The sequence below is a fragment of the Heteronotia binoei genome, chromosome 3 (genome assembly GCF_032191835.1).
Source record: "Heteronotia binoei isolate CCM8104 ecotype False Entrance Well chromosome 3, APGP_CSIRO_Hbin_v1, whole genome shotgun sequence".
Taxonomy (NCBI): Eukaryota; Metazoa; Chordata; class Lepidosauria; order Squamata; family Gekkonidae; genus Heteronotia; species Heteronotia binoei.
Window position 1 is genome coordinate 125,243,126 of NC_083225.1, and position 144,179 is coordinate 125,387,304.

Consider the following 144,179-nt stretch of genomic DNA (forward strand, 5'->3'; position numbering starts at 1 on the left):
ACTGTGCCGCCAGGAGCTATCCAGGCGGACGGTTTTGAAGTTCTGACCATGGAATCCACCGTGGAGGACTAACACCACATGCAGCCATCTTCCTACCAGGCTTGACTCCATTCCAGCAAAGCGGACGGCTCACATACACACCTATGCCTGCAAGCAACCTACCCACCCCAAGAGTGGTTAATCATCCAACCGCCACATTCTTTGTTTAACAGAACTCTAGACAAAGACTGGTGCCCAGAAGACAGAAGAAGAGGAAGACCATCTTCAGCCAGAGCCAAGTTCCTTTGTACAAACTGGGTGTTACCCAGGCCATGATTTAACTCTTTATTGTTACCCTTTTAGATAAGTCCATTAGTAATAAGTATCTCCCCACCCAAGTAATCTCTCTATTCTTCATCCCAACTGTCATTTTTGGAGCCTCTCCCTGGTCCATTTCAACCTGAAAGTTCACTCAGGTATCCAGGATCCAGGCAAGTCTATTGATCAAGAGCAAGCACCCAAGTAGGTGCCACCAATGAACTTTCTATTGGTTGTCGCAGTAGTCCAGCCCTTATGGTCACTGCAAAACCTCCTCTTTTTGTGAGGTCATGCACCAGCTGACCACCTTTCTCCTCCCTCGTACCTCCCATTCCCTAAGGGCTCAAGAGAGTCCTTATAATTTGTGGACTAGCTACCCACAGGTGTGCTTCTATCAGTATCCCAACTTCCGCTGAATAGATCCATCCCCGATTCTAAGGCCAACTTTTGGGTTCCTCCTCCCACTAACTCGCTTGTCACGATTGGAGCCTTCTTTGAAGACAACGATTGGTAAATATCGCCCTGTTTGTCTACCCATGTGTTCCCCTATCTATCTATGTTTCCTAGGACTGAATGTGTGTTTTTATGAGTATTTTTTTTAATTTTAAATAAATTTATTAATATTAATATAACAATAACAATCCAACGCATACAACTATTACAATATCTATAACTTTAGCCATCCCATTATGATTACAGTATTATGTAGAGAGACTTAATAGAATACAAAGTCTATGTATTTTGTCTTGTATGGAAGCCTATATTTTTCTTAATAAATTATAATTGTTTTACCTAATTAGAGTCCCTAATATTTTAAGCATTACTTTTCTGGACGTGGAATCCTATATACACAGGTAAAAAGATCCTGAGTAAGCCAGGTGCCCACCTAACAATTCCCCAACCTCGTTTTGAGGGCATTTTGGCTTACACTGCAGGGTGACATGATAGAGGTTTACAAGATTATGCATGGGATGGAGAAGATAGAGAAAGAAGTACTTTTCTCCCTTTCTCACAATACAAGAACTCGTGGGCATTCAATGAAATTGCTGAGCAGTTGGGTTAGAACTGATAAAAGGAAGTATTTCTTCACCCAAAGGGTGATTAACATGTGGAATTCACTGCCACAGGAGGTGGCTGCGGCTACAAGCATAGACAGCTTCAAGACGAGATTGGATAAGCATATGGAGCAGAGGTCCATCAATGGCTATTAGCCACAGCTTATTGTTGGAATTCTCTGTCTGGGGCAGTGATGCTCTGTATTCTTGTGCTGGGGGGGGCACAGTGGAAGGGCTTCTGGCCTCACTGGTAGACCTCTTGATGGCACTTGGGTTTTTTTGGGGGGGGGGGAAGTTGGCCACTGTGTGACACAGAGTGTTGGACTGGATGGGCCATTGGCCTGATCCAACATGGCTTCTCTTATGTTCTTAGTAACCACAGCTAGAATTTTGTATGCCAAGGCCTGGAAGAAGAAGGAAACACCAATGAAACCAGAACTAATTGTGAAGTTCCTTGAGAAAGCAGAGATGGACATTCTTACAGACTTTTTGAAAGAAGATAGTAAAAGACATTTGAAATAAATATGGTCACCTTTCTACTCATGGCTTGAAAACTCTACTAACAAACTATTGAAGGTAGTATAAGATGAATGGTATAGAGATTCAGAGTTTGTTGTTTTAGAAGTGACATCACGATAAGGTACATAAGCTAACAAATGGAGAAATATGTAAAGTTTTATTAATAATATCCTTACCCCTTTCCCATAGCTTTCCCATTTGTTCCTATATCCCTATAACCTTAATAAATAGTTGAGACATGGGGAAAAAATGCCATTGGAGACATCAGTCCACTCTAGGAATCTCCCAGCTTTATGTCCGTCCACACAGACTCCCACTAGTTGCCAGGTTGTTCTTGGCATCCCTACAAAGTTCTGGAATAGGTGGAAAGACATCATATCAAAGTTTCTTCCATTTGAGGAAGGTTCTGCTGAAACAGAATGATAGGCTCCAACACTAAATGTTTTAATAGATAAAATAAATATGACTATCCAATTAAAAAAAAGAAAAAAACCCTCCAAAATATTTTAAAGAAACATCCAGCTATAATATATTTGCGACAGATATTCCATAACACACATGCGCATGCATGTACAAAAACACTCAACTTCTCAGAAATACATTTCCTTTGAAAAAACAGTATAAGAAACAATAAAGGAAAAAGTGCTTTCTTGATAAGCCCCATTCCTGCTTCAAATAGTGTAACAATGCACATGGAACTGAGTTAGGAAGGTAGACAGGAGAATAACTCAGAGACACAGGGGAAGATAGCATGTGTGGGGACAGCTTAAAGGTGCAACTCAACAGAGAAGCACAGAGAGTTCAAGAGTTCCAAGCAGATTTGTGTAATAAAGACTTTCTTGTTTCTCTTTCCTGACTTTCAGTTAAGTGCTCCTCTACTTGAAACAACCAGGAGTTAGACATTTTTGGACATACCCCCTTTGGGAGAAAGGAAGCTGAGACATGCTGGCCATTGATGCTTTGTGTACATTAGAACATAAGAACTTCAGAAGAGCTCTGCTGGATCAGACCAATGGTCCATCTAGTCCACAATCCTGTCTCGCACAGTGGCCAAGTGCTGGATTAGGTATGGGGCACTGGTGTGGCTTTTTTAAAAAAGCCTCCACCCCTGTAGACAAGTTGTGCTCATAAAAGGAAAAAAGCAGCCAATTCCTCCATTTTACACTTGAGCCTATGGGAGTGCTACTCAAGCATCCAATTACATTTCAGAGAGGGAATGGAAATATTTGAAGGAATCCCAGCAGATTTAGTTCCGGTCTGACTCAGGGAGAGTGCAGTCATAGTTTTGGGTTTGCTTCAGTAAGAGAGCAATTTAATGTGGCAGAGTGGTTTAACTCTATCTCTGGAAGAGGACAGAATACCCAGTTGTGAGACCTGTATATACAGATGCTGTACAATTTAATCTGACTTTTAGAAAATGGCAGGGTGATGTGGATGGAATTTGTGTCATTGAAAATATGCAGCCTGGTAGATCATAAAAATCTGTTTCTACCTGTAAGTGTTAAAAATGAATACAGACCACACTTGTCAAACAGGTCGAGGGGGTTTGGGCTATGCTTCCTCAGACCTTGGAGGGGAGAGGAAGGAAAACGGATGCTAATTTAAAAGATTGAACCAATACCTTTAAGAGGAACCGGATTCTTATGATCTGGTAGGCTCTTTAAATAGCGGCCAGTCTACAAACGCCAAAACAAACTTTACAAACTTAGAAATGGTTTATTTACAAGGCAAATGGTTTATATACACAAAGACTTGCAGTGTTTAGAGATGAGGAACAAATATAAAACAAAAAAAAGCTATTGGCAACCAGCCAGACTAACTCTTAAACTTTGTTATTATGCTAGTTGTCTCAAGCTGCTTGCCCCAAGCAGTTCCTTGTTCTCTGCTTCAGAGCCCAGATCAGGAAAATCTGCTGTGCTTTATATTTTGTCACCTGTACACGAAATCTACATACATAGATACATACCAAGCTCCCACCCCCACCCCATATTGTACAGTAGCTAGAGTTCAGCTGATGCTGCCCCACACTAAGGGAACCTTCTCCCAGACTTCCTCTGCCATGTGCAAGCAGTCTGCTGAAGCTGCTACCTAGGGGAAGACCCACACTCAGGAAGTGAATAGTATTTAATGATCTTAACTAAAAAAGATCCTGCCAATCAGTCATTAATAAAATCTCATAATTGTGTCTCATGTTTTCATTCAGGGTGCAGGGGCACCAAAACCTGCACCTGATTATCTCTATATTTAACAGTGGAAGAAATGGAGCAATTAATAAAGAATATGCTATATAGAGTATGGACAAAACATCTTTTCTCATGCGTATGTCAATTTAGTCTTAGTGTTTTCTATAATGGGGTTGCCACTCACATGTATGTTCAGAATGTACAAATTCCTCTTTAACTTGGCATACACATACACACATAAATTTCTTCCCAAATTTTGGTTGGCAATCATATAATATTTCCTTTTTACTATAAGTGATGCAAACATGAGAGAAAACAATTACCTGGCAACAACTTCAAGTGTTCATAACTATGACGAGAACAGTTCCACTGAAATCTTTGACAATAATTAGGCCACTTCTTAAAATCAAGCAATTATCTCCTTCCAAGTGCTTGTACACTTCTTTTTGCAGATATGATGGTTGTTCAAATTACTTCAGAATGGTCATCTAACTAATTTGCCTTAGAAAATTCATTGTTACGTGTACTTCAAAACATGGTGTTATTTTCCAATTTGTGTGGAGCTCCCTCTCATTATCACAAGGAAGAAATGAACATTCTTCAGAAGAAGGTGACAGTACAAAGACTTCATTAATTCAACTAGAATCTTATCAGAGGCTAGGTTAACTTCACATGCTCATGTTTTAGCAATGTATAACAATGGACATATATTTTCTCAGTGATAAATCGTTTCAAGGCTTAACGTTTTTTCTTAGTGGGCTCATTATTGATGTTATTTTTGAGACTCATGGGTTGAAATCTAACAGCAGTGAACAGAAAGCACTCAAAGTGAAGGAACTGCACCTTTCCATTTCCATAGTAGCCTCCTGTGAACTTAATGGAGAGTCACATAGATTACAAAAAAGCAAAATGGTAAGGGGGCTGCAGCATGGAAAATTGGGAAAAACTGCAAATGTTGTTTATGCACAAGTGGAAAACTTGCTCTGCAAAACTTGCTCCACTAAGGGATAAGAGAGTGGGGTGGGTGGGTGGGTGTCATTTTCATGTGTGCATTGTTTAACATGTGAAGAGCTTAGCAAGGAACAATTTAGTTCATTGGGGGAATTATTCATTTTCCCCATAAACAGGAGGATGGTGGGATTTACTACCCTCCCTATGGTACCCAAAACCTTCACAGATTGCTGGAGAAATGCTATGCAAGGCAAGAAGAAGCATCAGGTTGGATTGCAGTGCACCACTATACATGAGCAAAACAAAATGGAATTATAGAATAACACTGGGACAGTCTGTGTATTTATGCCCAAATGGGTTATTCCCATTCCCTTTTCAATGTAGCTTCCTAATGAGTATGGCCTTTCAATGATGAATGGCTGGAAAGAAGTGGCACACACACAAGTGGCATTTTCCTTTGTATACCCATGCTGCTCCAGAATCCATTTGAGGCACTTTCCCTACTGGATTCAGAACCTGGTTCACCAGGAGGACAAGTTCCTCTTTTTAAGAGAACCAGTTTGGTGTAGTGGTTAAGTATGTGGACTCTTATCTAGGAGAATCGGATTTGATTCCCCACTCCTCCACTTGCAGCTGCTGGAATGGCCTTGGGCAAGCCATAGCTATGGCAGTTGTCCTTGAAATGGCACCTACCTTCCAGGCAGTGTTCCCTCTGAGTTAGTGTGAGCTAGCTCACAGTTTTTTAGCCTCCAGCTCACACATTTTTGCCTTACCTCAGGAAAAATGGCCTCAGAGCAAACTAATTAATGCAGTAGCTCACAACTTTAATGCCAGTAACTCACAAAGTAGATTTTTTGCTCACAAGATTCCACGGTTTAGAGGGAGTATTGCTTCCAGGGTGTCTGTTGTGGGGTGAGGGGGAGGGTAAAGGAAATTGTGACTAATCTGAGACTCTGAGATTCAGAGTGGAGGGCGGGATATAAATCCAATATCTTCAATATCTTCTTAATAAGGCTCAGAGATCAAGCAAGTATGGCTAGTAAAAAAATGGTTACTACAGAGCTACCAAATCTCAGTATGATTGTATGACTGAATATATGATTACTTCAAGAGTCTTTGGGTTTTTTTTTTTAAATCAATGTTGTAAAGTACTGGGGTTGGCGCAGAAAGAGACCAGAGTCGGAGAGTGATTTCAGCAAGCTTTACTTCAGGAACACACACACAGACTGAGCTCTATTCAAATTTCCCGCTCTTTTATACAATTCTTGCCCCCTTCTGATTGGTCCTTAACTATCTACATGGATTGGCTATTTACAGGGCCCTAAGGGCCTATCAGGGTACAGTATGAGCCTAGATGTTGATTGGCTACGTAAGTTTCAATCCTTCCCCTGATTGGGCACGCTTAGGCCTTCTCTGGAACCCTGGTGAGGAGTACAAGCTTTGGCTTGTTCAGCTTCCCTCCAAAAGTAACAGTTCCCTCCAAAAGTAACAGTTCTCCCATTTAAGCCTAGGACACAACACCCCTCCCCCCATAGTTCCAGCTATCAGGTGACATAGTCCTGGAGATATGCCGGAGGGCGGCGGTCTCGTGTCGAGCGTCGGAGTTCTGAGGGGACTGGGCGTTCCGACTCGGTTGGTGGTTCCGCGGCTGCAGAGCTGGAGACATCTGGGACGGCGGCCCCAGGAGACCTGGGTTCAGCTGCGCGGTCGGGGGTCTCCTCCTGCTGGGCAGAAGCGGTCTCCACGGAACCCTGTTCTGTGTCAGGCTCTCGGGGACTTACGTTGTCCGGATCTAGAGCCTCTGACCTTGGCTCCCCGGCAGGCAGGCGACCTCGGAGTTGGTCCATGTGCCGCCTCAGGAGATGTCCACCCTCCAAGGTCACTGCATAGGAGACCGGTCCGGTGACGTGGTCCACCTTTCCAGGGAGCCAGGCGGGGCCAGTGGTGGCATAGTTCCGTGCCCACACTGTCTCACCTGGGTAGAACCCTCTGGGGGCTTTAAGGTGTTCCGGCGCCGGTCGCCTGTCTGGGGCTCGGTCAGGGTGCAGCTTGTCCAGCAGGGTGCAGATGCGGCGGCCCATGAGGAGTTCTGCTGGACTGCGACCTGTGGAGGCAGTAGGTGTGGTCCGGTAGACCATTAGGAAACACGCCATGTCTTTTGGCCAGTCTGAGGGGCCCAGACGGTTCAAGGCCTCCTTTGCCGTGCGCACCATCCGCTCTGCCTGGCCATTGGTGGCTGGATGAAACGGGGCAAAGCGAATGTGCCTGATGAGGTTCTTGGCCAAGAAGTCCTGGAACACTGCGGACGTGAATGCTGTGCCGTTGTCGGTGACGATGGTCTCCGGCAACCCGTGGGTTGCAAAGATGGCCCTCAGAGCCGTGATGGTCGCCTGCGATGATGGCGAGGGCACCTGGACCACCTCCAACCACTTGGAGTATGAATCCACTAGTATGAGTAGAGTCCACCCATGGAAGTAGCCAGCAAAGTCCATATGCAGTCTTGACCAGGGGGTTTTGGTGGATTCCCATGATTGCACTGGGCCACGTGGGGGGTCAGGCCTTGACACCTGGCATGTCGGGCACCTTTTAACCCAAGCCTCAATTTCTGCATCGAGGCCGGGCCACCAGACATAGCTCCGTGCGAGAGCCTTCATGCGGACTATGCCCGGGTGTGCCTCGTGCAGGGCTCTCAGCACTTGGTCTTGCAAGGGTTTGGGGATGACGACTCTGTTGCCCCATAGTAGGCAGCCTTTGTGGGTGGATAGTTCGTCTTTCCGGGCTGCAAACGGAGTAAATTCCGGCCCAGTCGAGCCCTTGGGCCACCCCCTCCCCACCCAGTCCAAGACACGGGAGAGGACTGGATCACGAGCGGAGCGGGCAGCAACGTCGCGGGCGAGCAATGGCCTGTCCGGAAGCATGTCCATCAGTAGGATCTGATGAGCCGGGGCTGGATTGGGATCCACGTCAGGCAAGGGCAAGCGGCTCAGGGCGTCAGCATGGCCCATTGCCTTGCCCGGGCGATGCACTAGGGTGTAGGTGTAGCCGGCTAGAAAAATGGACCAATGGAGGACCCGTGGGGACAACACCTGAGGGGTCTGCCGGTCCGATGCAAAGAGGCCCAAGAGGGGTTTGTGGTCCGTATAGAGGGTAAAGGGCCGGCCGTAGATGTAATCATGAAATTTTTTGACGCCGGCCACAACTGCCAACCCTTCTTTGTCGATTTGGGCGTAGTTCCACTCCGCTGACGAGAGGGTCCGTGAGTAGTACGCGATAGGGACTTCAGTCCCATCAGGGAGTCGGTGGCCCAGAACTGCCCCCACGCCATAAGGGGATGTGTCGCATGCAAGGACCAAGGGCAGGGTCTCGTCGAAATGGGCAAGGACGGAGTTGGACATCAGGAGGCCCTTGATATCCTGGAAGGCTTTAGCGTGCTGGCGGCCCCATGCCCAGGGTCGGTTCTTGTCTAGAAGTCGGTGCAGGGGTTCGGCCACCGCTGCCTTGTGGGGGAGAAAAGCATGATAAAAGTTTAGGAGGCCGAGGAAGGCCTGGAGTTCTTGCTTGTTGGTGGGCGCTGGAGCATCTCTGATGGCACGCAGCTTGGCGTCGGAGGGGTGGACCCCCTGGGCATCGATGGAGAACCCCAGGAATTCCACCCGATCCACGCCCAGGAGGCACTTCTCCCGTTTGACCTTGAGGCCGGCTGTTTCAAAATGTTGTAGGACTCCTCTAAGGCGGCCGGCGAATTCTTCAGGCGAGGCTGCCGCGATCAGCACATCATCGAAGAATGGAGTGACTCCGGGAAGTCCTTTTAAAAGAGAGTCCATGAGTTCCTGGAACAACCCCGGAGCCACACTCATGCCAAATTGCAACAGCATTACTCTAAAGGCCCCCCGGTGGGTCACAATTGTTTGGGCGTTGGCCGTGGCCTCATCCACCGGCAGCTGTTGGTAAGCTTGGGCCAAGTCCAACTTGCCAAAAAATTTTGCACCGGCTAGGGTGGCTAAAACGTGGCTGACAATGGGCACAGGGTATGCGTGGGCCTGAAGAGCCTTGTTGAGGGTGCACTTATAGTCTGCACAAATCCGCACCTCCCCACTGGGCTTGACTGGAGTCACGATGGGAGTTTCCCAGGTTGCGTGGGTGACAGGCTCTAGTACTCCCTGTGCAATCAGTTTATCCAGTTCCTCCTCAATTTTAGGCTTGAGCGCGAATGGAACTCGCCGCGCTTTAAGCCTAATAGGCCGCACTGTGGAGTACAAGCTTTGGCTTGTTCAGCTTCCCTCCAAAAGTAACAGTTCTCCCATTTAAGCCTAGGACACAACAAATGTGTATGTCTACTTTTGTGTCCTGATGATATGTCAAAACAAATTGTCTCTGTGCATACAGTTTTACCAAGATTCTTTTATATCTGGAAGAGAGACTACATCCAAGGCTTCAAGCCTGCTAAGAGGGCTGTATGGAAGTAAACCTGGCAGCTAGATCAGAGGGAGAAGAATACTACATGCTCTTGGGTGAGTAAGCTAAACCTATATTATGATGGACAGATCACATAACTTAACATCTGTTCAGGCAGCATGCATGATTGGTGGTTTGCCACTTAATGGTGTATATTTTCTATGCATAGTGTCTAGAAATCATGTGTGAGAATTAAATTATACTGCTAAACAGTTAGAAAATTGTTCGTCTAAGCATGGTAAAATATTTATCTCCACTTATATGAGCTACCCTCAGAATGGCTCAGCAATGCTTTGTGCTGTGACTTGGGTGAATGATACAGAATTCTGAATCTGTTTAATGGCTGTAGTACTAGGTAAGCAGTGCTAAACTTTTGAAAAGAAGAATATTAGAACAACTTTTCTTAGTAAATAAATATGTATTTTCAGAGTATCTTTATAGATTTTTTTCCTAAATAAAAAACCAGAGGTCAAAACAGACTTCTATGACTAGAACGTATTATGTTTTCTCAACTCCTAAGCAGCCAGCAGAAATTTAATTGGGAGGTGGGGGGGATTTTTACTTCATTTAAATCTGGCCCCATGCTGCTGGGGAAAAAGACATCCTAAAAATATCTGAGTTTGATTCTGTGCACCCTTTTTGTTAAATGCTAAATTCATTTCCAATGGGAAAAACCTTCTGTCCACAGATCAAGGTCCTCAGCTGGGTAAGGTGCCTTTTTCTGGAGCCATATTTCTTCACTAGAGCAAAATACCTTATTCAGCAAAAGGATCCAACACCTTGTATCCACCCCAACTGTCTAATACTGGATTCAGGAGGAGGGTGAATGATTGGGAAAGGTAAAGGGTTGAATATAGGAATGCAGTAACACCTGCCAGTTTGGCTCATGTCCTGTTAACCACTTGCGAACAAGGAGCTGATATTTTGATGATCCGTTCAACTATCTGTTGACTGAATAGTGACAATCTGGCAGGTTGCTTCATTTTATTATTTCTTAACAATGCAGTATAGTGCAATGGATATTTCACACCTGCACAATCTCACTGAACTCTACTGAGTTCTACTAGAGAGGGCCTTCTCGATTGCTGCCCCCCTATTGGAGGAACCAGTTGCTGGAGGAAGTTAGGGCCTTGCGAGACCTTGCCCAGTTCCACAAGGCCTGCAAGACAACACTATTTCGGCTAGCCTTTAATTGATTCTGGAGTACTGATATAGTAGTAAGGAATGATACCTAATAAATATTGAATGCCTTTGGAAATGAAATGACATCAATCAATATTAGCACCTGACTAATGTTTAATTTAAATAGGATGTAATTAATGTGTTGAATGTGTTGAAATGTTATTGTTATGTATGTGCCTTAAAGTATGTACTTCCTGCCAGCTCATTGGAGCCAGTAAATCAGAGCTTGGGGACTGTATAACAATGGGTAGTGGGATCCAAAATACCCGCCACCCTACTCCAATCACAGACCCCTGCCTGTTTGAATGAACCAATGGTAAGCTAGCACAGGAGATTAGAGTTGTATATAGGTTTGGCCCACAGGCCCTTAGTCAGTTTTTGTTAGAAACAGCCTTCACCATGCTTCCCTTAATAAAGAGCTGTCCTCACTATGATCTCATCTCTGCAATGCTTTGAACCCACTATATTATAGTTATTATGATTTTATTAGTTGTGAGCCGCCCTGAACTTGCTTCTGTGGGGAGGGTGGGATATAAATCTAATAAACCATAAACCATACTATACCCTGGAAAATTTATGTGATTATCTCTGTTCCAAAAAAGCCGCTTGAGTTTGGCCTGTTTCAGAGGGATCAGACACTGGCCATTGAAGTAGCAGGATCCCAGCAGCGATCCATGGTTGTCTATTTACACTGCAAGCACACCTCAACCATGGACTCACCATGGAAAGGATTGTTTTGGTTTTTTTAAATTCCCCCAGTGTGTATGCTCAAGCAGAGAAGTGCACTAGTGCTTCTTAGAGCAGGATTGGGGTGAAAAAACCCTGAAATGCCAGAAAAAGCTTGGCATGATCATACTGCTCTTCTGCTTATGAGTTGCACCTGGGTGTTCAGACAGCCAGTGTATATGCAACCTAAATGCGATTCATGGGGAAACTACTGGGAAGATCCAGGTGGCTTTTTAATCCAGATAGGAGGCGTCTGGAGACTGGGTGAGAATGGATATGGTTTGTAGGGCAGATGTGCTTGTGTAATCAGGCACATTTAATTCAAATGGGAGGCAGGGCTAGGTCAGGCCAAATCTTTTGTGTGAAAGCACCCAGAAACAGCAATGAGTCACAGAGCAATATATTTAGAGAGCTTTTGCACTCTAAAGATAGCAGCCTCTTATACTCACCGAAGGTGGGCAGGGGTCAGAGTACATGCCACATAGATCAAGTCTGTTTCTTCATCTCCTTTCAGGGCCCATGTTATGGGTTACCATTTGTCTGTATCTGAGTTATTGAGCCACAGACACACAACTGGTACCCATTGCCTAGGTGCCCTATATTCTGTAGGTAAAGATATATGTTGAACACTGAATGTTTGTAGATGTGTTCTGTTTGAAGGGTAGACACCCAACTGGAACCCATTGCCTAGGTGCCCTGTATTCTGTAGGTAAAAATATATGTTGAACACTGGGTATTTGTAGATGTGTTCTATTTGAAGGGTATGCAGGGACTGTCACAGTTGCAACCCTAGTGACATTAATGGCTGCGGATGGGTTTGAAATGCCAGTATGTGTTTGTATGCAGATTGGAAAAACCCGTTCAGTAGGTGGTGGCAGCTGTTCAGCATGAACTGAACAGACTGGGTGATTGGCTTAAGACTGATTATCCTCTTCATATATGGTACATTCTGCTGTTGAATGTGGTCAGGGCAAAATTTTCAGTAACCCCAGTTGGGTCCAGCAATCTGTTGGGGCATAGATCACAGTTCTTTCCTGTGTTCTCCTCCAAAGAGCAGTACCTTCTGATGTGGATCATGGGATCTGTGTTGATCATGAGTCAGGGGGTTGCACTGAGCAGGAGATGAAATTACCTCTCCTTTCTCTTTTGCAAGTGCTCACCTTACTGATACAATAAACAGGAGGGTGATTTTTCCTTTTCATCCTCATTTTAGCCTCAAAAGCTACATGGCTATTGGTCTGTGAGATTCCAGGAAAACTTTCCTTGGTTTGGGAGAGACTAATGGGAAGAAGTGCAGCCAAGATCTACAATTATCAGTGTCATTTATTGATGAATTGCTGGGCCCATCCCAAACCATTAATCATGCCCTCCTCTGTGTCAGGCATGAGATCTCAAAATAACCAGTCCTTGAATCTTGAAACAAAGTTTGGTTTATTGATAATCCATGTGGCTCATCCGAGCTGGGAGAAATTGGAACTGATACTTTGTAACAGAAGAATACAGGCTTTAAAATGGCACATCAAAGGTTCTATAAACAATTCTACATTCACATGTGAAATTCACATGCTAGGTTTCTTATCTATCTTGCGGCTAGCACATCCTGGGTTCAGTCCCAGGAGGTCTTATCTCCAAAGAGGACATTCCTGCATTTGTTAGTAGAAGCGAGAGAAGAAAGGTGGGGGTTACTACTTTGATGTGCCTTGGTTTAATTCAAGATTAGTAACAAATCTATAATTCTGAATACTATAACAGAAGATGAATATACAATGCTTGACACTCTGGCACTCCTCCTCTGAGCAATTTAGAAAATCCTCTATGACTGCATTAATGTAAAACAAAATTTTAAAGATCTGACTGTGGATCTCTAGCATCAAGTTTGGTTTCTTTTCAGTCTATGAAAAGAAAGCCAAGACTAAATAGCCAAGGCATTTTCATTTGATGATGTGAGAACAGGCCAAGCTCCAAAAGAGATAATGGTGGGATATGTTTTATTATTGGCAATTTAATGCACATATGTCATTCCTACTTGTTAACATTTAATGGTAACGATTAATAAGGTTCTGATAAAAGTTAGCAAATGATTATATTTATGGAAAAAGAGGTTATCAGAAATAACAGATGGTGCCATTATCTCCACATTCTGCTAATGCAGGCAATTTTTGAAAGGAGGTCTAATTTATGTGATCCCTCTCAAGAGGTACCTGTCACAACTTCTCAATGAATGCTAAGTGCATCAATTCATGGCATTTTTACTTAAGCTTTCATGAGCTACAAATCCTCCTGTGTTCTCAAGTTAAAGCATTGTTTGTTATGAGATAGCAGTTAGAAGTACTATCATGTTGATGGTTTAGGAAGTAAGATTAAAAGGGGCAATAAATATTTTACAGTTTTCTGAGATATCAGGTGTGAGTTCAGTACCTCTGCTCCAGTCTCTCTTGGGGGACCATGCTTACATGAAATCTCAACTGAATGAGAAACTGCATGTGCAAATGGGTCCCGCATATATTGTTCCTCCATCTGCTCAAGTAGCTAGGGCTACACATGTAGTAGGCTTCCCAATTCCCAGGTCCCAGCGGGGGATCCCCCGGTTTTACAGGCTTCCCCCACCCCCAGCCAGCTGGCCAGTGGGGGAAGCCCCGCCCCCATGGGCACCATGCAGTTCTAGATCTTGGGCAGGTTTAGAAACCTGCAAACAGGTCCGTTTCAAAATGTGCGTGTGTGTATGTGCCTTTAAAGTTGAGCAGGAAGTACTTCATGGAAAGGGTCAGCAACATTCCCTTGGTTTGTTTTGCTTTTGTTTCAGAGCAACTGTGTATGTGTGTGTGTGAGAGACAGAGAGAGAGAGAGCAGCATAGCCCCTGTTCTTTTCAGACATCGTTGTGGAGGAACCAGACCCAGTGTGTGTGTGTGTGTGAGAGAGAGAGAGAGAGAGAGAGCATTGCCAATCCCCAGGTTTGGAGGCCCTCCCCCCCGCTTTAGGGTCATCAAAAAGTGGCGGGGGGGGGGAGGGAAATGTCTACTGGGCATTTATTCCCTATGAAGAGTGATTCCCATAGGGAATAATGGGGAATTGATCCGCAGGTGTCGGGGTCTCTGGGGGGCTGTTGTTTGAGGTAAAGGCACCAAATTTTCAGTATAGCATCTAGTGCATCTTCGCAAAATACCCCCAAGTTTCAAAACGACTGGACCAGGGGGTCCAATTTTATGAACCCCAAAAGAAGGTGCCTTTATCTCTCCCAAGTAGCCCCGCCTGGGTTCTCTGTCCTTCACCAGGCTCGGACTAGCAGGCGGGGGGGGAGGGGTGGCATTTTTCATATGGGAGGATTGCTCCTTCAGGGCACTCCCACTGCCAAAGATCATGGGTATGGAGTGTGCTGGCTTGATGTGGGATGTTGGGGAGACGTTGGTAATCTGGCTGGTGTACCGTCCGCCTAATGCACCAGTCAGTGCTTTACCGTCCCTGATGGAAGCTGCAGCAGGCTGGGCATTGGAGTACCTTCGGCTTATAGTCCTGGGTGACTTCAATGTCCATGCCGAGGACGTGGCTTCCACTCGGGCGGTGGACCTAGTGTCTTCCATGGCAGCACTGGGACTCTCCCAATATATAACAGCGCCCACGCATCGGGCTGGACACACATTAGACCTGATCTTTGCAGCAGGAGTTGTATTGGATCAGATTTCTGCTGAGGCAGTGCCATGGTCTGACCATTATGCCCTGAGGGCCCATGTGGATACACCACCCTTACCCCGTTTAGGCGGCGAGCAAGTTTTAACTCGCCCACGAAGGCAGATGGACCCCTTGCAGCTTCAAATGGCTTTGCGGGATCCCTGGCCCTCTAGTGACTCGTTAGATGAGCTAATGGAGATCTGGAATAGCCAGCTTTCCACCGCCATTGACGAGATCGCTCCCCGACGTCCTCTCTATCCCTGTTCACGATCCGCTCCGTGGTATACCCCGGAGCTGCAATCAATGAAATGGCGATTGAGACAACTAGAGAGACAATGGTGATGTACTCACAACGAAGCTTCGAGAACATCTTATAGGTCATTTATGCGAACCTATGAGATGGCAGTCCAGGCCACAAAGAAGGTTTACTTTGCGTCCCAGATTGCGTCTGCGACCTCGTGCCCAGCACAATTGTTTAGTATAATTTGATCATTAACAGTTTTACCGCAAGGTAAACCGAATGTTAGAGAATTGGAAACTGGCTGCGAAGCTTTTACGAGTTTTTTCGCAGATAAGGTCTCGTCGCTCCGACGCGACCTCCCCGCCATAATCGAAACAGTGAAAGAACTTGAGGCACCGAGTGCGTCTTCTGGTCCAATTCTGGACTCCTTCAACTCACTCAGCCTGGAGGAAGTTGATAGGATCCTTTTCGCTGTGCGCCCTACGACCTGTAGGTTGGATCCGTGCCCGTCCTGGCTTATAAAAGCTAGCCAGGTGCTGTTACGCGAGCCACTACAGGGTATTGTCAACAGATCCCTGGTAGAAGGGATCTTTCCCACACCTCTTAAAGAGGCTGTGGTCCGTCCTCTCTTGAAAAAACCATCTGCAGGTCTGGCTGTATTGGCAAACTATCGGCCGGTATCAAACCTTCCCTTTCTGGGTAAGGTCATAGAACGGGCGGTGGCAACTCAGCTACAGGGATTCCTAGATGACACTTCCACACTGGATCCATTCCAGTCTGGCTTTCGACCAGGTCACGAAACGGAGATGGTTCTGGTCGCCCTCATAGATGACCTCATGCGACATCTGGATCAGGGCGGCTCAGCGGTGTTGTTATTATTAGATCTGTTGGCCGTATTTGATACGGTTGACCATCAGCTACTGACTAGCTGCCTTGCCGACGTGGGGATTCAGGGGTCTGCCTTACAGTGGTTGACCTCTTTCCTTCAAGATCGGGGACAAAGGGTGGTGATAGGGGAAGAATCATCCCGAAGGCACCCACTTATATGTGGTGTGCCACAGGGTGTGGTTCTGTCCCCGATGTTATTTAACATCTATATGCACCCCCTTGCCCAGATTGTCACGAGGTATGGGCTGGGATGTCACCAATATGCAGATGACACCCAGCTTTATCTATTGATGGGTGGTCACTCCGATTTCACCCCGGAAAATCTAGACCTGGCTCTTCAAGCCGTAGCATCTTGGCTCAGGCTGAGTCGGTTGAAGTTGAATCCGACGAAGACGGAGGTTCTCTATCTGAGTCGGGGTGGTCCAGGGGGGGAGATCCCGCTGCTGGCTCTTGATGGGGTGTCACTAATCCCGGCTTTCAAGGTTAAGAGCTTGGGTGTGCTCCTAGAGTCCTCTCTTACAATGGAGGCCCAGGTAGCAGCCACTACTAGATCCGCCTTTTTTCATCTTCGGCGGGTGCGGCAGTTGGCCCCCTTTCTGGAGCGCAACAACCTAGCACTGGTGATTCATGCTACGGTCACCTCAAGAATAGATCACTGTAATGCTCTCTACATGGGGCTACCCTTGGCGCTGGCCCGGAAACTACAGCTAGTGCAGAACGCTGCAGCGCGGCTGCTAATGGAGCTCCCCCGGTGGGAGCACATTTGACCAGTGCTGAGAGAGCTGCACTGGCTACCTATTGTGTTCCGAGTCCATTTCAAGGTCTTGGTATTGACCTTTAAAGCCCTCTATGGTAAGGGGCTTGTCTATCTGCAGGACCGCCTTTCCCCACACGTTCCCCGGAGAGCACTGCGTTCAGGGACAAAAAATCTGTTGTCCATCCCTGGACCAAGAGAGGCTAGGTTGCGGCAGATGCAAGCTAGGGCCTTCTTGGTGGCAGCGCCAGAATTGTGGAATACTCTCCCAGAGGCCATAAGGGCCCTTTGGGATCTTTCCGCTTTCCACAGGGCCTGTAAGACCGAACTGTTTCGACAGGCCTTTGAGATCTAACCTAATTTGGGAGAGAGCTGCCACTCTACACCATTAAAGAGTACCATGATCACCATTTACATTTATATTTATGTTAAATTATATCATAGTGATACAGCACCAAAAATGCAATGGAATGTTTTAATGTTTAAGTGTTTTAAATAATTTTAATTAGCACCTGTCACATCAACCATCACCAGTGGTCTGACCTAGCCTCAGATCGCAAAGCATGGAGGCACACCATCCACCAGGCTGTCTCTTCCTTTGAGAACGCACGCATAGCTGGTCTTGAGGACAAAAGGAGATTGAGGAAGAATCGCACTGCTACAGGACCAACCCTAAATCAGACTTTTCCCTGCAGCCGCTGTGGCCGGACCTGCCTGTCCCACATTGGTCTTGTCAGCCACCAGCGAGCCTGCAGCAAACGTGGACTATTGCACCCTTCTTAAATCTTCGTTCGCGAAGCCAAGCCGAGAGAGAGAAATTGTAGTTTTATTGATTAAATTGTAAAAATGTATGTTGTTAGCCGCCCTGAGTCTGCTTGCAAAGAGGGCGGGATAGAAATTTAAAGTAATAAATAAATAATAAATAAATAAATTATTTACTATGGAAGGAAGGCATTTAAAAAGGTGTGCTGTCCCTTTGGATGTGATGGCCAGTACTCTTTTGGAGTTCAATTATGCTTGTCACACCCTTGCTCCTGGCTCCGCCTCCAATGTCTCCTGGCCCCCAAAGTCCCCAGATATTTCTTGAATTGGACTTGGCAACCCTAATATGTAGACTTTTCATAAGTTGCACAGAAAGGAGAACAGTTTCCGCACTTCACCTTTCCTTCAAAACAGCTCATTGATGCAACTCTACACTTTTCAAGAACTCTGTATGCATCTCTCTCACACACACACTGCTCCAGTGAAGCTGCCTGGGATCAGGATATCAAGCATTGAGATAATTTGATCCCAGTAGCTTTGCCTAACAATATAAGTTTAATATTCCATACCTTATTTATTTTATGGGATTTTTTATTGATCCTCACAGCTTGCCATACACTTTCGTAGAATACATAAGAACAAAAGAGAAGCCATGTTGGATCAGGCCTAACCTGACTGCTAAGCAATTTCACTGAGTGCCCACAAGTTGTTGTATTGTGAGAAAGGGAGAAAAATATTTCTTTCCCTACCTTCTCTATCCCATGCATAATCTTGTAAACTTCTATCATGTCACCCCTCAATCATCATTTCTCCAAGCTAAAAAGCCACAAGCACTTTAATCTTTCTTCATAGGGAAAGTGTTCCAACTGTTTAATCCAGGGGTGTCGAACTCATTTGTTATGAGGGCCAGATCTGACATAAATGAGACCTTAAGGGGCCAGGCCATGTGGGGTTGGGCCGAGCCATGTTGGGCTGGGCCATGCCTGTACCTATTTAAGATTAGGTAGCAGAGATATAAATTTTATAAAGACACAAACACATTTTTTTTAAACTTAAAACATGCTTAAAATGTTAGCACACATTAGTTTTAAAGGTGCTTTTTTGTATTTCTCCCATGGGATCCAAGGAACTGGGAAAAGGAAGCTCTGGCTCTTTCTCCAGGGACGGGAGAGGTGAGGGGAAGCCTCAGTCAATAGAAGAAAGAGAGACTTGGCTCAGTAGCTCTGCTGTGTGATTGAGGGAGCCTGGCAAAGCAAGCTATTCCTTCCCCCTTCCTCCCCAAGGGAGGAGCCTCAGCCAATGGAGAAAATAGAGGTTTTGCTCCGTAGCTCCTGTGCAATTGAGCAAGCCTGGCAAAGCAAGCTGTTATGCAGAAGGAAACAAGATATAGGGAGAAGGAAGCAGATACAGCCAGTTGCTCTGAGGCCTGATAGGAGCCCTCTGGAGGCCTGATTCAGCCCCTGAACTGCATATTTGACACCCCTGCTTTAATCATTCTAGTTGCCCTCTGCATTTTTTCCAGGGCTATAATATCTTTTTTGAGGTGTGGTGACCAGAATTATACACAGTACTCCAATGAGGCCGCACCATCGATTTATACAGGGACATTATGATACTGGCTGATTAGATCAAGGTTTCCAATCACCTTCCTAATAATCCTCAGCATAATGTTGGCCTTTTTAATTGCAGTCTCACATTTTCTAGACATTTTCAGTGAGTTATCTACCATGACTCCAAGATATCTCTCTTGGTCAATCTCCACCAGCTTGGACCCCATCAATGTGTATTTATACTTAGGATTTTTGACTCCAATGTATGCATTTGTATGTTGACATCACATTGCACTTGGCCACGTTGAACCTTATTTGCTATGTTGACACCCACTCATCCATCCAATTCAGTTCAGGTCTTGCTGGTAGCCATTTCTCTTCAAGGACTCCTCCTCATTTCTATTTACAATAAAGTTATTAGTTGGATATGTATCTTCTGTGTAGCCTCCTCTTCAAGATCCATGCCTCACAATCTTGATCCTGCAGCCTGCAGCGTAGCTGCTAGGCTGCTTGGATCTGTTTGCCCACCAGGGAGGGAAGGGACGGAGTTCGCCCGTTTGGGCGCGCTTTGCTGGGGGCGGGGTTTAGCCGCGTTATCGGCTAGCTCCTCGTTCCTTGTCAGTCCCTCAGCGATCGGTGCGCTGGTCGGGAGGCTGTATTCCTGGGGTTTCTTGCCTGGCTGTGCGTGCGTTGTGAGGCTGTATTTCGTCGGGCTTCTTCATCGTCGTTAGGGTCCAGGGTTCCTCGAGCAGCTCGTGAGGAGCGGCGGCGGCAGCTTCGTTCAGCGGATGGAGTGACAGCGGACGGAGTGGCATTGGCTGGCTGAGTTTTGCTTGGGGCTGGGTGTTCGGCGTGGGGAGGTCTGATTGGTTGGAGGTGGGGGGTTGTGTGTTTTGCTCCTGCATATTGTGTGTTTCACACATATATATTGCAGGAGCCTGGGGTTCAGAGTGGTAGAGCTGCAATGCTGCAGTTTTAGCTCTAGTCACAGGCTGAGATAGATCCCGGTGGAGGCTTGGGTCAGGTGACGGGCTTTAGGTTGCATTGGCCTTCCTTGACCCTGGGGGCGATTGGCCATTGGTGTTAGGTGGGAGGTAGAGTCTGTTGAACCCCCCCCCGCCCTTGGTTATAGTGGCTTAGCCTTAGGCTGTGTGGTAGCTCGCCCTTGGTTATAGTGGCTTAGCCTTAGGCTGTGTGGTAGCTGGGGCTGTTGCCAGGCAGTTTTGGGCTGTTGCCAGGCAGTTTTGGGCTGTTGCTAGGCAGTTTTGGGCAGCCATTTTAGGGAAGGGGCAGAAAGACAGTTGGGTGGCCATTTTGAGGTGCCTTTTATAAGGAAGGTAGGCGTGGCCATTTTGGTGGTTGTCTGGGTGGCAGTTTTTGGTAAAAATGGCTGGGGGTAAAGGTTCAGGCAAGTCAAAAGGTAAGAAGCCTGCACCCAGACCATCTAAAGCACCTGCTAGGAGGCCACCACCCCCGTCATCCTCTTTGGATGATGAGGATGAAGTGGCTGTGAATTATAATATTCTGAGCAGGCTGCAGGCCTTAGAGCAGGCGTCGGGTGTCCCTTCCTTGAGTGGGGGTGGAGATGTGAGGCAATCCAAAAAGGCGAGGCAGGCTAATATTCTCACCAGGTTGTCCATTCTTGAGGGCAGGTCTGGTGGAGTCGTGCCTGGCATGGATGCCAGTTCCTTTGGCCCTGATGCAGGTGCGGTGGAGGCGGCGGGGACGTCGGGCATCAGTTTGCCGGGGACGCCTGCTGGACTTGGAGGTAGGTTTGGTGATGGTTTGCAAGTTGGGTCCGGGCAGGTTTGGCCATGGGGGACATGGGGACCTGCTTCGGCAGCTGGGCAGGGTGCTTCAGGGATAAGCTTAGGTGTGCCTACTCCTTCTGGGGCAGGGCTGGTGCAAAATTGGGCATGGCCAGGGAGGCTGGGCATACCCTGTGTGCATCCAGGTGCAGGGCAAATGAACTTGTCAGGTCCCATTGTGGGAGCACCATCTCAGTACGTGATGGTGCCTTTTACAGCCTTGCCTTTTGGGGAGGTTGCTCTGCCACTTGGGGACCATTTGCTTCCTGCCACAAAGGAAAAAATTTTAAAGGGAGAATATGTGGACTTATTTTCTCTCCTTTATCGGGAGGTAGAGAAAAAAGACAAAGAGGAATTAGATGAGAAGGAGAAGGAGAAGTTAAGGAAACAAAAGGTTGACAAAACATGGGCGAATTGGCTGCCAGGGTTCTGTATTTACGCCGGGGTGATTGCTAGGGCGCAGCCATGGCGGGCAGCGTCCTTGTTTCAATACTTGGACATAATCTATAAGGGCTATACGACCTTTAGTGGACCGGCCTGGTTACAGTACGACCAGGAATTTAGAATGAGGGCTGCCCTATATCCGTCCCTCCAGTGGGATCGGATTCATCAGCAGCTTTGGCTGCAGGTTATGTCCCCGGCTAGGCCTAACCTGGGTGACCGATCAGATAGCGGTCATTTAGTGAGCAGGTCGCCCGCATCTGCTTCGTTAAGCTCTCCCCGTGGTACAGCGGGGCAGGCGGTTCAACCGCGCTTGCTCTGCTGGGATTTTGGATCCCTTGGGGTGTGTAACAGAAAGGCATGCCAGTTTAAGCACGAGTGCCCCATGTGTGGTGGATCCCATGCATTTGACAGCTGCCCAAAAACCCGGGGGCGGAAGAATTCTAAGAGGCCGGGGGGGGTGCGGAGGAGCTTTTCCAGCCAAGAAAGGGGCCCAGCCCGATAAGGGTGGGACCGCTTGAACGGTGGCTGGCTAGGTATCCTAGGAGGGTTGACAGTTCGTATTTGTTAGAAGGTTTCAAGTTTGGGTTTAGGATCCCTTTTCAGGGGCCTCGAGTTTCGTTCAGGTCTGGAAAACTTAAGTCTGTTCAGGGTTTGGAGCAGGTTGTTAGGGACAAGATTGCCAAGGAGTTGGCTGAGGGAAGGATTTTGGGTCCTTTTGTGCAGCCTCCAGTGGCTACTTTGAGAGTCTCGCCGTTAGGTGTGGTGCCTAAAAAGACGCCTGGTGAATTTCGTTTGATTCACCATTTGTCTTTTCCTAAGGGTCAGTCAGTGAATGATGGGATTCCGGAGCATTTGTGCTCTGTTAGGTACACCAGCTTCGACCAGGCTATCACCGTGGTGAGGCGTTGCGGGGTGGGGGCAGAATTGGCAAAATGCGATATCAAGTCTGCATTTCGCCTTTTGCCCGTCCACCCTGATGATTTTGACCTATTGGGGTTTTCTTTTGAGGGCCAATTTTACATGGATAGAGCATTGCCAATGGGCTGCTCTGTGTCATGTTCTGCTTTTGAGCGTTTCAGCACGTTTTTAGAATGGGCTGTGCAGGAGAAAGTGGGTTTGCAGGATGTCGTTCATTATTTGGATGACTACCTGTTTGTGGGGCCTGAAGGGACAGGACGTTGTGGGCGGCTGTTGGCAGGTTTTACTGAGCTGGCACCTGAACTTGGAGTCCCCTTAGCGCCAGAAAAAACGGAAGGTCCAACCCAGAGGTTGACTTTTCTGGGGATTGAGATTAACACGATTGATCAGTTTTCTAGGGTGCCCTTTCAGAAAGTAGTGGAGCTGAGGGCTAGGATTGATGCCTTTCTCCTTTAAAAGAAGGTCACTTTGCTGGAGTTGCAGCAGTTAGTGGGGCACCTCAACTTTGCTTGCAAAGTGGTTGCGCCGGGAAGGGCTTTTCTTAGGAGGCTGTGTGATGCTATGGCAGGGTTACGCTTGCCTCAGCATAGGACTAGGGTTACCTGCAGCATGAGAGATGATCTGAGGGTTTGGCAGGAATTTTTGGAGTCTTTTAATGGAGTCTCCTTTTGGAGGGAAGACTTGAGGCTCGAGGCCGAGCTCCAAGTCATGTCTGATGCTGCAGGATCTTTAGGCTTTGGAGTCTACTTTCGCGGACATTGGTGCGCGGATGTTTGGCATGATTCTTGGATACAGGTAGGTGTGAACCGAGATCTTACGTTTCTTGAGTTCTTTCCCATTTTAGTCGCGGTTTGGCTGTGGGGGAAGGATATGGCCAATCACACTGTGCATTTTTGGTGTGATAATATGGCAGTGGTCCATGTCATTAATTCCCTTTCATCCAAATCGGGACGGGTTATGAGACTGGTGAGGGCCTTCACTCTGCACTATTTGCAGCTTAATATTTTGTTTTTAGCCAGGCATGTTCCTGGGGTGAGTAACGGGGTGGATGACGCTCTATCTCGTAAACAGATGGAGAGGTTTCGTCAGCTGGCCCCAGAGGCAGACGGAGAGCCGGTGCCAATGCCCCAGGAGTTATGGCGGATTGGAGAGCCGAAGCCTGCAGAGCGATAGGTCTAGCCATTGCGCCTAGAACTCGGAAGTCTTACGAACGGGCTGTGCGGCAGTTTGAAGACTTTCGGGCTGAGGTAGGGTATCGCAGGGTTTGGCCCCTCCCGGTGGAGGAATTGCTCCATTACTGTGTTTTGCTACGAGGTAAGGGGTTGGCCGTGCGATTGATTAGGAGGCGCCTGTCTGCATTGGCTTTTGCAAGTAAGGCGCTGGGTTATAGGGAGGATACAGCAGATTTTCGTCTTTGAAAGATGCTGGAGGGGTGGTCTAGAGAGGCTGGGCCCACGGTTGATACGCGGAATCCGGTGTCTCCGTCGATTCTGCGGGGTTTGAAGAGGGTGTGGGGCGTGGTTTGTGCCTCGTCTTTTGAGGCGTGTTTATTTCACGCTGCGTCCTTGCTAGCCTTTTTTGGGGCCCTTAGAGTGAGTGAGCTGGTAGCTCAGTCTAGAAACGATGTTTCTGGAAGAGCTTTGCAGATGAGGGATTTGAGGTTGTTTGGGGGTAAGGCAGTCGTTACTGTCCGTCGCTCGAAGACGGATCAGTTGCAGCGGGGTACTGTGCTCGAGCTTGGTAGTTGTTCAGAGCTTGAGCTGTGTCCAGTTAACGCATTGACTGCTTACTTGGCAGTGTGCGGGCCCAAGGATGGATTTTGTTTATACACCTGGACGGTAAGCCATTGACGAAACACCAGTTTTGGGCTGTCACGTCCAGGGCTTTGGATGAATTAGGGTTATCTGGGGTGCGGTTCGGGACCCACTCCTTTAGGATCGGGGCGGCCTCGACAGCGGCTGCTATGGGGCTTCCTTCCACCTCCATTCAGAGGTTGGGGCGTTGGCGTTCTTCGGCCTATAAGGCCTATATACGCCCCTTTTTCGGGCAATGAGTGCTCTGGGTTGTGGAATGTTTTGGTTCTGTTTGTGTCTAATGGTTTTTCTCTTTTTAGATGCTGCTGTTCCTGGCCAGAGGAGCCAGAGCCGAGTTCTCATCTGCGGCCATAGCTACGTGTTTTGGGCCGCTCTTCAAGCACGGAGAACTGCGGTCGGCTCTCAGCTGGGACTCAGCCAGCATGCAGTTATTGAATGGCAGGGGCGTCAGGGCCTTCAGTGGCCGGGCTTGCTGCCATTGTTATTTAAGGGTAGAGCGGGTCCTCCTCCTCAGGTTTTAATGGTTCACCTGGGAGGTAATGATCTGGGGTTATTGAAGGGTAAGGCCTTGTTGTGGCAAGCCCGTGATGACTTCCAGTGCATTCGGGAGCGATGGCTGGAGACCATTATAGTTTGGTCAGCCATGCTGCCCCGCCAGGTGTGGCGTTATGCTTTGGACCCCGCAGCCATAGAGAGAGCCAGGTATAAAGCCAACAAAGAAATCAAAAAATTACTGGAGAGGGGATTGGGCCACTATTTACCCCATCCGGATATTTCAGCGAGATGTCCTGACCTCTACAGAGGGGATGGGGTCCATCTCTCGGAAAAGGGTAATATGCTTTTCCTGAGAGATTTGCAGCAAGGGTTGCGGGTGGCTTTGGCCCTCCCGGTGGGTGCTAAGCCCTAAGTAGAGACTTGGCCTTATTAGTGGCAGGTTTTAGGGGTTTAGGACACTATGCGGCTAGGGGAGGACTGTGAAGCATCCCCCTTTTGGGGAATTTTGGGGTCTGGCATGATCGACCTTGGGGTTTGGAGACCCGGGTTTGGAGAATGCAGACTGTCCAGGAGGCTCGGCTAGAGGGTGCCTTTCTGCCGAGACGTGCGTCTGGGTTTGGGCCCTCTGGTGCAGGCCTCCCTGCTGGGCCTGCCTGGAGGGAGCTGAGTCGCTCAGCTCCGGCTGGGGGGCTGGGTCTCTCGCCCGTTAATGGCAGGGGAGTGGTCGCGGTGACCCCTAGCCCTGGCCAGCCGCTGGTGGGGTGCCCTTGCTGTTCATGTTGTGAGTTAATAAAGTGGCCCAATTTTATTCCAATGCATTGTGTCCGTCTCTTTATTCCGACCTTGGTGGGCAATCCTCCTTGGTTCTCACCACCCTGAACAATTTAGTGTCATCCACAACTTAGCCACTTCACAACTCCAAATCATTAATGACCAAGTTAAAAAGCAATAGACCTAGTACTAAGCCTTGTGGTACACCACTGCTTACCATGCTGCAGTGTGAAAATTACCCATTTATACTCACTCTCTGTTTCCTATTAATTAGCTAGTTTTTGATCCATGAGAGGACTTGTCTTTTTACCCCTTGACTATTGAGTTTACTTAGGAGCCTTTGATGAGGAACTTTAGTTTCATTTTTCCCCCAATTCCAATTCAGTTCAGGTCTTGCTGGTAGCCATTTCTCTTCAAGGACTCTCATTTCTATTTACAATAAAGTTATTAGTTGGATATGTATCTTCTGTGTAGCCTCCTCTTCAAGATCCATGCACATTTTCTCCACAGAAACCCTAAAATTACCAATTCAGCTATTTCTTTGTTAGTTATATTTTCATGGCCTCAGATATCTCTGAACTCTTCCGCTTCTTAGAGCCAGACTGTATGAGATGTTGGCAGCTCAGCAAGCAGCTCTTCAGAGCATTTTTGACAAATAGTGTCCCAGTTTAGATCAAGGCTATGAGTTGAGCGAAAATGGGATTTCCCTGTTTTGTGCAGTTCCCTATAACTATAGTGTCCTTTGAGGAAATACATCAATGTATGTATCAGTGGAGAAACTAGCAGCTTTGGAAACTTAAGGTCAGAAAAATCACATAAGAGAAAATGTTAAATCCTTTTCTACCATGACATTGCCCTAATCTGAATTAAAATACTCTTGACCTTAGATCCATTATTGGATCTAGTAAAGGTAAAAGTCGTTTTTGCAAGCACCAGTCATTTTTGACTCTGGGGTGATGTTGCTTTCACGTTTTCACGGCAGACTTTTTTGTATGGGGTGGTTTGCCATTGCCTTCCCCAGTCATCTATACTTTCCCCCCAGCAAGCTGGGTACTCATTTTACCGACCTCGGAAGGATGGAAGGTTGAGTCAATCTGGAATTGGCTACCTGAACCAGCTTCTGCTGGGATTGAACTCAGGTTGTGAGCAGAGGGCTCTGACTGCAGTACTACAGCTTTACCACTATGCGCCATGGGGCTCTATTGGATCTACTGGCCCTTAAATACCAAGAACTTTTCAGATCTTATAGTGACACATTTTACCATTTGGAAAATCTTTTTAAAATCTTAATTAAGATCACCTAAAGTTATGCTTGCCATTTACCTACCAGTAGAGGACCTCAATGTGATGCTTCCCATCCTCTACCATTGTTCAATGTAGCAGCAGGGGGGGGGGGATTGAGAGGGGAACTGTGTCAATCATTTCCTGCATGTCATTTCCTGTTTTGGAAATCATGATACTCTTAAGAATTTCAAAAAGTGTACTAACATTCCTTGAAAATCCATATTGAACAGGACAAATGACTGTTTTTTGCATTGGGTACTCACTAATCTAGAAGCCTAGATAAACTCAAGATCAGCAGTCAAAGCATTCGGTTTTATACCTAGGACATCCATTTGTAAATACAAATTACACTTTAGCTGCTATGGTTGAAAGTGTTTGTTTTCTTACTTTTAGAAGTGGGTAGAAACTTTCTTTTTAATTGTGTGTGTCCTCTGGTTTCAGGTAAGCATTTTAATCTAAAACATAAATGATTCAGTATGTAGGTGTTCAGAATACTGCTGGGGAAGCAGGAATGTGATGTAAGGAGAAAAGTCACATACTTCTAGCCTGCAGCTCACCTACTGCAAAATGATCCTCTTTCTGATGTTTTACAGCAGTCTGACACTACAGCAGGCCAGGTTCCCAGTCCTGAGACTGCTGCTGAAGATCCCCTTCATTCTTAAATTCACTACCAAAATAATTAATCAATTAGATTTACAGACCTTTCATGGAGCCAGAACAAGAACAACATAATGGGAAACACAAAGGAAACAAATGATGAGAAACAAGTTATTTCCCAAACTACATTTTGTTGCTGATTTTAGCATAAATCTTGTTTAACTGTGACCGATTTCACACTCACTCTTACTCCACCCTCATGTCCATTTTTTCTGCACGGCGTCCTCCTGATTTCTCACTATTTGTGCTGGGGCTACAGCAAACATCACAGTTTTTGCGCAAAAAACAGAAACTGCTAAAAACCAGCTTCCATTTGCTGTGCGAAAACTGCAATGTTTGCTGCAGCCCTGATGCAAATAGTGGGAAATTGGGAGGATGCTGCACAGAGAAAACGGACGTGAGGTCGGAGTAAAGTGAGTGCAAAATTGGCCTGTGTTTTAATTACCTATGAAGGAATGAAAATGTTTCACTGAAAAAAATTCTGTAATTAATTCCAGGGAGGACAACAATGCAGGCCTCCTTCAAGAACAGTCAGCCTAAAATTACATATGCATTTTAAACACAAGAAAGCTAGAAGGAGATAGGGAATCCACCTTTCTGCATCATCTATTGATTCAGAAACCTGATATAATTTCATTTAAAGCAACCATTCTGTTTTTCACCTTCACCTCACAGTATGCAAGCCAATGAAAAGTGAGTGTGCATTAATTTATTTACTTATTGGCCCAATATAGACTATTTTACACCACTGGCCTAAAAAAAAAAATCCTTTTTTATTATTGTGGAAGCTAATATTTAAATGGAAAGGTCACCCTACATATGTTCTCCAGATCTCACTGGGTACTTTGGTTCACTAACACTAACTGTTCCTGAAAGATCTGTGGCAAGATTGGGAACCATCTGCACAATAATTTCTATGCGCTGGAGTGTTTCTGAGCTGAAAACAATTCCCAGAGTTCCAAGGGAAATACTTGACCATATGTCTTTTCTTTACCCTTTAGGATTTCTCAGAGACATATTTTTGCTTTCACAATTGAAGTACAGGTCATTTTTCAAATAGAAATGCACTTCAGCTTGTTGATTGGTTTGTCAATGTAAATAAAGGCTGGACTTATCAGAATTGGGTTGACATCACCATGACCTTGCAGTGTACAAGAGAGAAAGATTGTCACAAATATTATGGTTGGTTTGTATAAAATAGTTCTCTATACAACTGTTGGTTTGTAGAAGTGGGGCTGTTATATGGCTTTCATAGATATCTTATATTTTTGGGATGGCATTTCAAATACAGCTACTATCAGCTATTATCAGGAATTAATATAAATTAGAATGGTCACATTCTTTTTGAATGAAATGTAAGTAATGAAATTTGGGTTTCTCATTCTGATTTCAAAAGCATTTTCTTCTATATTTTCCTGGTGTAAATACCACATGAGTTTATCTATTTAATTTGCTAAGGATTTTGCTTCTTTTTCTGAAGAGTGCTTTATTTATTCATATAACATGACATGTCACAATATTATAATGATTATCCTATTGCTTTATCCATGGTCCATAATACCATCTGGTATAAAGCTAGCCTTCTCATTGCATGTGCACCATCTGGAACACCATCCATCTACATTCTAATTATTGTACAGATGAGATTTTTGTTTCTACAGAAACACCATATTGGCTGTATCCTTCATTGCTTAATTTGGAAAAAAACCACAATGCAAGTAGAAACAAAATCTTGGCATCTTTAATTATTTTTAGTTGCTGTATTTTTCATCGCCCTGTTTTGAAAGCCATTTCAGAGAATAATTGCAGTTTCAAATAGCTGCAAAGGAGTCATGATCAGACATTTCCACTCTCTATTGTCCATTGTGCGATTTATTTCCATACAGGTGCTGGGTCAAAAGCTACTTTCATTAATACTTTAAATCAAATGGAATTCCTAAAAAAACAAAACAAAAAGAAAGCCTGTGTTTTAATTATAAAATATAATGCAGTGGTCTGGTTTTATATCATTGTTTTGTCATAGACAGAGACATGAATTGCAAAGGAAACATTTAGATTTTTTGTTTCTTGAAATGAAGATGTGTATTATTTATACAGTTATATCTCTTGGCAAGGTTTGGCTGTAAGAGCCCCACCATAGGTGCTAGTTTAAAGTTCTTTAGGTAAGCTCTAATCTTACAATTCCAATTCATAACTATGGATCAACAACTGACATTCTGTGGTAAAGAATAAGCAAGAGCATCACATAACTTGTTAGCTTGATCTCCACTGGGTGTATGGTTGCCAACCTTAAGGTGGGGCCTGGAATTGTCCTAGAATTTCAACTCATCTCCAGACAACAGAGATTAGTTCCCTTAGAAAAAATGGCTTCTTTGGAGGGAAGAGTGTATGGCATTATATCCCAGTGAGCATTTTCCCGTCCTGAAGCCTCACTCTCTCAAGGCTCCACACCCAAATCTCCAGGAATTTCCCAGCCAGGAATTGGCAACTCTAACTAGATGCTTCACTTAGGAAATCAATCTCACTGAGAACCATTTTTGAGATTGCCTTTCCCCGTTTTTTAGGAAGAGGGAATCGTAGCGATAAAGAACTCTATTTGCACAGAGTATCTTAAGTGCTATTTATATAATAGAAATATGTACTTTGCATCTCTATCAAATGAAATACAGATATGTAAAAATATGCAACCAAATAGACTTAAAGAATTGCAAACGGTGATGGGTTGTGAAGTCGCGACTAAAGTTAAATATCTTGGAGTGGAAATAACTATGAAGAATATTGATTTGTTTAAAAATAATTATGAAAAATTATGGTGTAAGATGGACAAAGATTTGAGGACATGGATGTAGTGTATGGCGTTCGTAGAACGCCATCATTCCAGACAGCGCAACCATTTCGTTATGACGTACCATCGATAAAGCGTTAGTCCGCTAAAGCCGCGGAGGCAAAGGTGACAACCCGATGCCTCCGCGAAGAGCGCTGGTCATCCGCCAATCACAGCGAGTGGCGGGAAATATGGCTGGCCAGCATTGGACTGGCCAGCAGGGTGAATAGTTCCGGATCTGTATATATGCGGGACCCGGCCCGCGTGTTCTCTCTCTTACCTCGTGTTTGTACCATGCAATAAACTATGTTGCCCTACATGCGTCTCCCAGACTGGTACATAACAGTGGCGACGAGGATGGGATTTTAGTCCTTCGACAAGGGCTACGAAGGAGACGCCCGGGCAACTCGTCGTCCCATCGCTTCATCGCTGTATCGCTACTTCGCAACGACCGCCGCCATGACCAGTACCAGCGGGAACACCGGTCACATCGAAGCTTTCGACCACACGAAGCCCGAGGGATGGGAATCCTATTCGGAGAGAGTCGATTGCTACCTGAGGGCGAATCGAGTAACCGAGGACGGCATGAAGCGGGACGTGCTCCTGAGCGTCTGCGGGGCCGCCACCTTTGAGATCGCAAAGGGTCTCTCGGCGCCCGCCCGCCTCACGGAGAAAACGTACACGGAGGTCGTCCGCCTCCTCACGGGCCATTTCCTGCCGCAGCCGTCGCGGGTGGCCCGACGGTTCCTCTTCCACAAGAGGGACCAGGCCCAGGGAGAATCCGCTGCAGACTACCTGGCCGCCCTGCGCCAGATCGCCGGAAGCTGCAACTTCCCGAATTTGGAAGAGACCTTGGCCGACCGGTTCGCTTGGGGCCTCCGCGACGAGAGGCTCCAGCAAAAGCTCTTCGCAAAGGAAGAGCTCACGCTTCAGGGCGCCTTCAGCGAGGCCGTGGCCTTTGAGCGCGCCTCCCGGACGTTCTCCAGGGCCAAGTCGGAAGCCGTCCACCACGAGGAGCTGGACCCCCATCACCCGGACGAAGGAGAAGCGCTCCAGATGCACCGCTCGGCAAGACCAGCCTCCCGAGCCCCACAGCGGCCCCGGGCGAACGAAAGATCGAACCAACGCAACAACGAAGGAGCGAACTGCGCCAGTTGCGGCGACCCCCACGACCGGCGGGACTGCAAGTACAGGACCTGGGACTGCAGGAGCTGCGGGAAGACCGGTCACATAGCGCGGGCTTGCCGAGCCAAGCCCCACCGCCCGCGGCCAACCACGCACCACGAGGCCGCTGAGTTCCACTCCACGGCCTCCACCACGCTACAGGTACTGAACCTGCCCCTGGCCACCCCCAACAAGATTAAGGTGTCGGTCCGCATAGAGGGGGCCCCCTGCCTCATGGAGGTGGACTCGGGCTCCTCCATCTCCATAATTGCGGAGGAGACCCTGAGGCGGTTACACCCCGGCTACAAGAGACAGCTGCGGTCGGCCGACTTTGTACTGCGGGACTTCCAGAAAAACCCGGTCCAGATCGCGGGGTGGGCGAGGGTGCGCGTGGAGCGAGGGTCTTTCAGAGGCCCGCTAGATATCCTGGTAGTCAGGCGACCACTGGCGACCCTGTTGGGCCTCACGTGGTTCGGCCCCTTAGGAATCAGAGTTGAGGTGTCACAAACGACCATGGCCGGGGGGTTCGGGGAGGTGTGCCAAGAATTCCCAGAGGTTTTTGACGGGTCGTTGGGTAGCTACAAGGGCCCGGCCATCTCCCTGCCGCTCGACCCCACGGTCAGACCAACCCGGCTTAAGGCAAGGAGAGTCCCCTTCGCCCTAAAACCTAAAATCGAGGCTGAGCTGGACCGCCTAGTAGCACAAGGGGTCCTAGAGCCGGTCGATTACGCCATGTGGGAAACCCCCATAGTGACTCCGGTCAAACCGAATGGGGACGTGAGGATTTGTGCCGACTACAAGTGCACAATCAACAAGGCGCTCCAGGATAACCCCTACCCAGTGCCGGTTGTCAGCCACGTCCTGGCCGCCCTTGCGGGGTCCAAAATTTTCGGGAAGCTGGACTTGGCACAAGCCTACCAGCAGCTTCCGGTGGACGCCAAAACGGCCGAGGCACAGACGATTGTGACCCATAGGGGGGTGTTCAAGGTGAACCGGCTACAGTTTGGGGTCAGCGTAGCTCCGGGGATCTTCCAGAGTATAATGGACGCTCTCCTCAAAGGGATCCCAGGAGTCCAGCCCTTTTTCGACGACGTTTTAATCGCCGCCCCGAACCCTGAGGAGTTCAGCAACCGTCTCAGGGAGGTGCTCCGTCGTTTCCAAACCGCTGGACTCAAGGTGAAGAGGGAGAAGTGTTTGCTGGGGGTACCGCGGGTGGAGTTCCTAGGATTCGCCGTGGACGCAGAGGGAATCCACCCGACCGAGGAGAAAACCAGGGCCATCGTACAAGCCCCAGCCCCCACGAGTAAAGCGGAGCTACAGAGCTTCCTGGGGGTGCTCAACTTTTATCACACGTTCATACCCCACAAAGCGGCCATCGCGGAACCCCTACACCGGTTACTGGACAGAAAAGCTCCTTAGGTGTGGGGGAAGAAGCAAGCCGCTGCGTTCCAGGCAGTGAAGGACGTCCTGGTCTCTAACGCGGTGCTTCACCACTTCGATGAGCGCCTTCCAGTCATTCTGGCATGCGATGCATCGCCGTACGGGGTGGGCGCTGTTCTGGGGCACCAACTATCGGACGGCCGGGAGGTACCGGTCGCCTACTATTCCCGCACCTTAACGTCAGCGGAGCGTAATTACGCTCAAATAGATAAGGAAGCCCTGGCGATCGTAGCGGGGGTTCACAAATTTAACGATTATTTGTATGGTCGCAAGTTCACGATAGCGACCGACCACAAGCCTCTCTTGGGTCTGCTAGCCCCCGACCGGCAAACCCCCCAAATCCTGTCTCAGAGGGTGCTGAGATGGAACCAATTCTTAAATTCATACACCTACACACTGGTACACAGGGCGGGCAAGGCAATGGGCCATGCCGATGCCCTCAGTCGTTTACCACTGCCGGACACGGGGCCCGACCCAGCACCAGCCCACCAGGTGATGTCAATAGAGGCACTCCCTGACCAGCCCATACACGCTGCCGAAGTGGCAAAGGCCACAGGGAAAGACAAAACCCTGGTGAGGGTGCTCGACTGGGTGGTGAGGGGGTGGCCAGAGAGGGACCTGGGGGGAGAGTTCAAACCATACAAAATGAGGCGGGAGGAACTCGCGGCCCACAAGGGGTGCCTGCTATGGGGGAGCCGGGTGGTGGTTCCCCCTCCCCTTCAGAAAAGGGTCCTTGCATCACTACATGAAACGCACCCGGGCATGGTGAGGATGAAGGCCCTAGCCAGGAACTATGTGTGGTGGCCGGGAATGGACGGAGAAATAGAGGACTGGGTCCGGAGATGCAGTGCGTGCCAGGAATCGCGGCCGGACCCACCCAGCGCCCCGGCCACAAGGTGGGAAACCACTAGGAAACCCTGGTCCAGGCTCCACATAGACTTCGCGGGGCCGTTCCAGGGGCAGATATTCCTTATAATCATGGATGCATACACAAAATGGTTAGAGGTCCTCCCTGTAGCATCCACCTCCTCGGCAGCCGCCATCCGAGCCCTGCGCCGGGTCCTATGCACCCACGGCATCCCAGACACCCTGGTCTCGGACAACGGGGCCGCCTTCACCTTGGGAGAGTTCCAGGCTTTCCTTCAGAGGTACCTCATAAGGCACATCAGGTCGGCCCCCTTTCACCCCGCCACCAACGGCCAGGCCGAGCGGATGGTCCGCACTACCAAAGAGGCCCTGGGCAGGATCGTGCAGGGCGACTGGGATCACAGGCTGGCCACATTCCTTTTTGACAACAGGGTCATCCCAAACCCAGCCACAGGGGTCAGTCCAGCTGAACTCCTCATGGGGCGCAAGCTCACCACAAGGCTGGACAGGCTGCACCCCGACCGGGCCGCTGACACACGAGGGTCCCCCGAGGTCCGCGAGGCAGCCAGGGGGTTCTTTGCCGGGGATCCAGTGTTCGCCCGCAACTACGCCGCGGGACCCGAATGGGTGGCTGGGCGGGTGCTACGGGTCATGGGCTCCCGTCACTATGAAGTATCCACTGAGGGGGGCCAGATCCTACGCCGGCACATCGACCAGATGCGCCGCAGGACCCTACCCGAAGCACCCACAGAAACAAGAGGGGCAGCCCAACCCGAGGAGCCTACCACAACCCCGCCGCCATCCATGTCGCTGCCGCCTCCTACAGAAGCCAACCAAGCCCCCGAACTCGCCCCGCAACCCTCGGATGCTCAGGCTCCCGAGGAGACGCCGGGGCCCGAAGTCATCACGACTCCGCAAGCCACCCCACGACGTTCGACTCGAGAGCGCCGGCCTCCCACCTACCTACAGGACTATGTTACTAACTGAGGGGGGAGGGGTGTAGTGTATGGCGTTCGTAGAACGCCATCATTCCAGACAGCGCAACCATTTCGTTATGACGTACCATCGATAAAGCGTTAGTCCGCTAAAGCCGCGGAGGCAAAGGTGACAACCCGATGCCTCCGCGAAGAGCCCTGGTCATCCGCCAATCACAGCGAGTGGCGGGAAATATGGCTGGCCAGCATTGGACTGGCCAGCAGGGTGAATAGTTCCGGATCTGTATATATGCGGGACCCGGCCCGCGTGTTCTCTCTCTTACCTCGTGTTTGTACCATGCAATAAACTATGTTGCCCTACGTGCGTCTCCCAGACTGGTACATAACAATGGAATAGACTTAACTTGTCTTTATTGGGCAGGATAGCTGCAATAAAGATGAATATTTTGCCAAGAATAATGTATTTGTTCCAAACTATCCCGATTGTGAAAGATACCAAACAATTTAACAAATGGCAAAGGAAAATTTCTGATTTTGTATGGGCTGGAAAGAAACCAAGGATTAAGATGAAGATTTTAATAGATGCCAAAGAGAGAGGTGGTTTTCAGCTCCCAGACTTAAGATTGTATCATGATGCGGTCTGTTTGACATGGATCAAAGATTGGATAATGCTGTTAGATAAAAAACCTTTATGGTTAGAAGCTCATGGGAATAAATTCGGCTGGCACGCATATATGGAAAGAAGAAGATAGACGGCTTCTTCTCTCACCATTATATCAGAAATAGTTTGTTAAACATAAAATATAAATATAAGATAAAATATAAGAAATATGGCGACGAGAGAAAGCCGCTTTGGATAGTGCCAGTGGAAGTAATAAAAATAACTGCTGAATCTGATGAAGAAAGAGCGATGTCATACAATCAACTGCTTAAGATTCAAGGAGACAAAATTGAATTAAAATCTGCGGAAGAGCTAAATAATAATTTCAGATGCAACAAATTAAAAGCTTGATGGAAAATGATATTAAAATGGATGGAATTACACGTGAGCAAACAGAACTGGAAAGGATCCTGCTTGGAGATAATGAACAATTAATATCGAAAGTATATAAATTACTATTGAAATGGTTTACAGAAGAAGAAGTAGTAAAATCTCAAATGGTAAAATGGGCAATTAATGTGAATAGAAAAATACAAATGGATACATGGGAGCACCTTTGGAAGAACTCGATGAAGATTTGAACCTGTCCGAGTATTAAGGAGAACTGTTTTAAGATGATGTATAGGTGGTACATGACTCCGAAAAAGCTAACTAGGATGAGCAAAAAGATGTCGGATAGATGTTGGAAATGCAAAAAACATGAAGGCTCTTTCTTCCATATGTGGTGGACTTGTGAAAAAGTGAAGGAGTATTGGAATATGACACAAGAAATCTCCAAAATTTTGGGCTATGACTTCAAGAAAATTGCAGAGACTTTTTTGCTTGGATTACAATTAGAAAAATTTCCAAAGGAAGACAGGACTTTAATTTGGTACTTGCTCTCAGCTGCTAGGACATTGTATGCACAGCTTTGGAAACAAGGAACAATACCAGAGAAATGGGACTGGATTGTGAAAGTTTTATCGTGGAGTGAGATGGACAAATTGACTAAAACTTTAAGAGACTATAATTTAGACTTATTCAAAAAGGAGAGGAAGAAATTCAAAGGATATATGGAGAAAGAGTGGAACGTAAAAAGACATTGGACAATTTTTTAGTATTAATCAAAAGTATTATATTTTGATAGATTAGTGGTACCTTTAGAATTAACTGGAAATTTATAACTTCGGGGAAGTCAACATTGGAGGGAGGGGGGGTGAAATATCATATGGTTTAGTATAAGAAAGAGTTAATTAAATATTGTAACCATGTGTTATTAATAAATTGTTAAAACACAAATGAAATACAGATATGGACTGGGGCAATGCGTGCCAAACTGTGTGCGTCAACCTTTGTGTACTTTTTGTAGGGATTCTTATAAAGATTGTTGGAAAGACACATGTGGTATATAATGTAGCAGCCTAGCTGCTGTTTAATTTTAGTTCCAAGAAACAATACTTAAGAACATAAGAAAAACCATGTTAGATCAGGCCAATGGCCCATCCAGTCCAACACTCTGTCACACAGTGGCAAAAATTTTATATATATATACACACACACACACACACACACACACACACACACACAGAGGCCGTTTTCCCACTCACGTTTTACTGGCGCCACGACCATCCTGACGCCGGCGAATCTGCCTGGATTTCGCATCAGAAGCTCCGGCGCTCCCAGAAGCGCCGGCTACTTCCGTCGCTAAGCCAGCGCAAACGGAAATCGCAAAGATGCAGGAAAACGTTTGCGCTGGCTTAGCGACGGAAAGCGCCGGCGCTTCTGGGAGCGCCGGCGCTTCTGTTGCGAAATCCAGGCAGATTCGCCGGCGTCAGGATGGTCGTGGCGCCAGTAAAACGTGAGTGGGAAAACGGCCAGAGAGTGGGTAATAGCCACTGATGGACCTCTGCTCCATATTTTTATCTAAACCCCTCTTGAAGCTATGCTTGTGGCCGCCACCACCTCCTGTGGCAGTGAATTCCACATGTTAATCACCCTTTGGGTGAAGAAGTACTTCCTTTTATCTGTTTTAACCTGTCTGCTCAGCAATTTCATCGAATGCCCATGAGTTCTTGTATTGTGAGAAAGGGAGAAAAGTACTTCTTTCACTACTTTCTCCATCCCATGCATTATCTTGTAAACCTCTATCATGTCACCCCTCAGTCGACGTTTCTCCAAGCTAAAGAGTCCCAAGCCTTTCAACCTTTCTTCATAGGGAAAGTGTTCCAGCCCTTTAATCATTCTAGTTGCCCTTTTCTGGACTTTCTCCAATGCTATAATATCCTATTTGAGGTGCGGCGACCAGAACTGCACACAGTACTCCAAATGAGACCGCACCATCGATTTATATAGGGGCATTATGATACTGGCTGATTTGTTTTCAATTCCCTTCTTAATAATTCCCAGCATGGCGTTGGCCTTTTTTATTGCAAGCACACACTGTCTTGACATTTTCAGTGAGTTATCTACCACGACCCAAGATCTCTCGGTCAGTCTCTGCCAGTTCACACTCCATCAACTTGTATTTGTAGCTGGGATTCTTGGCCCCAATGTGCATTACTTTGCACTTGGCCACATTGAACCGCATCTGCCACTTTGATGCCCACTCACCCAGCCTCAACAGATCCCTTTGGAGTGCCTCACAATCCTCTCTGGTTCTCACCACCCTGAACAATTTAGTGTCATCCACAAACTTGGCCACTTCACTACTCACTCCCAACTCTAAATCATTTATGAACAAGTTAAAGAGCATGAGACCCAGTACCGAGCCCTGCGGCACCCCACTGCTTACCATCCTCCAGTGCAAAGACTGCCCATTTATACTCACTCTCTGTTTCCTATTACTCAGCCAGCTTTTGATCCACAAGAGGACCTGACCTTTTACTCCATGACTCTCAAGCTTTCTAAGGAGCCTTTGATGAGGAACGTTATCAAAAGCTTTCTGGAAGTCAAGGTAAACAACATCTATTGGGTCTTCTTTGTTCACATGTTTGTTCACCCCCTCAAAGAAATGTAACAGGTTAGTGAGGCAAGATCTTCCCTTACAGAACCCATGCTGAGTCTTCCTCAATAACCCGTGTTCATCAATGTGCCTACTCATTCTGTCCTTGATAATGCTTTCTACCAACTTTCCCGGTATTGAAGTCAGACTGACTGGCCTGAAATTTCCCGGATCTCCTCTGAAGTCCTTTTTAAGGATGGGGGTGACATTTGCTACCTTCCAGTCCTCAGGAACGGAGACAGATTTCAATGAAAGATTACAGATTTTTGTTAGAAGAACTACAAGTTCAACTTTGAGTTCTTTCAAAACTCTCAGATGTATGCAATCCGGACCCGGTGACTTATTAGTTTTTAATTCATCCATCAGTTGTAGGACCTCCTCTTTTGTCACCTCAATCTGACTCAGGTCTTTCAACACCCCTTCCAAAATTAGTGATTCTGGGGCGGCCAATAAGTTCTCATCTTCCACAGTGAAGACGGAGGCAAAAAATGCATTCAGCTTCTCAGCCATTTCCCTATCCTCCTTCAGTAATCCTTTTACCCCATGGTCATCCAAGGGCCCCACTGCCTCCCTGGCTGGTTTCCTGCTTCTAATATATTTGAAGAATTTTTTATTATTGGTCTTTATGTTTTTTGCAGTATGCTCCTCATAGTTCCTTTTTGCCTGCCTGATCACAATCTTGCATTTAATTTGCCACAGCCTGTGTTCCCTTTTACTAATCTCACTTGGACTGATTTTCCACCGCTTGAGTTCTTCTTACCTTTTACAGCTTCCATTACTTTGTTTGTTAACCATGCAGGCCTTTTCTTATGCCTGTTTGTGCCTTTCCTAACTTGTGGTATGTATTTTATCTGAGCTTCTAGTATTATAGTTTTAAATACTCTCCAAGCTTCCCCAAGGGTTTCGACCATATTTACCTTTCCTGTCAGTTTCCTCCTCACATGCCTCCTCACCTCAGAGAATTTACCCCTTTTAACGTTAAACGTGGTTGTGGCAGTCTTTTTGGGCAACTCCCTATTTATACAAAAGGTGAAATCAATAACATTATGGTCACTGATCCCAAGTGGCGCAATCACTTTTACATCTCTCACCAAGTCTTGGGCATTACTTAGGACCAAATCCAGGATAGCCCCACCCATGGTAGGTTCTGAGACCATCTGTTCATTGAGAGCATCAAGAAACTCAATCTCTTTCTCTCGACCAGAACACATATTGACCCAATCAATCTGCGGGTAGTTAAAATCACCTATTACGACACAGTTTTTACGTTTAGCCGCTATCTTTAAGCCTTCCATCATATTATAATCATCCTCTCTCTTTTGATTTGGTGGGCGATAACAAACTCCCATAGTTAAATTTCCTTGTGAGCCCTCTATTTCAACCCAAAGCATTTCTAAAAGGGAATCTAATTCTCTGACCTCAGTCTTACTGGACCATATATCCTCTCTGGCATACAGAGCCACCCCACCTCCAACCCTTCCCTCCCTATCCTTCCGATATAACTTATATCCAGGAATCACCGTGTCCCACTGATTCTCCTCATTCCACCAAGTTTCTGAAATTCCCATAATGTCTATGTTTTCTCCCAACACTAAACATTCCAATTCATCAATTTTACTTCGAACACTTCTAGCATTTGCATACAAACATCTATAATTTCCCAGGCAAGCTAGGCCCGCCACCTTCCTCCTGCCGCTTTGAGACTCTGGCAGACAGTCCTTGCTGTTTGTCACCATTACAGTGGACAACTCTGATCTGTTACCCAGTAGAAAAATAGCAGCCAACCCTTCATCTCTTTGAGACGAGTCCTCCCGAACCAGAGACATTTCATCTCCTGTCGGCTTTCCGCCAAGATTTAGTTTAAAAACTGTTCTGCCACCTTTTTGATTTTAAGCGCCAGCAGCCTGGTTCCTTCCGGGGACAAGTGGAGACCATCTCTTTTGTACAGCTCCTGCTTGTTCCAGAAAGCATCCCAGTGACTAACAAACTCAAACCCTTCCTCCTTACACCATCGTCTCATCCACACATTGAGATTTCTAATTTGTGACTGTCTCTCCTGCCCTGCATGTGGAACAGGTAGCACTTCTGATAAGGCTACCTTGGAGGTCCTGGCCTTAAGTCTCCCACCTAGCAGCCTAAATTTTTCCTCCAGGACCTCATGACTGCATTTCCCCACATCGTTGGTGCCAACATGCACCACGACCACAGGCTCCTCCCCAGCACTGTCTATCAGCCTATCTACTACACGCGTAATGTCCGCTACCTTCGTACCAGGCAGGCAAGTCACCATATGGTCAGTACACGGTTTCACTGTCTATTTGCCTAAGGATCGAATCACCAACTACCCAACCCCCCCCCTTCCCCCTGCCCAGGGATGGTTCCTTGGCGCAAAAGGATTCCCATTCACCAACCGAAGAAGAGGTCCCTTCTGAGGGCGCATTCCCCTTATCCTCAACACGGTGCCCTGTTCCCTCTTTACCCTCACGCTCTCTGGCAGCAATGGGGCTGCTACGTTCAGAGCGGGGCTCATCTCATATGCCCCTGAGAGTCTTCCCCAAGTGCCTAACTGACCGTCTCTGCTTCTCCAGGGCAGTCACCTTGGCCTCAAGGGTACGAACTCATTCCCTGAAGACCAGGAGCTCCTTGCGTTGAGCACACACCCAAGACTTCTGACCTTTGGGCAGATAGTCATAAATGTGATACTCAGTGCAAAACACTGGAAAGCCCCCACTCCCCTGCTGGCATTCTATCTTCATGAGATATATATATATATATATATATATATATATATATATAGGGTCAACTTACCTTATTGGGAGATCAAGGAAATCAGGGGTCTGGGTTCCTGATCCTTAGGGAGCCCCTAGGCGAAGAGCCACAGGCCAAGAGGTCCACAGGACTTAAGAGATCCCAGTGGCCCTACATAGACACAAGGCCAGGAGATAGATTTCCTAGAAAACTGTGGAGGTTCTAACATGTATTTTTGCCTTAAAAGGCAACTGGGTGAGGGATCAAGTATTAATTGAGACAAGGTTTAAGGAGAAAGCAGAGAGAGCTCTTTTCCATATGCTGTTTTGAAAGAAACTATTATCCCTGCCTGTCTGAATCCTTGGTTGGGAATTTTTTACCCCTGCTGGGGCTAAAAACATAATGGAGTGTTGCTGGTGATGGTATGGTGGATTTGAAAAAGGAAACCACACGAAGGAAGTATTAAACCTTCCCTTTCACAGTACCTTACCCATAATCCATTTTTTTCACATTGCAGCTTTTAAAGAGTATTGGAAAATTTACTCTCTGATTCCCTCATAGCACACCCCAGGGCCTTTTTCTATACTGGTTTCCATGTAATTGGCATTCATCAACTGATTCTGCAGCTTAGATGCTGAAAACTATCTTCTAGCTGTTCTGTTCAAAATCCTTGCTTCCAACAGGATAGATGGCTGTCCAAGCAGATGGCTAGAAATGTAGTCAGGTCTCTTGCGTCTCAACATAAAATATTGTAGGCAGTCATCATTCTCCACTTAGGGAAATCATACAGGCCTAGGTAGTCTGCCAGTCCAAGTCTATATGGAAAAAAACTATAAAACTGCCCTGAAAGAAAAGTAGATTGCTTGGTGATGTGTATGTGTGAAATTTCCCAAGCTGGAGTTAGCAACCTTGATATTATGCATGTGTCTCGATGGGCAGCAGCAGCTAAGTTTACATTCTTGAACTTCCTGTTTTGCATGGACTTCTAATTTGGAAGGCCCAATAGTCTAGATGGTGTTAGGTTGCTGTATAGTGGCCTAAATAGTACATGGATAGCTGAGCTTGCTGGAAGAGGACTTGTCAGCATAAGCAACAGCTTACTCTTCAGAGGAACTACTCTGACCCTCCCTGGTATGTATTGCATCCTTCTTCATTGTGCTACAAAATTACAACAAAAGTACTAGGCCCCAACCATTACTTAAGAAAAAAAATGTCTAAAATTGCACATGAATAGAATGTTTGTAATTATTTCTCATGAAAGTCGATAATTCTGTATACAAATACTATTTTGAACAAAAATAACTTTCTGTTTTATTAATTGTAATAATTGCATGCCAGATTTAGTGTCTCAGGCATTCTTTTGAATGTGATTGAAAATCTGGATAAAATAAAGTTTTCTGAGATATTTAAATTAATAAGGGAATAATGACTAATTAGGCATGCTGTTCAATTTGTGTTTTTCTTAGTAATCTAAAATTCAGGTAGAACAACTGCTTGGATAAAAGGTTAATAAATAAAACATTATTAAAAGTTTATAAAACTCCCTTAAAATCAGAAGCTTCAGCAAGCTGCAACTGCCCCCAGTGAAATGCGGCTCTTTTGTAAATTGCTCCCCTTTGGCAAAAAATCAATAAAATACAAAATTCTCTAATTAGCTGGAAACTCAGACTAAGTAACCTTTCTTTTCAAATTTTAAATCATTATAGAGGTGGGGAAAAGCCTGAAGAAATTAACTCAGCAGAAAAAAGCAATATGGAGATCACAAGATTTAAAAAAAAAATAAGTATTAATTAATTGAGTCCCTCTTGGCATCAGTAAAAATCTTCCTTAGCACAAAAGTTGTTCATCAAAGCTCTCTGCCATGGTCAGCTTCCACAAGAAATATTTCTCTGAAGATTGGGCTGCCAGTTGGCTTTTGTGCCTATTTGAGGCATAGGCTTTTGAATGCCAGTCCATATTATTATTGCCTTAATATTGGTTGTTTCACAACCCAGTCAGAATTAAATATATAGCAGTACTTGGGTAGAAGGTAATCATCAGCTCACGAGGCTACTGCTCCTATCAGTGCTGTTTCTGAACTTAAGAAGACAGGGTCTTTCAAGGGTTGTAGGCCTGGGCCCACCAAAAGGCCTCCTGTCCCACATTGTTCTCATGCTGAAGGAGGGAAACAGCCAGCACAACACCATTCTGATTGCTTAAAACTATGAATGTCAGTGACAATTAGAACCCTTTGTAGGAATCCATAATTACTTATTTTAAACATTTGCTTGACTGGTAATCACAGCAAACCTTCTCCTGCAGCAAGAAAGCACTTGCTATATGTCCAGTGAGAGTGTGTTCATGAAACATTCTGTTTAAGCCAGTTAAGTATTGATCACTCATGTCTTGTTTTCTCTGGGTAGCTCTGTTTCCTACAGAAATCTAGCAGCAAGCCTTGCAATCCACCATGTCTAAAAAAGCTCAGTGGCCATATTGGCAGCATGAAAAGAGCTTGTTATATTTTCCAACATGGCTGCCTTCTTAAACAGCAGAATTAGGAAGCTTATTACACTCTTGACAACTAACAAGACATAGCAAATAGGATCTGATCAGCGTAGAAGATAATCAGTTGTGCATCCCAGAGTTGGGCTAGGGCTTCCAAGCCCCTGGTCAAGGAAATAAACCACCTGCCCCCTTTCTCCCACTGCAGAAAATTAACCCCATGCCACCTGAGGCATCACTTGTGGGAAAAAAATGGGGTAGCTCTAAGAATCACTTCAAACTCTATGGCAACCATGGAGTTTCTGGTGATTCCTAGAACCACCTAAGGCTTAGGGCTACCCCCATGCAGCAACTGTTCTTCCCTCATATCACTCTGCTGAGGGCATGTAGCTGGCCCAAGATCACCAAGGAAAGTTCCTTGGCAGTGTGGGAATCAGAGTTTGGTTTTCTCAGATCCTAACTGTCACTCTAACCACTCCAAAATACTAGCTACTGGAGGGCCAACATACTCTCCAGAGTCCTTCTGGAGGCCTCAAAAGATCCCAGACTATAGAGGGGAAGGGGTTAACAGCACCAAGCCCTCCTGCTCTCTTTCTACTGTCCTCCCCTGAATCCAGTTATGTAGCAAGAGGGCTAATCTATCCTCTGACTCTTATGAGGCCTAAGTCTCTGAGGTATGCCTGCCTCTTACTGTTATTGCTGCCCTGAGCTCCCTCTTCTCCTCAACCTCTGCCTTCCTCAGGCACCCCCCCCCGCCCCATTTTACAGGAATTTCCCAAGTTAGAGGGTTTTTTAAAAAACAGATTTTTTTTTCTTAGACTTCAACATAGTTTTTTTTAATTGTAATTGTATTAATGTTTTATAGACTTTATTCTTACTGTTTTAAATGAATGTTGTGAGCCGCCCTGAGTCCGCTTGCGGAGAGGGCGGGATAAAAGTGTAATATAAATAAATAAATAAAAACATGCAACAACAAAACATCTTAATACAACTCAGGTAACCAACTGAATATCAGTGAAATGTTATACCACTATAATTGTATTATTGGTTAACATAATCTTATATTAGTAAAATATGTAAAGATAACTTATGTTACATTTATGTTACATTTTAAAATGTAACAAAAACATTTATGTTACATTTTAAAGCAATAACTTCTATGTATAATATCGATAATTAGACTGTTTTTTTAAAAAAAAAATATGAAACCAGTGCGGAACTTAGGGTTGTCAGGCAAGTCTCTGAGCAGAGATATGGGGACTATTGTCATGTCACTGCTGGTTAGAAATGACATCATGTCACTGCAGATTAGAAATCTGCTGGGTTGGATGTGCTACTAGCCTCTTGGGCAGGTCCACCTTCAATGGAGGTCCACCAGCTGGAGGGCAGACAGTCCTGCTATGTCAGCTGACAGAGGTGGTGCCAAATTCTGATCTATGCGGGCAAGCTGCTTTATTTGGCCCACTACACCTCTGGTAACTACAAGGGTGCTGAGCCTACCCCCAGATACTGGCAGGAAATGGCAGCTCCAGAGGGTGGATTCTATTTCATCACATCCACAGGCTATTATTGTCTGCTGTGCTTCAGGCTCCCAAGATGCCGCAGCCTAGCTGGCATCAGCATAAAGTCATGGCCTGTGCCAGTTCTTGAAAATGCTGTTCCTGGAAATGAGATAGCATATCAGCAGTACTGTTATCTAGTCTGGAAAAATGCCTTGCCCTAGACAAAATATTAAGTTCTAAGCATTTCAAAACCAATGACCTAACCAAATGCATGACCCTGAGATTCTTGGAGGACTGCCTATTCCCAATCAGGAATACCAACTCCCACACACACATACACCAGCATCCCTAAACTGATCCCCACAGATGTGTACAGCCACAAGAATGGGAAACAACTCCAAAAAGGTTAGGTACCACAGGACACCTTCCCATCTATGCAGTCACAGCTGAGCACATCAGTGATCCCTAAACTTAAACTCCTTGCTGCATTAGTTTGAAGCTGAAAATTGTCCCCCAAGAGATGCTGTCTCCAGAAGGACATCCCATTAAGGTTTGATAGAAAAGCAAGCCAAGTATGGGCATTCACCTTCATTGCACCAGGTACTCTAGTCAAGTGATGAGGCTTCTTTGCACCCCTAGTCACATCAGCCAGATGTCTAAGGAAGGATGTGCTACCATCTTACATTCAAAGTTCAAATGCACTAACACAACTTATAGCTGTTTTAGGGTCACCTTTCTTGACTCACATAAATCTAGTAAAAACTCTCTGCACTTCTCAGTTTTATCCCCAGCCTCTGCTAAAGTATCAGTTTCAATGCCCCCCAAAAAACAGGCAATGAGTCAGGCCCTTGGTCTTTTCCTTTGCCAGAGGAACCCCTAGTTCCACATCCAGTTTCTGAAATAGAGCCAACAACCTAGCACATTCCTTTGTCAAAGCCAGGCCCACAAAAAGCAAGCATCTAAATAATGTGTGACTTTATCAGACCCAGCTTTCTGTGAAAAGGCAATTCCAACATGGTGCTAAACCTCTGAGGCAGAACAAGATAGAGAGAAACCAATGGGAAACACCTTGTCAAAGTAAGACTGGCCCTGAAACTGAAAACTTAAGAACTTAAGATCAACATCCTTTGGGTGATCTGGTAGCAATGAAAGGTTGAATTTATGCCATATTTTTTGCCAACATGGCTCCCGTACCACATGATCTAATAATTTCTACAGCCAAATCAAAAGCAGCATAGTGGACTGATTTAGCTTTTCAGAATGCCATCATTAATTGATCCATTTGGGAAAATTCAGGTAACCAACTGAATAACCCTAAATTTCCATGGTGCCATTTTAGGAATAATGCCCAAAGGGGAAACGCACAAAGAGGCAAACAGCAAGACTGGAAAGGGGTCTGCCCTTTTTCTTCTCTTTCAGTAATTTACTTGCCACTACATGCTTCAAACATAACACTAACTTTAAATTCTTACCTTTAAAGAATTGGCAGGGCCAAAGTATGAAAGTTGACTCAGTGTCTTCCCTGTTTGGATATCTAGCCAAGCAAATTAACATTCTTTCAAGTTGTATTGAACTGGGTGCCTTTTTGAGGCTCACCACCAGCCCCACCTCAACAACCACTCCTATTATCACCCTGTCCTTGATCACCCCTTTCTCTAATAATGACCGAGCATAATTCTCTCCGCACCTACTGTACACATGCTGAAATCTGCCCACTCTCATGTTACAACCCCACCATTGCTGAAATCCTGAAATAGAAAGTTGAATTCTTGGGCTGGTTACACATATTAATTTAACACACCAATGTAGTAACTGCAAATACTAAGCCTTAAAACTGCGGGAAGGGTTATGCTCCCCGCAACCCCGGAGGTGGTGGTGGGGATGCAGGGTTTCTCAGCATTGCTGTGAGCACCAGCTACTCAAAACTGGATGAGACATTATCATCTGCAAAATATGTAGCCCAAAAGTGATGTCTGACTTATGAAAGCACCCCTACAAACAATGGGATTCCTATATTCAGACCTGAACCAGAGATCCCACAAAAACAGACCAAGTGAAAACACTCTTTGCTTGGGTCCAAAACCAGCCAAGGCTCTCCAAAAAGGGTTTCTGTCTAAGGTTACAAAATAGGCATCCTCAAGGCTAGTTCCAGTCTCCTTCTTTCCCACACCCCATGAAGGAATGTAATGAACAAATGAGTTCTTCCAGGTATAGTATCTGCATTTCTATAGCTGGCTAGCAGTATCTGTCTAATCCTCTCATGTCTCCAAACATTCCACCCAAACACCTTTCAAGTTACCCTATGTTAATGTGCAAACCCCATCGTACATAATGTTCAAAACCCCTTTCCTTCCTGCCTTTATAATAGAAAAGAGAAGGGAAGCATCAACATTCTCAGAAGTCTTCAGTCTTACAAACAGAATATACAACTCGCACGAGCTTAAATTCAGTCATGTTATACAGTGATGAATACAGGATTTATCTATATTAATTGTTCAAAATTAATATAGATAAATCCTGTCTTCTATTGATGGTTGTTGTAAACTGATATATTTGTTTAGTATCTCACTGGAGGGCTTTGGCACAGCTGGAGTAAACAGAAGCCAGTATCCAGTGGGGAGCTTGAGGCCTCAATATTCCTTGTACATTTTGTTAACAGTTTAGCACATAATGTTTTAAATTAGCTAGTTGTCTACTTTTCTCCCAGTTTTGCTGATTAAGTTTTGTTTTAAAACATGTTATATTCACATTCTGTTTATTTCAATGGTGTAACAACATATTTCAACTGTCAAGCATGCGGGTTCAATGACGAGTCGAAGTTGATACAAAGACTACGTTTATTGATAGACCGATACTTTGGCCGAAGCCGTTGCTTGAGAAGAATGAAACCGATACATTGATACACAACTCTTAAGGCATACTTCAAAGGGATTCCAAAGGGAGGGGGATGCAGGGGAGCGTTCACACATAGAATATCAAAACTACATACATTCCCAGGGCGTTATCAGGCATTCGGCCTTGCTATGCCCAGATGGCTCATCCTCCCGGAGGAGAATTCATGGGAAGGTGCTGATTGCTTTGTTCCCTCTAATTAAGCAGTCATAAAGTGGGAGGAAAGCCAGGAAAGAATAATAAACTAACAACATTTGGTTCTCTGGGATCTTTCCCAGATCTGTTTTTGCAAGGCCCTAAAACCATCAGTTATTGATCAGAATTAGCCATGCTTGACATCAACAATATGTAGAAACTTCTTGTACATAAAATATACATCCATACCTATGTAGAAGTAATCTGTGGGCATTAAATGAAAGCGATAATATTGTGGAGAAATGGGTACATGGTATAATAGATCATAGACACAAACTATCTATCAGGGTTAGTAAGAAGCACCGCAGAAATAATTTCCATAGATTTTATGCATATCTGCCAGATTCTTCTCCTAGCTGGACTTAGATATGATTCTTTGATGAAAAGAGTGATTCAGTGTTTGGTGATTAAAAAAAAAATTACACATGGAAACAGCGCATATTCATCATAGAAGAGAGGTTATTCATTTTCAGACTTTTCAGAACATACCATGGTTTTCAAGCCAAGAACTTTGGCAATGGATGCATACAGGTGGTATAAGTCAGTACTGTTTTAGTAGCAGCTTACTAAAGGAGGAAGATGTCAGTCTTCTCTTAACTGTATTTTGGGACTACTATTACAGACGGCTGGAGGAAAGCATTGCAGTTGTTACCAGCTCAACAGAGGTCCACTAATAATAGGAATCAAGTCAACAGAGTTCCAACTTATTTTCAGTTTCAACAATTAATTGGTGAAAACTAGATACACTCAGAGATTTTCTCCTCCCTGCTTCCCTACATGTTTGGAGTTCAGTGCAATCCTAACAACTGTGACTATCTGCTTCTTTCTAAACTTGCTTCCAGACTGCCTACCCTGGCACTTTCCTTATGATATGGTAATGACTTATGTGAACACTCACAAGAAGGATTTGTGATGAGAAGTTGCTGAGATAATGTCAAATAAATGTGAAACTGTGCTGTAATCATTAAACATATAAAAGGATCTGCACTGCAGTTTCTCCTCTATTGTGATAGGGTTTTTTTTTTCAGTTGTCTGACACTAGACCTGGATGGACTAGGCTAGCCCTATCTTGTCAGAGCTCATGAAGATAAGCAAGACAACACCAAGGTGATTCTAGGACCGCTATGCAGAGGCAGGCAAGTGCAGAGTCGATTCAGTGGTACTGATGTTTTTAGACCTGTCAGCCACATTTGACATGGTCGACCATCAGTTACTGAACCACTGCCTTGCCGACGCTGGGATACAAGGTTGGCCTTACAGTGGTTCTTCTCCTTTCTCCAGGATCAGGGACAAAGGATGGTGATAGGGGAGGAGCTATCCTGATGGCACCCACTTTTGTGTGTGGTTATCTCCCTGATGTTGTTTAACATCTACATGTGCCCCCTTGCCCAGATTGCCCACAGGTTTGGGCTGGGATGTCATCAGTACACGGATGACACCCAGCTCTATCAGTTGATGGGTGGCCGTCCAACTCCTCCCCAGAAGATCTGACCATGGCACTACACAGCTGTGGCAGTGCCGCAGTGCTTGTAGCTGTGGTGGCTCAGGCTGAGTAGACTGAAATTGAATCCGACGAAGACGGAAGTCCAGTATCTTAAGTCATGGCGGTCTGGGAGCAGAGGTCTCACTACCAACCTTTGATGTAGTGCCACTTACGTTGGCGCCTAAGGTTAAAAGCTTAGGGGTGTTCCTGGACTCCTCTTTAACAATGGAGGCTCAGGTGGCAGCCACTGCCAAATCAGCCTTTTATCACCTTTGACTGATAAGGCAGTTGGTCCCTTACCTCGAATGTAATGACTTGGCAATAGTGATTCATGCCACAGTCACCTCGGGATTGGATTACTCTGATGCCCTCTACATGGGGCTGCCTTGTCTCAAACCCGGAAGCTTTAACTAGTGCAGAATGCTGCAACCAGGCTGTTAATGGGCCTTTCCTTGCAGGAGCACATTCAACTTGTGCTGAAAGCACTGCATTGGTTGCCCATAGCATACCGAGTTCGTTTCAAGGTGCTGGTTCTTACCTTTAAAACCCTATATGGCCAGAGACCTGCATACCTTAGGGACTACCTTTCCCCACATGTTCCCCAGAGAGCACTTGGGTCAGTGTCATAAAATCTGCTCTCAATCCCTGGCCTTAAAGAAGCTAGGTTCATGACAACTAGAGCCAGGGCCTTTTCTGTTGTAGTCCCAAGCTGGTGGAATGAGCTCCCTGAGGATGTTAGGGCCCTGCGAGTGCTTGCACAGTTTTGCAGGGCCTGTAAGACAGCACTCTTCCACCAGGCATTTGTAGATTAAGATCACAGACTACAACAGACTCTGAAACAACTGGACCACCTTGAACATGAACCTAAGATCAGTCTTCCTATAGAATACCTAGCTGGAACAACAAAACAGAAAAATTCAAAGATCATTATAGCACTTGAAATGGTTTGATTTTTGTTTTTATATCTTAAAGTGGTTTTATGTTCCATGTATTTACATGAATGTGTAAGCCGCCCTGAACCTGCTTTCGCAGGGAGGGTGGGATATAAATTGAATAAAATAAAATAAATAAAAATATGTCTTGTCAAAAGTCTTAATCCAAACCCCAGTTTAAGGAATTTTTTTTAGCTGTAAACAATGTTACAAAATACCAGAGTGAGACTGCTCTCACCTTAGCCTTAGTAGCTACCACCAGTCTTTTTTAGTCTATCCCAAAAGCTCTGGAGCAAAAGGAAAGATCTCCCAGCCTTTTAGGGAATTAACAGGAAAGTCAGTCCTGCAGAGTGGGCCTGCAGACTGAATCTCCATATGCAAAACAGTACCCAATAAGTACTCACTGGATCAAGGGTTCTGGAATTAGATCTGAGGTCAGTGAAGGCAAAAACCACAACAAAGTAAAAATATAATTATTTTTATTAAGATACAAAAATAGTTAAAAGACAAGACTGTGAGAGGAAAATAAAAAGTCTAAATAGGGTTGCCAAGTCCAATTCAAGAAATATCTGGGGACTTTGGGGGTGAAGCCAGGAGACATTGGGGTGGAGCCTCTTTAAGGCCAGGGATCAAGGTTATGACAAGCATAACTGAACTCCAAAGGGAGTTCTGGCTATCACATTTAAAGGGGCCACAAATCTTTTAAATGCCTTTCTTCCATTGGAAATAATGAAGGATAAGGGCACATATATACATATATGAACATATGAAGCTGCCTTATACTGAATCAGACCTTTGGTCCATCAAAGCCAGTATTGTCTTCTCAGACTGGCAGCGGCTCTCCAGAGTCTCAAGCTGAAGTTTTTCACACCTATTTGCTTGGACCCTTTTTTGGAGATGCCAGGGATTGAACCTGGGACCTTCTGCTTCCCAAGCAGATGCTCTACCACTGAGCCACCATCCCTCCCCTTCTTTGGGGGCTCATAGAATTGGACCCCCTAGTTCAATCATTTTGAAACTTGGAGGGTATTTTGGGGAGAGGCACTGGATGCTATACTGAAGATTTGGTTCCTCAACCTAAAAAAAACCATCCCCCAAAGAGCCCCAGATACCCACAGATCAATTCTCCATTATTTATTTATTTATTTTTCGTATTTATATCCCGCCCTCCCCGCTGCAGCAGTCTCAGGGTGGCTAACAACATGGGAATCTGTCTCCATAAGGAACAATGGAGTGCCCAGCAGACATTTCCACCACCACCACCCCTGCTTTTTGATGACCCTGAAGTGGAGGGAGGGCCTCCAAACGGGGGGATTCCCTGCTCCCACCTGAAGATTGGCAACCCTAACTCTGGGGTGTGAACTGGCAGAGACTGACCAAGAGAGAGATCTTGGGGTTGTGGTAGATAACTCACTGAAAATGTCAAGACAGTGTGCGTTTGCAATAAAAAAGGCCAACGCCATGCTGGGAATTATTAGGAAGGGAATTGAAAACAAATCAGCCAGTATCATAATGCCCCTGTATAAATCGATGGTGCGGTCTCATTTGGAGTACTGTGTGCAGTTCTGGTCGCCGCACCTCAAAAAGGATATTATAACATTGGAGAAAGTCCAGAAAAGGGCAACTGGAATGATTAAAGGTCTGGAACACTTTCTCTATGAAGAAAGGTTGAAACGCTTGGGGCTCTTTAGCTTGGAGAAACGTCGACTGTGGGGTGACATAATAGAGGTTTACAGGATTATGCATGGGATGGAGAAAGTAGAGAAAGAAGTACTTTTCTCCCTTTCTCACAATACAAGAACTTGTGGGCATTCGATGAAATTGCTGAGCAGACAGGTTAAAACAGATAAAAGGAAGTATTTCTTCACCCAAAGGGTGATTAACATGTGGAATTCACTGCCACAGGAGGTGGTGGTGGCCACAAGCATAGCCACCTTCAAGAGGGGTTTAGATAAAAATATGGAGCAGAGGTCCATCAGTGGCTATTAGCCACAGTGTGTATGTGGTGTGTGTGTGTATGTGTATAATTTTGGGGGGCCACTGTGTGACACAGTGTTGGACTGGATGGGCCATTGGCCTGATCTAACATGGCTTTTCTTATGTTCTTATGTTCTTAAACATGTAAGCATTAGCTAATACAGTAAGACATAGGGTTGCCAAGTCCAATTCAAGAAATATTTGGGGATTTTGGGGGTGGAGCCAGGAGACAATAGGGGTGGAGCCAAAATCAAAGCTGTGACAAGCATAATTGAACTCCAAAGGGAGTTCTGGCCATCACATTTAAAGGGACAGCATACCTTTTCAATTCCTTCCTTCCATAGGAAATAATGAAGGATAGGGGCACCTTCTTTTGTGGCTCATAGAATTGGACCCCCCGGTCCAATCTTTTTGAAACTTGGTGGGGATTTTGGGGAGAGGCACTAAATGCTATACCAAAAATTTGGTGCCTCTACCCCAAAAACAGCCCCCCCAGAGCTCCAGATAACTCGCGGATCAATTCTCCATGATTTTCTATGGGAATAAATCTCCATAAGGAATAATAGAGTTCCCAGCAGACATTTCCCTCCCTTCCCCCCGCTTTCTGATGACCCTGAAGTGGGGGGAGGGTCTCCAAACCGGGGGTCCCCTGTCCCCACCTGGGGATTGGCAACCCTAGTAAGACAAGTTCCAAGTTACTAGGTGTTAATCCATCTCAGACTGAAGGTTTCTGCAGCAAAGCAGCTCTTGTTCTTCAGAGAAGCCCAGGGCCAGGAAGCTGTTTGGCCCATGTGAGCCAAGCAGATGGCTGCCAAGAGCATAGTAAAAGCGTGGTGGAGCAGTCACCGCTGAACTGAAGAGCTACCGATTGGCAGAACCTAACTGTCTTTATGTTAAGGGTCTCAAATTTCCTCAGTTCTGTTGAGCCAATCAAAACCCTGAGGGGGATGTAACTCTCTTTGTGTTGCTAGACACATGATCTGTGATGTGACTTTACCAAACAGAAGAAATGAAGCTTTTCTGCCAATAGGCCTCACTGTTAGGCCCAAGCCCTCTTCCTCAATCTTTTAATGGATGGAGTTAACTCTGATCTAGTGTCAGAAATGCAAGACTCTTATTGTCATGAACTTATATTATGTGAACACAGGAAAACTGCTTTTATGGACATGATAAGCAGCAATATGGACATTAATGACTGACAATTGCCCACCTGTCTACTTTCTATAGGCAGTGAATCCTGGGTGATCTTAAGCATTTGACAATTGTGCCAGCTTCAGTATGGACATTTTACTCTGTGGGGCCAAGCAGCAAACACCCCAGCTTGGCTAAGAGACCTCCCTGCTTTCTCCCCATGCTGTAACTGCATTCCTCCTGCATAGAAGGACTCTATATCAGACTTCCCCAAGAAGCTGCCAAAGCCATGTAGATCATCACTGGAAGGAAGACAGCATCTAAGAACAGCCCTTAACCAGAAGCCATGCTGGATGGGGAAATACAGACTCCATCTTGGGCCTGCACAAGCAGCCAGGAGGACAGAGCTAAGGTAACATTCCAGGTGGGTCAATGCAGATGCAAATATGAGTAGCCAGCAGCTAGACAAAAGGGTTTGCTGCAACGCTCGCGCATGACAAAACCAGTTCTTGCCATCCTACGCATCAGAAAAGAGACTTTTTCCTGTCAGCCATTAAGTGGACCCTGGAAACAAAGAAACAGCCCAAGGAAGTAACTGCCACTGGAGAGCCCAGTTGTGTTAGCTCTGGTGTTACAGCAAGAAAGGATTCTGGCTCTAAATTGTCCAAATATCTTTTTTTTGTTTAAGGTAGTTTTCCTTTGTTTAAACCCATAAGTACTTGCTAATCCTTTCAAACTACTTGGAGACTCCTCCTTTCCTCCCCCTGTTCACCCCTTTTGGTTACATAGGAGTCACATGTTCTGACACTGCAGTCAGCTGACCTCCTTGTCCCACACCTCATGACCTCATTATCTGAGGGCACAAATCAGGTGATATAAGGCCAAGCACATGGCAGTCCAGTGTCTTGTCTTGTCTCCCCATCCCACAGACATGCACCCTCAAACTCTGTTTGGGCCACTTTGCACTTTCCTGTCTTCTGCTTCAAAGGATCCATGGACCAGGTTTTATCAGCCCCCCCCCCCACACACACACACAATATTCCTAATGGCCTCTAATGGTCTCTGGGAACATTTATCTAGGCCTCTTGCAGTCTGGACCAAATTTCTACAAAGGCGAAAGTTTTCAAGGAACTATTTTCTTTACAGTTTTGAATTACATACCATTTGTAACTATTAAACATCATGTGATACTTTTCACTGAGTTTTTTAAGAATCTTCCCACTCTTTTTTTCTGTTTATCATCTTCAAAAAGGAGATTATTGTAATTCTGTCTCAGTTGTTGCATTCATTAGCCTTGTGAGGGCTAATGAATGATTTTAAATGACTTTGCAGATGAATAATAATAGTTTGCGGGTAAATAATGGTAACAACCCCAACCATAATGCTCAATGAATTTTCTATCATACTTAGGAACCCTTTTGTTACTCAACAAGAGACTATTGTCTGCATACTACGCAGTATACATTTTAAAAGTTTAAAAATAAATGCATTATAGTTTAAAGAAGGATCAAATAGGGCAGCTGGCAAGGAGTGCATACCTTGTGTGTTGCAATTCTCAATGAGATTATAGTTATTCACCACCAGCTGTTCACAGTACAGCAATGACTGTGGACCAATTGACCAGGGATTATTGCTTCTACCTTACTGAAGTTGAAGTGTTTTCATATTCTATCACTACCATTGATGAAGGGCCACATGGGGAATGGAGCCAAGTGCTGCATGATAAAATAGTTATCCAATTAATATTATCTTTTAAATTGACCTATATATTGCATCAAACTAAACTCATCATGATTATTGTTCTGTATGTTCCATGATACTTTAAAAAAATCTTAGAAATATGACAGCTTTTAATTTGGTTAGTGGAAGAGAGTATAGGAAATTTAAGAGGGAAGAAAATATACATGCAACTACTTTCATACATGCTAGAAACAGAAAAAGACAACAATTGGCAATTTAGATTGGCCTATGTCTTCCTCACCAGAAGATTGTACCCATTTACACAAATGATGGTCTGTATTTCATAATTTCAAGAGGATTTAATTACTTTATACTGTGGCTTTATACTAAGCCACTTTTAAAAGGCTTAGAAGTGCTGTACCAACAACTAAAGGACTATGAAGGGCTAATTCTTCACAAAGGAAGAAAACCTTGAGTGACAGGCTACTCTAAACAATCTGATTGGTTAGCATCAGCTAAGCAAAAAAAAAAAAGTATTAAGAGAGCAAAAAAAAAAAGTTTTGAGGGCTGGGTCCAGACCATCATTTTGACCTGGTAGATGGAAGGGATGTGGGTGGACCAAAAAAGCATGATGAGACATGCGTGTCCACCTCCTCTCCTGCTCCTTCCCCCAGACCATCCCACTCATACTGCAGAAAGCTACCACTTCTGAAGTGGTAGTTTTTTGTAGCACATGTGGGATGGCCCTTGGTGAGGTTGGGTGTGAGAGCAGGACGGGAGGCGGACGCGCATGTCTGGTCACACTTTTTTGGTTTGCTCACATCCTGTACGTCTGCTGGCTCAAAATGCTGGTCTGGATCCAGCCGAGGATATTCAGTCAGTTTCCTGCCTTAACTGAGAAGAGATGTATACTGAGACCATCTGAGAATAGCCCTAGTAGAAAAAAGGTTTAGTGCTGCTAGAGTCAGATTTCAACCTTGACTGAACACAGTCTGAATTCAGCATTAGCTGAGAGCGGTTTGAATACAGACAGAGAACTGGGGGAAAGTTTGGCTAGAAAGTTTGGGTAGTAGAGAAGACTCCCATTCAGGACAAAGGAAAGGGAATAGGTGTTCTAAAGAAAGAAAAAGATTCCCTACCCAGTCAAACAGGGAGAGTTATCTCTGTGGAGTATAGAATTCCCTGGTCTGTTGTGTTTAGAAACTGCCTGTAGAGACCTTAAAAGTCACTGAACAACTCAAGACTAATACTGGTGTTCCAAGAGAAGGGATTTGCGTAATGGGAAGCACAAAAAGAGTCAGCAGTTATTCAAACAAAGTATATCAGAGTGTCTTGGAAAACACTGAAACAAAAGCCTCTCAATATAGATATCGAAGCAACTGAGAATAATTTAAGAACCTCTCATTAGCCTGACATATAAGAATCAAAATTCTGTGCTTGTACTAGTTTTATCTCAGTAATTTCAACCCCTGATTTAACCTGACCTTTGATGTTAAATAAAAAAAAAATATTTTATTTTTTAATTTTAAATGATCTCAAATGCTATTGTCAAATTTCAAAGTGAATGGTGATCCTGTCTCCTTCTTCTGGTTCCTGGGCTTAGCAAATATATCTTACTGACAGGGTGGGACCAGTGTTCCCTCTAAGCACCAGTGTTGTGAGCAGGCCTCATTTGGGGCAGGAGCTCACAGGAGTGGAGCTCCGAAACATCTAAATTTTATTGTGCTCTTTCTTTCTCCCTCCCCTGCCACAATAATAAAAAAAACCCTTGCTTCTGGGCTCCATTGTTCAAATCTCCTGGGAGAATTTTGCTGAACTCTAAGATCTGACAAATTTTCTAATATTCTTCCCCACAAAAAATGGGAAAATAACCCCAAAACATAAAGTAGACAGATGGAAATCTTCATCATTCCACTGTGGCCACATAAATGAAAGTAATTTTAAAAGTATGACAGGAATAAGGTTTTATCATGACAACTATAATTCAAGAAGCATTTTAAGGTGGATGCTGAGGTGATATAATTTAGTACACCTTCTGGTGATGTCAGGGGTGTGTGGCATATGCAAATGAGTTGTGCTAATGAGCTCTGGCACCTCTTTTTCTATGAAATGACCCCCATTGTGAGCACAAATTCTACCACATGAGTGAAAAAACCTAGTAGCGTTAAAATTGTAAGTCTACATTTGTCTCTCGCATAAATTAGTTTTTAGAAGATTATTTCCTTAGCCTTGTAAAAATCTCCAAACAAATTCTTGAAAACTATATTTAAACTATATTTTAAGAATAATTTAAACTTTATAAGAGAAAACAGAACCAAGTCACATTTAATTTCAGAAAATGTCCTCTGTGGGGGTAGACCAGGCCTCTAGAGAACAGGTCTACCCTCCCCTTTCCACTATATCAGTAACCTGACCTTCAGAGAACAGGTCTACCCACGTCTTTCCACCATATTGGTAGACCTGGCCTTTGGAGAACAGGTCTACCCTTCCCTTTCCACTATATTGGTAGACCTGACCTTCAGAGAACAAGTTTACCTGCCCTTTTCCACTATATTGGTAGACCTGGCATTGGACTGTTGCCTTGCACTCAGCTTTAGTTTTTGGCCAGCATGATTTTTAATGGGTCTGTAGTTTTTTGGCCAGCATGAATATAAGGAATTTGACAGCATTTGGAACATTTTAGCAAGGAGGTAAAAGAGGTGGAGGAATGCATTGTACACAATTCAAATGTGTGTGTTAGAGCCTCTTGGATGAACACTGACCTTCTGAAAATCACTAACTAAACATATGGGCTTGGATCCTAATTTGTAGGATCAGAGCAATATGTGGAAGCAAATCTCTCCCCTCCCACTTCAAATTGCTCTGACCCCCAATCACACCAGCAGGAACTGGCACACCCCTACAACAAAATGAATGTCTGTAGTGGTAGAGATGAGTAAAGAATGCCCCTCTTTACAGTGACAGAAACACATTTCATTCGTGGAAAGCATAAAGAACTAGGCTATCAAATTGTTCTCTATTTGTGGGAAGAATTCCCCCTATAAAATAAAATAAAACGTTCTATGTCCATATTGGACACTAAGGAAGCTGCATGGTCTCCTTTGCTATATTTTGACCATGAATCATATTTTTCCTGTTCCTCCCTTTATCCACAGAAGCTAAATAAAGTGCATATGAAATGAAAGCTATGCCCCATTCCACATGTTATACTTATTAATACACGCAGACACTCTAATTATGTATAGCACTAGCTGAAAGCTGAAAGCTAAACCAAATGTACGATAGCCCAAAATTAATTTTCTGCTTTTACTAATAACAAAGTTAAACAATGCAGAATATGTGTTTCTTTAAAGCACTTATATCCCACCTTGCTGCCCAATCAGAGCCACCAAGTCAATTAACAATTAAGACTGTATAATAAAAATGCACTATAAAACCAACTTAAACCCCAAGCTAAAAATACACAAATAAAATAGAAGACAGCAAGTCTGAACATAAGATAGGAAAGAGGAATCACTGAGGGAATACCAGATAAAACAAAAGTGCCTTCATCCATGGGAGGTAGACAGAAATAGAAGGGGACAAATTTATCTGGTGATGGTGTTTCATAACTTTGGCAACATGCTATAAAAGACCCTCTTTCATATTATCATCCATGTAGCCTCCCCAAAAAAAGAAAAGCATCACTTTAAACAGGCCTCAGAGGATGACTTTAACTGTTGGGTAGGTTAGTACAGGAGTAGGCAATTCTTGAGGTATGCTGGTCCCAAACAGTATATCTGTTTTAATAAATAAATAGGATTTACAGAGCAAAACCAGCACTTTGAATTGGGCCCAGAAACAAATTGAAAGCCAGTGTAGATGGACTAAGACTGAAGAGACATGGTCCTTATGACCTGTAAAGATAACAGTATGGGGAGGGACGATGGCTCAGTGGTAGAGCATCTGCTTGGGAAGCAGAAGGTCCCAGGTTCAATCCCTGGCATCTCCAAAAAAGGGTCCAGCAAATAGGTGTGAAAAACCTCAGCTTGAGACCCTGGAGAGCTGCTGCCAGTCTGAGAAGACAATACTGACTTTGATGGACCAAAGGTCTGATTCAGTATAAGGCAGCTTCGTATGTTCGTATGTATGTTCAACTTTTTGAGTTACTGAGAACTGAAAATTATGGGTGGTTGTGGACTGCCCACTGTATTGTTCCTCCTGGTATTGCTATAAATCTGTAGTAAAAAGAACAATAGCATTGCAACTACAGTGGATCTTATATGCTGTAATCATCCCCACCAGAATGGGTTGCTCATTCACAACAATAGAAACGGAGAGTGGAAAATGCAAGAGAAAGTGCAGCAGAGAAATCTTTCAGTAGGAAAAAATTACCAAGTAATAATTCCAAAAAGACATTCCAAAGATGAATTCAAACTAATAAAGTTTCATACCAACTGTATTAAATGCAAAAAGAAAATCTGATTAGAATAGTATTAAAATAGCAGTTAAGAGTCACTACACATCAGGAAATGCGCAAACTGAATTTTCACTTGCCATACTAATTCATATGTATTAAATATCCTTTGTGGTTTTGTGTGCATTTTGTAATAACAATAATTTATTAAATACACATTTTATTTAAAATGAGATGCACATTGAATTTATCTGTATCAGTACTCTCATCCCTTTCTCCTCCATGTTCCCAACAATTCTCCACATTGCCTTAGTGTTATATTAAAGAACACAATGGAACAGCAGGATTCTTATAATGGGGAAGGAATCCAGGGAAGTGTTCTTAAAACTGCAATCTTAACTTCTAAAAAAGGTTGAGTTCTGCTCTGAAATTTTAACTAGAATTCTGGTGTGCTTTTTAACTTTATTTAGCTCATTTATATGTCACCTCTTCAGATACTTGCTCAGTACATCATCAGAATTAAATATAATATATTTTACTTATATAATTTTGAAAATAAATTGTAATGTATGCGGACTCAAGTGAGAACTGAAAGCGTGCTTCTGCCAGGCTCATTGGAGCCAGACAGCCAGAGCTTGAAAACTTGGGAACAATGGGCAGCAGGATCCAATCACGGGCCAAATCACGGGCTCCAATCACAGGCCCCCTGCTGGTTTGAATGGTCCAATCACATGCTTGCACAGGAACACGAGAGTGTATATAGTTGGCCCTGTGGGCCCAGATAATCAGTCTTATGTGTATGCCTCAAGATGCTGTAATCAATAAAGAGCTGATGATTTACTACCACCTCGCCTCATCCATGCATTGAACGCACTATATTATAGTGGTGACTGTGACGGAATTGGAAGGGTGACTAGAAAAGCTAAGGACTCAAGGAGTCCGAGTCATGTGATCTGAGGGTGGGTGCTGGAGTGCTCAGAACTCTCAGGATGAGTGAGTGACAGATAACGGCTGGAGAGTCAACTGTCAGAGGGAGACAGTTGAAGTGAGTAGTAGATGGTCAGCAGGAGAGCTGAAGAGAGAGCTGATTCAGAGAGCTGTGAAGAGACTTCTGGTGAAGTGAAGCTCGCTATTAGCTCTGTGGAGACAGCCAGGTGGCTGAGAGTGACAATCGAGTGTCACAGTGAAAGACCTGAGGGGTCACAGAAATATTTACCCTACTCTTAAGAACTAACAAGGGTGCTGAGGGAGAGATGTGGGTCTGAGGGAGTCAGGAGGGCTGGGAGCAGACACACCAGTCAACTCAAGAGACCAGACACATAAAGCCCAAGAGGCCAACCTAATTAGAGTTTGGAGAGTGAAGAATATAAGAACTGTGGACCCTGAGATACCTCAGTGAACCTCAGTATTGTAAAGCCTGAACTGTTTAGCAACTGTTATTCATCCAAGATACAAAATACACCCCTTCCCCCCAGCTGAAGACTGTGTGTAAATAAAAATCTGTGGTTAACTGTTAAGTTCTCTGGTGCCTGAGTATTTGGGAATCAGCAGCAAATCAGCAGTGGTCCCCTACATACATAGTTATCCGTCTATCTGAAAATAAAAGAGAACCCCAAAGAGACTAGAAATCCTTATTATACCCACCCCCTTTACTCAGTAGCCGTGAGGTAACACCAGAAGGAAGAAACAAAGTCTGCAGGAGGGGCTGGGGTCACCATAAGTCGCCTTAAATGGTGCAGGGCGGTCATAGTGATGAGGATGGGATCCTAGTGAGTGGCCCAGCCGGCATTGCATTGTGCATTGCTGTTTGGATCCAGCATTGCCCTCGGCCTGCCACTGCCGCCAAGATAGCCACTACACCAGGACCAATTCAAGCCTTTGATGTGGGCCACCCGGAGAGATGGAAGACCTTGTTGGAGCAACTGGCGAACCACATAGACTACAACGAAGTCACGGGGCACAAAAAGAAGTTGTTGCTGCTCAGCTCCTGCGGCATGGACTTCCTGGAGTTGGCCCAAGGGCCAATGCCTGTGACCCTCAAGGCGGCTGCCTTCGATGAGATCATCATGGCCCTCACAACGCACTTTGCCCCACAACCAACCGTCCTGGACTGCCGCAGCGAGTCCTTGGAGTGCCGCCAACAACCAAACGATTCAGTGGCAGAGTTCAGCACTGCCTTCCACCAGTTGTCGCTCTGCTGTGAATTCCCAATCCTTGATGAAGCGTTAAGGGACCGGTTCATCGACCTGTGGGACGAGACACTGAGATGGAAGTTGATGGGAAAGGATGACACTGACCTAGCCAAGGCCATCAAGGAGGCTACGGTGTACGAGAAATTGAGGAAGGAGCGAGTCATCACCTCTGCGCATCAAGCTACCACCTCCCCATCCGAGTCAGAGGACTCCGGGGAAGATGACGCCCACAAGCTATGGCACGCGGCACAGAAGAAACCGCCAAACCATACATCCGAGACAGTGCCTGCTCAAGAGTGCGCCAGCTGTGGGGACCCCCATAAGTGACGTTCCTGCTGATTCCAAGAGACACTCTGCCACCAATGCGGGAATATGGGCCATCTTGCAAAGGTCAAACGTTCCTGGCCCAAGTGCTCCACCCCCAAAAGTGCCAGCCAGCGGGACCCTGGCAGAAACCAGGATGCCACCAAGATGGAAGACCTCCACTACATTGCCACTTTGGAAGAGCAGGTATGCCAACTTTCCCTGCCCTCCCCCGGGAAATTGCAAGTGACTGTTAACATCAAGGGCAAACCATGCAAAATGGAAGTAGATTCGGGGGCCGGACAGACTATCATTTTGCTGAGGGCTTTCCGGAAGCTATGCCCTGGGGGGGAAACCAAACTACAGCCATCCCCGTTTATAGTTTGGGACTATCAGAAATGGGAGATTGCAGTTAAGGGAGTGGGGCTCCCGAGGGTGAAGTACGGCAACTTCTCCGGACGGTTGCCCCTGATAGTCGTGGAAGGGAACTTCTGCAGCTTGCTGGGCTGAACATGGTTTAGGCCTCTAGGGCTCCAAGTAACGGGATTACATCAGGTCCCCACACGGCCCAGAGACTTCCAGAGCAACTGTGGGGAGTTCCCAGCAGTTTTCGACGGGACCCTGGGGACTTACACATGCCCCCCAGTGTCTCTACAACTGGACCCAAATGTCCAGCCCATAAGGCTAAAGGCATGGCGAGTTCCCTTTGCCCTCAAACATAAGATAGAGGATAAGCTAGACCTCCTGGTAGCACAGGGAGTCCTAGAGCCAGTCGCTAATGCATGCTGGGAAACGCCTATCGTCACCCCATTGAAGCCTGATGGCCGCGTCCGCCTCTGCGCGGATTATAAGTGCACCATAAACAAAGCGCTGCGAGGCCACGCCTACCCGGTGCCAGTAGAGAGCCAGGTGCCAGTAGTGAGCCAATTTTGGGAAACTGGACTTGGCCCAGGCCTATCAAAAGCTTCCAGTGGATGCTGCCACAGCCGAGGCGCAAACGATATCAATGCATTCAAAGTCAAGCGCCTCTAGGCTTCCGGTTTTGGTCATGGAGGATTGAGCTGCGTTTCAGCAGACGGGCAGATCAGAACCTCTGTCCTGGGCAGAGAAGGTGACTTCAACACCTGCTACCTACTCCTTCCAGGTAGGGAGGGGGCCAAGAAATGCATGTGAAGTTCTGAGGGCATTTACTTTGGCTGATGATCAACTCCAGTGGGGTTTCTTTTTGGCTTTGAAGAGTCCCCTGAGAAGGACTGCATTCCATCATCTACAGAGGATCTCTGAGGCCATTAATTGGCTTAAATCCACCAAGATACAAAGCTTCTAAGAGACTGATTAACATTTGAGAACTTATGGAGCAGTGCGAAGAAGGATAGAAGAACTGAAGGTAATAGATTAATATCTATCACTCCGGGGCGAATAAAAGACTAAATAAAACTAAAAGCAAAGGTCTGCAGCCAGAAAAGTAATAATATACCTAAGAGTGTAAAGGAGGGGCTGAAATTAGGACTTTAAAATTGTGAGAAACAAACTTAAAAGAGGAAAAATAGATGTTGTTTGACATACCTGCGGTTTGAACAAAAAGCTCCTCCCAGAAGATCAGCTGAGCTGGTGACTACAATACAGGAAGTTTTGTCATTGAAACAATGTGAGACTTCATAACCATAGCAAACGAGACTTTGTGTCAAGAAAGGAAGGAAGGTAAAGGATGGTGCCATTAAGAGAAGGGGAAAATAACAAGTGCTCCAGCCCTCTCTAGGACACAAAACCATAGAGAAGTATCAGATGCCATTAAAAGGTCAAAATTGTAAAAGTTAATAAAAAGAAATTTGGACATTGAAAAATAGCAGAGCCAACAGATATCATCATTAAAAGGTAAAAACTATTGGACTATATACGTAAAACTAATTTTAGTGCTGTTTTGAGTAAAAAGGAAAAATATTTTTAAACTGATAGAAAAACTGAGGCTGCCATTTTGTGCAAAAAATTTTTTTAAATTAATATCTTGACTGAGGAGCATCAGAGAATGGCAGTTTTGGGCTTATTTAACAGGGCATGATCTAATCTATAAGACTGTGTGTCAAGTCTGCTGTACTTTCTCTAGAATGCATCTTTGGTTCAGTAAAAGGATCCTGGGTAAAAACCACACTGTATACCAATGCTGCTAGCTTGATCTCTCCTTTCCCCCCTCCTTCCCTTTGTTATGTAGCAATGCTTTGAAATGGGAATATGGGAACAAGATAGTAGTGCCTTCTCAGGAGAGCGTGGGGGGAACTGGTGCCAAGAAGGCGCCCAAGGCCGACCAGGCCTGAGAACGAAATAGTAACAGCAATGTGTGAATGTTCCCTGCATAGAGTACCCCTCCCTCAAGAATCCCTTTGATGTATACCTTAAATGCTTGCCTTGATTGTATACTCGCCAGTCTTTCAACCTGGCTCTATAGTCTAACAACATGTTACAATAAACTAGAAACTTTTATCAAGAAGGTCTTGTTATTGAAACATCACACTTGACACTGTGTGCTCAAAATTTGAATTTGAGAGGTCAACTTTTGAACCTATTTAAAGCAACAGCCAAGCAGCTATGACGGAGCTGAGATCAGCAGTAAAGCAGCAACATATGAGGGCTGGATCACTTGAAGGAGAGGGAATGGCTAAATCTAAACCAGACAAGATAGATAAAGCAGCATGGCAAGTAGTAATGGATGCTATGGAAGCAAGATTGGCAAATATAATTAGAGAAACAAAAACAGAGCTAAAAAGAGACATTGAGATAAGTGCAGAAGATGTGAAAAAAGATTTGAAAAAGGATATTGAAGATCTTAGAAAAGATTCACAAGCAGCTTTGCAAAAAGTGCAAAAAGTAGAAGAAAAAGTGAAAGACCTGGATATGAGAATGGATCATGCAGATTCCACTATGCAAAAATTGCAGGAGAAAGCATTACTAGTTGACTGTAAATTTATGGAGAACCAACTACGGCTAAGAGGTGTGCCTGCATCTACTACTACTGTTCTAAGGACATATATAATTAAAATTATTGCTGAATTTTTAGGAGAGGACCCAGAAGAAACTGATCAATTACTATGATTATATTTACATAGTAAATTTGGAATATGCCCCCCAAAGATAAACTTCCAAGAGATATGGTGGTAAGATTTGTGACAAGAGACATGGTGGGAAGAATTCTTAGTAAACAATTTAAGAGCCCACTGGAGGTGGATGACAGCAAAGTAAGAATCATAAAAGATTAACATTAATTAACAAAATTGTATCTGGAAAAAAAGACATTATTGACCATGAAGGCATTAAAAGGGAATTTTATACATATGCCAAGCTGTTTAAAAGCCGAACTGTTGATAGAAAAAGAATTGATGAGTATCTCCAGAATATTAAGGTCAACTCATTAACAAAAAACATGGAGAATTTGTTGAATAAACCAATTGAGAGAGGAGAAATAGAAGAGGCGATCATTGAAATTAGAAAAAGCACCTGGTCCAGATGGCTTCACCACAAAATTTTATAAAGTTCTCACTGAGACGCTATTACAAAAACTTCAGACATTGATGAACACTATAAGATTAGATGGGAAAGTTCCTAGTACATGGAAAGAAGCAGTAATCACTTTGATACCAAAAGAAGACAGAGACACCACAAATGTGAAAAATTACAGACCAATTCCATTACTAAACAATGGCTATAAAATATACGCAAGGATCTTAGCAGTATGCCTTAAACAGCATTTGAACAGTTCTATTAAAGAAGAACAAGCAGGATTTCTTCCCAAGAGACAAATCAGAAACAACATAAGGACAGTTATAGATATAATTGAATATTATGAACATAAGAACATAAGAGAAGCCATGTTGAATCAGGCCAACGGCCCATCAAGTCCAACACTCTGTGTCACACAGTGGCAAAAAAATTTATATACACACATACACTGTGGCTAATAGCTACTGATGGACCTATGCTCCATATTTTTATCTAAACCCCTCTTGAAGGTGGCTATACTTGTGGCCACCACCTCCTGTGGCAGTGAATTCCACATGTTAATCACCCTTTGGGTGAAGAGGTACTTCCTTTTATCCGTTTTAACCTTTCTGCTCAGCAATTTCATCGAATGCCCACGAGTTCTTGTATTGTGAGAAAGGGAGAAAAGTACTTCTTTCTCTACTTTCTCCATCCCATGCATTATCTTGTAAACCTCTATCATGTCACCCCGCAGTCAACGTTTCTCCAAGCTAAAGAGTCCCAAGCGTTTCAACCTTTCTTCATAGGGAAAGTGCTCCAGCCCTTTAATCATTCTAGTTGCCCTTCTCTGGACTTTCTCCAATGCTATAATATCCTTTTTGAGGTGCGGCGACCAGAACTGGACACAGTACTCCAAATGAGACTGCACCATCGATTTATACAGGGGCATTATGATACTGGCTGATTTGTTTTCAATTCCCTTCCTAATAATTCCCAGCATGGCGTTGGCCTTTTTTATTGCAGACGCACACTGTCTTGACATTTTCAGTGAGTTATCTACCACGACCCCAAGATCTCTCTCTTGGTCAGTCTCTGCCAGTTCACACCCCATCAACTTGTATTTGTAGCTGGGATTCTTGGCCCCAATGTGCATTACTTTACACTTGGCCACATTGAACCGCATCTGCCACGTTGACGCCCACTCACCCAGCCTCAACAGAACCCTTTGGAGTTCCTCACAATCCTCTCTGGTTCTCACCACCCTGAACAATTTAGTGTCATCCGCAAACTTGGCCACTTCACTGCTCACTCCCAACTCTAAATCATTTATGAACAAGTTAAAGAGCATGGGACCCAGTACCGAGCCCTGCGGCACCCCACTGCTTACCATCCTCCACTGCGAAGACTGCCCATTTATACTCACTCTCTGCTTCCTATTACTAAGCTAGTTTTTGATCCACAAGAGGACCTGTCCTTTTACTCCATGACTCTCAAGTTTTCTAAGGAGCCTTTGATGAGGAACTTTATCAAAAGCTTTCTGGAAGTCAAGGTAAACAACATCTATCAGGTCACCTTTGTCCACATGTTTGTTCACCCCCTCAAAGAAATGTAACAGGTTAGTGAGGCAAGATCTTCCCTTGCAGAACCCATGCTGAGTCTTCCTCAATAACCCGTGTTCATCAATGTGCCTACTCATTCTGTCTTGATAATGGTTTCTACCAACTTTCCCGGTATTGAAGTCAGACTGACTGGCCTGTAATTTCCCGGATCTCCTCTGGAACCCTTTTTAAAGATGGGGGTGACATTTGCTACCTTCCAGTCCTCAGGAACGGAGGCAGATTTCAATGAAAGATTACAGATTTTTGTTAGAAGATCCACAAGTTCAACTTTGAGTTCTTTCAGAACTCTCGGATGTATGCCATCCGGACCCGGTGACTTATTAGTTTTTAATTTGTCTATCAGTTGTAGGACCTCCTCTCTTGTCACCTCAATCTGACTCAGGTCTTTCAACACCCCTTCCAAAATTAGTGGTTCTGGGGCGGGCAAAAAGTTCTCGTCTTCCACAGTGAAGACGGAGGCAAAAAATTCATTTAGCTTCTCAGCCATTTCCCTATCCTCCTTCAGTAATCCTTTTACCCCATGGTCATCCAAGGGCCCCACTGCCTCCCTGGCTGGTTTCCTACTTCTAATATATCTGAAGAAAGTTTTATTGTTGGTCTTTATGTTTTTTGCAATATGCTCCTCATAGTTCCTTTTTGCCTGCCTGATCACAGTCTTGCATTTGATTTGCCACAGCCTGCGTTCCCTTTTACTAATCTCACTTGGACTGGTTTTCCACCGCTTAAAGGAGTCCTTCTTACCTTTTACAGCTTCCATTACTTTGTTTGTTAACCATGCAGGCCTTTTCTTATGCCTGTTTGTGCCTTTCCTAACTTGTGGTATGTATTTTATCTGAGCTTCTAGGATTATAGTTTTAAATAGCGTCCAAGCTTCCCCAAGGGTTTTGACCGTATGTACCTTTCCTTTCAGTTTCCTCCTCACATGCCTCCTCATCTCAGTGTATTTACCCCTTTTACCCCCTTTTGAAAAATGCCTTGAAAAAGAAGTAGCATTATTTTTTGCAGATGCAGAGAAAGCATTTAATAACGTGCATTGGGACTTTATGTTTGCAGTGATGGAGAAATTGAGATTGGGAGAAAATTTCATTAGAATGGTAAAGGCGATATATTCTGAACAATCAGCAAGGCTCTGTATTAATGCAGACTTAACAGAAAAAATGATGATAAATAAAGGAACAAGACAAGGCTGCCCTCTATCTCCACTGATACTTATAGTTACTTTAGAGGTTTTGTGAATTCAAATCCAAGACGATAAAGAGATAAAAGGGCTAAAAATGAAAGATTTTTCTTACAAATACAGAGCATTTGCAGATGACGTGATGTTTATAAATGAAAATCCCACTCATGTAACACCATTGCTGCTTTGTAAGATACAAGAATATGGAGAATTGGCAGGTTTTTATATAATAAAAATCAAAAATGTTGTGTAACAATATGATAAAGAGCAAACAGGAAAAACTACAGTGATTAACAGAGTGTGAAATTACTTTAAAAGTAAAATATTTAGGTATGGAAATAACGGAAAAATATTGATTTGTATAAAAACAATTATGAAAAACTTTGGTGCAAGATCGATGGAGATATGATTAAATGGAACAAATTGAACCTGTCTATGCTGGGTAGAATCTCTGCAGTTAAGATGAATGTTTTACCGAGAATTATGTTTCTGTTTCAAACAATCCCAATAGTGAAAGACAACAAACTATTTGATAGATGGCAAAGGAAACTTTCAAAATTTGTATGGGCTGGGGAAAAAAAACAATAATTAAAATGAAGATTCTGATTGATGCGAAAGAAAGAAGTGGATTCCAACTGCCCAGTTTAAAGCTATATCATGATGCAGTTTGTCTGGTGTGGATTAAGGAATGGATGACATTATCAAATAGAAAGTTATTGATATTAGAAGGGCATGGAAATGTCTTTGGATGGCATGCTTATATGTACTATGGGAAAAATAAGATGGATGGTTTCTTCTCACATCACTATATCAGAAACAATCTGTTAAATACCTGTAAAATAGAAAAGATATGGTGATGAGAGGAAACCGCTTTGGATCGTACCAACAGAAGTAATAAATTTGTATTCCGATATTAAAGAAGAGAAGTGGCTAACATATAAACAACTTTTAAAGATCCAAGGGAAAAAGGTGGGATTAAAAACAGCTGAAGAAATACAATATAAATATAATTGGTTTCAACTGCAACAACTAAAGAGCTTGCTTGAACAGGATATTAAGAACTATGGAATAAGACAAGAACAAATAGAACTGGAGAGAATGCTATTTGGAGAAAGTGAAAAGCTGATTTCAAGGACATATAAACTATTATTGAAATGGTCTATGGAAGATGAAGTAGTTAAATCACAAATGATAAAATGGGCGATAAATATAAATAAGGAAATACAGATGGAGTCGTGGGAACGCCTATGAAAGAACTCTATGAAAATTTCTACATGTTATAACATTAAAGAGAATTGCTTCAAAATGTTATACAGATGGTACATGACACCTAAGAAACTGGCAAAAATGAACAATCAGTTGTCGGATAGATGCTGGAAATGTAAATGTCATGAAGGATCTTTTTACCATATGTGGTGGACTTATGAAAAGGCGAAGCAATTCTGGCAAATGATTCAGCAGGAGATCTCAAAAGTTTTGGGATATAATATTAAGAAAGCACCAGATATCTTCCTGCTGGGATTACAAATGGAAAAATTTCAAAAGCAAGATAGAACAATAATTTGGTATATGCTTTCAGCTGCACGGACATTATATGCGCAAATGTGGAAACAAGACAAAATACCAGAAGTATATGATTGGACTCTGAAAGTTATGCATTGGAGTGAAATGGACAAACTTACGAGAATCTTAAAAGAACAAGATTTAGAGAAATTTAAAAACGACTGGGGAAAGTTTCAAAAATACATTGAAAAACAATGGAACGTTAAAGGACATTTGGTGATCTTTGACAATAATTAATTTTTAAAGAAACGATTACAGTTTAAAAGACATGATTATTGGATTATAACCTTTTTTTCTTATTCTTAATGACTAAGAAGATATATTATGAAGATGGATTATAACTTTTGAGTTGTTCGGAGAAAGATTTTCTAATAGAAAAAGTATTACCTTATAACAAATTAGATTATATAATAATATGGGGACGTTTGATAAGGGGGCATGCACTGCTGGGGGTCACAAAAGGGGTGGGGTGGAGAAAATGTTATATATGTGTACTAACATTTAATGACAAATGAAGATATGTTATTACAATATATTACAATAAATTGTTTTAAAGAAAAGTCAAGCGCCTCCAGTTTGGGGTCAGTGTGGCCCCGGGAATCTTCCAGAACCTAATGGACTCTCTTTTGAAAGGTATCCCTGGGGTCCAGCCAATTTTTGATGATGTGTTAATCTCCACAGCCACAGAAGACGAGTTTGCCTCCCCCCTCCACTCAGTATCCCAACATTTCAACTCAGCGGGCCTAAAGGTGAAGAGGGAGAAATGTATGCTGGGGGTGCCCAAGATTGACTTTCTGAGGTACTCGGTGGATGCGAATGGAATCCACCCCTCGAAGGAAAAGGTGGAGGCCATTTTCAATGCCTCCACCCCCATTAATAAAGCAGAACTACAAGCCTTCTTGGGCCTCCTCAACTTTTACCACGCCTTCCTTCCCCACAAGGCAGCAGTAGCGGAACCCCTCCACCACTTCGTGGACAAAAGGGCCCCATGGGTGTGGAGCAGCTGAATTCTAAGCGGTGAAGGGCCTACTGACGTTGAACAACCAGCTGGCGCACTTCGCCGAGTGGCTGCCTTTGGTCTTAGCCTGTGACACATCTCCTTACGGGGTGGGGGCAGTCTTAGCGCATGTGCTGCCGGATGGCCGAGAGGTTCTGGTGGCTTACTGTTTGAGGACGTTGCAGAAACCGGAGCGCAACTATACGCAAATAGATAAGAAAAGGTTGGCTATTGTAGCCGGGGTTAAAAAATCCCCTGATTATCTGTATGGTCAGCCCTTCACCATACTGACTGATCATAAGCTGCTCCTGGGATTGTTTGCCCCCAACCGCAAAGGCCCCAGATGCTGTCGCCCAGGGTCCAAAGGTGGTCCATTTTCCTAGCAGGGTACCAGTATGACTTGCAGGACCATCCCAGAAAGGCTATGGGCCACGTGGATGCCTTGAGCCGGTTGCTGCTACTATCTGGGGACCTGGATCTGGTGCCAGTGCAACAGATAATGTTGCTAGAGTACCTCCCTGACCACCCAGTTCATGCAAAAGACATTGCGCGTCTTTCGGTCAAGGACAGAACCCTCTCCCAGGTTCTCAACTGGGTGTGGAGGGGATGGCCCACAGGCCGGGTGGGCTCAGAGTTTGCAGTGTTCACTTCCCGCTAGGATGAATTATCAGTCCACAAGGGCTGCCTGTTATGGGGGAGTCAGGTAGTGGTGCCCCCCGATCTGCAGCAAAGAGTCCTGACTGCACTACACAATTTGCACCCGGGAATAGTGTGGATGAAGGCCCTTGCCCGCAGCTACGTCTGGTGGCCCGGAATCGATGACGCCATTGAGTCTTGGGTAGCTAGGTGCCAACCATGCCAAGAGACCCACCCAGCACCACCCTGAGCACCAGGCCAGAAGTGGGAGTCCACATGTAACCCGTGGTCCTGTTTGTACCTGGACTTCGCGGAGCCAGTCCAGGGCCAGCTATTTTTCCTAATCATGGACTCCTACTCTAGGTGGTTGGAGGTAGTCCCAGTGGCCTCCACTTCCTCCTGGGCCGCCATTACAGTGCTCCACAAGGTTTTCGCCACCCAGGGACTCTCCGACACTCTCGTCTCAGACAATGGGACCACCTTCACATCAGGGGAATTCCAAGACTTCTGTGGCCGGAATCTAATTTGGCACATCAGGTCAGCCTCTTTTCACCCAGCCATCAATGGCCAAGCGGAGAGGATGGTCTGATCCATAAAAGAGTCCCTCTGCCGCATCATCCAGAGGGTCTGGGAGGCCTGCCTTGCAGAATTCCTGCTAGCCCAGCATGCCATCCCCTGCACTGCCACTGACTGCAGCCCAGCCGAGTTCATCATGGGCTGGCGGCTGTCGACGCTCCTAGAGCGATGCACCCTGATTGGGCCCCGGACATGCAAGAGATGCTCGACATGGTCAGAGTGCCCAGGGGTTTTGATACAGGGGACTTAGTGTACGCCAGGGGTCCTCAAACTTTTTAAATAGGGGGCCAGTTCACTGTCCCTCAGACTGTTGGAGGGCCGGACTGCCATTACTGTACAAGGCCGTGGGCCGTCAGTTCTCCGTCTTCTGCATCTCTCTCCCTTCCCCACACCACACACCCCGGCCTGGGAACTCACCTCGCCTCGGTATCACCTCACACTCTGTCTCCACCGCCTCAGCCCAGTGCCGGAAGTGTGCGTTGCTAACGTGAGTTTAGGTCGAACGTCACTTCCGGTCTGATTTTGCCATAACCCGGCGGGCCGCATAAACGTCCTCAGCGGGCCGCATCTGGCCCGCGGGCCGTAGTTTGAGGACCCCTGGTGTACGCGCTCCAGCGCTCCTGACAGTTTTTAAGAGAAAAAAAGACAGAAGAGGCTTGGGTCGGCTTGGTGCTTTCACACAGTCAAGTCATCTTGCATCCACCCTGCCACTTCCAGATGGCAAGAAGGTGACTGAGAGTGGGCTGAAAGATTTGCTACCACTTTGAACCTTTTCAAAAATTTTATTAGTTTCAGAAAAGATTGAGGAATGGGGATACGCAAAAAGAAAAATGAAAGCACAATACATTCTGTCCTTGTTTTACAAAAAAATACTTTCCAAAAACAGAAGGATAATTCTACAATATTTTCTTTACATAAATTGTCCAATATTATTTTTTTCTAAGCTATATATGAACCATTTTAAAATTTAATAGTATAAGTCTTTTGTTATTATCTAATGATTTGACAATTCCATTAAAGATACATTTGATAATTCCAGTAAAGGTAAACGTTATAATGTAAAATACAGGAAAACAGAAAAACAAAATCAGTTCACACCAGAGAATCTTAAAAGTCTTGAGTGTCCAACCAGGCATACAGTTTCATCCAATTTTTCCTTGCTTCTTCTTTAGCTTTTCCAGCCATCAACTGGGATAAAAAGTCCAGCTCTGCTGTCTCTAAAACTTTTCCCACCAAATCCATTTTCGTGGGAATTTCCTGAGATTTCTATCTCTGCACCAGAAGGATCCTAGCTGCTGTATTAAAATGTGCCAAGAGGTGTCTCATCTCTTTAGAATAGTCCTCTGGAAATACGTTCAATAAAAAAGTTCTGGTTTGAAATGTATCTGAGTCTTCATAATCTTCTGTAACATTTCATGTACCATTTTGCAGTAGTTTTTCATCATCTCACACGTCCACCATATATGGTAAAAAGTACCAATCTGTTTAGTGCACTTCCAACATTTGTTAGACATATTGATATAGATCTTACACAATTTCTGTAGGGTCAAGTACCATCTATAAAACATCTTGTAAAGGTTTTCTTTAAAGCTTACTGATCAGATTAATTTAACATTAAACTTCCACAGTCTTTCCCATTGTTCTAACGTAATATTATAACCAATTTTTTTTTGCCCATTGAAGCATGCAGTCCTTTACTTCATCTTGTGTCTTCATTTGAAGTAGATATGCATATAATTTGGAGATTCGTTTTTCTTGTGGTCCCAAAAGAATATTATCAAATAAGTATTGTTCAGTAATGAAGCCTATCGCCTTGTCTTTAGTATATCTAGATTCAACTTGCATTCTCAACCACCAATTCATTTTAATGTCTGTATTTTCCAATTCTTTTTTGGTTTTCAGTTGATTATCTCTCCCCAACAAATCCTCATACCCGTAACTCTGGTTTAATTTTAAAAGATTTGGGTGAGTAAATGCTACTGGTGAAACCCATCTTGGAATTTTTTTATAAATTTTAGGCTTTAACCATGACCAGGTATGATATAATGATTTCCGAAACCAATGATACTTAAAATAAGAGTGGCCTTCAAGTCTTTGATACCACAAATAAGCATGCCATCCCATAGTCAAATCATGTCCTTCTAACAACAGTTGTCTCTTATCTTTCAACAATATCCAATCTCTTATCCACAGAAGTGCAGATGCTCTGTAATACAATTGCCAGTCTGGCAGGCCCATACCTGCTCTTAATTCAGAGTCCTTCAGTGTCTTTAATTTGATTCTAGATTTTTTACCTTGCCACACATATTTAACAACCATCTTGTTTAGTTCTTGAAAAAATCCACTATTTAAAAATATTGGGATAGTTTGAAACAAAAATAGTAACGTTGGTAAAATATTCATCTTTATTAAGGCTATCCTTCCCATTAAAAATAAGTTCAAATCATTCCGTTTTCCCAAATCTTTTTAAATTTCTTTAAGTAGTTTGTCATAATTATCTGCTTTTAAACTGCTACATCTGTTTGAAATAATCACACCTAAATACTTGATTCTTTTTTTCATACAAAAAATCCTGATTTTTGCTGGAAGGCCTGAATTTGTTCCACTATCATATTCTTTGTCAAAAATTTTGTTTTGTAATAGTTAATCTTTAACCCTGCCCCAATAGCCAAATTGTTTAATCTTATTTATAACAGTCTATTGAATCCATTGGTTGTTCTAATATAAAAACTAAATCATCAGCAAAGGTTCTGAGTTTATATTGTTCATCTTTTATCACAACTCCCTTTATACTTGTATCTTCCCTTATTTGATTGTTCAATACCTCTAAGGATGAAATAAAAAGTAGAGGAGACAGTGGACAGCCTTGTCTTGTACCTTTTTGAATGTTAATTACTACTGTTAGTTCACCATTCACTGTCACCCTAGCATTTTGTGAAGAATATATTGCTTCTACCTCTCTCAAAAAATTTTCACCACATTCCCTGCCTTTCAATTGCTGTAATATAAAGTGCCAACGAACATTATCAAATGCCTTCTCAGCATCTAAACAAATTAAAGCCAATTGCTTCTCTGGATGATTCTCATAGTATTCTAAAATATTACAAACTGTTCTGACATTATCTTTCAAATATCTTTTAGGAAGGAATCCTGCTTGATCATAGTGTATTATAGATCATAAAACTTTCTTCAAACGTTGTGACAATATTGCAGCAAAAATTTTATAATCCACATTTAAAAGGGAAATTGGACGATAATTTTTAATGTCTTTCAAATAATTTTGCCTCCCAAGTCGGAATGAAGAGTCGGAAACAAATGCATTGGTATAAATAATGGGCCACTTTATTAGTCATCATAATAAAAGGCAAGGGCACCCAAACTGCAGCCTGGTCAGGGCTAGGGGTCTCAACAGACTGCTTCCCTGCCATTCGCGTGTGAGAGACCCAGCCCCCAGCTGAAGCTGTGTGACACAGCTCCCACCAGGCCAGCCCAGCAGGGAGGCACGCCCCAGAGGGTCCAAACACCAGACGCACTTCTCAATGGAAGGCACCCTCTAGTCGAGCCTCCAGGACAGTCTGCATTCTCCCCACTCTGGGCCATCAAACCCCAAGGTTGATCATGCCAGACCCCTAATTCCCCAAAAGGGGGATGCTTCATGGTCCTCCCCTAGCCGCATAGTACCATAAACCCAGGAAAACTTGCCAACTAAAGTGTCCGCCTACTTAACAGCACCTCCTGATAGTCAAATCCACAATCCGCTGCTTAGCTATATAGGGTAGGCAAAAAACACACCCCAGCACCTGCCAATCAGCTAGGGAGTAAAAAATTCCTACCCGGCCCCCCAAACATGGGATGACCAGCAATCACCTACATAACAAACAGGGTGGGCAAGAGGGCCAATCTTTCTGAGGACTGCAACAGGGAGCGGAGGTCTGGCCATTACAATGGCCTGGCCCTGCCCTCTAAATTACACCCCCAAATGGGCTATATCTCCTCCCTTCCCTCCCAGGGAGGCAAAGTCTGCTTTTGTAGCCTAGCAGTTTTGCTGCAGGCTGCAAGCATCTAATTGCCCCCACAAGTCGGAATGAAGAGTCAGAAACAAATGCATTGGTATAAATAATGGGCCACTTTATTAATCATCATTATAAACGGCAAGGGCACCCAAACTGCGGCCTGGTCAGGGCTAGGGGTCTCAACAGACTGCTCCCCTGCCATTCGCAGGCGAGAGACCCAGCCTCCAGCCGGAGCTGTGTGACACAACTTCTGCCAGGCCGGCGCAGCAGGGAGGCATGCCCCAGGCATAAAAGGGGCCCGCGGCCCCTGAAAAGGGATCCTAAAGCCTAATCACAACCTTTTAGCAAGTAAACGCTGTCAGCCCTTTTCGGGTACATAGACAGCCAGCGCTCAAGCTGACCCACCCTTATCGGACTGGGCCCCTTTTCCAGCCTGATAAGTTCCTCCCCCCCCCTGTGGGAAGAGTCTGACCCTGCTGAGGAGTTCGCACCAGACCTCGCCACCAAATGACCGCTATCAGAGCGGTCGCCTAAATTTGGCCAAGTCGGGGACATGACCTGCAGCCACAGCTGCTGATGAATGTGGTCCCACTGAAGGGAAGGATACAAGGCCACTCTCATCCTAAACTCCTCATCATACTGCATCCAGGCAGGCCCGCTAAATGCCATGTACCCTTTGTTAATTATGTATTGGATAAGGGCAGCCACCCTCCAAGGCTGAGCCCAAGCAATCACCCCAGTGTAGATAAAAAAAACCCCAGGCAGCCAATTCACCCAGGTCCGCTCCACTTTACGCTTCTTCAACTTTTCTTTCTCCTTTTCATCTAACTCCTCTTTGTCCTTTTTCTCCAACTCCCGAAAAAGGAAGGAGAAAATATCCACATAGTCACCCTTTAAGATTTTTTCCCTAGTTGCAGGTAACAAATGGTCCCCCAAAGGCAACGCTACATCCTCAAAGGGTAATGCAGTAAAAGGAACCATCCCATAAGGAGAAGGGGCACCCCAATTCCCCATAAAAGAGCCTGCAACACTCTGCTGCCCTGCACTCAGCCAAGCTCCACTAGGGCCACCTTGACCAGTTGGCCAAGCCCAATTTGATAATGAGCTCGTACCTAAATGGGAAGCAAACCCTGTACTCACAGCAGGGATGCCCTGCCCTGCAGGCGCAGCAGAGCCCCAAGGCCCCCATGGCCAAGCCAGCCCAGCATAAACCTGAGAAATGTCCCCAGCCTTACCCACATACCACAGGTACCAGCACTGACGCAACTCCAGGAGCTCCTGACGATGACACCGATGCTGCGTCTAGACCGCCAAGCCCTATGGCACTGCCATCGATGAAAGCAACAGATTTGCACTCAAGGATAGACAACTTGGTTAATATATTTGCTTGGAACCCTCTCTTAGAAGCCTTTTCCCTTTCCCCCCGCTCAGAAGGAGAAATATCAGACACCTGTTCCAGCACCCATAGCCTCTGCATAATGTTATCACTAACTGCCTCATCACCTTCCTCATCAAATGATGACAGCGGGGGTGAAGGCCTCTTAGCAGGAGCCTTAGGGGCCTTGGGTGCCTGCTTTTTCCCCTTTGACCTACCAGACCCTTTTCCACCTCACATCCTAATCAGCTAAACTTGACTCTCAAAATGGCCACCAAACAAGAGCCCACTAAAATGGCCACCTTCCCCTAAGGAAGAAAGGGAGTCCAAAATGGCCGACACCCCATAGCAATAAGGGGGAAGCAAAGTGATTAACTCAGCTAAAACACAACTCTCCCCCCCCCCACAACTCCCACCAAGAGTCAGAAGGAAGAGGGCGAGCCACCCAGCCAAAGACAATAAAAATAATACTTCCGCCTTAATTGAAGATCCCTCTCACAACCACCACAGGCCCGAAGACTGCTGACAAGCCCCAGGAGCCCCCAGGCCCTACTTGACAGGACCCTCAAGCGCCCAAAGCGGCCTCCACCGCACTCAGAGACACGCGACTCATGTCTCCTGCAGCCACTTGACACAGACGAAGAACAAGCCTCCGTCTCCATCCAAAACGCAAACTCCTCGCCCGAGCACGTTCCTAGCCTGATCTTCCCGAGAACTGCAAAAAGGAGCAGAGGTCTGGCCATTACAAAGGCCTGGCCCCGCCATCTATATTACAACAGCCTGGCCCCGCCCCCTAAATTACAACAGCCTGGCCCCACCCCCTAAATTGCATGCCCAAATGGGCTGTATCTCCTCCCTTCCCTCCCAGGGAGGCAAAGTTTGTTTTTGCAGCTTAGCAGCTTTGCTGCAGGCTGCAAGCATCTAAATTTTCTTTCGGAATCAAAGATACCATGGCTTCTTGCCATGATGTTGGAATCTGACCTTCTTCTTGAATCTTTTCAATCAGGCATTTATGTGGTAAAAGTAAAGACTCTTCATAAGCTTTGTAGAATTCTGCAGGTAATCCATCTGGCCCTGGAGATTTACCATTCTTTTGGGATGTTAATGCCTCTCCAAGCTCCCTTATCGTTATAGGCTCATTCAAAAATTTTTGTTGCTCTTCTGTAAATTTACTGAGATTATTTTATTCAACATATTTTTCTAAGTCTGTTTTATGAACTTGCTTATCTTCATATAATTTTTTATAAAACTATTCCACGATTTGTCATATTTCTTGCTTTTGAGATTTCTCTTTATTATTCTCATCTCTCAATGTCGTAATTATTCTTTTAGCCTTCTCTTTTCTCATCCTATAGGCTAACCACCTGCCCGGCTTATTGGCATGTTCAAAAATTTTTTGTCTAGCATACCTTAATTTAATTTCCACCTCTTCCATAAGCATTAAATTCAATTTATGTTGCATTTCTTTCACCTTTTTTTGAAATTCATATTTTGTTGGTTGTTTTTAAAGATTTTTCTCAGCTTCTCCAGCTTGTGACATTAAATTTTGAAAATTTTCAGTTCTTTCTTTCTTTCTTTCTTTCTTTCTTTCTTTCTTTCTTTCTTTCTTTCTTTCTTTCTTTCTTTCTTTCTTTCTTTCTTTCTTTCTTTCTTTCTTCTTCTTAATGTTGTATCTAATTGCAAGACCCCTGTAAAAAGCTTTAGCAGTGTCCCAAACTACATCTTTACCTCTTGTGTTATATTCTGTTTGAAGAAAGATTCCACTTCTTTAAGAAAATCTTTATTTTTCAGGATTGAAGTATTTAACTTCCATGATCTTCTCATCCGGGAACCTTTTAGTTTTATCATTACTGGGCTATGATCCAAAATGACTCCTGTTGGAATTTCTGTATCCACTAGATCTTTGATCAAACTTGTAGAAAGCCAGCACATATCAATTCTTGACCAAGTTTGATGGCTAGGAGAATAGTAAGTAAAGTCTTTGGAATTGGGATATCTTGTTCTCCAAACATCCACCAAATCTATTTCTTCTGCTAATTTCCAGAAACTTATTGGGAGTTGAGGACATTTACTTTTCATCTGTTTGTTAATTTTTTTGTTAATCCGTCTGTCAGGAACAGCATTGAAATCTCCTATTAAACAGTATTCTACATATACCAAATTTGATAATTTAAGACGCAAATCTTGAAAAAAAATTATCTTGATGATCATTTGGAGCGTAAATATTTGCAAGTAAAATTTTCTTCTTGTCGACTGAAATTTCTACTAATAAAATTCTTCCATCTTCAGAAGCAAATTGCAGTTGTGGATTAAATTTATCTTTAATATAAATTGCCACTCCCCTTTTCTTCTTGTACATATCTGTTGCTGTAAATAAATTGCCAAGTTTTTTTTATTTTTCAAAAGATTTTGATCTTTAGTTAAGATATGAGTTTCTTATAAACAAATTATGTTCATTTCCATTTTTGCCAAATATCTAAATGTCTTTCTCCTTTTGGCAGGACAGTTAAGTCCATTCACATTAATTTAAACAATTGAAGCCATTATGGATTTTGCTTATCATTATCTTTCTTATCTTTTTTAGAATGCTGTCTTCACCCAAAGGGTGATTAACATGTGGAATTCACTGCTGCAGGAGGTGGTGGCGGCTACAAGCATAGCCAGCTTCAAGAGGGGGTTGGATAAAAATATGGAGCAGAGGTCCATCAGTGGCTATTAGCCACAGTGTGTGTGTGTGTGTGTGTGTGTGTGTATATATATATATATATATATATATAAAAATTTGGCCACTGTGTGATACAGAGTGTTGGACTGGATGGGCCATTGGCCTGATCCAACATGTTCTTATGTTCTTGAATGGTATCTCTGTGGTTCATTTGGGTCTTCTTTACCAGAGCCTTCTTCCTCCTGCTCCTCCTCATCGTTCTTTTCTTTGCCTTCTTTTTTCTTCATTCGCCAAAAAATTCTGAGCTTTGAAAGTAGAGTTAATCCTATATCTGTTCTCCTGGTATGTAAAAAGAAGGCCTTCTGGCATTAACCACATATAGGGAATCTCTCTTCCTCTCAGAAAATCTGTTAATGCTTGATATTCTCTCCTCTTTTGTCTCACAGGCCAAGGAACCTCTCTTAAAATTTTCACCATGTTTCCAGCTATCACCATCGGTTTATCTCTTACTTGTTTCAATATGTGATCTTTGGTCTTCTTTCTTGTAAATCTCAAATGAACTTCACTAGGTAATTTGTTTCATCTTGTATAACTCAATGACACCCGTCTAACTTGATCAAACGCTTCCTCCATCCTCTGAGGAGTCACCTGTAAGATTTCAGCCAAGGCTTCACTTAACATTTTCTTTAGGTCAACATTTTTCTCCTCTGGTATATTTTGAAACCTCAACATATAGGCTGCTTTATCTACTTCCAACTGCAAAAGTCTGGAGTCTTGTATACTCTGGTCTTTTCCCAGATGTTCCATCTTCTGGATATTCTCCGTCACCTGACCTTCTAATGCCTTTAAGGCTTTATTGGTCTCCGCTGTCTGTCTGCTATTCTCCTTAAACTCTTGTTTAATCTCTGCCATCTGTTCACCTATATTGTCTACTTTACTTGTCAGCCGTGTTATAACAGTGATTAACATAGTTTGCCATTCTTTCATGTCTCCTTGCATAGGTTTAAATTTCCCTGGCCCCGACAGGCCACTGGGTGAAAGAAATGACTTTCCTTCTTTGATTTCTTTTTAAAAACAGTTTCCTTGGGAATGGCCCCTGCTTTATTTTCCATTCTTATTAAAGTAAGCACACTCACAACCACAAATTCAATAAGGTTTTTTCAACGTTTGTTTTAGAACTCTGTGCTCTGTTTATGGCAGGTGAATAATCTTCTCCAAACAATGCTCTTGTTACAAAATAGTTCTAAAAAGAAGACAACCTTCTAACTTCTCTCAACAACTTATTCTAGTCAAAACAATGTTTCATGATAATAAACAAAACTGTTCACCACAGTAGATATTCAATAGACAAAACGAGTACAGCAGTTCACTGTCCAGTGACTTCTGACAATGTTAATTCAGGTGCAAACCAGCTCACCACTTCGCCTTTCAACTATCTTCTAAGCACAGCAACTACAAAGTATAAATTTGTAATCCAGGGCTGAATACTTTATTTGTAATCCAAAAATGGAAACCAAAATTGAACAATAAAACAATAATCCAAACAAAAAAGGGAGAAATCCAGCAGGACCCAAAAACTCAAAAATAAGAACAAAAAGTATTAAACCAAGTCCCCCCCCCCCCAAAAAAAATCCAATCACAGGTAAAAAATAATCCACAAATAAAAAATAACCCACAGGTAAAAAATAATCCAACCACAAGTAAACAAAAGGCAAAAGGAAGAAAAAAAAAACAAGCTTAAAAATTATATCCATAACATCCACAGAGATAAATCAGAATCCACTTTGAAAGTTTATAAAAATATTCTTCTTACAGCCAAAGATCCTACAATGCAATATCAGGTATCTACCAGCTTTTAAATGTTAAATAGAAAGTTCTTATAAATTCAGTCTGAGCACTTCAGTACTTTAGCTTTGCTTCAAAAAATATTTTAGCCAAATCTCTTTCACATCCATGTATCAACAAGCATCTTCCCCCAAAGCCAAAGTCTTTTTCTCCTTCAGCAAGGTTTGAAATAAGTCAATTAAATTCAGCCATCAAATCTCATATAAATTACAAATTGGTGTAGTCTTCTGCAGGTATTTTTAATATTCAGGATAGGAATAAACTTTTGCAAGCCTTGAAAGAGAATGGGAGAGAGTCCCCCCCCTTTCTCAGTCTTTTGCCTCACTTAAAGTCTGCAATTCTCCTTATTCCTGCTTCTCAGACAAGTCACCCATCCAGAAGAAAATATAAGAAAAGGCACTTACAGTAGTAGAAGAATCCATATAACTTACCTTGAAGTTACAAACTTGCTTGAAGATCCAGAATGCAGAGTGTAGAAAGGAGAAGAAGTTGGTGGCTGACCCTCTTGCCATTTAAAAATGGCAATCGGAAAGATGAGGCTTGGGAAAAGCAGGATCGGGAAGCAGCTGCCTCCGCTGACATCCGCAATCCACCACTTGTGTTCTTTTGCCTTCTGGGACCCTTCCTGGGCCCCAGAGTCAAGCCGTCCTTTGAGGGGTGAGCCCTCAAAGAGCCGATTTGAAAGCGGCTCCGGACGTGACGGTCCGAGCTGCTTTCAATAGCACGCCGCCGAAACCGGAAGTCCTGATTTGCTACCACTTTGAAACTGTAGCTCTTTGAGCTGCTCTGCATAGCCTGGAGGATGCGGTGAATACGGAATGGGGATGGGCAGCAGATGCTGCCATCTGGAGGGATTTCAGAGGCATTTCTGAGTCAGTCCAAAGTGTCGGTCTGTAATCACCCATAGTAAATCAGATTTTAACACATTTTGTCTCTATACGTAGTGCCATTTCCAATCACATCTTGCATTCTGTCAGAAAACAGTACTTTTGATAATGTAGCTCTAGCATTATTTGTCAATAAGAATACTATTTTTTTCTGAGTTGACCATTTTCTTTCCCAGACAACAAAGGATTAATCAATGGTTCTCTTGATAATTGATAGTGTTACCCAAATTGAATCCCAAAAAGGAGAAATTGACTTTAAAAAGGTTCCAAAAAGGAATAACACATGACTTTGTAAGTCTGTTTATACCAGGGTGCATCTCAGTGAGGATACCCCAAAATAAAATTATGAAGAAAGATTGTGAGAGAGTGATTGTAAACACAAACAACTTTATTGTATAAAAATAAAATAAAAATAATAAAATGTGAAGAACCTACACTAGGAACCTGAGAACGAATCCTCTAACAATTTTATTTATTTATTTATTTATTTATTTATTTATTTATTTATTTATTTATTTATTTAGTGGACTTATATCCCGCCCTTCTCACCGAAGTGTCTCAGAGGGCAGATTTATAAAAGGTATGAGGGAGGAAACTGGGGAGTCTTAGGGAAGGGGCATATGACCTGAATCCTGGGCCTGAGATCTGGAGAGAGTCCAAGAGTAAGCACAGCTAGGGTCTAAAGAGTAGAGCAAAGAGTCAACTAAGCAAGGAGAAAAAACCTTCAAAAGTGCAGCAGGGGTTCTAGGAAACCAGAGTTCTGACCAGAAGAGATCTGGGCCAGCAATCTGAGGAACCATTTGCTATGAGATGCAGTCCTTCTTTTATGGACAGAAGACCTTCAAGATAGGTGGGATTTGGGCCATCATGACTTTATATTGGATCAAGATTGGCTCAACAACTCTATCTGTTGATGGATGGCCATTCAGACACTACTCTTGATCATCTGACCGGGGCTTTAGAAGTGGTAGCTGGGGACTTCTGGTTTTCGGCGGGGTGAAGCAGTCGAGTCTCTGGAACTCTGCTCAGAGATGGGCTGAATTAAGGCTATTTGGGGGACCCTCATGTCCGTACAGACTCCAGTTGAGGAGTTTGGTACATAGAAGGGGTGAGGGGGAGTTGCTAGGGGCATATTTTGCTTAGGGCTACTCACCTTCTTACCTTTATCCCGGAGCCAAGTGGCGTCTTCGGACAATTCAGCCCCAGCCGCCAGAAACACTGAAGTGGACTGTGGAAGGCGGTGGAGGGAAAGCCTTCGGTTCTTTTTTATTTTTATGGGTTTTTTTCTTATTATGTATGCGTGAGTTCATTCTCCTTTGAGATATCCAACCCAGTAGCTGTGAAGTCAGTGGAGAGGAGGCTCTCTTTTGTCTCCTTTGGAGGTGGAGAGACTAGGAAATCGAGGTGGAGTGATTTGGCACCAGCTGGGAAGCTGAGGCGTGATTGGTGACTCCTGAGGTGAAACGCACACCCGACAAGCAGTTTGTATACTGCTATGGGAGTAGCGGAGGAAACGGGGTGTTGACGGTAGAGCCGAAGGAGACTCGTATTGGGAAGATTGGGCTGCCAGAGTGACTGAGGCTGCGGAGGTGGAGAGCTGTGCTGAAGCATAGACTGCCTGGTGTGTTGAATTGACGCAGTGACGGTTTGAATGGATGGACAATGAAATGATGGATTGTCAGAGTGAAGCTGCAGTGGTGTTGTGACGCTGTGGAAGCAAGGACTCTAGGTGCGAAGGTGGTGAGATGTGACAAGGACTGTGAGAGTCTATGGATTTGAGGGTGAGACAGGTTTGGCTACTAGACTGTATGAGAGGTCTGATTTGATTCGTTAAGGGGGAAAAAAAGAAGGTGATAGAACAAGTGAGATTTGGGAGTAGAACTTTTAAAGGAATACCGTCTGGTTTGACAATTGATTGAGTGGGATTGTGAAGAAGATCAGAGAAGACCAACAGTTGATGACCATTATCAAGAAGTACAGTAAAAAAAATAGGGGGGCAGAGAACTTGGACAAAATACTGATCTGGTAAAAAACTGAGAAGTATCAGCTTTATTCTAGGATATAAGGTGGTAATTTGAATGAGATATTAAAGTATATGTTAGGTAGTAATTACGGTTGTTAAAGGTTGTGGGAAATATATACTATTTGGTATAGATTATTAGAATGTCTCAACAAGGTAAGACAAAGCTCTCTCCAGGGCAACCGAAGTCAGTGGGAGCAATGATCCCCCAGGATACTTTTAAAGAAATACAACAACATTTTCTAGAAGCTTTAAACCAGTTGCAAGTAATGTTGAGTAGTCAGATGAAAGGACTAGCAGACAAATTGGAAGGTCTTTATAACAAATTCAAAGATACAAAAAAAAGATATTTTGGAGGTGGTTAAAATTATGAAGTCGATAGAAGATAAGCTTATACAAACAGAAAAACGTGTAAGTGAAATAGAGTTGAAACAAGATGAATTTGATGGTAAAATAGCCCAAATGGAAATGGGACAGGCAGACTATATCCTCAGATTTCTGAATATTCCTGAGGAGAAAAATGAGAACTTAACTAAGGTAATGTCTGAGGCATTGACAGATGTACTAGAGATGAAAGAGGATGAAATAGAAAAGGAAATAGATTTTGTCCATAGAGTCAACACCCAATATGCAAAAAAAAAAAATGTCCTTCCTAGGGAAGTGCATTTAAAATTTGTTTGAAGGGGTATAAAAGACAGGGTATGGAGAGAAGCCAGAGGAAAGCAATTGATGATCAAGGGGACTAAAATTAAGGTTATGAGAGAAATTCCCTGGGCGATAAGGAATAAAAGAAAAGAATATATGAAATTAGCCATGATGTTGCAAGAAAAAGGAATAATGTACAGATGGTTAGTCCCAGAAGGTTTGTTATTCACATTTGCAGGAACTAGATATAAGATTGACTCAACGTTTAAATTAGAAGAATTTATAAAAAATCAAACTAAGAACTGGTAAAAAAAAACAGGAAGAAGGAACTCGAAGGAGATAAAGGAAAGGGTAGGCCAGCGCGAGTCTACAGATTTGGTGGATTTATTATATCTAGAAGAGGAGGGAGAGGTTATACAAGGGGAGGAATTGAATCAAAGGGAAACAAGACTAAAGAAAAAAAAGAAAATCCAGCAAGGCAAGCGTAAGGAATTCTAAAATTTAATAATGATAAATCAATTGAAAATATTATCGTTGAACATTAATGGTTTGAACTCTCCACAAAAAAGAAACGAGTTATACTTCAATTTAAAAAATTAAATGCAGATATCATTTGCTTACAGGAGACACATATAAGGAGAAAAGATGAATCTCTGTTAGTGGATAAAAGACTAGGCAAGGCAATAGTGACTTCTGAGTTGGATAAGAAAAAAAGAGGATTAGTAACATATGTCAAAGAAGGCATTCAGGCTGAACTGATTTTTCATGCTAAAGACGCACGATATCAAGGTTTTGAAATAATAAAAGAACAACAAAAAAATTATTGGTAAATATATAAGCACCTAATGATAAACAACGAACATATTTTAAGGATTTATATCATGATGTGAGTAACTGTAATTATGAAAATATCTGCGTAATAGGAGATTTTAACGCGGTTAATTGCCCAAAATTAGATAGAAGTCTCAGAAACAATCAAAAATATAAGGCGGTGGGAAGTAACATCCTTCCAGAGGCTTTTTATAGAATGGCAGATGAATTTGTTTTAGTGGACGTGTGGCGCACTTTGAATCCGAATAAAAGGGATTTCACGTTTTTTTCGAACAGACATAATTCATGGTCACGTATTGACATGGTCTGGGCATCTTTGGGATTTATGAAATTAGTAGAAAATGTAAATATTCTCCCGCGTACAATAGCCGATCCTAATCCTACTATGTTACATATGAGGGGAGGCAGGAAAAAAATGGGATGGAGAATGAACCATAAATTAACGGAAAATAAAAAATTAAAGAATATATAGACGAGGAGATGAAACTTTTTTTCAATTAAATATACAGGAGGAGATATCTTATAAAACTGTTTGGGATACAAGTAAAGCATTTTTTAGAGGTTTAGTTATAAATTTCAATGCCCATAAGAGACGTGAAGAAAACAGTCTTAGCAGAATTGACAGAATCAATAAAACGAAAAGAAAGACAATTAAAGGGAAACCCAACATCCCAAGAAATTGAAAATGAAATCAGAGTTATACAACACAAGATTCATTTATTATTTTTGGAGGAAATGGAGAAAAAAATACGTTTAACCAAACAACAATTCTTTGAGAGTGCGAATAAACCAGGAAAATGGTTAGCATATAAAATTAGAAAGGAAAGAGAAAAAATAATAATAAAGGTTTTGAAAGATAAAAACGGGAGGCACACATCTCTTTTAGAGGAAATGAAAACTGCAGTACGAGACTTTTATACGAAGTTATATAGTGCGACGGACATAAACAGATTTAAACAAGAAGAATTCTTAGCCAATAAAGTACTTCAAAAATTAACGGAAGAACAGAAAACATTGTTGAATAGCCCTCTTACGATGTTTGAGTTAGATGAAGCAAAGAAAAATAAAGCGGTTGGACCAGACGGTATTCCTGCAGAGTATTACATTGTTTTCAAGGATAGTATTATAAATCAGTTTAAAAGCCTAGCCGATGAGGTGTGGTTGTTAGCTAAGATGTCAGATTCATGGAAACAAGCGAATGTAGCTTTGATCCCCAAAACAGAAAAAGAGTCAGACGAGATTAGGGATTATCGACCAATATCACTACTTAATGTGGATTATAAAATCTATACTTCAATTTTAGCAAATAGATTAAAGAAGATTCTGAATATATTAATACACCCGGACCAAACAGTTTTTTCCCACAAGAGGTACATGAGAACTAATATTCGAATTCTTTCAAATATAAGGAATATTATGAGATAAATAAAGATAAACAAGTGGCATTGTTTTTTCTAGACGCAGAAAAAGCATTTGATAACTTAAATTGGGAATTTATGCTTAAAGTATTAAGAGTTATGGACTTTAGAGAGGACTTTATTAAAAATATGCACGCAATCTATAGTGAACAGGTAGCTAAAATAATAGTTAAAGGCGAACTGACAGAGGAGATTAAGATATGTAAAGGCACGAGACAAGGATGTCCTCTGTCGCCGTTATTATTTATTTTATCTTTGGAGATTTTAAACAACTCAATATGAAGTAATAATAAAATTAGAGGACTAAAGGTTAAAGGGGAAACATAGAAGATCTTAACATACGCTGATGATATGGTTTTGATTTTACAAAACCCGCTAGAATCTGTGGATGAGATCTTGAAAGAATTAAATGATTATGGAAATGTTGCAGGATTAAGAATAAATAAGCAGAAATCAAGAATTATAACAAAAAAATATGACCATACGGGAAGCTCAGGATTTAGAAAGAAGAATGGAGTTTAAAATAGAAAAGAAAGTTAAATATTTGGGGATAATAATGACAAACAAATGCAGTAATATATATGACGATAATTTTGTTCCTATTTTAAAAGAGGTTGATGGTGCTTTAAAAAAATAGAGTAATTTAAAGTTATCTTTTATGGGAAGGATTGCACTGATCAAAATGAATATTCTCCCAAAAGTGATGTTCTTATTACAGATGCTTAATTTTGCTATTAGGAAATCTCCTTTTTTGCTAAATTAGATCAATTAATAAAATCCTTTCTCTGACAAGGTAAAAAGCCAAGGATCAAATGGAAAATTCTAATAGATAAAAAAGAAAATGGCGGATTAGGCCTTCCGTATTGGGAAAGTTATCATATTGCATGTGTTACATTGTGGATAAAAGACTGGATAATGTTGGAAAATAAGCGATTACTAGCCCTAGAGGGATCTTCAGGCTGGATGGCATGCAAATTTATGGTACATAGAAAAAGCCCAAAAGTATTTTAGAAACCACCTAATTCAGAAAACTCTTTATGATGTCTGGATAAAAATTAAAAGGAAAATATATAAGAAAACACCAAGGTGGTTATCCCCAGAAGAAGCGGGGACAACCACAATTATGGAACTATAATAAGGTGATAAGATACCAAGATTTGTTAGACGAGAAAGATAAATTAAAGAAGAAGGAGGACTTGGAATCTACAGGGATAAAATTAGATTGGTGGGTAATGACTCAGATTGTCACAAAATATAACAAAGATAAATTATTAGGTTTTACAAAATATAATTTTGACTTTGATAGAATAATATCTACAAGAGAAGATAAAGTAATCAAGAAGGTTTATAACTATTTAACTCAAATAAAGTTAGAAGATGAAATAGTGAAAGAAACGATGACAAATGGTCAAAAAATCTGGAGAGAAATATCAATCTAGAACAATGGTCCCTCTTTTGGAAAATGAATTATAAGATCATCAAACCTGTTAATTTTAGAGAAAATTTCTTTAAACTTTTCTATAGATGGTATATTAACCCGGTGCAATTGAATAAAATAAACCAAGCAATATCACCCAAGTGCTGGAAATGTGGAATATCGTTGGGTTCCTTTTACCACCTCTGGTGGACGTGTAAAACATCTAAAAAAATTTGGATAAAAATACATGGAATGTTAAAGGAGATATTAAATACAGATCTACAACTTAAGCCTGAGATAGTATTATTATCATTAGTTAGAAATGAAGTCCCACAAGAAGATGAATACCTAACAGTATATATTCTTATGGTGGCAAGAATTGTATTTGCTTAATATTGGAGACAAGATAGATGCCTGGAGCAGGATGAGGTGGTGGATAAGATTTTACAAGCCGCAGAAATGGATATTTTGTCTAATTTAATGAAAGGGATGTCGAAAATGGATGCTGAAAAAAAATGGGAAAAATTTTATATTTGGTTAAAAAAAATAAATTGGGTTTAGAAAATACTGTTATATTAGGGAAGAATTATAGTGTTATAATTTTTTATAATTTCAATTAGGATATTTATTTAAAATTATTGTAGTTTGTTTCACAATCAACCTCTGTTAGGATATATTGCAAGATGAGTTGTAATGCTGTAGACCAAATTAAAATGGTTCCTCTTAGTTTTAATTTGGGCAGGCTTGAGGCCTGCTTGTAAGTTTTTAAACTTTTTTTTTTCTTTGCAAAGTCTTAGAACATAAAGGTCAGGCCTATTAGTGTGGGCCTTGAGCTCAGCGCACCTGTGGATTGTTGCCTAGGAAACAAAAGGGAGTCACCTGTTGTTGCCTCCCTTATCTGTGTCTTATTAGTGCTATTCTGCTGAGTTTGGGTTTTGATTGGGTTATTTGAATTTACCCATGAGGGTTTCCTAAGCATAAAGGATTCCCTTTCCTTATTCTTTTTGCCCTCATTTTGGGACAACTTGACTAGACTCTGAGACCCGCTCCACGCTGGGCTCTTCGTTTATGGATTACTGAGGGACTTTGTTGTTTGACTAGCTTGGAACCAATTAGTATGTTTAGATAAGTATATTTTACAACGTTCTTATTTTGGTTCACAGCTCCTAATGTAAATTCTTATGCTTATTTCAAATAAACTCTTTTTGTTTTAAAAAAGAGATTTTATTTTGTTGTTTTGTTGGGGGGTTGTAACAACTGAATGCCAAAAGCTTATCTAATCGCCCCGAAGTTTGCCTAAACTACCATAAAGAAAAGTATTTTGTCCTGGGGAACTCCTGGCCACATCTGCTGTGGTTTGGCTTTCCCTGGTTTAGGATTAAAAAACCCTGAGGTTTGACTGGGGCCTCACTGCGTGAAAGTATCCAGTCTGGTGGCAGCTCTACTCCAGGACCCGGTTTTGGGCCTGGTTTTTTGTGTTATTGTCTTAGCCACCATCCTAACGGCCCGCCTAATCTCGGTCACAATGCGAAGGACCATTAGAATTAGAATCAGCCCTCCGACTCCCAACCCTGGATGATGCATCTTTTGCGCCAGCTCAGAAGGTGAAGAGTCTGGGAGTGATACTGGACGCCTCACTTACCATGGAGGCCCAGGTCACAGCAGTTGCTCGATCTGCCTTCTACCATCTTTGGCAGGCCAGACAGCTGGTGCCCTACCTATCCCCCCAGGATTTAGCTACAGTGATCCATGCAATGGTAACTTCCAGGTTGGATTACTCTAACTTGCTCTATGCAGGCTTACTCTTGCAGCTGATCTGGAAACTCCAGCTAATGCAGAATGTGGCAGTACAACTGTTAACTGCATTGCCTCTATGGGCAAGCATTCAGCCAGTGCTGCACCAGCTGCATTGGCTACCTATTCTGCTTCAAGGTTCTGGTACTGACATTTAAAGCCTTATGCAGTCTGGGACCAACATACCTGAGGAACTGCCTTTCCCCATATACGCCCCAGAGGCTATGCAACACCTCTTGACCACCCCTGGCCCTAAGTACTTCTGACCTGCCTCAACCAGGGCCAAGGCCTTTTCAGCCTTGGCCCTGCATGGTGGAATCAGCTCCCTATGGAGATCTGGGCCCTACCTGAGCTACTGTCATTTCGTAGGGCCTGCAAGACAGAGCTATTCCACCAGGCTTATGGCTGAGGCAGCGGGCGTCCTATTCCAATTATTATTCCATCAGTTGGCCTCCCTTGTGGTAACATTGTGCCCTACTGCAGTGCTATCCTACTACTATTACCATAATTTAATCTGTGCCTATAACTGTTTATCTACTATGATGTGCTCTTCCCGCTGGTGATGCACTCTATTTACTGTTTTATTGTTTTACTGTTTAATTTTAATGTAGTGTTTTAACTTTGATCTGTAGGTTTTTTATTGTTATTACTGTATGTTGTGATCCACCCTGAGCCCATTTACGAGAAAGGGCGGAATATAAACTACTAAGTAAATAAATAAATAAAATAAGATAAAAGGTTTGAGTCTTACTGGCTGGTCTGAAGTTAACTACTGTCAAACTTCGGTGGGAAAAGTGGGGAAAATACTTTGGTTAGGCTATTGTGAGCCAAATCGTCATGAGCACAAGGAGCCTGGGTAAAGCAACATGATTAACACATTTTAATTAGGTTGAAGTGAGCCAGATCTGCATTGACACAAAAGTCTAGGTGAGTCAAGATAGCTCCTAAAACAGGATGAAATGTAAATTAATGACTTGAGTGCTCTTCTCAATTGAGTTTTAAAAAGGAAAAAGAGGAACAGAGCATTTGTTAGTGAAACAACTTCCTTGGGCTGGGCAGACCTCTCTGGGGTATGCCAGGATGTTCCAATGTTGAAAAGTCTTTTGTCATTGAGACTATTACCCTGAGCTGGGCAAGATTGCATTTAATGGTTTTCTGATTCCTGCTCACCCTTCCCCTTCTTCTGTGGGATTTTTCAATGAATAATTGTTTTACATCCCACCTTTGTCAAGGGGTTTCATGAGATCTCAGAATAATAAAAAAGGGAAAACAATGATTAAAATATGGTAAAATATTTAAAACAAACAAAAATGAAAACAGAATAGAAAGCAACCGAACTCAAAATCAACACCTAAACATAACAGATGTGACAATTATGGGAAAAAATATTGCAAACTGTTTCAACATAATTCTCCAGAATGGATAATTTTTTAAAGATAGACCTTAGCAGTCACTTGAAATACAAGAAGGATGGTACAGAGTGAACTTCCTTGGTGAGGCAGTTCTACAGTTACCATATCAAAGACAGTGCTGATTAGGTAATTTGTGACCATCCATTAATACCTTTAATAGAAAAATTGCATTCAATAAAGATTTCAGAAACTGATTTTATATTATCTTCAATATATTATGGGTAGGGTTGCCAGTCCCCAAGTTCAGGTGGTGGATCTGCTGGTTTTGCAGTCTCCTTCCCTCTGCCAGCCAGCTGGCTGATGGGGGAACTACTACCCAACAGCCATTATTTGCCTTTAAATCTTGGCAGGTTTAGAAGAAGTTTGCAAGTTGTGTTTTGGAATGTGTGTGTGTTTTTAAATTTCAGTGGGACAAAAGCTGTATGGAGGGGCAAGCAGGCAGAGCTGCGTGGTTCTTCTGATGAGTGTGTGAGAGAGGAAGAGAGCACAGTTCCTTAGTCTTTGATTCAGCAAACTATGTTAAAACATGTTGGCTTCAAAGTCATCTTTCACCATTAGGCACCAAAAGCAAGACCCAAAAAAGATCTGAGGAAGTTGGTAACATGCCTAAAATTTGGAAACTGTTTTAAAGTAGAGGTAAGACTGTAGCAGAAGAGCCCCATGGTGCAGAGTGGTAAAGCTGCAGTACTGCAGTCCTAAGCTCTGCTCATGACCTGAGTTCGATCCTGGTGAAAGCTGGGTTCAGGTAGCCGGCTTGAGGTTGACTCAGTTTTCCATCCTTCCAAGGTCAGTAAAATGAGTATCCAGCTTGTTGGGGGGGGGGGGGAGAGCGTAGATGACTGGGGAAGGCAATGGCAAACCACCCTGTAAAAAGGTCTGCTGTGAAAACGTTGTGAAAGCAACGTCACCCTAGAGTCAGAAACTACTGGTGCTTGCACAGAGGACTACCTTTACCGTTTTTAAAAAAGTCTGTAGCACATGAAAATAATATTGTTTCTAATAATCCTATGTTCTGCCTTCATTTCCCTTTTGAGAGTTTCAGCATCTCTTTTTCCAGAAAAAAAAGCCCTGAATCTATACATATGCAAATGGATATTATAGGAAAAACACCTATGGAATTTGGTGCTTGTAGGTTTCCAGGCAATTCCTGGAGATTCCCCAGAACACCTTCCAGGAGGACTCCCAGGATGCACCTGAGACCTGAGTGAACTGATCAAAGGGGTGGAGGGAATGATGTAAATAGGGTGGAGACACTGGTTGAATAAAAGCCCTTGCTCCGAGGAGGAAGAGGCTCTTGGTGCTGATTCTTTGAAGGGAGCAGACTTTTGAGCAATGATCAGTTATGGTGGCCATTTTTTACTGACCATGCAAGAACCTTGTAACTCTTTAATATTATTAATGCCTGCTCTATTTTAACATCAGTTATATGTCTAGAACAGGGAAAGAGGATTGCTTTTATGACCAATTTTCTTTTGAACTTTGTTTGCTGATCTAGTGCTGTGCGTAAGGATGCTTGTAACTGCTTAAGGATGTTTGTAAACAGGGCTTTCTGGTAGAAAAAGCCCAGCAGGAACTCATTTGCATATTAGGCCACACCCCTGATTGGACCATTGCTCCACACAGGGCTTTTTTGTAGAAAAAGCTCAGCAGAAATTCATGTGCAAAATAGGCCACACCCCTTGACAGCAAGCCAGCTGGAACTGCATTCCTGTGCATTCCTGCTCCAAAAAAGCCTTGCTTGTAAATACTTTCTTTTCATTAAATCTTCTTTGACTTTGGTGGTTGGTTCCCAGTCTCTGTACCACCTAGATTCTCCCATCATCTTGAACACACTAGTGCAAGAAGGGCCCCTGGGGTTGGGAGGAAAATAGTCAGTATGCATGTGGCTATTTCTCCAGGGGAACCCCAAAGTTGAACCTGGTGTCCGTGGTAATCTGTTGCTGGGTAGCAGTAGATACTAAGGCCAGGTCTCAGCACCAGGAAGGAGAACCGGTAGTCCTGTTCCTTCCATTGGGAAATCTCTAAAATCAGCAGGTGGTGGCAGTGTGTACTTCAGTGAAAGGAAGAAGTAAACCCCTCCAGGAGTTGCCACTCCAAGGACGTGTGGGCAGAGTAGGGTCTGCAAATCAAAGCAGGCCTGTTCTATCACACAGCATTTTTCTTAAGTCATAATCATCTTTTTAATGTGCTGTGAAAGGCCTTTTGCCTCCCAAAGTTGGAATAAAGAGTCAGACACAAAAACATTGGTATAATAATTGGGCCACTTTATTAAACATCATAATAAACAGCAAGGACACCCAACCAGTGACCTGGCCAGGGCTAGGAGTCTCCCCAGACCGCTCCCCTGCCATTCACGGGCGAGAGAGCTGAGTGACTCAGCTCCCGCTAGGCAGGCCCAGCAGGGAGGCCTGCACCAGGGGGTCCAAACACCAGACGCACGTCTTGATGGAAGGCACCCTCTAGTCAAGCCTCCAGGATGGTCTGCATTCTCCCCACCCCGGGTCACCAAACTCCGAGGTTGATCATGCCAGACCCCTAATTCCCCAAAAAGGGATGCTTCACAGTCCTCCCCTAGATGCATAGTGCCCTAAACCCCAAAAACCTGCCACTACTAAGGCCAAGTCTCTACTTAGGGCTCAGCGCCCACCAGGAGGCCCAAAGCCACCCGCAAACCTTGCTGCAAATCTCTCAAGAAAAGCAAATTACTCTTTTCTGAGAGATGTACCCCATCCCCTCTGTAGAGGTCATGAAATTCTGACGAAATATCCGGGTGGAGTAGATAGTGGCCCAACCCCCCTTCCAATGCCTTCCTAATCTCCTTATTAGCCTTATACCGGACCCTCTCAATAACTTCAGGGTCCCACACACAGCGCCAAACCGGGTGGGACAGCATGACTGACCAAATTATGGTAGTCCCAGGCCATCACTCCCTAATATACTGAAAATCATCGCGGGCCTGCCAAACTAAGGCCTTGCCCTTTAAAAGCACTAGATCATTACCTCGCAGATGAACAATTAAAACCTGAGGAGGAGGACCCACACTATAATGAAATAACAAAGGCAGCAGGCCCAGCCACTGAAGGCCCCAGTGCCCCTGCCAGTCAATAAAAACATATTGCCTGAGTCCCAGCTGAGAGCCGACCGAAGTTCTCCGTGCCTGATAAGTGGCCCAAAACACATGGCTATGGCCACAGACGAGAAGTCGGCTCCTCTGGCCAGGAACAACAGCATCTAAAGAGAAAAAACAGTTAAACAAGAACATAACCAATAACAGTCCAACAAACAAGCTACTTAAGGCCTGAGGAAAGGTTGAACATAAGATTTGTAGGCCGATGAACACCAACGGCCCAAGCGCTGAATGGAGGAGGAAGGATACCCCATGGTGGCAGCTGTCGAGGCTGCCCCAATTCTAAAGGAGTGGGTCCCAAACCGCACCCCATACAACCCCAGCTCACCTAAAGCCAGTGACGTCACAGTCCAAAACTGGTGCTTCATCAACAGACTACCATCATAATGGCAAAACAAAAACCCATCCTTGGCCCCCGGACTGCCAAATAAGCAGCCAGCGCAGTAACTGGACACAGCTCAAGCTCTGAACAACTTCCCAACTCAAGTACGATACCTTTTTGCAACTGATCCGTCTTAGAGCGATGGTCTGTAATAGCTGCCTTACACTCAGATAGCTTCAGGTCCTTAACAACAGAGCCTTACCAGAAACATCGTTTAAGGACTGTGTCACCAGCTTGCTGACTCTAAGGGCCCCCAAAAAGGCTACTAAAGACACAGAATGAAACAAACATGCTTCAAAAGAAGAAGCACACACCACGTCCCAAATCCCCTTCAACCCCCCCAGAATCGACGGAAATATAGGATTCCGCGTATCTACCCGGGGTCCAGCCTCCCTGGCCCAGCCCTCCAGCATCTTTCGAATACAAAAATCAGCTGTTTCCTCCCAATAACCCAGCGCCTTACTGGCAAAAGCCAATGCCGACAGGCGCCCCCTAATGGATCACATGGCCAATCCCTTATCTTGAAGCGAAACACAGTAATGGAGCAACTGCTCCACCGGGAGGGGCCAAACAATGCGATAACCTACCTCAGCCCTCAAGTCTTCAAACTGCCGCACAGCCCAATCGTAAGATTTCCTGGTGCTGGGCGCAATGGCTAGGCCTTGGCTCTCTAATCAGCCATAGCTCCTGGGGCACTGGAACCGCCTCTCTGTTGGCATCTGGGGCCAGCTGACAAAACCTCTCTATCTGTTTACGAGAGGAGTGTCAGCCACCCCGTTACTCACCCCAGGCACATGCTTGGCTAAAAACAAAATATTAAGCTGCAAACAATGCAGAGTGATGTCCCTCACCAACCTCATAACCCACCGGGATTTGGATGAAAGGGAATTAATGACATGGACTACCGCCATATTATCACACCAAAAATGAATGGTGTGATTGGCCATATCCTTCCCCCACAGCCAAACGGCGACTAAAATGGGGAAAAACTCAAGAAACGTAAGATCTTGGTTCACACCTACCTGTATCCAGGAGTCTGGCCAACCCTCAGCGCACCAATGTCCGCGGAAATAGACTGCAAAACCCAAAGACCCTGCAGCATCAGACATGACCTGGAGCTCAGCTTCCAGCCTCATGTCCTCTCTCCAGAAGGAGACTCCATTGAAGGACTCCAAAAATTCCTGCCAAACCCTCAAATCATCCCTCATGCTGCAGATAACCTGTGTTCTATGCTGAGACAAGCGTAACCCTGCCATAGCATCACAGAGCCTTCTAAGAAAAGCCCTCCCCGGAGCAACCATTTTGCATGCAAAGTTGAGGTGCCCCACTAGCTGTTGCAACTCTAACAAGGTAACCTTCTTTTTAAGAAGAAAGGCAAAAATCCTAGACCTCAATTCAACTATTTTTTGAAGAGGTACCCTGGACAGCTGCGCCACAGTGTCAATCTCAGTCCCCAAAAAGGTTAGCTTTTGGGTCGGACCTTCCGTTTTCTCTGGAGCCAAAGGGTCCCCAAGCTCCACAGCCAGCTCTATAAAGCCAGACAACAGCTGCCCACAACGCCCTGTCCCCTTGGGACCCACAAAAAGTTAGTCATCCAAATAATGAACGACATCCTGTAAACCCGCTTTCTCCCACAGAGCCCATTCCAAGAATGTTCTGAAACACTCAAAAGCAGAACATGATACAGAGCAGTTCATAGGCAATGCTATATCCATGTAAAATTGACCCTAAAAGGAAAACCCCAAAAGCTCAAAATCATCGGGATGCACTGGTAGAAGGTGAAATGCAGATTTAATATCGCATTTTGCCAACTCTGCGCCCACCTCACAGCGTCTTACCATGGCTACAGCCTGGTCAAAGCTGGTATACCTAACTGAGCATAAGTGCTTGGGAATCCCATCATTCACAGACTTCCCCCTGGAGAAGGAGAGATGTTGAATCAAATGAAATTCACCAGGCGCCTTTTTTGGCACCACGCCCAACGGCGAAACCCTAAGGTTACACACTGGAGGTTGTGAAAAAGGACCCAAGATCCTACCCTTTGTCAACTCCTTGGCAATCTTGTCTCTAATGACCTGCTCTAAGCCCTTAACTGACTTAAGGTTCCCAGACATAAATGGGACTCGAGGCCCCTGAAAAGGGATCCTAAAATCAACTTTAAAACCTTCCAACAAATAAAAACTGTCTGCCCTTTGAGGGTACCTCGACAGCCAATGCTCAAGAGGCCCCACCCTTATCGGGCTGGGCCCCTTTTCCAGCTTGATACGATCCTCCACCCCCACCAGGCTTCTTTGTATTCTTACGTCCCTGAGCTCTGGGGCAGCTATTAAAGGAGTGGGACCCACCACACATGGGGCATTTGTGCTTGAACAGGCAAGCCTTCCTGCTACACACTCCCAGAGACCCAAATTCCCAGCAGAGCAAGCGGGGTTGAACTGCCTGCCCCGCTGAACTGCGGGGAGAGCCTGATGATGTTGAAGAGGTTGTAGATGACCTACTCACCAGATGACCGCTATCAGAGTGATCACCCAAGTTTGGCCTAGCCGGAGACATGACCTGCAGCCACAGCTACTGACGGATACGCTCCCACTGAAGAGACGGATACAGGGCAGTCCTCATCTGAAACTCCTCATCGTACTGCAATCAGGTGGGGCTGCTGAAGGTCGTGTAGCTCTTGTAAATTATATCCAAATATTGGAAAAGGGCAGCCGCCCGCCAAGGCTGCTCCCAGGCAATCACACCGGCATAAATAAAAAACCCCGGAAGCCAATTTGACCAGGTCCGATTCACCTTACGCTTTTTAAATTTCTCCTTCTCCTTCTCATCCAACTCCTCCTTATCTTTTTTCTCCAACTCTCGAAAGAGAAGAGAAAAAATGTCTACATACTCCTCTTTCAGGATTTTTTCCCTGGTTGCAGACAACATGTGGTCCCCTAAAGGCAAGGCAACATCCCCAAAGGGCAAAGATGTAAAAGGAACCATCCCATAAGGAGAAGGTGTGCCCATAAGAGAACCTGCCATACCAAGGTGCCCTGCACCCGGGCAAACTCCGCAAGGACCACATTGCCCACCTGGCCAAACCCAATTTGAACAGGACCCCGACCTAGAGGAAGCAGGCACCCCCGGACTCACAGCAGGAATACCCTGCCCGGCAAACAAGGCAGGACCCCAGGGTCCCCATGGCCAAGCCTGCCCAGCACAAGCCTGCCACTTGTCCCCAGACTTAACCACAAATCCAGCAGGAACCAAAGACAATCCAATTCCAGAGCTTCCAGCCGCTGACACCGCACCCACATCTGGACCGCTGGGACCAACATCCCTGTTGGCTACAACTCCACCAGACCTGCCCTCAAGGATAGACAGCCTGGTAAGTATATTAGCTTGCAGCCCCCTCCTAGAGGCCCTATCCCCCTCCACCCCTCCTGGAGAGGGAATGCCCGATGCCTGATCCAAAGCCCGCAACCTGTGCATAATATTGGCATCAAACGCTACATCGCCTTCCTCGTTAGATGAGGATAACGGGGGTGGGGGCCTCTTAGCAGAAGCCTTGGGTGCCTTAGGCACTGGCTTCTTGCCCTTGGACCTGCCAGACCCCTTACCACCTGACATTTTCGCAGGCACAATAGCATCCTCAAGATGGCCGTTCACAAGTGCTCTCTAAAATGGCTGCCTCCCCTCCTACAAGAAAGGGACTTAAAATGGCCAACTCCGCTCCTCCTACAAGAAGGGGACTTAAAATGGCCAACTCCACTCCACCCTCACAAAAGAAAGGCAGCCCCAGCAACCGAAGCCACCCTATACCCCCCCCCCTCGGACTCAGACCTACCACCCCAAATCCCTTTCACCAAGAAAGGGAGAGGGCAGACCACCCCAGGCTTGACCAGAAAACACTAATCCTGAGCCCCCAGCAGACCACCCCAGCCCAAGGAAACCACTCAGCCACAGGAAAAAAGACCACCGCCACAGCCAAGCCTCCAGCCACTCTCTGAAGCCCTCTGGGACCCTCCGACGTCACAGCAGCCCCTGACGCTTCAAAAACACTGATGCAAACATGGAGGCCTCCCCGCATGACTCAGAGAGCTCTCCTTCCCTGAACCAATCGTCTGCAGGACTGATAGGAGAGAGCAGAGGTCTGGCTGTTAAGACAGCCTGGGCCCGCCCTCAGCACTGCATGCCCAAATGGGCCCACGTCAACTCGATCCTCCCAGGGTGGCAAACCAGGCTGAAGCAGATTTGCAAGCCTCAGATTCTTCCAGCTGAGGAGACCTACACAGCCTCATGATTGGGAGTAAGCAGGTTTGTTTTAAACTGTAAAGCTTGCCCTCAGTTCAAGATGTTCTTAGGGTAGCAAAAGGCTTTGGGTTCATTTCTTGGGGTAAGTTTTGTAGTGAGCAAGTAGAACATGGAGATCACTGAGGCAGGAGTTGCCTCAGAAACAAAGAATGATTTGTTTACTAGTAGGTTTTAAAGAACAGATCAGTAGCACAGATCTCCAGACAGTAAAAGGAGGAACCTGGCTTAGGCACATTAATTTAATCTATTTATGACTCCAGAGTATTGTTGAATTCTCTTTAATGCTTGCAAGTATAAATAGGCTTTTACCAACTAGCTACTAGGGTAGATCCTTTCACACACTCACAAGATTACACCCAGACCAGCCTGCCCTTTCCCAAAAGTCAGAATAAATAGTACAAGGTCTGCTCATCACTAGAGACAGACCTAACAATCAGGTACTCTGTTCTGTCCCAGAGGTAGAGTTAAACCACTCTGTCATACTACCAGGCAGAGCTACCTGTCAAACTGTCTGCTCTTTTACTGAGGCAGAACCAAAATTCTGACAGCCCTCTCTCTGAGGCAGACCTGAACTAACTCCTACCTTCCTTCCCTCCAACATTCTGTCTCCCTTCTGAAAGGTGATTGGATGCTGAAGCAGAACTCCCATCAGCTCAGCTGAGTGGCTGTTTTTCCTTTCATGGGAAGGACAGTGTCCAGTCTGTCACACGTGCCCTCTTTTTTCTTCCCTTTTCTGACATCCATCTGTGCTTCTGGCCACCTTTTCTAGTTTTCACTGCTGCTATCTCTATCTGATCCACCTGTTTATGTAGCATGTACTGCTCCCTGCTTTTTTCCTTTCTTCCCCCCATCTCTTCCTATTTTTCTGCTCCAGTTCCCTCTCTCCTATCACTTAGGTCAGGGGTCCCCAACCTGGTACCCATGGCTGCCATGGTGCCTGCCAGCACCTTTCCTGGTGCCCACCAAATATTTTTAGAAAGTGGGTGGGGCCAGATGCAGCTTTTGCCCAGCAAGTCTTCTGATTGGGCATTGAAAGTTTGATTGGCTGTGGAGATTCTTAAAAACATTGCTTTGGCAGCAACTACCACCACACCTCAAGGCTTTTTACTGTGTGACTGAAGATAAGATATGGCAACCATTTTGTGGGGGCTCCATCTCCTGTGGCAGCTGATTTGTGGTAGTCATTTTGTGGCTGTGCCCTCCACATGATGATAGAATTTCAAAGATGCCTGCAGGCTCAAAAACACTGGGGACCCCTGATGGAGGTGATTTCTTTATTCTTCTTTCAACCCTTGGATTCCTCTGTTCTCTTGATTTTTTATTTTGGTGAGATATGCAAGACTGTGAGTCAGACTACAGGCAAACACAAGATACTTGTTATGTATCTGGCACCACTATCTTTTTTAACATTTTAAATGACCCTGATTCATAGTGGATTGGATATAGTTTTCACTGCAGTGGCACAAGTAAATCTTTGGGATCATCCTATTATCTTGAGCATTGCCTCATGCGATAGTACTAGTCATTATAATAAAATAGAAAATGCTTTCCATTGGAAATACTCAACTTTAATGCTATGAAAGATCATTATGAACCAAATTTCCTCTATTTACATCAGTGGTACCGTTGACTTTTGTAGGTTTGTATGCCATTGACAGGAACATAATTTGGATTTAAAATGCCAGAAGATGGAATAGAAGAGCAGGCGATTTTGATACAGTAGAGGTGTCTGCAAAACAAAACCAACCAGAGCACAAAGCAATAAATGGGATGTTTTAAACTGTGTGTTACAGCTCTTTTGTTGATATTCTGAAAATAATTATTGTCTCCCCAGTCGGAATAACAAGACAGACAAAGATATGGATTAAAGGGCCACTTTATTAACTTAACTCAATGGCAAGGGACAAACGATGGGGACAGGAAAATCCAGGGGTCAATACCAGACTTGAAAACCTTAAACCTGAAAACAGGGTGAGCCCCAAAGCCCCGGGTGTGAGCCAACCAAATGGCTCAGATCCGGCCAGCCAGGCCACGAGATCCCCTTTCACCTGAGCTCCACCCTCACCCAAGCCGTACAGCCTGGGATATGGACAACTCTCCATGTGACGGGATCCCTAAGCTCCCTGGAGCCAACCTTGGGCCGTACAGCTTAACAGTCACCCCAGGAAGCCACTCAGCACAATGGTGCAGTGCCACGGGAGCTCACCAATCCCCCACAAAACATGTTCCCAACAGAAAACGGCCAGTGACCAACCTGTTGAAGGCACCGCCCTAACCAATTGCCAGCGCCCATCAACAACAGTACAAGGTAGGCAAAAACACCCCCAAACAGGCCAATATGTTTGGAGGCGAAAAATTCCTACCTGGCCCCTTTCAAACAGGCGAACAGCCTTTGCCTGCACTGCATGACAGGTGGGTGGGCGGGCCAAACGCGGCTTCAAAACTGCACCACCAGGGGCAGGTCCAGCCTTATAAGGCCAACCTTGCCCCCGCCCAGCGAGGAAGAGTCCACTGCCTCCCATCCTTCCGGGGAGGCAATGGCCAGTCCCTAGCCTTAGCAGCCAATTGGCCGTTCAGCTGGGTAGGGGCCGAATTGTCTCCCCAGTCGTAATAATGAGACAGACAAAGATATGGATTAAAGGGCCACTTTATTAACTTAACTCAATGGCAAGGACCAAACAATGGGGACAGGAAAAGCCAGGGGTCAATACCAGACCACCTCCTTAACCTGAAAACAGGCGAGCCCCAAAGCCCTGGGTGTGAGCCAACCAAATGGTTCAGATCCAGCTGGCCAGGCCATGAGATCCCTTTTCACCTGAGCTCGCCGTACAGCCTGGGATGTGGACAACTCTCTGTGTGACAGGATCCCTAAGCTCCCTGGAGCCAACCTTGGGCCGTACAACTTAACAGTCACCCCAGGGAGCCACTCAGCACAATGGGGCAGTGCCACGGGAGCTCACCAATCCCCCACAAAACATGTTCCCAACAGAAAACAACCACAAACAGAGCCAAGCCTCAGCTTAAACAACTGTACCCACACCAACGGCTAGAACATGTTCAAGCCCTTGCCATATATCGGCCAAAAAGGCCTCATTGCCCTTTAATGAAAGATGGACCCCATCTGCCCTGTACAAGTCCTGAAAACCAGCCTTAATGGATGGATGTGGCACATAGACTTCAAGCCTCCCCTCGAGGGCAAGTCGCAAGGCCCTATTGGGCTTCTTCCGGGCTCTCTCCAAACCTGCTGGATCCCATGCGGCCCGCCACTCCCAGCGCAGCAGCATGGCCGACCACAGGATAAGGACACCCAGCCACCTTCTCTTGATCAAAGAGATGTCATTCCGGGCCTGAAGTGAAAGGGCCTTACCCTTCACTTGGCCCAAATCATTCTCCCCCAGGTGGATCACCAACATATGCGGTGGCAGGCCCCTCCTTTCCTTAAAGAGAAGCGAAAGGAGCCCCGGCGGCCCTGCCACTCAATCACGGCTCGCTCACTCAGGCCCAACTGTGAGCCAACTGCCGTCCGTCGAGCCTGATGTGCTGCCCAGAAAACGATACTGTGGCCACATATGAGGATCCTCCTCCTTTCAGCGCCAGCCACAGCACCTAAAACAGAAAAACCATTAGAATTCTCTCTCTCTTTTTTTTAACAAAACAGAACACTGAACAGTGCCAAGGGCGAGGTTGCCACAGGAAGACCTCCTTACGGCCCCAAAGCCCCAGATCTCCATCGTCCCACACGACGAATGGCCTCGCCCCTGTAACCCAAAGCTGGGGCTGTGGACGTGGCTCCGATCCTGAAAGAATGGGTGCCAAATTTGACACCCTGAAGTCCTAACTTAGCCAAAGTCTGGCTAGTAACCGTCCAAAATTGATATTTGGTCAATGGGGTGCTATCATGATGGCAAAACAAAGGGCCATCCGATGACCCTCGCAAGTCCACATAATGCGTGAGGCCAGCAACCGGACACAGATCCCTCTCCAAGCAAGGTCCCAAAGTAACCGTGCAACCCCACTGCATCTGACCTGTCTTGGACCGTCGAATACATAGCACCACCTGACCATCAACAAATTTAACATCCCCAACCTGGAGAGCCCTAACAGAAATATCCTTATGGGAGAACAACACCAACTTGGATACCCGCAAGGCCCCGAAAAAAGCTATCAAGGTGGCTGCGTGAAAGAGCGCCTCCTCGAAAGCTGAGGCACAAACCAAAGCCCAAGTGGCATACAAACCTTATAGTATGGCTGGGGAAATTGGCTGCCTACGATCAACCCATTGCCCCACCTTCTGAGACCATCCATCTAACATCTTTAGAATACGAAAATCTTTAGTCACCTCCTGATACCCCCGGGCCTTACTTAGAAAGGACAAGGCGGCTAGCTGTCCCTTGATGGATTTCACTGAGAGACCTCTCTCTTTCTGCCAAACACAAAACTGCAGCAGATGCTTGACTGGTGCCGGCCATGTCACAGGTAGCCCCGCCCCTTCCCGAAAAGCAGTAAACTGACTAGCCGCCCGGTCATACAACCTTTTTGTGCTAGGTGCTATGGCGAGGTGGATTGCATGGCTAACTTCATCCCTCCAATCTGCGACAATTCCACGGGGATGCGAGTGGGTAATGGGTCAGGCGCTGGAGCTAGCAGATGAAATTGCACCATCTGTTGGCAAGACAGGGCATCTGCCACTCCATTACAAATGCCTGGAACATGCTTTGCCAAAAACAGAACGTTTAACTTAAGGCAACGCAAGTAACCACCCGCACCAGCCTCATAACTGGCTTGGACCTGGAGGTAAGGTTGTTGACCACATGGACAACCGCCATGTTATCACACCAGAAGTGAATCGTGTGGTTGGCCAGAGAATGTCCCCATAGAAAAACAGCAACCACAATAGGAAAAAAATTCCCCAAAAGTCAAGTTACGACATAACTCAGAGCCCAACCACTCACTTGGCCAATGTTCGGCACACCAATGCCCCCGAAAGTACACGCCAAAGCCAGTAGAGCCGGCAGCATCCGAGACAATCTGAAGGTCCGTATTCAACTGCATAACCTCCCGCCAAAAAGAGATGCCATTGAAATCCCTCAAAAACGATTCCCAGACCTCCAGGTCACTGTGCATCCCTTCTGTAACATGGGTATAATGATGCGGTGCATGCAGGGCAACCATGCCATCACAAAACTGCCTAAGGAACGCACGACCGGGGGCAACCACCTTGCAGGCAAAGTTCAGGTGGCCCACCAGTTGCTGCAACTCTAAAAGGGTGACCTTACACTTAACCAGCATGGCCTGCACTCTAGCCAACAGGTTACTCAACTTGTTGTGCGGCAGTCTTGATAGTTGATGCACAGTATCAAGCTCGAAACCCAAGATGGTCAGAACTGTAATTGGGACCTCGGTCCTTTCCCTAGCTAAGGGAACACCTAGCTCCTCCGCCAAGTGTTCGAACGCCACCAACAAACAAGAACATTGCCTGGAGCCCGCGGGGCCCACAAAAAGAAAGTCATCCAGGTAATGCACCGTATCGCGCACCCCTGTCCTAAACCGTAGCGCCCACTCCCAAAAAGTACTAAAACGCTCAAACGCAGCACAAGATACCGAACACCCCATCAGCAGCGCTCTATCTAAATAAAAACTGCCTTCGAACGAAAAGCCTAACAATTCAAAATCATCTGGGTGCACGGGGAGAAGGCGAAAGGCTGACTTAATGTCACATTTCACCAGCTCGGCACCGACGCCACAACGACGCACAATCCGCACTGCCCGGTCAAAGGACGTGTATTTAACTGAACATAATTCCGAGGGAATGGCGTCATTCATGGACCACCCCCTCAGGTAGGACAAATGGTGAATTAAACGAAACTCACCAGCAGCTTTCTTAGGTACCACACCCAAGGTAGAAACCCGCAAATTGAGCACCAGAGGAACCGTGAAAGGGCCCAACACTCGTCCCTCCACGCACTCCTTGATTTTAGCCCTAACAACGTGCTCTAAACCATGAACAGATTGTAAATTACAACAAGAAAACGGGGTCCGGGGACCCTGGTAAGGAATTCTGAACCCCAGGGAAAACCCTTCCCACAGATAACTTCTCTCCTCGGCACGAGGATAATCCTGCAATAACTCCTTAAGAACCATCAGCTGTATGGGGCTGGGCCCCTTTTCCAGGAAGCTGACTTGGCCCCCCCAGGCCACCTGTTGGCCCCTTTTGGTTTGGACCTATTGCAGGCCATGAAGGCATTCGGCCCTCCACACAGCGGACACTCATATTTGTACTTGCAAGCCTTTCTGGCACACGCGCCTTGGGAGGTGAACTCCCAGCAAAGCAGCCATGGTTGAACCGACTGCCCCGCAGCCGTGCGGGTGCCAGCTGAATGAGCAGTCTTCTGTACAAGGTGACCACTATCCCCAGTATTTGGCTTCACGGATGCCATAAACTGCTTGATCTGGTCCCATGGGAAGCCAGGATTAACCACCGCTTGCATACGGAATTCTCCATCGTACTGCAGCCATGCCTCTCCCGAAAAATCGTTATACGCACGGTAAATTATATCGCAATACTGGAATAGCAGGGCCGCCCTCCAAGGTTGGGCCCTGTCAATGACCCCCGCATATATAAGAAATTCCGGCAGCCAATTCCACCAAGACCTATCTACCTTCCGCCGCTTCAACTTATCCTTCTCGTCTAGCTCATCCTTGGATTTCTTTTCCAACTCTCTATATAACAGGCTGAACACATCCATGTATTCACCTTTTAAGATCTTCTCCCTGGTCGCCACCGTAAGGTGATCGCCTAGTGGCATGGCTGGATCACTAAAAGGTAGAGCATGAAATGCCACCATACTATAAGGGATTGGGGGATGGGATGGAAATCCCCAACCACCCAACTGTTGCGAAGACCAGGCTGGAGGTGAAGAAGCCGCTTGCTGCCAGCTCCAAGGTAACACGTTTCCTGCCGCTGAAAACCCCACTGCCCCGTGCTACCAACATGACCTCCTACCGCTGTAGCCAAGCTCCAAGGCGGCCAGACCTGGAATGGAAGCGAGCTACCCAACTGATGAGGTGGTGCCCCAGACGCCCCTTGGTGACTTATGAGTGAACCCCTGCCGCCATAGGGTGACCCTGAAGCGGGAGACACAACCGCCGGCCCTGAACCTGAGGCAACACTTGGGCACCAGGGACCCCATGGCCACACCACCCCTTGTTGCCGACTCGGTGTTTTACCTTCCACATTGGTAGGCGCCACCGCAACCACTTCAGGCTCCTCCCGCTGTTCCTCATCCAAGGGCACTACATCACTCAGGCTATTCACCCCTTCCTCAGCACCCTGTAAGGCAGAAAGCACCTCTCTCTGAAAAGAAATGGTGGCAGCCCTACCAGAACCCTTAAGCCCAGCAAATCTTTGTGATGGGCCTGCCAACCCTCTTGCCTCCTCCAAAACGGCCAGGCGATCCAGGATGGCCTGTCGTGTCACCACCTCATCCCCCTCATCAGCCGGGGGCTGGGCAGGAGCCGGCCTCTTAAGAGGCCTTTTGGCTGGCTGTTTCCCTTCGGATGGGCCTTGCCCTTTTTTAGGCCCATGCTCTCTTAAAGACGCCCTCGGAGGACTCCAAACGACCTACCTCTCAACCCAGAACTCCTCAAGGCCTAGCTACCAATAGTGAAGCTGGCCCAAACATGACTCAGAAAGCCTCAACCGACCCCCAAATGTTCCTTTGCCCCTGACACCCAAAACAGCCACCCCCCTGGAGGCCGGCCACAACACGCTGACCAGCCCCCTCTAACAGATAGGCTGGGGGGAACCCTTCAAGACCCCTTTAGCTGCCCCGGTGCTCCTCTTCAGCCAGCCGCCCTCGTCCCGCCGAAAATCACCGCCAGCTCCACGGCGCGATGAGCCGTCCACTCGATGACGCCCACTTCACCCGAGGCCGAGGCTCCCAGCCGCTAACCGCCGCGCACTCTATGCCACAAAAGACGTCACCCTCACGGGTTGGGAGAGAACTTCCCAGCTGCCAAAAGCCCCCACGCCGCGCCAAAAGCCGCTGGAGCACTCAGCCGCCGTGCGCTGATCGGCTCCACCAAACGCGACTTCAAAACTGTGCCACCGGGGGCGGGTCCAGCCTTATAAGGCCAATCTTGCCCCTGCCCAGAGAGGAAGAGTCCACTGCCTCCCATCCTTCCGGGGAGGCAATGGACGGCCCCCAGCCTTAGTGGCCGCTCGGCTGGGTGGGGGCCGAATTACTGTGAGCTGTCAGAAAGATTCAGTGCAACAATTATGGTCATCACCAGCTGACATCCCACCTAAGCAAACCTTTTCAGACTCCAAGCCTTCTGCAACACTAATGAGCTATTAGAGGGTGGGGGTGGGGTGGGGAAACAGAACTCCTATGAGTTACAGGCTCAGCATCATAGCTGAACACTACTGTACAGAGTAAGCTGTCACATATGCCTAGTAGAAATAATGTTCCACAAACGTCAGCCTGTCTTTTTACCCTTAAACTCATGAGTAATAGATAATTCTACTTTTTTCATACAGGTCCCTATTCCACAATAAGTGGGGATGGAAGCCTTTATGATGTTGGTTTATATTAGAAATGAACAAGGGTTGACTAGGAGGCCTAAATGCCCCTGGAAAGGGCTGCTCTCTATCCTAAATCCACACATCCCTCCCACCTTGACCTCCTTACCTAATGGAGGGCTGAACAGCCATTTTGAGAAAGGAGGCACTGCGGTGCTCCTCTTTTCTGTTAGTCAGTTCATTATCCAGAATCAGAAATCGACTCTGGAAACATACCCTTTAGATACTTATCTCAAATATACCTTGTAAAATGCATTGGTTCCATAAAATTTGTCAAAACAATACCATTTTCTTCTGTCTAACTGAACATACCAAAGTACAAAATCTGGCTACTTTAAAAGTAATTTAATTGCATTGATCACTGAGAAGACAAGAAATATAAAATTGGTTAGATCTATCTGGATGATTGCTCATCATTGGATTAATATACATATTCTAAATGTTCTGGTAAAACAATACAATAGGACCTGCTCAATTGTCTCTACCCAACTGGCATGGGCAAATTCTCTATTCTGACTGCACCCCACCATAGCCAGTAGGACAAAGGTGGGAACTGCCCTGCTTCTTTTATCTATACACACAGTGCCTCAGCTGATACAGGGTGAAGCCAGGTGCTGCTCTACCTGAGTTCCTCCTCACCAGCCTGGGCATAGTGGGGATGGCAAGGAGAAATACAGGTAATACTATGTTCCTTGCTGGCTGCACCACATGTTCACCAATAGGGCAAAGTCATACATTGCTGTACCTATGTCTTCCTCATGAGATGCACTGGCCCTGGGCCAGAACAGGGTGAAGTCAGACACCCACTGTGCTCATTCACCTCACAGACTGAAGGCAATTCCATGTACTGCTGTGCTCTTGCTTCTCCTCATCAGCTGCACCATGCCAGCACAAGTGAAAGTGAGCACTACCGTGCCTGTGCCTCTCCTTTATGGCCTGGGTATGGCAGGGCTAATGAGGTGCACAGGCATTGCTGGCATGGAGTGAAGCCTGGTGTCCTTCTCACCATCTACCTGGCATCAGCACAGATCAAAGCCAGAAATTGCTGGGCCCATGCTTCTCCTTGATAGCCAGAGCACAATAGGGTGGGTGAGGAGTACAGGCACTGCTGGCACAGGATGAAGCTGGGTACCACCATGCCTGTCTTTCTCCTGCTTGGGCTCATTCAATGGGGTTGATGAGGAAAAATAGGGTGCTGCTGCCATAAGCAAAGTTGGGTGCTGCTGTGTCAATGTTTCTCTGAGATTGCTCACATATGTTAGGACTGGCAAGGAGAAGTACAGGTGAAGCTAGTAGAATGAAACTAGTGAGGTGAAACTAGTAGGAGAAATTTTTGTAATTCCTCTTTACCTGATTTCTCTCTGAAATCCAGAAGTCTATTTCTTTCCCTCTTTTTAGGAATTTAGAGTTAGTTTCTAATCAACCATGAATTTGGAGTTAGTTTCTAATCAATCAATATAGCCCTGATATTACAGCAATTGCACTACCTAATGATCTGTTCCTGTCCTTTTTTAACTCTAAGGCCCTGTGTGGCTTGGGACTGGAGTAGTCGAAGGATCATTTTCTCCCCTATGTCCCTGCCTGGGAATTCAGGTCATGGGGAGAAGCCCTCCTGACTGCCCCTACAGTCAAAGAAGCTCATTTGGTGGGTACATGAGAAAGGGCCTTTTCAGTGGAAGTCCGATGATTATGGAACAATTTCCTCTGGAGGTGCATCTGGCCCCCTCACTTTTGATCTTTAGAAAACACTTGAAGTTGGTTTTATTTAGGAACATATTTGGTTAAATTTACTAGCAGTCCTGAGCTGTATTTAAATGTCAGTTTTTATCTTTTAAATGTATTTTATGTGTATTATCTGTCCTGTAAGCCACCTTCAGCTCCATAAGGAAGAAAGGCAACTAATAAATGTTTTAAAGAAATAAATGAATACAATTAAATAGGCCTGTGATTTAAATAGAATTTGCTAGAGAGAGGGTTTTTTTCCAAAACCTTTAGAGGAGGCAGCTCCCCTCAACATGGTGCCCATGGGTACCATGGCACACTCTGGCACCTTTCATGGCATCTTGGGTGGTCTAAGAGGGGCTTTTTGAGTTTCTGATTTTAGGGTATAGTGCTGACAGTGGTTTTATGTTTTACCTGTGTAAGTAACAGGATGGTATTCTAAAAACACAGTAGGACTTCCTTCTAACTATACACAATAGGTCAGCATGACTAAAAGTCACACTGCTGTTGGCTGATCTTTTGATCATAACCAATATTGGTAATGAAGACTAAAAGGCTTAATGCACGCAACTGGAAATTATAATGAAGTCGTCAGATCTTTCTAATTCGATGATTAGATAGATAGATAGATAGATAGATAGATAGATAGATAGATAGATAGATAGATAGATAGATAGATAGATAGATAGATAGATAGATAGATAGATAGATAGATAGATAGATATCTTTTATATATAATTCCCCTTTCATCTTGGAAAAAACAGAGTAACCTGATTGGTTGAGACTGGGTCAAACTGTGGTGCATGAATCTTTTGCCCATCAAACCATCAATCAATTGTTCTTGCATCACATTGGCTGACTCTGCTCTCCCCCACCCACTGATGGCCCTAGGACAGATGAGGATTGGCCCTCTGGGGAAACTGCAAGCCAGTGGCTGCTGCTAGGCAATTAACATTGCTTCTCTCAGTAAAAAGCAACCAAGTCAGATCAATTCCTCTACAGGAAATGACTGCCTTGGGTGGGTGGGAAGACACCAAGGTTGTGAATGCCTCCACTTGGGTGAGTGAGTGGAAAGACAACAAAGGTGTGGGGGGGCATATGCCCAGAGCCTCTTTCTGGAGCTCGTTGTATTTCTCATTACAATGGGCCTTATTCCTAGTAGATATATAATTCAGGTGGTTTTTGATAAAACAAAACAAAACATCAGATTGCTAACCTTTCAAAAACTCTTCAAAAACAATTTATGTTCCTATCAAAACCTGGCCAAAATCTCTCTCTTAACGTACACATTGCATGTGCAATGCACTGTCAACAGCCATCTCACCAACAGGTTAAATAAGAGAAATTCATTCATCATGCAAATAGACACACTCAACTTATTCAGGATACATCTAAAAAGTTCAACATCTGTGCTGTTCCCTGCTTACCATCAGCAAGCAGGACGTGAGCCTAATTGCAAGCTGTGTGATCATAAATGGAATAAGAAAACAAAATTAAATACAACATTACTGACTTGTGCAGATGTTTGTGGTCTAGAAAAAATCTCAGTTTATGCAGAATCATATACAGGGTTGGTCCTAGGGTATGCAATGCCCCAGGCAGAGTTGCCATGCCACACCCTTCTGTGCAACATGGTGCCATGCTGAGGGGGCAGTGAATTAGGCATTTGTCTGGGGTACTGGGAGGGGGGAGCCCAATTTGGCACCCCCCCCTCCTGGTGCCCAAGGCAAATGCCTAATTTGCCTAGTGGGTGAGATGGCCCTGACCATATATATAAATTTTAAAAAGCAAACTATAATATAGAGGGGATACAAAAGGAAAAGAGGGATTCTATAACAAATTATATGTATCAAGATTGCTATACATTGCAGGATCTTACAGTTTTTAAGAAATTTTCTATAGGATAGTAATCCTTACTTCAGATATTTTAAATTTCAGATTTCATTACTAATTTATTCTATAGCTATGTTATTAATTTCACAATCATTGGGTGTTCTATGTTATGTTTAATCATTTCTATATGCTTTTAATATACTAAAACTTAAAGGAAAATCTATTTTATATATCTCACATGTAAGATAAAAATAACAGATTTTTGTTCAAAATTCACTTCCTCATACATTTATATTAAAAACTTATTCTTATTCTATTTCTGCATTGTAATACATTTATATTCATAGCAATTCATTTATGTACAATTTTAAAACTATTTCTCATTCTAAATTCACCTCCAGCTTAGATAATAAACACTCCATCGCTCCTCAAATTTTGAAATTGATCTCTTTCTCAAATAGGTTGTTAATTTATCCATACTGCATAATCCACAAGTTTATTTTCTAAATTTGGCCAGATCTCTGATTTCTATTTTGCTGCATGGATGATTCTAGCTCCAGTCACCATGTTTTTGAATATCTCTTCCAAAACTTTTGGTGATTTGTTGGGCAATACTCCTAATAGCATGTCCCTAACTTCCTTAGGGAGTTTAAATTTTAATATGTTCTGCATTTTTCCACATATTTATTTTAGTATCTTGTGTTTTTACAAGTCCACCACATATGGTAGAAGGTTCCATACATAGCTTGGCATTTCCAGCATTTTTCTTTGTAATTTTGTCTCCTTTCTCATTATCTGTGATTTCTCAGCAATATAGCTACTTGGGGAATCTCCTATATGATTTTTTTTTTAAAATATCTCTATTATTATGTTTCTTTTTTTTCCCCAGGAAAAGATCCTTTTTCAAGTGTTGTGCTTACTATTGAAAAGTGCCACAATCTTTTGTCATACTGTGTGCTGCAATGTAGCCATTTGTCAGAATGTCAAACGCACCGCAGGATCTCATTGAGGTGTTATGCCCTCAAACCCATTCCTCCTGCCAAGAGAAAGACACAATAAAACATGGCTAAGCACTGTTAAGAAAATAAATCGCTTTGTTTGTCAGGATTGTTGGGTGATGTTAGCTTCACTTGGAACAGCATTCCCTCATGTTATCTAAACACAGTTCATCACATGCACATATAGCAATAGTGAAACAGATCTGAGTCATTATTTATGTAACTTCCAGAAAAATTTGTAGTGCCAAGGAATAATATGCTAGTAGTTTCTTTTTCTTGTTTCTTATTCATTAAAAATGAATTGGAGAATTGACTTTCTATATAAAAAGTGTGTTGTTGGTTTTTTAAATAACTTTAACTGTTTTCTAAGAGTAAATGAGAAGTTTCAATAAATGAGTAAACAACTATTTGTTTTGAACACTAGATTTGCTGAGTGTGAATTGAGTTTGAAAATCAAATTGAAAAAACTTGCGTTGTGCAATGTACAGAATGGGAGGTTTCATGCTAGATATGGTTGACCCACACTGAAGGTACTATTGGATGTGAATCTAGCTATTAAACCATAACAACTCTCAATGGATTGCCTTCAGTGAGTCATTTTATACCCCTCATAGTAATATATATGTTGGGGGAGGGGTGGGACAACATGAGACAGGATATTAGTCTATTGCAACCAATGCTCCCACTAAGCTGTAGAGTCCAATGAGAAAAACTTCTACTTTGTGAGTTACTGGCATTAAAGTGGTGAGCTACTGCATAAATTAGTTTGCTCTGGGGCCTTACTTGTTTATAATACATTTTGTGTAAAGACATTTTGTTGTTATTTTTTTTTAAAAAAAATTGAAATCCTAGTCTTATTGCTGGCCTTGATAGGAATTAGAATGGGAGACCACCAAGGAACACCAGGGTCATTACACAGAGGCAGGCAGTGGCAACCACCTCTGAATGTCTCTTGCCTTGAAAACTCTATGGGGTTACCATCAATGTTCCATCTAAGCTGTGGGGTCTTGTGAGCAAGAGTTCTACTTTGTGAGCTACTGGCATTAAAGTTGTGAGTGAGCAATTTGGCTTCTGCATAAAGTAGTTTGTTCTGGGGACATCCTTCCTGAACTAAGACAAAAATATGTGTGTCTGAGGCTAAAAAACTGTGAACTGGCTCACACTAACTCAACTTATGGTAACACTGGTCACCATAAATCAGCTGTGATTTGATGGCAAAAACAAATCAAAACAAAAATGTGCTATTGCCTTATTCACTGTATGTCTTATGGTGTCTGACTGCATTGTTTTATATTCCATTATTTGCTTTGAGTGACAGTGAGCAAAGCGGGCTGTATGTAAATAAATAAACTGTCCAACTTTCTGATATATTTGGAACCCCCCCCCCCAAAAAAAAAAATCTCTATAGCAAAGCAGCATGACAGCTGATTGAAGAAGGAAATATAATTAAGCTAAAATAGGCATCTTCTCCTCTAATTAAGATAACTGCTATAAAATTAGGGATTGTTTAAATTTCACAATGAATATATTCAATAGTTGAATTTACCTGGTCTGACAGCTGCAGTAAAAGAAGAACCAATCTTCAAATGTGCGTAGTTTGGCAGCAAATAGCTTGAAAATGTTTGCAGTTACAGACTAGAAGTGCTTGCTATCTTTCACTTGGTAGAGCATGTGAAGACAGCCTATCACAACACTCTTTGCCCAATATGAAATTGGCTTCCTAACAAAAAGCGCAACTAAGAGCTTTTCCAGAATAATGTATTATCCATTCCCAGAGATTATATGGCAGTATCTTTTTTTCTCAGCATGTTTAGGGAGTACCTGCTTTCAAAGGTTTCTTTTAAATTTTTGGATGCTTCTCACAGCTCAGTATATTTTTATGTTGAAACGGTTACTTTTTAGATTAAAAACATATGTGGGGGAACCACAGCACCTATGGTTCTTTGCAAAATAACACACATGTGAAAACAGATTGAAGTGAAGTAACAAAAAAGAGATTGGGTTCACTGGGCTGTATGACAACACATGTGTGAAAGTTTTAAGTAAAACAATTTTTATTAAATTGCAATATATTGTTATGATATTCTTTTAAAAAAGTTAATATGAAATTAACACCAATACATTACATTTTTTTCCTCCTCCCCTCCCCCCTTTCATAACCTCTGCCGGTGTTTACTTAAATTGCTAAAGAAAAACAAGGTAATTGTATCAATCCTAGAATTTTCATATTAAAAACCTTATAACAAACAAAAAAGAAAAAGTAAATAAAGGAAAAACCAAACTCTATAAAATAATTATAGTCCATCCTCATTCTTATCTTTTAACCCTCATCAAGAAAAAAATACAGATAACAGTGAAAAAAAAACCAAAGAAAATTATTCCTTTGCAATTTTAGTCCGTTAATCCACAGGATTTCAATTGTTGTCAAAAATCACTAAATGTCCCTTTACCTTCCAATATTTTTCCACATATTTTTGAAATTTCTCCCATTCCCTTTTAAATTTTTCCAAATCATAGTCTTTTAAGATTCTTGTAAGTTTGTCCATTTCACTTCAGGACAAAACTTTCAAAATCCAATCCCATTTTTCTGGTATTTTATCTTGCTTCCATAACTGCGCATATAATATCCTTACAGCTGAAAGCAGATACCACACAATCGTTCTGTAATGGAAGCTGTAAAAGGTAAGAAGGACTCCTTTAAGCGGTGGAAAACCAGTCCAAGTGAGATTAGTAAAAGGGAACACAGGCTGTGGCAAATCAAATGCAAGACTGTGATCAGGCAGGCAAAAAGGGACTATGAGGAGCATATTGCAAAAAACATAAAGACCAACAATAAAACTTTCTTCAAATATATTAGAAGTAGGAAACCAGACAGGGAGGGAGTGGGGCCCTTGGACGACCATGGGGTAAAAGGATTACTGAAGGAGGATAGGGAAATGGCTGAGAAGCTAAATGAATTTTTTGCCTCCATCTTCACTGTGGAAGACGAGAACTTTTTGCCCACCCCAGAACCACTAATTTTGGAAGGGGTGTTGAAAGACCTGAGTCAGATTGAGGTGACAAAAGAGGAGGTCCTACAACTGATAGACAAATTAAAAACTAATAAGTCACCGGGTCCGGATGGCATACATCCGAGAGTTCTGAAAGAACTCAAAATTGAACTTGTGGATCTTCTAACAAAAATCTGTAATCTTTCATTGAAATCTGCCTCCGTTCCTGAGGACTGGAAGGTAGCAAATGTCACCCCCATCTTTAAAAAAGGTTCCAGAGGAGATCCGGGAAATTACAGGCCAGTCAGTGTGACTTCAATACCGGGAAAGTTGGTAGAAACCATTATCAAGGACAGAATGAGTAGGCACACTGATGAACACGGGTTATTGGGGAAGACTCAGCATGGGTTCTGCAAGGGAAGATCTTGTCTCACTAACTTGTTACATTTCTTTGAGGGGGTGAACAAACATGTGGACAAAGGAGACCCGATAGATGTTGTTTACCTTGACTTCCAGAAAGCTTTTGATAAAGTTCCTCATCAAAGGCTCCTTAGAAAGCTTGAGAGTCATGGAGTAAAAGGACAGGTCCTCTTGTGGATCAAAAACTGGCTGAGTAATAGGAAGCAGAGAGTGAGTATAAATGGGCAGTCTTCGCAGTGGAGGACGGTAAGCAGTGGGGTGCCGCAGGGCTCGGTACTGGGTCCCATACTCTTTAACTTGTTCATAAATGATTTAGAGTTGGGAGTGAGCAGTGAAGTGGCCAAGTTTGCGGATGACACTAAATTGTTCAGGGTGGTGAGAACCAGAGAGGATTGTGAGGAACTCCAAAGGGATCTGTTGAGGCTGGGTGAGTGGGCGTCAACGTGGCAGATGCGGTTCAATGTGGCCAAGTGCCAAGAATTGGGGCCAAGAATCCCAGCTACAAATACAAGTTGATGGGGTGTGAACTGGCAGAGACTGACCAAGAGAGAGATCTTGGGGTCGTGGTAGATAACTCACTGAAAATGTCAAGACAGTGTGCGTTTGCAATAAAAAAGGCCAACTCCATGCTGGGAATTATTAGGAAGGGAATTGAAAACAAATCAGCCAGTATCATAATGCCCCTGTATAAATCGATGGTGCGGTCTCATTTGGAGTACTGTGTGCAGTTCTGGTCGCCGCACCTCAAAAAGGATATTATAGCATTGGAGAAAGTCCAGAGAAGGGCAACTAGAATGATTAAAGGGCTGGAGCACTTTCCCTATAAGAAAGGTTGAAACGCTTGGGACTCTTTAGCTTGGAGAAACGTTGACTGCGGGGTGACATGATAGAGGTTTACAAGATAATGCATGGGATGGAGAAAGTCGAGAAAGAAGTACTTTTCTCCCTTTCTCACAATACAAGAACTCGTGGACATTCGATGAAATTGCTGAGCAGACAGGTTAAAACGGATAAAAGGAAGTACTTCTTCACCCAAAGGGTGATTAACATGTGGAATTCACTGCCACAGGAGGTGGTGGCGGCCACAAGTATAGCCACCTTCAAGAAGGGTTTAGATAAAAATATGGAGCACAGGTCCATCAGTGGCTATTAGCCACAGTGTATGTGTGTATATAAAATTTTTTGCCACTGTGACACAGAGTGTTGGGACTTGATGGGCCGTTGGCCTGATCCAACATGGCTTCTCTTATGTTCTCTTATGTTCTTATGTTCTGTCATTTTTCGGAAAACTTTCCATTTGTAATCCCAACAAAAAAAATGTCTGGAGACCTCTTAATGTCATAAACTAAATTTTTTGACATTTCTTTCTGAATCATTTGCCAAAATTGTCTTGCCTTTTCACAAGTCCACCACATATGGTAGAAAGAATCTTCATGTTTTTTGCATTTCCAACATCTATCTGACACTTGATTGTTCATTTTTGCCAGTTTCTTAGGTATCATATACCACCTATATAGCATTTTAAAGCAATTTCCTTTAATGTTATAACATGTCAATATCTTCATAGAGTTCTTCCATAGATACTCCCATGATTCCATTTGTATTTATTAATATTAATTGCCCATTTTATCATTTGAGATTTAACTACTTTTTATTCCGTAGACCATTTCAATAACAATTTGTAAGTTCTTGAAATCAACTTTTCATTGTCCCCAACAGCATTCTTTCCAATTCTGTTTGTTCTAATCTTATACCTTCATTTTTGATGTCCTGTTCTACCAAGCTCTTAATTTGTTCCAATTGAAACCAATTATATTTATACTGTAGTTCTTCAGCCGATTCAGCCATGTATTTTTAATAATTGTTTAAATGTTAACCGCATCTCTTCATCAGTATCTAATGATAACTTTATTACTTCCATTGGCACAATCCATAATGGCTTTCTCTAATCTCCATATTTTTTTTTTATATTTTGACCAGGTATTTAACAAGTTTCTTCTTATATAATGATGTGAAAAAACTATCCATCTTGTTTTTCCCATTATATATATAAGCATGCCAGCCAAAAATATTTCCATGACATTCTAAGACCAGTAATTTCTTATTTAATAATGTCATCCATTCCTTAATCCACACCAAGCATACTGCATCATGGTACAGTTTTAAATTTGGCAATTGGGAACCTCCTCTTTCTTTTGCATCAGTTAGAATTTTCATTTTAATTCTTGTTTTTTTCCCGGCCCATACAAATTCTGAAATCTTCCTTTGCCATTTACTGAATTGTTTATTATCCTTCACAATTGGAATTGTTTGAAATAGGAACATAACTCTTGGTAGAACATACATTTTAATTGCAATAATTCTGCCCAACATAGACAAGTTCAATTTATTCAATTTAATCAGATCTTCATCAATCTTACGCCAAAACGCCTCATAGTTATTTTTATGCAAATCTATATTTCTCATAGTAATTTCCACACCTAAATATTTTACTTTTGCCGCAACTTCACATTCTGTTACCCTTCCTGTTGGCTCTTTGTCATATTTTTTCACAACATTTTTGATTTTTTTTATTTATATAGAAACCTGCCAATTCTCTGTATTCTTGTATCTTACGAAGCAGCAATGGTATTACATATATGGGATTTTCATTGATAAACATTACATCGTCAGCGAATGCTCTGTCTCTCTCTCGGCTTGGCTTCGCGAACGAAGATTTAAGAAGGGTGCAATAGTCCACATTTGCTGCAGGCTCGCTGGTGGCTGACAAGACCAATGTGGGACAGGCAGGTCCGGCCACAGCGGCTGCAGGGAAAAGTCTGATTTAGGGTTGGTCCTGTAGCAGTGCGATTCTTCCTCAATCTCCTTTTGTCCTCAAGACCAGCTATGCGTGCGTTCTCAAAGGAAGAGACAGCCTGGTGGATGGTGTGCCTCCATGCTTTGCGATCTGAGGCTAGGTCAGACCACTGGTGATGGTTGATGTGACAGGTGCTAAGGGATTTCTTCAAGGAGTCCTTGTACCTCTTATTTGGTGCCCCTCTATTTCGATGGCCGGTGGAGAGTTCGCCATACAGGGCAATCTTGGGAAGGCGGTGGTTTTCCATCCTAGAAATATGCCCTGCCCAGCGCAGCTGCGTCTTCAACAGCAGTGCCTCGATGCTGGTAACCTCTGCCCGCTTGAGGACTTCAGTGTTGGTCACAAAGTCACTCCAGTGGATGTTGAGGATGGTGCGAAGGCAGCGCTGATGAAAGCGCTCAAGGAGTCGCAGGTGATGACGGTATAAAACCCACGATTCGGAGCCATAGATGAGGGTTGTCATCACAACCGCTTTGTAAACATTGATCTTTGTGCCTTTTTTCAGATGCTTGTTGCTCCACACTCTTTTGTGCAGTCGGCCAAATGCATGGTTTGCCTTTGCCAGCCTGTTGTCAATCTCCTTGTCGATCTTGGCATCTGAGGAGATGATGCACCCCAGGTAGCTGAACTGCTGGACTGTCTTCAGAACTGATTCACCCACAGTGATGCAGGGAGGGTGATAATCTTCCTGGGGTGCAGGCTGGTGGAGAACTTCTGTCTTCTTCAGACTAACTTCTAGGCCGAATAGCTTGGCAGCCTCTGCAAAGCAGGACGTCATATGCTGCAGAGCTGATACCGAGTGGGAGACGAGTGCAGCATCATCAGCAAACAGTAGCTCTCGGATGAGTTTTTCCATTGTCTTGGAGTGTGCCTTTAGTCGCCTCAGGTTGAACAGGCTGCCATCGGTGCGATAGCGGATGTAGACACCATCGTCCTCATCTAGATCTACTGCGGCTCTTTGAAGCATCATGCTAAAGAAGATCGTAAAGAGAGTTGGCGCGAGAACGCAGCCTTGCTTTACACCTGTGCCTATTGGGAAGGGCTCCGAGAGGTCGTTGCAGTGTCTGACTTGGCCTTGCTGGTCTTCGTGTAGCTGGATGATCATGCTGAGGAACCTTGGGGGACATCCTAAACGTTCCAAGATTTGCCACAGGCCTTTCCTGCTAACGGTATCGAAAGCTTTGGTAAGGTCGACAAAAGTCACATACAGAGCCTTGTTCTGTTCCCTGCATTTCTCTTGGAGCTGCCTGAGAACAAATACCATGTCGGTGGTGCTCCTGTTAGCTCTGAAGCCGCACTGGCTCTCTGGGAGGAGTTCTTCTGCAATGGTGGGCACCAGTCTGTTCAGGAGTATTCTGGCAAGGATTTTGCCTGCGATGGAGAGCAGGGTTATCCCCCGGTAGTTGGAGCAGTCTGACTTTTCCCCTTTGTTCTTGTATAGGGTGATGATGATTGCATCGCGAAAGTCCTGTGGTAATTTGCCTTGTTCCCAGCAGGTGACAAGTACTTTGTGAAGTGAGCTATGTAGTACTGTGCCCCCATGCTTCCAGATCTCTGGTGGAATTCCATCAATTCCTGCTGCCTTGCCACTTTTCAGTTGCTTGATGGCTTTAACAGTCTCTTCTAGAGTGGGGATCTCATCCAACTCTGTTTTCACCGGTTGAAGTGGGGTGAGGTGGATTGCTGAATCTTGAACTACGCGGTTGGCACTGAAGAGAACCTGAAAATACTCCGACCACCGGTTCAATATGGATGCCTTGTTTGTGAGGAGCACTTGGCCGTCTGCACTATGCAAGGGACTCTGAGCCTGATATGATGGACCATATACTGCCTTCAGGGCTTCGTAGAACCCTCTTAAATCACCAGTGTCTGCACACAGCTGGGTTCTCTCTGCAATCTTGGTCCACCACTCGTTCTGAATGTCTCGAAGCTTGCGCTGGAGGTTGCTACATGCAGCGCGAAAGGTTGCTTTTTTCCCAGGACAGGAGGGCTGAGCAAGATGTGCTTGGTAGGCAGATCTCTTTTTTGCCAGTAATTCTTGGATCTCTTGATTGTTCTCATCAAACCAGTCCTTGTTCTTCGTTGTGGAGAACCCGAGGACTTCTTCAGAGATCTGCAGGATGGTAGTTTTCAGGTGTTCCCAGAGTGCTTCTGGAGAAGGGTCTGTGGGGCAACTGAGGTCCTCAATTCTTGACTGGAGTTTTGCCTGGAAGGCAGCTTTAACTTCGGCTGACTGGAGGCTGCCAACCTGAAACTTCCTCCGAGGGATACCTCCTCTCTTGGGTGTGGGTTTAAAGTGAAGACGGAGATTGCAGCGTACAAGACGATGATCCGTATGACATTCTGCGCTGGGCATTACTCGGGTGTGTAAGACATCTCGAAGGTCTTTCTGGCGCACCAGAATGTAGTCGATAAGGTGCCAATGCTTGGACCGTGGGTGCATCCAGGTTGTCTTCAGACTGTTCTTCTGCTGGAAGATAGTGTTGGTGATGGTGAGCTGGTGCTCCATGCAGAATTCTAGCAGGAGGCGCCCGTTGTCATTGCAGTTGCCAATGCCGTGTTTGCCAAGTACTCCTTTCCAGGCTTCCGAGTCTTTACCTACTCTGGCATTGAAGTCACCAAGGATGATCACCTTGTCCTCTGTAGGGGTCTTCCGTACGAGGTTGCGTAGATCAGCATAGAACTTGTTCTTTTCTGCAGGATCTGCTTGAAGGGTTGGGGCATACACACTGAAGAGTGTTGCATGCTGCTTGTTTTGAAGTGGGAGGCGCATGGACATGATGCGATCTGTGTGACCTGTTGGAAGGTTTTCGAGTTTGGAGGCAATGGAGTTCCTGACCATGAAGCCAACGCCAGAAAGGCGGCTCTCAGCCTTTGACTTACCCGACCAGTAGAGGGTATAGCCAGCACCGTGTTCTTGAAGACTACCTTCCTCAGGGAAACGGACCTCACTGAGAGCTGCTATGTCGATATTCAACCTGAGAAGTTCGTGGGCAACTAGAGCAGAGTGTCGTTCAGGGCGACCACTGCCTACTGTGTCAAGCATGGTTCTGATGTTCCAACACGCAAGCTTTAGTCTTTGCACACTTTGTGAGGCAGGTGCATGCCTTTTCTTTGTTGTTATTTTTCGACCGCAAGTAAGGATGCCCGTTGACCGCGGCTAGCCAACTGGGGTGGGGGAGACGAGCTTTGTTTAGGCCACCTTTTCTAGGCCCCTCTCTGTGTGGAGCAAGCAGTGCTGTCCCTAGATAAGGCTGCTTGGTCGTTCAGGGTGCTGCCGAAAGATGCTTTCGTCTCCGGGTTAGCATCAGGCGACCAATATCCTGAACCGCCTACATGCAGGATCGGGACTGCGGCTTCCAGTGGCACCTTCCACCTGCCGTTTCGCCCCTTGCCTATCGCTGCAGGACTTGATGCGTTGTGGGTTGTGTGTGTGGATATGCCCTTCAGGCCTGCGCAGAGGAATTTTTTAGGTGAAGCGCAGTGTGCGCGGTACTGGCTCCACCCTTTCACCTGGGGGTCATCTGCCATGGCCCAGTAAGCCGGGACGCCGGCAGTGAGTCCTCCAGGTGGTAGGTGTTACATTAACGAGCTCTATCTGCCCGGGTTTGATGTTAGAGTTTTCCTTCTCTTAGGCTGACGAGGTTGGTGGGCCCAGCCTGCCCATCCGGTTATACCGCCGGACACTTCGGTCGCACCATGACGTAGCAAACTCTGTGAAAACGGGGGGGACCAGCGAGAAGGTGTTGCTACTGATGCAGTAATGCAGGAGAGGCCATTGCAGTGACCATCTGCCAGGCATAGCCAGACAGTGACCACGCGGCGTTCACTACACCGGGAGAGGAGAGGCTATGTATTGCGCATGCACTTTCCCTGGGGGGGTAGGTTTCCCAGAGGGAGCCCACCCCCCACCACCCCAAAAAATTTTACGCTTGCAGTTTTTAGCATCCAGCCTGCCATCTAAAACTGGCAAAATGTGTGTACTCTGATATCCAGAGGAAATTACAAGTCCACTGCAAGGCCAGTCTTGCCTTTTGTTATGATAGAAGCTGTACAAACTGTCCACACCATAAGAAACTTTGGGGACTTGGTAGCATTCGAAGAGGAGCTCTGACATCATTTGTCGTGAATAGAGTGGGGTGCATACAGCCTCTGTTACCACAACAGGATGATCAACACAGCCCTGCGAGGAGACGCCAAGGCGCTGGAAGCCGTGGTCGAAGAGCAGCTCCTGGAGCTCCATCTGGACGGGCACGTTGCGGTCGAAGGGCGAGCAGAGGAGCCATCGGAGGGGCTCGGGGCTGCCCAAGTCGTTGCCTACCTGCGTCTTGACGCCAGCCCCGCCGCGGGCTCCCCGGCTCTGGGCCACCAAGGAGCGGAAGCAGAGCAGCGGCTCAGCGGGCACTTCGGGGTCCGGGCAGGCCCAGCCCAGCCGTAACTGGAAGGAGCCGTTGTCCAGAGCGAATGCTCTGTACTTATCAGAAAAACCTTTTAATTTCTGTCCCTTTATTTCCTTATTGTCTTGTATTTGCATGAGCAAAATCTCTAAAGTTATTATAAATATCAATGGAGATAGAGGGCAACCTTGTCTTGTTCCTTTACTAATTACCATTTTTTTCCGTCAAATCTGCATTCATACAAAGTCTTGCTTGTTGTTCAGTATATATTGTCTTAACCATTCTTATAAAATCTTCTCCTAATCCCAATTTCTCCATTACTGCAAACATAAAGTCCCAATTCACATTATCAAAAGCCTTCTCTGCATCTGCAAAGAATAATGCCACTTCTTTTTCAGGGTGTTTCTCATAATATTCAACAATATCTATAACAGTTCTAATGTTATCTCTGATTTGTCTCCTGGGAAGAAATCCTGCTTGCTCCTCTTTAATGAAATTGTTCAAATGCTGTTTGAGTTGTTCTGCTAGTATCCTAGCATATGTTTTATAGTCATTATTAAGTAATGAAATTGGTCTATAATTTTTTTCATTTGTAGTGTCTCTATCTTCTTTCGGTATCAACAAAATTATTGCTTCCTTCCATGTATTTGGTATTTTCTCATCAATCCTTATAATATTCATCAACTTCTGAAGTTTTGGTGTTAACGTCTCTACAAGGACTTTGTAGAATTTTGCTGTAAAACCATCTGGACCCGATGCTTTTCCCAATTTCATTGAATTTATTGCTGCTTAAACTTCAGTTTTTTCAATTGGTTCATTTGATACCTTTTCCATACTTTCTATTAAGGGATTTACTTGAATTTTCTGTAAATAGCCCCCCGTTGGTGGAACGACCTTCCAGAGATGGTGCGAGCCCTGCGGGACCTGAATCAATTCCGCAGGGCTTGCAAAACATTTCTTTTTCAGTTGGCATTTGAGACAGAACCTGATTAACTAACGAACAGACGCTTAGCCATCTTATGTACATCAGGACTACATCATTTTAGCACCTATTTTTATATGTTTTATCTATTTTAATTAATTTATTGTAATTGATATTTACTGCTATGTTTTATGTGAATCATGGGATTCCCATGTCTGTTATAATGTTTAATGTGAATCATGGGACTCCCATGTCTGTTAGCCGCCCTGAGCCCGCCTGGCGGGGAGGGCGGGATATAAAAATAAAATATTATTATTATTATTATTATTATTATTATTATTATTATTATTATTATTATTATTATTATTATTATTATTATTATTATTATAAATATGCATCTATTTTTTTCTCCACCTTTTGTCCTTGAAATAACTTAGCATAGTATTTATAAAATTCCCTTTTAATTCCTGCTTGGTCAACAATTTCTTTGCCTCCCAATACAATTTTATTAATAAATTTATTTTCCCGTTTGTTTGTTTTTTCATTTGCCAAGCCAGGTATTTTCCATGCTTATTTGCTCCTTCAAAGGATTTCTGTTGTAGTCTCTTAAGATTCCATTCTACCTCTTTATTTAACAAATGTCTCAGTTGATTCTGCAATATTGTAATCTCCGTTATTATTTTCTTCTTTCCTGGTCTTTTTTTTTTAGTTCCTTTTCTTTTTTTTCCGATCTCTTTTTGAATGTCCAGCATTTGTTTCTCTTTGGCTCTTTTATCTTTGTTATTCATTGTAATTAAAATACCTCTCATTACTGCTTTGTACGCATCCCACACAGTTTGAAATTGAACATCCTCTTTTTCATTTATCTGAAAGAAAGCTTTAGTTTCTTTTTCTAGAGACGCTACTGTCCCTGTTTTCTGTAGCAAATCTTCATTTATCCTCCATCTCCTAGTCCTTTCCCCATTTTTTGCCGACCACATTAATGGATTGTGCTCAGCCCCAACTTTAGGAAGAATCTCTATTTTTTTCATCATAAGTCCAAGTCTTCCGGGGTTGGATCATGGAGAATTGAGTCGCTTCTCAAAGAGGAGCGGACTGGAGCCTCTGTTCTGGGCAGAAAAGGCGATCCCAACACCTGCTGCCTACTTTTCTCAGTGAAGGAAAAGGCCAAGACATGCTTAGGGAAATTCTGAAAGGATTTACTTTGGCTGATGAGGAGTCCCAGTGGGGTTCCTTTTAGACTTTGAAGAGTCCCTGGCGAAGAATTGCATTCCAGCATCTACAGAGGGTCTCTGTGGTCATTAAATTGACTTAAATTCATCATGATTCAATCTTTCTTTGGACTATTCTAATATCTAAATATCTATATCTGGAAAGAACGGTGTTAAGAAGGATATACTTGGTTGCAAGGTAAGAAGATCTTTATCTATCATTCCGGGACTAAAATCATTTCTACTTGAGATAAGGGTTAAGATTTGGATTTAACTACAATATTCTAAAGTTGTGAAGAAGGGAAGGGGGTAATTGTAGGACTTTTGGAATTTAAGAAGCAAAGTTAAAAGACAAAAAACAACTTTTGTTTGGAATACTTGCGGTTTCTGCAAAAAAACCCCATCGTCACTGAGTTGCTGAACTGGAAGACATCACAGGAAGTGGTGTCATAAAAGTATTGCGAGATCTCTCAACTATTGAAGAATGTGACTTCATGGCAAGAAAAGAAGGAAGGAGCCATCAGAAGAAGAGAATTTTTTAAACCTTTTGGCCTTCTCTAAAATTTTAAAACCATAGAAAAATTGCAGCGGCCATTAAAGGAAGGTCAAAAAAACTTAAAAATTAAATAAAAAGGAATGGGACTTTAAAAATCAGTGGAGCCGGCAGATATAATGATTACAAGGTGAAACATATTGAATTATATAACTGGAATTAATTTTGGTGGACTTTTGGAGAAAAAGGGAAAATTTTCCAAAAGGGTTAGAAAAATTACGGCTGCCATTTTGTGTAATTTAAAAACTTTAAAAATTAATATCTTGAGTTAGGAAGCCCTGAGATTGACGATTTTGGGCTCATTGAAAAGGGCATCTCATAATCTACAAGACTCTGTGGTTTAATTTTAATTTGGAGAGACCAACTTGAGAGCCTATTTATGTAATGGGAAGACAGTAATGTCTGAACACAAGCCAGGACCGAAATTGACATGTGCAAGGGCCAGCTCACTTGAGGAAAGGAAAATGGCTAAAATACAAGAACAACTGATGCTATGGAGGCAAGACTGGTCAAAGTGATGAAAGACTTAATAACTGATAATAAGAAGCAATTAATTAAAGAATTAAAAAAAGATATTGAATCAAGTGCAGAAGTGGTGAAGACAGAAATCAAAAAAGAAATTGAGGATCTCAGAAAGGACTCACAAGTAACATTAAATAAAGTACATGTGGTTGAAAATAAAGTAAAAGATCAAGATTCCATTATTAATAAATTGCAGGAGAAAGTAGTTTTGCAAGACTGTAAGTTAATGGAAAACAGATACATATAGTGCAGAATGCCGCTGCCCGGCTGTTATTAGGGCTCCCAAGATGGGAGCACATTCGGCCAAGGCTTCGGGATCTGCACTGGCTGCCAATAATATTCCGAGTCTGGTACAAGGTGCTGGTCATTACCTTTAAAGCCCTATATGGCCTAGGACCTGCCTACCTTAGGGACCGTCTCTCCCCACATGTTCCCCAGAGAGTACTGAGATCGGGTTCGCAAAACCTGCTAGTAATTCCCGAGCCAAAGGAGGCCCGTCTGAAATCCACCAGGGATCGGGCCTTCTCGGTAACGGTGCCTTACTGGTGGAACCAGCTGCCGGAAGAGGTGAGGGCCCTGCGGGACCTAGGGCAGTTCCGCAGGGCCTGCAGGACAGTCCTCTTCCGGCTGGCCTACAGCTAATCGACACTGAGAATTTTTGGATGGAGCTAGAATGCATTCTGACAGACTGCTGGTTTTTATGTCCTATGTTTTATTAATTTATTGTTTTAACTGTTGCTATGTAATTGTTTTTAAGCCAAACCTATGTAAGTTTTATATGTTGTAAGCCGCCCTGAGCCACTTCGGTGGGAAGGGCGGGATATAAATCGAAATATAAATAAATAAATAAATCTGAGAGGAGTACCTGAAAATGAAGGATCTGACTTAAGGACATATATAATAAGAATCATTGCTGAGTTTTTGGAAGTGGACCCTGATGAATCTAACTATCTTTATGACTATATATATATAGGGTCAATTCATTGTATGCCAAGAAAAATAAGTTACCAAGAGATGTGGTAATAAGATTTATATCAAGAGATATGGTGGGAAAGATCTTAAGTGAACAATTTGAAAAAACACTGGAAGTTGATGAAAGCAGAGTAAGAATCATGAAAGAGTTGCCAAGAAAGGTTATAAATGACAGAAGATTGTATAAAAAACTAACTGGCAAGCTGTGGGAGAATGAAGTGAGATACAGATGGATATTGCCAGAAGGTCTAAGTTTTGAATAAGGAGGAAAGAGGATTACAATTACAAATATACAAGAACTGAGGAGGTTCTTTAAGGAAAATAGGGGATTTGGGGATACAGAATAAAAGAAAAACCATTATGGATTACAAATTAATATCTTGGAACGTAAATGGACTAAATAAACCGCAAAAAAAAGGCTACATTTCATTGGATTAGGAAACAAAAAGGTAGTATAATTTGCCTACAAGAAGTGCATATCAAACAATTGGATTACAAATTTTTATGAAATAAACAATTGGGTAAGGAATTTTATTTATTGACTAAGGAGATAAAAAGGGGAGTGATTTTTTATATTAAACAAGAACTAGATCCAAAATTGATCTTTAAAGACAATGATGGAAGATATTTAGCAGTGGAAGTGATGTTGAATGACAAAAAGACATTGTTATTGGGACTGTATGCCCCAAATGGGGCAAAAGACTCCTTCTTTAAAGATATTGTGCAACAATTAGACCAAGTGACATATGAACAAATAATGGTAATGGGAGACTTCAATGGAACAGTATAAATACTTTGGATAGATCTGGAAAAAGAAATAATGAGGGGAAATTACCGAAGTCATTTTTTGATTTAGTTAAAAGAAAGTTTGGAAGATATATGGAGGAAATTTAATCCTAAAGTGCGTGATTATACTTTCTTTTCAACTAGGCACAGCTCTTTCTCAAGAATTGATATTCTATGGACTACAAAAGATCTTGGACTTATGATGAGCACACGTGTGAAAGTTGATCCCCTCCCCCCAATACAGCAATTCTTCAGACAGCCACAGTTGGGTCATGAGCAGTCAAATGAAAAATATACAGCTTGATCACAACTGGTGGGCAGAACATGATCCAAACTGGCTGGGTGCAAGTCTTTTAATACAAATCCACTCTCTGCAATGGTGAACCACTGTCCATTATCAATGATGTACATATTTCTGATTCCTGCTGTTTCTACTAGAAAATCTATGTTACAATCTCACTTGTCCCTTTTGCAAACTGTAGCCATTTTTCATTACCTTGCACTCAGGGCTTTTTTTTGTAGAAAAACCCCAGCAGGAACTCATTTGCATATTAGGCAACACCCCTTGACCCCAAGCAAACTGGAACTGCATTCCTGCTCAAGAAATGCCCCCTTGCACTGATTATTTCCATAAAATATATACATTTTCAATATCATTTGTGCATTAGCACTGCATTTATTTATAAAACATATATATTGCATCTTCATAGAACTCGAAGTGTCAAACAAAATAAAATAATAACATCATTATAGCAACGTAAAAGGTATAAAAACAGCATGAAAAGCACAGCAGTCTCTACTATCTAAAGTTTGAGTCTGAAGGTGGTCAAATCCTGTCTGTGGTCAAATCCTTGACTGATTACTGAGAGGTCCAGATTAGTGGTCATAGGGATAGATAATGGGAGAGCTTTGTTCACCTCCAAGTCTGCCTTTGTTCCCAGTGAGTATGATGAGGTTTTGAGGAATTAGGCAAATAACTGCTCCTTTGCTACTGGTTTTAATCCTTTGCACAGTAGATGGCCTGAAACTCATTTCCTGAATCTCCTTGATTGACAAAGAGCTAGTCTGGGACACCATGAAGGGGAGAGAGGACAAGACAATAGAGGTTTGAGGGCAGCAAGTGTGTTATGGTTTCAGATTTCCTCTTTCCCAGATAACTGGTTGCATACAGTTTTATACTCTTTCATGAATGTGGTACAGAAACATTAAAAAAGACATGTGTGAACAATAATTTTCATTAAATATGTATCTCTTGTCACTATCTCTATTTAATGTTGCTTTAGGAAGTCAAAATGGTTATAGCATCATGAACCCTTGACTCACAACATGTATTAGCATAAGGTCAGTGTATCATTCTAAAAATATAAATTAGATCTGTCCCTAGTTCAGATTTTTAAAAGGAAAATGAAAAAAGAAAATAAAGAGGGTATCAATTCTGCTCTCATCTATGCACATTAAATTCTAATTGCGTTCATGATTTTGAGGTACCTGTGGGAAATATTAACTCTGAGATTTAAAAGAAGAATTATTATGAGGTAAGCCATTTTTATTCTTGCCGTATCTTGACAACACATTCTGCATGCACATTGGTCCATAAGAAATGGCTCTGTGAAACATGGAGACATCTTGACATAAAAAAACACAAAACAAAACCCAATTTATCACTGTGGGTGCTTACTGAACTCGGTGTCTTTTATGTGATGTACAGAACATTGTTTCAGAAACTATAACAGAATTATTCTCCACAACTGACTTTTGGAAATAATGGGCTAAAGTATTTCAAAATCAGCTTAACCTTACTATAAGAGTGATTTCAGCCAGACATTTTTATTGTTTAATTAGTTACGCCATTTATTCTTTTAATTGATCTAGCTAAGCAATTTTATGGTGACTTATTGATTGTATACACACAAAAACTCTCCTCTTCTAGTTATGCAGTATATCTGAGAAGTCCTTTGAGTGCCTATAGCTTTTCAGGCAATGGGGTTATGTGTGAAACAAATAAAAGAATAAACACCCCAACCCTGCCCCAATAATAACTTGCATTATCAAGTATATTGCAGTCTTCCACATAAAAGATTCTGGCCATTGCAGTTCATTGATTTAGCAGTGTGTGCTGCATTTCAATGTTATACACAGCTCCTGCAGTGGTTTTTGTTTTTGTTTTGGGTAGGAGTGTTTTTGTGGGGAAAGGGGACTGACATGCCTCCCTTCCTTTTAGATGTTTTGGATTAGAAATTTGTTACTATTTAATTATTTTAATAAATAATAATAATGATTGTGGCTGAGGTTACTGATCTTAAGATAAATGCAAGAAATCGAACCTCAGTCTTTCCAAAGCAGCCAAGAGGACTAAATAGGAACTCTCTAGTCCTCTTACTGAGTGATGTTTTTTGTAATATTGGTGTTGCTGTTGCTGTTGCTGCTGTTTTCTTTTTCTTTTCTTTTTTTGAATTTTAAATAGTTTATTAAAATCTCAAAGTTATACAAAAATAAAATAAAATAAAAGTGCAACTCAAAATTACAGAGCAAAACTAAAACAAAAACAAAATAGAGCAAGACTGCAAAATAATACATTTTTCTTTTTCATAACAATAACAATAATTCAATTATTATCACCCCATCCTGGCTAGGCTGGGCTCTGGGCAATGTGCAGATAAAAATACATAAAACGGAACAAATATATCATTTAGTACAATAAAACAGTAGCAATAAGAATTCCAACCTCCAATAGTGGTTGGCTTATTATACTCATTTCTTATCAGAATGTTGGAGCATATGGGGTGGGGGGAGGAAACACTTCTGAAGCGAGGGGGGGAGAGTAAAAAAATAGGTGCCAAATATCAGTGCCTCAATCAAGAGCCTATCAAAAGTCTAGTGGAACATCTCTGTAAAAGATTCCACAGGGCCTGGACATTGACCGATAGAGTTCCACCAGGTAAGGGCCAGGTGGAAATCTTTTCAAGTGAGGGTGAAAGAGTCATTAGAAACATCCTCAATGCTTCACTGTCTGAGAGAGATTTCCAAGGTCTCTAAAAGAGGCAGTAATGTACTCCCTCTGTGTGTGTGTGTGTAAAGGTTTATGGTCAATTATAAACCAGTTTTATGGGGAAGTTCATAGGGAAAGTGATAGAGCATGTTGAGGCAAAGTAGCTCCATGAGTTTCTGGAGGACATACATGTCCTTCACCTTTTTCAGTTTATCTTCAGATCTGGTTACAGAACAATCCGTTCACTATACTCTGTACACTCCTAAAATTTAGTTTTGTTTCTCAGAAGCTGCTAGCTCTAATTTTCAGAACTATTTATCTCCCAAGTGCAAATTTTCTCCCATTCATGGTCTGATGCCAACACACCGCTCTTAGAATCTACCTCTATCCTGTTAGTGGACATGAGCAGACCTTTCAAATGATGAAGGACATATCTCTTATCTGAGTGCCCTTTAAATATCATTTATTGGTAGTGGTCAACAATGCCAGCACTAGCATGAGTTTTCATACTGTGGAAGAGAATGACACATAAGAATACATTAATGTGCGTAGTCACTGGTTAAAATGTCATAAAGTGTCACGGGTTTGTCATTAATTTGCCATTTACATTTTATGCTGACAATATTAGCTGGCAATTTACTGCCAGTTTTTGCTGAAAGTTCATTCATATTCAGTTTCTACTTATGTTTTGCATGTGGGTGTAGTGGTTAAGTGTGCGGACTCTTATCTGGGAGAACTCAGTTTGATTCCCCACTCCTCCACTTGCAGCTGTTGGAATGGCCTTGGGTTAGCCATAGCTGTCACAGGAGTTGTCCTTGAAAGGGCAGCTTCTGGGAGAGCTCTCTCAGCCCCACCCACCTCTCAGGGTGTCTGTTGTGGGAGGAGAAGATATAGGAGACTGGAATCCACTGAGTCTGAGAAGGGTGGGGTATAAATCTGAGGTCTTCTTCTTCAAATACCCTGCCTGTTACTAGCAAAGCAATATATGTGTTGCAACGAAGATCTATCTATCTATCTATCTATCTATCTATCTATCTATCTATCTATCTATCTATCTATCTATCTATCTATCTATCTATCTATCTATCTATCTATCTATCTCTCTCTCTCTCTCTCTCTCTCTCTCTCTCTCTCTCTCTCTCTCTCTCTCTCTCTCTCTCTCTCTCTCTCTCTCTCTCTCTTTGGGAAAAAGAGAGCCATATAACACATACTGTATGTAGGTTGGCAGAGAATATGGTACTTGAAGTTGTTTCTTCTTCTTCTTCTTGAATGAAGGCAGATAAAGCCCAACTTCTAATAGAAATGCTGTTTGAAATTCACTGGCAGATCACAGCCCAGTTTGGCTACCTGAATTACCAATAAACATTTCAATAGCAGTAATTTATTGAAGGCTGTGTTTGACATTGAACGCCATTCAAATGAATGGAAGTTTAGCTATGCCTACAAATATCAACAGGACCTATCTTAAATCATGCTTATTTCATTTCACTGTCATTTGAATTTGCCTGATTTGCAAACATAGACTTCATTTAATATCTAGTCTAAAAAATTGCATACCGAACACTACAAACTTTTGGGAGATGTATTTTAATCAGTTTTTTTTTTAAAAAAAACTTTTGTAGAGAAAGAAAATAGTATTTGATTTTACTGATTGTTTATTGGCAGACTTATTGGAATAAATCCATAAAAGAATGGAAAGTGAGAAATTTTCTGAAAAGCAATTTCTTTACTGTTCTTGACATTTGCCAACCTATACTAATAAATTCCAGTATTTGCCTGTGACAGATCAAATAAGTATGAAGCTGAGTCATTTATTAATGGATCATTCTATGTATTGGTGAATGTCCAAAGTAACTGTTTCACAAGGTTCCTTTTGTACCATTGCTAAGTGCTTTGCCAAGTTGCCCTTAATCAGCAATCTTGTAAAATCTTACATTTTAAGATATTATTCAGGCAACATAGAAGGCTACCTTATAGCATATGGTAAATCATTACAGAGCAGCTCAGAATCTCAGTGGCACTTTCAGAGTTATATCTGTGACAAATACAACCAGGGACAACATAGATTGTACAAATTAAAGGATGGTCCTGTCCCAAGGAAAAAATGGAATTCGAACAGATGGTATGATGATAGAATAATGATTAGAAACTGGGAATCTTACCCTGAGATATGGTGTGCTTTCATAGTAAAACATTTCAAAGATATGTCATCAAGGGAAACTAGGGTCAGATATGATTGCTGTGAGCAACCAGAAAGGCTGAACCTTCTAGCAAGACTGAATCTTCCAGTAAGTCAAAGAGAAAAGAATGACTGACTTGTCAGTGTGGAAGGGTTAGTGAGTATCTCATGACCTACACTGGCCTACTGGTATACGAGGCTTCCTTTGTAAATGTAGCTGTTCTCCTTTTGTTTCTCTCATCTGCCCAGGAAAAGGTGGAGGGACACAGACTGAATCCTAGCCCCATATCCTCAGGTCATCAGTTCAAGATCCACTGTAGGCCTGAGTTGTGATACCAAGGTTTGTTATGGAGGCCTGGGGAAATCATTTGCCTCATACACTGTCAAAAGAAAACAATGTATAACATACAAAATACTGTTTGGTATGGTGGATGAAGGCAAGTGGGAATTTCTGCCTTTATCTAAATCATTATTAGAGGAAATATAACAGCAAAACAGTGAGCTCATATATTCATGGCATTTTCTGTGCACGATATAAAATTAACAGCTTACTGTGTTGGATCCACAGAGTTAATGCAAAGGAATTTCAATTTAAAGGAAACCTTTTTCCTTAAATAGAGACAATTCAATATAGCTCTATTTTGCCAGGATATCCTCCATTCTTGGTAAAGTGATGCAAATATGCCTGTGGCAGTCTATGACCAGGTCTTCCCTCCCTGGTCCACTCCATACAGAAATACATCCAGGTCAGGCCTGCTGGTCCCAACACTCTCCTTGTGCATGCCAACAAGTCCTGTCTCTTTAGGTTTCAGTTTATCAGCACTATGCAGGCTCGCATCATAGCACTGGGGCTTTCCCCCTATGAGGCTCCCCCCCCCAATACATCCAGTGTGGTGCAAACTGCATTGGTTGCTGATGGATCACTGGATCTAGGGTTGCCATTCCCTAGGTGGGAGCACAACCTTTATCCTGGTTCCACCCCCAATATCTCCAGGCTCCACCCCTGAAGTCCCCAGATATTTCTTGAATTGGACTTGTCAACCCTAACTGGATCAGATTCAAGGTTTCGGTGCTTATGTTTATAGTCAGGGACCCACGTACCTTCAGGACCATCTCTCCCAATATGTCCCTCAAAGGGCATTAAGATCAGCAGATAAGAACATTCTGGTGGTCCCTGGCCCAAAAGATATCTGGCTGGCCCTGACGAGGGCCAGGTTTCCTGGCCCCAGCCTGGTGGAACTGTCTGCTGAATGACATCCTTGTCTTTCCTGATCTATTAAAGTTTCACAGGGCATGTAAGGCAGAGATGTTCCGAGGCCAGCAATAGTTCTTTACATGTGCCTGGCATCATCCCCTCCCTCAAAACTGAATGCTAGCACTGCCATCTTGTTTTAAACTTTTTAAATGTATTGAATGTTTAAATATTGTGTTTTTATGGTTTTAAATTGGTTTATATTGCATTGATTCAAATTATTGTAAACTGGCCTGAGCCCCACACAAGGTAATTTAATAAATAAAGTTGTGCAGTTTGTTTTTAAATATCATTTTAAACTATATAAACAGATGAAGAATGAGAATGTGGATTGAGAAAGAATTATAAAAACAGACGTGCAGAATATTTTGAATAGTTATCGATTTTCCTGAATAATAGCCTTATATTGATGATCCTTTTATATTTTTGGTAATCCAAAGGCCAGCTCCTTGGTTTCCTGTTCTGGATATGTTTAAAGAAATGTTTATTATTTGTGTTCCTTGACTTGTGTTAACCATGCAGACTTCTGTGTTCACTGTGGAAAGTTTGGGGGCATATACTCATGCTACAGCCGCTATTTTCAGGAAGAGAGTCTAAAGGACTGATGGATGTAATAAGAGATGAAGTTCTAGACCTATTAAGGAAATTAAAAACAGTAAGTCTCCAGATCCTGATGGCATACACCTGAGAGTTCTTAAAGAACTCAAATATGAGATTGTTGATCTTACAGCCTGTATATGATTTCAGAGAAAGAACTCCAGACGTTTACTGAGGCAGGATTCCCCTTTGCAAAAGCCATGGTGATTTCCCCCCAATAGGCTTTGTCTCTCTTTGTCCCCAATAATTATATATCTTTGTTTACAGTTCCTACTAATTTGCATGGAATTGGCTAATTGGCCTGCAACTGCCTGATTCCACTCTAGACTACTTTTTTTTTAAATGGTGTAACATCTACTCTCCAGTGTTCTGGTAGAGCGTCTGACTTCATTGATATGTTATATATACAGAGTCAAGTGCAGCAGCATCCTAGAGGCCAACAAGATTTTTGAGTATAAGTCTTGACAGTCAAAGCTCCCTTTGTCTGTCTCTTCTACTGCAGACTAGTAAGCTACCCTCTTATATTCCTTCACTTCAAAAGTGAAGAAGAACGGCAACTGAACTTTTTCTGGGAATGGACACATCTACCTTCTCCCTTCCCTTTTCCAGACTAATAGCAGTGTTTCAGTTAATTGATTTCTTTATTGTCCATATACACAACAGGTTTTGCAGGATATTTGGCAGTAATGCATGAATACATTTATCTCTCAGGTTGATATTTTTATTCCCCTTAGTATGTTTTCCTCCTCAATGCAATCTCACCAAATAGCTACAAATATAACTCGGTTTGGTATTCTTTTAAAACTAAGAGACATTGCCACCCCAATGTTTTCATCTCAGAGACAACATTTTCCTGCTTAACTGTTATCTACCTGATCAATCAACTTTTGGCTGATGCAATCCCATTTGAGGATCACCTTATTTACCTCTAACTACACTCTTCTGAGGTATAAATATGTTTAGAGTTCACTGGTACTACTTGGAAGAAGGTAGACACAGTGTGGCATGGCATGGAACAGTAAGTGATATTTGGATAGAAACAGCAACAATATCTCAACAGTTAACATACTGCCCTGCAACCTGGTGAAGGTACCATGGAGATTGTAAACTGGTTTCAATTCCTCTCCCACCACCTCTTCTATTCTTTTCATCAGCCTTCTTCTCCAGACAGGCTTGTGCATTTATTTTATTTCTCCCCACACTTCTCTCCCTTTTATACTATTAGAATCTAGTATAAGTAAGGATTTATAGATAAGTTGTTTGTGTGTGTGTGTGTGTTTGTGTGTGTATGAACATGTGTCTTTATACTTTATATTTTTCTTGCTAATTCCATATAATATTACCTTTCTTAATAATGTTCAAACTTCAACCTATGTCTATTTATTTCTGGGAATTTCCCCATTCTGATACAGAGTGCTGCTCAAATCAAGAACACTGGGCAGATGACCATTGCATAGGATGCACATGGGTGCACCTGACACTAAAAGTGGGCACTTCTCTGGTTGAGGGACAATAATGTGTAAGCTATTCAGATAAAATAGGCTGTACAATGTCCTTGCAAATTATTGTATTTGGGGATGACAACAAGAATGTTCAACACAAGGCTCTGTGAGCATAAGAATAACATAAGGAGTAGGAAAATGCACACTTCACTGCATTTCATTAATGTGAGATAACAAAGTTTGAGTCCAGTGGTACCTTTAAGACCAACAAAGTTTTATTCAAGGTTTAAGCTTTCTTGTGCAAGCACACCTCTTCAAATAGAGTGAAACAAAATTTCCCCAATCACACATAAGAAGAAAGAGGTGGGGGAATTAGTTGCCAGGAAGGGCTAGTTAGAGTCAAGATGCATAAGATGCTAGTTAACATCAAAATGCTGAGATTGGATTAAAGCAGTTGGATTAAGGCATTTCTTGCATGTCCCTAAGTGAATCCATGATTGTATCATTTGTTCCAATACCACGCATGTGCCTGATGAAGCTCAATTGAGAAACAGCTTTAGATTACCGGTCTGCTGTTGCATGCTTCTACTGGGACATTTGGACTGGGTCCTATTAAATTCCACGTGAGCAACAGAAGATAGAGCTTTGCTCTCATGTATTCAAATGAGCTCTTGTGTTGACTATTTTCAGTTCTTTGACAATGTGTACATGTGAACTGTACATTTAAGCTGTCTGTCAGTGTGATTTTGTCTGTGTGAAGAATTTTTTTACCATATTAAGAAACATTTTATTGAACATTTTCATAAATATATAACACATTTTGCAGTAGTTGGCCATGAGCTTTTGTTTTTGTTTGAATTGAGATTGGATTAAGGAAGTTGGTAAAATCTGTGAATGGCAACAAATTAGCATACAAGAGTTAACAAACAGATTTGAGAATGAAGTTTGAGCCCAATGGCACCTCCAAGACCAACTAAATTCAATTCTGGGTATAAGCAAGAACTGAGAGACTTAGCACATGTAGATGCACACTCCTTTAGATACACTGAAAGGTATTTCTTCAGTCAGCCGAAGTTAAAGCTGCCTTCCAGGCAAAACTCCAGTCAAGAATTGAGGACCCCAGTTGCCCCACAGACCCTTCTCCAGAAGCACTCTGGGAACACCTAAAAACTACCATCCTGTCAATCTCTGAAGAAGTCCTCGGGTTCTCCACAAGGAAGAACAAGGACTGGTTTGACGAGAACAATAAAGAGATCCAAGAATTACTAGCGAAAAAGAGATCTGCCTACCAAGCACATCTTGCTCAGCCCTCCTGTCCCGGGAAAAAAGCAATCTTTCGCGCTGCATGTAGCAACCTCCAACGCAAGCTTCGAGACATTCAGAACGAGTGGTGGACCAAGCTTGCAGAGAGAACCCAGCTGTGTGCAGACACTGGTGATTTAAGAGGGTTCTACGAAGCCCTGAAGGCAGTATATGGCCCATCATATCAGGCTCAGAGTCCCTTGCATAGTGCAGACGGCCAAGTGCTCCTCACAGACAAGGCATCCATACTGAACTGGTGGTCGGAGTATTTTCAGGTTCTCTTCAGTGCCAACCGTGTAGTTCAAGATTCAGCAATCCACCTCACCCCACTTCAACCAGTGAAAACAGAGTTGGATGAGATCCCCACCCTAGAAGAGACTGTTAAAGCCATCAAGTAACTGAAAAGTGGCAAGGCAGCGGGAGTTGATGGAATCCCACCAGAGATCTGGAAGCATGGGGGCACAGTACTACATAGCACACTTCACAAAGTACTTGTCACATGCTGGGAACAAGGCAAACTACCACAGGACTTTCACGATGCAATCATCATCACTCTACACAAGAACAAAGGGGAAAAGTCAGACTGCTCCAACTACCGGGGGATAACCCTGCTCTCCATCGCAAGCAAAATCCTTGCCAGAATACTCCTGAACAGACTGATGCCCACCATTGCAGAAGAACTCCTCCCAGAGAGCCAGTGCGGCTTCAGAGCTAACAGGAGCACCACCGACATGGTATTTGTTCTCAGGCAGCTCCAAGAGAAATGCAGGGAACAGAACAAGGGTCTATATGTGACTTTTGTCGACCTTACCAAAGCTTTCGATACCATTAGCAGGAAAGGCCTGTGGCAAATCTTGGAACGTTTAGGATGTCCCCCAAGTTTCCTCAGCATGATCATCCAGCTACATGAAGACCAGCGAGGCCTAGTCAGACACTGCAACGACCTCTCGGAACCCTTCCCAATAGGCACAGGTGTAAAGCAAGGCTGCGTTCTCGCGCCAACTCTTTTTACAATCTTCTTTAGCATGATGCTTCAAAGAGCCGCAGTAGATCTAGATGATGATGATGGTGTCTACATCCGCTATCACACCGATGGCAGCCTGTTCAACCTGAGGCGACTAAAGGCTCACTCCAAGACAATGGAAAAACTTATCCGCGAACTACTGTTTGCTGATGATGCTGCACTCGTCTCCCACTCGGTATCAGCTCTGCAGCATATGATGTCCTGCTTTGCAGAGGCTGCCAAGCTATTCGGCCTAGAAATTAGTCTGAAGAAGACAGAAGTTCTCCACCAGCCTGCACCCCAGGAAGATTATCACCCTCCCTGCATCACTGTGGGTGAATCAGTTCTGAAGACAGTCCAGCAGTTCAGCTACCTGGGGTGCATCATCTCCTCAGATGCCAAGATCGACAAGGAGATTGACAACAGGCTGGCAAAGGCAAACCGTGCATTTGGCCGACTGCACAAAAGAGTGTGGAGCAACAAGCATCTGAAAAAAGGCACGAAGATCAATGTTTACAAAGCGGTTGTGATGACAAGCCTCATCTACGGCTCCGAATCGTGGGTTTTATACCGTCATCACCTGTGACTCCTTGAGCGCTTTCATCAGCGCTGCCTTCACACCATCCTCAACATCCACTGGAGTGACTTTGTGACCAACACTGAAGTCCTCAAGAGGGCGGAGGTTACAAGCATCGAGGCACTGCTGTTGAAGACGCAGCTGCGCTGGGCAGGGCATATTTCTAGGATGGAAAACCACCGCCTTCCCAAGATTGCTCTGTATGGCGAACTTTCCACCGGCCATCGAAATAGAGGGGCACCAAAGAAGAGGTACAAGGACTCCTTGAAGAAATCCCTTGGCACCTGTTGCATCAACCATCACCAGTGGTCTGACCTAGCCTCAGATTGCAAAGCATGGAGGCACACCATCCACCAGGCTGTCTCTTCCTTTGAGAATGCACACATAGCTGGTCTTGAGGACAAAAGGAGATTGAGGAAGAATCGCACTGCTACAGCACCAACCCCAAATCAGACTTTTCCCTGTAGCCACTGTGGCCGGATCTGCCTGTCCCGCATTGGTCTTGTCAGCCACCAGCGAACCTGCGGCAGACGTGGACTACTGCACCCTTCTTAAATCTTCGTTTGCGAAGTCAAGCTGAGAGAGAGAGAGACATATAGGTAGAGAGAAGGGGTCAAGTTAGCTGCCAGGAAGGGATAATTAGAATCAAGATTCATAAGTAACTGAGCAATAAATACAGCTAAGACTGGAATAGCACATTTGGTAAAACATGTGAACAGCAGCAAATTGGCATACAGATAACGAAGGAGTTAACAACAGATGTGAAAACTAAGTTTGAGTTCAGTGGCACCCTTAAGACTTAAGTTTAATTTCTGGGCATAAGCAAAAACTGAGCGACTTAGAATGTATAGTGAGATAAGAAGGTGATATTTCTTTTAAGTCCTGGGGGTTCCATTGTTCTGAGTGTTGTCATAATTTGACTTTCGGCAGTCCTGTTCCAGTTTGTTTCTGAAATTCCTTTGCAATAAAACAGCTACTTTGAGGTCCCCCCTTGAGTGACCTGGAAGGTTAAAATGTTTTCCTACAGGTTTCTCTGTTTTGTGATTCTTGATGTCAGACTTGATGTCAGATTCTTGATGTCATTAATCCTTTGTGTAGGGTTTAGGGTTCAAGTGTTATTGAACTAAATTGTGTTTATACTCTTGAAATTTTACTGTGTGTACTTTTATAAATCTATACCACTTTTAGACAAGACTACTTAGTTGAAATGTGTTTGGTTTATATGACCTTTTATCTAAATATTTTCTTTCCTTGCTCTGTATAGATAACTTATGATCTGCTTATGATAACTTTGCTTTACAAGGATTGCTTTACTAGGATTATATATCTTCTTGTAATAAATTTGATCTCTTATGCAACCTTTTTATTGTAGAGGATATGTTTGATCCAATTTTATCCTTTTTTTTTTAAAAAAAGCACCTTATTGGTTCAGGTGTAGTGTATGGGCAGTTGAGAACAAATTGCAATTCAAACAGAGGAGTGATTATATAGCTAAGAAACCCACACATCAATGAAAGATTTGCAATACATTGGTTCCACTTTGTAAACAAATTTGAAAATCCAACAGTCCAGGGACCAATTGGGTTGATGAGAATTTTACAAGCTTACATGAACAGAGTTGCAGGGACAACATACCAAAAACAGGTAGCAATATGATTGCCCTTGTGAATGCATTCTTGCTATTTTTTCTCCAAAAATGATATTAGAAGTCCTCAGTATAAGAGTTGGCTAATTAGTTCAAAACAAAATGTAAATTTCAGCTATATCACTTTGTGCTTAGGAATGGGGATGAACTAAAGACTGATGAATTTTTGCTGGTTCATATTTTGCAAACTGAAGTTTGTGGCAGGTGAACTGGCAAAACTTTCTTCGAACTTTCAAATGGTTCATGAATGGATGCATTTCAATTCAGATTGTGTTCACTCATTCAAAATGTTTACCAAACTTCAAAGCAACAGGGGGGTAAAATTCTTCATCCTTGGAAACACCAATAGGAGCCCTCCAAAGGTTAACAGGCACTGCTGGCTGCCAATATCAGAGCCTCCCATTCTGCTTTATGGGATCAGAATGTTATATATATATACCCTCAGCTTAGCTTTGCACACTATCTAATGTTGGGTGTTGGCAGTTTGACAAATAAGCAGAGAACCTGTTAAAAACAGAGCACATTCATTTATTCCTGTTTGTGTGCACCTCTCCCCTGGTGCAGTTTGGATGTAAGGTGGACTAAGGTCTCTAAGCCACTCATCTCTCTGCTCATGCTGAGCAGGGGGACTTAGCTACTGGGTACCTCAGCTGAGGACCCAAATTTATTCCCTGCCACCCTCCTGATTGTAAGCATCTCTGTGTGCCATGAGGGTGAAAATGGGTGCAAAGTGTGCTCATAATGGAGGAAAGAAATTCTCCACTCTTTGCTTACCACAAGCCCCCTTCCTTGGGCACCAAACCTATTCTATTAGCTCCCTGAAACTCAGCCCTACGGGACATGACCCCAGGAACAGTCTTAGAGCTTCCATCCCCTGTGCTGTTCCTGGGGTTCGCCACAGAGGCAAAAGAGTTGTTAGTACTGCCCAGACACAAGCAGTTGCTAGCACTCTTTGGAGTGGAGAACTCTGACTGCAGTGATTCAGAGGGTGGTGGAAACATCCTTCTCTTCCACATCCTAACTCCCTGTTGCTACTCCCACCCTCCATGATCCCTCCCAGCCAAGCATCAGAAAGCAACTGCGCCTCCCTACAAGTACCTAGGTTTGTAATTCCAAGCTACTGCAACATGGACTCAACAACGCAGAGCAATAACTAAAACTCTAAAGCAAATGTAAATACACTTCTGCATTTCTTTTTCTCTGAAAGAGGGAACCAATATGTACCAGCTGTTTTGAAAGTGCTCAATCTGAAAATAGGTCCCCAAATATTATATGGTGCTCCCATTTGGATTGACCCAATAATTAAAACAGTTGAGCAGGTACCTGGTACAATCTGCTTCTTACGGAAGAGGCCAGATTGAAGACCACCTGGGATCGGGCCTTCTCAATTGCAGCCCCACTATTATGGAATCAACTCCCGGAGGAGGTACGGGCCCTGCGATGCTTAAATCAATTCCGCAGGGCCTGTAAGACCTACCTCTTTAAAACAGCCTTCACCTAATGCTGAGCTAAGGAAATGCTGCTGGATATGTTTTTAGACACAGAATGTATTAAAGATCGAAGTTATAGCACCACAATTAATTAATTTTAATACAATTTGTAAATGGTTTTATGTCGATTTTATAACTATAAATGTGGGTACTGTGTATGGTTTTATAATTTTATTGTACTGGATTCATATGTTGTGAGCCGCCCTGAGCCTGCTCTTGCGGGGAGGGCGGGATATAAATAAAAAGTATTATTATTATTATTATTATTATTATTATTATTATTATTATTATTATTATTATTATTATTATTATTATCTTGGGCGTCCCATTTTGTGTCCCCTACACAGTGTCCCATTTTCTGTACCATAGGTGGCTTTATGTGTAGAATGTGGCCAGAATTCTATGCTCAAAAGGGCATGGCTCATGACACTCAAATATTGGCTGTGTTTGCATTATAATTTTGACCCTTCCAGCTACTGCTTCCAACTATTAATTGAATCTAATCATTTATCCTGGCTGGCTAACATAGGAAGGAAACTGGAGGCACTGAGTATTTCTCCCAAATCTCTCCT